We start from the raw sequence: 122,187 nt of genomic DNA, 5'->3' as shown, positions 1-122,187 counted from the left end.
ATTTTTAACAAAGGTGGGTGCCTCTGAAGCATTTACAGCTCGCATGGAAAGCCTCCGAAGTAGAATTGAAGGATGTAAACCAGCAAAGGGGTGGACAAAGTGAATGAAGTGAGGGAGGTTCTACTTCTGCCTAGTAAAGGGCACACTATGCTGCTGCTGCGGCACAAGAGAAAAAGGGGTGGGGGGGTGGGAGGGGGTACAGTAGGGGGTGGGTCTGGTCCTGTCTGGGGGAAACTGATTCTAAAACTGGTAGAAAAGACTTTCTGAGTAGCGTTGGTCTCTTCTGACATTGCACTTTAGGTACCCATTTGGTCACTTTTTGAGGCACTTGATACTGTGGAGAGGTTTTAAAGCCCAAAACCATGACTTTGGACTTAATGTCTTGAGAGATGCTTTCACCTTCCACTGAACTGAAAAAACCCCACCTTTTACTCCCACCGGAGAAAGCAGTTGGAAGGGCAGAGATACAGTCAGGTCTTCAGAGATATGTTGACTTTGAATTGCAGAGGGAAGTTTGATACTGAATGTGCTTTGCAAAGTGTTGTTTGCTGGTTTACTGGCTGCCTCTGTGCTGATTTCTTTAACTTCAGCAGATGACGCTGACATGGGAGAGGGTGAGTTGTGTGTTTTTCTTGAAGAAAATACCATCATTGATTATTGAAAAAGGGTATTCCCATGGAGCACTTATAGCAAGACAGAAGCCCTGTAAGGCAAGTTCTTAACGCATGTGGGTGTAATTGTCAGCTTGAAAACTTAATCTGAAATCAGAATCCATCATAGCTATGTAATAACAGAAGGCGGTACTTTCTCAGTGTCATACTGATATACAGTGGGACGAAGAATAATTTTAGATAGTACCAAACCAAAATTTCTTTCACAACCCCTGAATTAGTTTTCTTCTATAACTTTTTTGCTTACTAAAGGAGGCTAGAGCCTTTGTAATGTTTTAAATCTAAAGAGATACAGATTTTAAAATGAAACGGTCTGTTGCCTTAGTGTCAGCTGTGCCAGTTCCTCATGTATACATGTTATTATTTGGTTGCTATAATAATGTCAAAAATCATTTGCAAATTAATCCTAAGATAGGTCTTTGAATTACATTCAAATTTCTAATTTTTTCAAATATTGTTTTAGTAATCAAATTAAAGTCTATAAATTACCCACTTTTTGATATAAAATGTTTTCTTTTATATAAATGCTTATTAACAAATACTTTGTCAGGTATTTGCAAGCAATTTGATGTCCTGTAATTTAATTATAGATTTCAGTGTGGAAACAGAGACTAATTGAATTGTTCTAGTAATACAATAGTGAAACTAATCAGCTTTTGCAGTGGCAAGTTAATGCCTTTTAGAAAGCAACCCACGGGAGAGAAAAGATCAGTTTTCAACGGGGTTCCAAAACTGAAATTCCTGGATGATAAGCCAAGAAAGAGTATTTTGATTACCTGATCTGTTTTCTTGTATTATATAGACATTGTAACTTCAATTAAATAATTTATCTAGAAAGTAGCAAAACTAGATTTTTATTTGAAAATTACCAGGGATGGATAAATGTACAATTTAACGTTCCCATCGATAGCCTTTCTTTTGTATTCACAATTTGCTGTCAGAATCACATCATACTGTCTCTTAAGGTTTGCAGCTATTTCAAAGTCTTTATGAACACAAATTTTTGTCTTGTATTATCCTGCTACTGAAATAATACTGATTGCTGTAATATTCATTAAATATCCTTTTCTTTCTGTCTTTCTGCTTTGTGGAAAAATAGCTGGTGCCTCTTTTGAGAGATGGTGCTTAATCATTTCTGTCCCTATTCCCCAGTATGGAACTGAATTGTTTGATGGATGTTACCTGTTAAATAGTATCAATTCATAGGAATGCTCTGCACATGTAAATAACTGTTATTCAAAACTACAATTGCAATATGTGCAGAAGCCCAGAGGTCTAATAATTATTCTTTTCAGTGTGGTTGGTTGAACCCAGCTCCAAAACTGCTGCCTTCTGGGAACAGCTGACGCTTCTCTGCAGCACTTCACTGCAGTCTCCTGCTCCATAGAGACTGAGCCTGTGACACCTCCTCAATAAAGTCATCTGTTGGATCAGTTGTATCATATTTTCTTTCTCAGAACTGTAAATCAGTCCTGGTCAATCCCAATATAAACAGAACAATTTTTAGAACTGTAGTATAATTAGGAGTGGTATTTGGCCCACTGCTGTATTGCAGTTCACGTGTTACTAATTCCTTTTAACATTTTCAAAAATGAATAAAAAAAATAATTGTTCACTTAGTTATACCTAGATAGAACCTAAAGAATGAAGAAAATTGCTGATGTGTTTCAAAAAACAAAACTTCTCGACAAAGCATGAGAAATACTGAAAATAAGGTATCTTAACTAAGTATTAAGTCAACGCTCCAGCAGGTCCTTATTTTTCTGGGCACTGTACAAATGCTTGGGATGCAATCCAAAGCCCAAATCCAAAATGAGAGGTTTTCTATCAAGTTAAGTGGGCTGTGGACCAGTTACACCGGGAGAGAGAACCTGCAAGCAAAACGCAGAGAAGCTGCGAGGGCACCTGCCCAAAGCCCAACACTGACAGTGCGGAGAGGGGAGCCCTGGCCTCCCCCGGCTTGCCTGGGGGGACCAGGCAAGCCCACCGCAGCCCGCAGGCAGCTGGCACCGCCGGGCTTGTGTTGGGAGGCCTGTATCGCACGGGAAGTGTTGGAGCCCTGCGGCACAAGCTGTTGCCCGCAGCGCCGGCTGGCACACAACGGGATGCTGTTCCTGCCGTTACTGTGGTATTGTATGTCGACGCCACTCCACAAAGGCTCTTGTGACTTGATGGGTCGTTCCTTCCAGCGCTGCCCGTTCCCAAGAGTCGTGCGTGGGCAGAGCGCGATTGTCTTCCCTGTCCCCCGTACCTCGGCCGACAGCTTCCAGCAGCCCTCCTGCACCGAGGGCGCTCTCCCCTCAAGAGGTGGCAGCCCTGGCACTAATGTGGAAGAAAGCGTGACCTTGGGGAAAAAAACACCGCGTCTGCTAACAGACCAGAGCGTTTTATGATCTGACATGCTGAAATGCTTATGCTGTAAGTGGGCGGGAGATGATGGTTTTGTATCAAAAGGCAGTACTCCAACCAAAAATGCTGCACGCGTTGGTCAAGGTTTCTACAGATCTGTTATACTCTGGAATAAACAAACCACAGAGTGTTAAGTACGTTAGGGGAAGGCACCAAGGCTCTTTGGGGGGCAGTTATTAAAAGATGATCTCAGAACTTCCGTAGCGGGTTCTCATTGAATCAAAAGGAAAATATCTGGTGAGAGTGATGTGCAGGCTTTCAGTAAGATGTGTTCTGACGACGCCATCTTACGACATCACCTGTCCCAGCACTTCTGCTAAGGAAAAGAGGGGTTTGGGGTAATTTTTTGTTTGGTTTGGTTTGGTTTTCTACCTTGCCAGAGAGAAATCTCTTCAGTTTCAAATACTGTAATATAATGTACACAGTGAGAAATGAAAGGTGGGATTTGAATGCAATCACCCTGAAAACATCCATTTCATATTGAGGTTTCACTGGGAAGGAGTCCGAGGAGCCCTGTGGCTTTGGGCGCCTCGCTGGCCGGGCTTTGGGCAGGAGGGGCTGCATCACCTGTAGGCATATGACTGAAGGCTGGGAAGGAATCTGGGCAGTGGATCCCTCCTGGCTGCTCACATACGGGATGTTCCCCAGGCTGAGTCCACAACCCACTGCAGGGAGCCCCTGGCTTGAGGAAACGCGGGTGCGTGCTGGGGGTGACTGGGATCTGTAACCCCCACCCAAGGAGGTGGAGAACAGGGGTGTATGAAGTAGAACAGCGATGACAGAAATGGGAGTGCGCGGGTAACACTTTGGAGGGCAACCTTTTCCTCCTAACATGTACAAAAAATTAGGAATTATTGCTACATCTAGTTTCCCTTTGCTTAGGTATCCGTGGTATCCCGAATAAGGAAGATGGTGTGTTAATAGAAAAAAAAAGCTGTTAGGTGTTTGTATGGCAAAGGGAAAAGGAAAATCTGGATTTCTGACAGAGCTAAAAGCTAAACTGGAGCCACAGCTGGAAGGAAAGGTCAAAAGTTAAGGTGTGCTGCTGGCCATTTCCAATGAGATGTTTAAACAAGTTGGTACCTTTGGGTAAGTTTCAGTGTCTGGGCACACGTTTTGCTGTCAATCAGTCCACTGTAAATCTGGAGCTTTATGGAGTTTTTCTGTGCTCCTGCCAGTGCAACTGAGAGTAAACTTTGGCTCTGGTTACATCCATCCAGAGCAAGCTGCGGCTTGCCTTATCCACACAAGAATTCCTGTTGACTTCATAAAGTTTTGCATGAGTTGGGACATCTGGATTTGGTACAGTAGTACTTAACGTTGGGATGTTGCTGTAAACACTAGGATGTTTACAGAAATGAGAGATGAATCAGGCCCCTGCTAACTATTTCACGGGAGCATAGGGTTTCTTCCAAGAAAAATATCTGAGCACTCTAGGGCAGCATCTGCTCCCAGTGTTCTGGTCTGCAAAAGAACCGACATTCAGGGAGATTAAAGTTACCTTCCCTGGATTCCTGTATAAAACTGTCAGCTTGAGAATCAACTCTGTCTCGCGATTGCTAATTGCATTAATTGCCTTAAGTGTCAGTGAAATTGTAATGGGCGCTGAGCAGTTGTCTCCCATCCCTTGGGAACTGCAGCCTCAGTCCACCCCGAGCCAGGGCACGCATCGTTTGATAACTAAACACTTGGCCCCTGTTCCAAGTGAACAGTAAGTGAGTTACTATGAAAACTGGGGATGAAGATGATGAATATTTAGGAAGGGCGAGCTGCCGTTTAGATACCCTTCCCCTGTACCCGACTCTAAATTTTGGAGACTTTGAGTTAGATACACTGTACGGTTGCATTTCTGTTCCTCAGTTAGACCCCTTCTTAAATACAAATTGTCCATTCAAAGCAGAAACTGATTTAGCTTATTTTTCCATCTATCTCCTACAGCTCACAATCCACTCCAGAAGATAAATTTAAAACAAATAGCCGCTGTGGCAGTTTGGAAGGCAATTGGTACGAAAAAGCCTTCAGGAGCTGCTTCAGTTACAGTAAGAACTGGTCATAAACCTGCAGGAACTTACCCTCTGCAACGTGGCAGAAGCGTTTGCAGCTCTCGGTGCCAGAGGTTAGCTGGCAGCAGGAGGGAACTGCTGCTGCTCAGGTGGAATTAACTGGCTGCAGCTTACGTGGATTGGTCAAGTTGGTACTAAGCCGGTGACTCAGTGGTAAGCAGAGAGCTGGGGCTCTCCCTCTGCAAACCCTGCGAGCACAAGAAATAATATTCCCTTCATTTTGCAAAATACCAGAGCCTTTACGAACAATTGCAAAGGTCGCAAAGAAAACGCAAGGTTTTCCTCACCCTGGACTGTATATTTAAAATGCTCCCTGACATGATTGCCTTCTTGGGACCTTAGCACCAGCCTTGAACCTGAGATGTTGCTGGAGCTCTCTCCCTCGTTTACCAGAGGGGGGATGACAGCAGTACTTGCTGGTGCTGTTCTCAGCAGCCCTACCGGCATGGTTTCACTCGCTCGGAAACTGAGCCCCAGCAGGTGAGTCACAGTCAAGTACAAATCCTCCGTAGCTGCAGATCATCTCTTCTACATCACCAACTGGTTTTGCCCTAACAGCAAGGTGAAGCTGAACATGTGAAGTTGATGTCTATTACTAGCGCAATGTGTTTCCGTGTTACTTTTCCTAGAGACTTCATATATACACTAAAGGAGGGGAAAGACACAGCAGAACCTTCCTCTATCAGATCAATTTTCAGCTTGAGGGCTGCTCTTCCTGCATTGCCAACAGGAGGAGAGTACTCCAGTCTCCTCTGGAAACACCCGTACATCACTGCTCCAGTGCTTCAGGAGGTGTTTTTCAGATCAGTCCCTCTGGTACTTGGCCGTGAGTTCCTTGCTGCCGGTCACCTGTAAAACAGGGTGAGCTGTACCTGGAAAAAGGGTATTTCAGGGCTGTTGCGTACTGATGTGGAGTGGTGCCAAGCCATCGTTTGGTGTCGGAGTAGACACCTTCCGATTCCAGCAGCCTTACTGGGCAGTTCACCAAAATTAGCGTTTCATACTAAGGGGTAGGAATGCCTCTTCAGTAGCACAGTCTGTGATAAACATCGCTCTCTTCCCTGTCACATCTGAAGATGTCAGGACTTACAGGCTTTCTGGGTCTCTCGGTATCTGTGCACATACCCAAGTCAGGCTTTGCACTGAAAGTGGCTGTGTAAGTGGTACACAGTACCTTCAGCACCAAGAGGGTCATTACAAGGAAGAACCTGAAAAACGAGCTACACTTTCCCTGATGCGAACTCCACATTAAGATTTGTCCCTTGCACCATTTGCTAAGATCTGAGCAGAATGGTCCTGCATCTGATGGGAAAAGCAAAGGGTGTTCCTTTCCATTCCAGTGTCCTTGCTGGGGACGCTGTGACCCTGTGCTAGGCACAGATGTGAAGGAAGAGGTGCTCCAGCTCTTGCACACAAGACACAAACATTCTGGATCTCCACAAGCCAATTTGCAGTTCCCCAGAATCTATATTTAGCAGCTCTAATGAAACTGAAAATAAACATCTTGGGTTCCATTTAATGGATGATTTTTTTTTCTTTATCCTTTAACCATTTCTCAGGTTGCTTCACTTGTTCCCTCATTTGAATTCCAGGGCCACACGACAGCTGAGCCGTTCCTTGGTCAGCTGCTGGGCTCAGCCTTAGCTCTGCGCTGTGGCTATGAAGCCCCTTGGTAAACTCAAAGAGAGGAATCCGTGGCATTACTGATACCGCAGCATAGGGTAGGGGCTTGGTTTCTCGCTCAGTCCTCACTCAAGACTTGTTCTTCTCAAGAAGGGCTTGGCATGGGGGAGGCTTGCATTGCTACCACTTAATGTGATACCATTTATTAAGGAACTTGCCGGTGGGTGGCTTGGGTAAGCAAAAAGAAGACATCAGGCCCTAGAAGTTGCTTAAATTATTTCTCAAAGAAAGTTTTTCAAGCTTCCACGGTATTTCACAACTTAAAAATTGGCCTGTGATAAAGGAAAAGGATAAAGTAACAGAATTGTTTTAATGATGGAAGTAATTTGCTGTCGTGTATAAAAGGTTAATTGTATCTCTATTGTTACCAGTGGAAAAGGCACTGGGCCGGTTCCTAATTTTGGTGATTGTCAACCACCCTGGTGTGATAAGGTGTGAGGCAGTAATCACCGTTTTTCTGGCATTTTGTTTCAGTGATCTCTGAGTGAAGGAACTGCTAAATTAGGTCGGAGCACAATAAAATTTCATGAAGACGGTCTGAGTCACCCACTCAAGTGAGCAGGGATGAAAGCTTCCAAACTAAGCTTTGTCCCCCTAGATGTCCATCCCCACCGCGTTAGTTTCCTGGAATGGCAAGGACTGCCAGGCGGTGGGCACAGCAGACCTGAGGAAACATCCCTATGGACTGCTGAGTGCTTTCCTCAAGGGGTGCCCGTTGCATTGAGTTACACTGAGGGCCAGGCACCTACAGGTTTTCAATACCTTTTAGCTACGCAGAACAATACGGAATGCTTCATGGAAGTTCACACTTGGGGTAACAGATTGATCCAAAGAGAAGAAATTTTTTCCTGAAAATACAACCTGTATATGAGCCAGACTTGTTCTGTACTATATACAGCATCACATCTAATTAGGGGCTCATAAGGCATAACTGGTAAGTTGAGAGCAGTTGTTACTCTACTCCTGTTTCTATAGCTGACCTGGGGTTTCTAGGCAAAATATAGTTTAAATACAATATCCAGTTTCTGTAAAAGTTTTTCTCAAGTCATTTTCCTTTGAGAGTGCTAGTCTAAACGCCTCATGTATCGCACCAGTGAAGTTCTTTACTTCACGTGCATCGTGGGATTTTTGGGAAAGCTGCGGTGAGTGGCAGGAGGTCCATCCCATGGAAGAAAGCACAGCTTACAGTGTAGAGTGGAGGCAGGAAGGCTCTCAGGGAAAATGTTCCTGAGGCATTCCAGCCACTTACTCAAGCACAATTCTATGTCAAGCTGACTTGAAATAAAAAAAATCCATTCTTAAATGTCAAAATATTTTTTTTTAATGGTTTTGAATCAACATTTTCAAAAACCTTCAATTTTATGGGGAAGATGCTATTTCCTATTCAGGATGAAGATTGTTGTACTTTTTGTGACTAAACCTGAGAATAGTTGTATTTCCACATAAATTTCAATCCAGCAATCTTTTGTTGATCTTTAGGTAGAAGTGTTTTTCATAAATCTGAATCGGGATTTAATATGAAGAGGAATCAAACTGGACGAGCTGTATAAACTCAAATGCTTAATTTTAATGTTTATACGGAAATCAATGAAACCCTTGTCTGTACCAAGGACCTGACTGAGGTGGAGATTCCAAGTACCTTCTTTTCTGAAAAAGAATCCTCCAATTCTAGTAAGTACTCATCCACATTAAGGAAATAGCATATGCCTTCAAGTGTGGTTTTTCTTTCCTTGTAATCAGTATCATTTCATTTGATCTCAGTGACAGTTACATACTCCTGTAGTCAGGCTCGCTGTAATAATGTAAAACTTACAGGATTTGGACAGATGATGCTAGGCTATGGATGTCAGGGGGCGACTGCCCCTGCCATGCTGTGGGCTCTCTAGACTTTAATCTGAATTGAAGTGTTTCAGCAGACATCCTTGTGTCAAAGAAAAGAGCAGAAATGATAAACCATTTTCTCTTTAATTCTTTCTGATCCTCTCCCCCTCCCCTCTCCCCACTTTCAGTAGTAAAGGAAATAGAAATGGGTGGCGGTAGTGCAAAGAGGCAACTCCAGGCTATCAACTTGGTGAAAGACCAGAACACGTGAGAACAAAAATGACAAAACAGAATCCATCTCATCATTTTCCTGAGTTCAGCTGCAAACCTCTTTGGTTTAATGCTGTCTGATCATCTCAAGGACTTTACATGACACAACGAGACCTATTTCCCATCTGGCATAAATAAGCAGAGGCTCAGAGAAATCAGATGAGGAAGATCTTCCCTAATGGCTCCTTCCAGAATCGATGATGAGAGGTTATTCCTGTTGTTCAGTCATCAGTTTCCAAAGCATTGAGGAGGAACGAGCAGGCCTTTGTCACCGTTCCCTCCAGCAGTAGCTGGGAATCCTAGCTCGCTCACTGTGAATTTTGATGGATAGCATATTAAAAGAAAAATCATGAGTCTTTAAATACAAGAAAGCCTGCAATGAAGCCTTGGTCCTACTGTACTTCTATTAATATTTCTAAAAGAGTAAAGGTTTGCTTTGCGATTCCTGCACTTGAATATTTAATCTGTCTCTTTTCTCTTACTTTCACAGAAGCAGATGCAATCCTCATACAAGTGACACAAAATCGCATAAAGCTTAGTTTGCCATGTGAAAATCCTTCTTTGTCCTATCTACTTGATTCGAAAGGTCCCTTCCAACCGAGACAATTCAATGATTCTATGAATGAAAATGTGATGGTGGGAAAAAGGCTTCTATTTTCCCACTGTACTATGTATTTTGCTGAGTTGTGAGAGACTCGCATTCCTAGTTGTTGACTGCCTACAGTCAACAGCGTACAGTGACTTTCATTTCACTGCGCAAGAAGAAATAACGTGGAAAAGAACATGAATATGGTAAAATCCAACTGTTGTTTGCAGGCATTTTGCTGGAAGCTGGATAGTAAACACCTACATGGCATTCACTGTCTCTACACGGTGTTTACTGTTGTGCTTTGACCTCTTACCCAGTGCTGGGCAATTTATTATTCTCTCAGCCCATTAAGCAAACATAGCTGAAAAATGAAATTTTGTGTGCTAAGAAGAGAGGCAGAAATACACAACTTCAGTTGAATTTTGCAACACGCTCTAGTCAAAACCAAGGACAACAGAACTATGAAAATACTAAAATATTTTTCTTTGACATTTTAATGACTTGTTTCATGTTGGAAAAGTTAAAAAATAGTTCAATGACTTCAGAAAGAAATATGTTAGTTGGCTTTAAAATCACATTTCTCATTTTGCAATTTACATAAGGGAAAAAGTGAACATTTGAATTGATACAAAATGTTCTTGTTTGTTGGTCTGCTTGCTTGATCAGAGATAAAAATCCATTTAATTTCTATCCAGACAATTTTTTTTTTGTTGCTTTCTTTCTTAAGTTTGGGAATTGATTCAAAAAAGTCTTTATTTGTGACATGCTGACAACATTTGAGTTACTGGAGATGTCGCCTGTTGTGTAAGAAAACTGTGTTTTGCAGCATAAACCAAACAGTAAAAGAAGAGCAAGGTCTATACTGGAGCTCCCTAAATCAAGCTCAGGGGATTTTGTTATGGCTGCCTTCCAGCTCAGACGATCCAGGCAGATGATTAGACACAAGAGATTTGCCCCTCATGATTCAAGAGCAAAACTCTGCAAAAAAAAAAAAAAAAAATCATCCCAGTGCTTCTACCTGCGTTACTCCAGAGCTGTGTACAGAGCCTAAATGGGAGCTCTACTCAGCTATCAAAGAAATCCTGAGTAAATGGGGATAAAAATCTTCTGCTACTTGGTGTTCTCTGTCAGTGCAGCTCCTCTGGCAGATGCCATCAACTGTGCACCCTATGTGTCTGCAAGACAGAGCTCTCCACGCTGTGGTGGAGAGTTTGATTCTAAGACAAGACTCAAGCCCTTGTTTCGAGATTTTGGACCTATGTTCTTTCTGCTGTAGTGCACAGCCCAAATTAATAGCTCCTTGTTTATTTTATTCTTTAGAAATGAAACATTCTGTTTCAGAGACTGGAACATGTGTATATAAGGTAATGACCACCTAGCTACAAAATAAGCTGATGCTAAGGCATAACAAGCTGCTAGAAATGATCATTTCGTTCCAGATCTCTGATTTACACCTGAACGACCCCGAATGCCATGGTACTGAAAAAGGGAATGTTTACATGTTCAGCATTAAAACCAGTTTGATGGGCTGCGGAAGCAGAGTGGTAATATCCGCAATGGCCTGCTGTTGAAAAGGAACCTTTTTTCCCCTAAATGCCATGTTTATTTCTTCTGGTGCTGCAGCTGGGGTGGCTTTAACTACGGCACAGCACACGTGTTTGATGACACTGCGGAGAGTTCTGTTTTTTCTCTGTCTTTTACTGCTGCTGCTGCCCTGTACTAGTTTCTTATTATTCACTTGAACATCCGTGAAGACTGATGATGTTTCCAGATAATTTTATGACCATGAAGAGTTTGCATAAACTTAATGCATCATTTGAATAACTAGTATCATTAGTAAGATATTAGAAGCATTAGGCAATGAAAGCAAGTATGCCTATTCTCCAAAACTGTAAATTTTCTTTAAAAGACTGACAGACACGAATCAAAAACCTGATTTTGCTCAAAGTCTATGGGAATAAATCTTTGTACAGACAAGAACAAAAACTTGTTTTTTGTGCAGTTTCATAATACACACTAAAGAAAGAATCTCACAGCTATAAGAAGACCAAATTCAGAAGATTTACCATAGGTATAACTTAAGAGAAAAAATCAAACAAGGCACAGCCGCTTTCTCCACTTACATTCCTTAGATTAATAGCCATAATTATATTTGCAATGCAAATTAATGAAATATGCAAAAAAATCAGGATAAACAGGTGTGTGCGACGGGGAAAAGAAGGGAAAAACACTTTCCCAGAAGCCAGGGCATTCTGCACGTGAAGGAAGGGGCACGTGAGACTGCCTGAGCTTTAGGTTTTAAACACCAATCACCAAAAAGGTGATGTGTACTTTTGGCTCCACCACCTTGTGCAGTGTGAGGTTAATCATGTCTGGCACCAACTGTTAGTCTGAAATTACTTTAATGAATGTTCGTTTTCTCCTCTTTAGCTGCTCCGCTTTGAGACCTAACAAAGGCTGGCTCCTCACCGATTTGCATGTCACCTCCTGCCTCCACTCTGCTGCCATAGCACCAGCCTCTGTCAACGCCTCCACCACAAAGTTCTGCTTCCCTTCAGGTTTTCTGCAGCCCCTACCCTTCTGCCAAGCGTTCAGAGAATCCGATCCAGAGTCCCTGGGCTGGAAGGGACTCTGCAGATGATCTGGTCCCATCTCGTGTTGAAAGCTGGTGCTTACTCATCAGGCCAAGCCTGGAGTGTCCCCTCCCCTAGACACGCGTGCAGTGATACCCCTGGCTCTCCCTCATGTCCCTTTTGGTCCTTCAATAGCTCTTCCACACCTTCACCACTCCCCCCACAGTGGTTTGTGGCCAGGTGGGAGGCAGCCCAGGGCCATTGAGTCACGTGTTCATTGGGAGAGATGTGGCCCTTCTCCCTCTCAGCACTGACATGGCTTTCCTTCTCCTTCTGGGTGTTGTTTTACAAGACAGCAAGAGCACTTGCCTAAGCCCCTCCTCAAACCACCCCATCCCCAAAACCAGTCTCTGTTTGCAGAGCCACGGCCAGGCTGTGCGTTAAGGATGGGAACCCTCCCAAGCACAGACAACCATCTGCCGTCGGTGTAGTACCTGGCTTGGGTGAGGAGAGGTCTCTCTTCGTGTCTCAGTGCTAACAAAATAAACATACTTTTTATTAATGATGGTTGCTTTTCATGCAGCTGTGCGGTGCACAATGATAGAAATGTTACCATTAAGATGGTTTTGTACAAACAGCAACTGCTGACACGTCTCATTGTCTCCTAATATTTATTAACTTTCAGACTTCCAATGATGCACATACTGTCTTCACAAACACAATACAGAGTAACTTCTCCAATATGGTTGCAAGAACCTTTACCAATATTATGTTTGCTTGACAATACCCTACTAGTTACACGGCACAACAGCCTGACGGGGAGAATAAGATCAGTGTTGACATCAGTTTTGTTTTTTTCTCCTAACCGGAGCTAATACGCTGTTCTGCTTAAAGATCCACCACAAGAACCAGCAAAAATAAGTCTAGGGATGGCCCTTGCCTAAAGAATGCCTTTTCACATGACCCCTGTAATAAAGAATGAGGCCAGCAGAATTTGCTTTGGTCTGCTTCAGGTTGCAAGGTCTCACAATTGCTTCATGTACATACAATGCTTACTGCAGTGGGGTTTTAGCTTCAGATGTGGCCTCTGTCCGGGCCACTCAGCCCTACAAATTTTCAGTACCTATACTGAAATCCTACAGATCAAAGTCTCGCAGCCAGAAAGCTCTTGAGCTAATGCCTTAGTTTGCTGCAGGGATTGTGAGAAACACCTACAAGCAGCCGGACAGACAAGTCCCCCCGGGGAAGGACAGAGAAGCCCCACAGCCAAAAGCCTCCCTCACATCCTCAGCATGGCTCCTCTTGAAATACCCACACGCGCCACTGGCCGCTGGGCCGCAGACGCTCGTGGGCCTGGGTGAGGCGTTTCAGCCATAAATGCCTGGGTCAGGCATTTCAGCCATAAACACTGACTCAAAGGCTCACAGGACCGGCCACTTCTCCTTCTCACGATAATCTAGCGCCTTGTGGTTTTGAGCAGGGAACTTATGGGTCACGCGCTGGACAAATGGCCACCGAGCGTGCACAAAGCTCCTGTGCAGCCCATGCACAACACATCAGGGGCACCCAATGGTGTCAGACCTACCACAGCCCCAACGGTGAGAGGACACACACTGGCACAGACCAAGGGCTTTGGAAATACCGAACCCACGTGCCTTACGGTGCCCGCACAGAGCAGCTGCACTGGGACAGCAGGATGCGCTGGCTGGACCATGTTTGATCTGATGGTGCGGGCAGGTCTGGGCGAACTTCCATGTTTCTGTGAAAAGTTCTGCATAGTCTCTGACACCACAGATTCAGCAAAGCACTGAACTCGTGCTGCAGTTAACGTCCATGTCTCCTAGTGACTTGAGTAGGATTTGAGTTTTAATTTCTGGCTTTGCGGAACTGGGCTCTGGAGCAAACTCAGTTTTATCTATCATCTGAGAAACGATGGCACCGGAAGTTTGGTGTTCAGAAAATATGCTGATTCGTGTGATTTTAGAAGCAGTAATTTTATTGCTTAAAATGAGAGGCTTTTCAAAGACATGAGAAAGATATTAAAAAACAAATATGGATAGCTGTAAGGTACACAAAGAGTGATATTTTGGTTCAGACGTGCTTCTTACAACCTGTTCACAAACTATCTCGCTGTAACTATGTGATAACTGGGGAAGGACTTTTTACTAGGGCATGTAGTGATAGGACAATGGGGAAAGGCTTTAAACTGGAAGAGGGCAGGTTTAGATTAAACATTAGGAAGAAGTTTTTCACTTTGAGGGTGGTGAGGCACTGGAACAGGTTGCCCAGAGACGTTGAGGCCCCGTCCCTGGAGGTGTTCAAGGCCAGGCTGGACGTGGCCTTGGGCAACCTGGTCTAGTGGGAGATGTCCCTGCCTATGGCAGGGGGGTTTGAACTCGATGATCTTCAAGGTCCTTTCCAACCTAAACCATTCAATGATTCTATGATTCTATGATCTGAATTGTTCACAGAAGACAGGAATTTCTCTGCCTCAATGCTGCTTATACAAAGATCTGAGGTTTGAAGATATATGGACTACTACACCCTTTTCAGCTACAGAGGACAAGATTTTTGTTAAAATCAATTTGGTATGTTATGGGATTAATTCTTTTTTCAAATACTTCTGAGGTGAAGGCTGGAAGATAGGCATGGATGCCAAATAGTTCCCACCACCATTGTGCTTCATAATGAATATAAGAGAGCTCTCCCTGATATTTAGTCAACAGCAAGTTTAATTAAGAGAATTAAATGATGTAACAAAGGAATAATTTCAGTTGTTAGGCACAGTATTTTTTATATATATGAAATTCTCATTAAGAGTGAATTAAAGAAAAAACTCTGGAAGGACAATGACAACCATGCTTCCTTTGAGGCCAGAGCACCGAGATGGGAACAAGAAGGCAGAGGACACTGTAATAGACATGGCTCTACCATAGGGTCCTGTGCTCTTTCTGTTCCAGTGATGATCACCAAGCTGTCAGCTCCTGGTCCTTCTCTCAACCCCCGTTCATGCTTCCCTATTCATGCATCATTCTGGTTCCTACAGTTTTCTCTTTTCATAGGAAAGATCCATTACTATGTTAGACCATGCTTTAGATGAGCATAACAAGTAATGGAGCAATGTGGCCTGCACCAGATGTGGACCCTCTCACTTTCCTAGCCTGATCAACCATGTCCCTCCATGGGTAGGCTGGTGGAAAGCACACTTAGTTGCATCCCCATAATGATGGAGGTAGTCAGATGGAGATTGAGATGGGCAGTAAACTACTCACAAGAGAAATAAATTTTAGAAGTATTACACATAAAGGATACCACAAGAGAGGTTGTATCCTCACCCAGCTGGTAAATATTGCATGGCTTTCAAGAAAGGGAGGAGATCATAGAGAATGGGAGGCTTGAGAAACACAAGAGCCTCATCTGACAAACCCGCCATGGCTGACCAATGGAACAGGCATCCTCGCTGTGATGAGTCAGTAGTGGAGTCAAGCCAAACAGCGTCTTCACCACTTTTGTGTCCATTCCCTTCCTGGGTTGTTTTGTGTCTGGAGCTCTCTATCTGGCTCCCTGGGGCAGAGCTCCTGCCACTCGCTGGGTAAGAGCTCCTGCTTGCTGAGCAAGGATAGAAGACCTCTGTTTTGCTCTCCTGTGTCCATACCTGGTACTTTCTCACTGTGTATTTTCTCTGGCTGACTCCTCTGCCTTCCGTGGACGCGTGTTGCCAACGTTGCCCCTGCGCTCCCACTGCTTCTCTGTTCCCAGCAGCCTGTTTCCAGCGACAGACCCTGTGGCATCCAATTTTTAAAGGCTGATCCATTTCAGTGGTGGATTTCTTATTCTCAAAGTGAGATGAAGCCATTGTGGAAAAAAAATCTGTTTTAAATAAGAACATTTTAGTTAGCTTCAGGTTATTAAACCATTTTTAACTTCCAGTGAAAATTAGATTTCTGAAAAAAAAAAAAAGTATTATTTTAAATGTGAGAGTTGACATTTTTCATTCTAAAACTATTGGAAAAAATGTTGGAAAAAGTTTCAACAAAGGCCCTTCTCCTTTTTAGTCAAAACTAGTTGTTAAACTGAAATAAGTTAGGTTCAGCCTCTCTCCAAACTCAATTTGAAGGGAAATCATTGTAAATAACTGTCATATTTAAAAATATATATCAACTCAAGTGAAAGTCTGAATCAATTAATACTACAATAATTTTCATCTACCAATAACTATCCCCTCTTCTTTTGAGTTTCTCACACGCACCAATTAGGTGAAGGTACAACCAACACGCCTTTAGCTTTGGAGCAAAAGATTTATATTCGTTATGAAATTTTATCTGTCTCCTTGAAGGTTCCAAGACATTTTTAATAATTCAAATTGAAAACTGCTGGTCCGCACCAACAAAAGTCCCTTCCCATACTGTCCAGTACTTCTTTATAGAAGAGAGGTTTGTATTCCTATATCATACATTAAGCATTATTCTGAAAGTAGGGTTGACTGAAATTTTTCTGAACAGCACTTTTTTTGTTAGAAAAATCATGCCGTAAAGTTGAGAAATTTTCCACAGGAATATACTGACTTTCAGAAAAAAGTAATGGAAAGAATTATTGCTTTCATATAATTCAGTGTGCTTCATTTTGAATTAATAGGTTATGAATAAGGTTGAAACTATTGCAAATAAAGGTCCTTACTTTATGAGATGAAATACTTCAAAAAGAGCTGTTTGACACTTTCAAATAATATTTTCTTGAATTCTTACTTCATGGGAGACTTTGAAATTCTAACTTTTCCTTTCAATTCATGACAAAATGAAAAGTTGAAGTAGAAATATTCCATAGAGGAGAAATTCTATATATTGACCAACTCTATTACAAGATCATTACCTGAACTATATGTACAGTCTGACCATGCAGCCAGACATATTTTCATATTACTGTAAGTTCTCATGTAATTTTATTCCAGAATTTAAGACTGCCTTAAAATAGTCACTAGCTAATGCAGGTAGGAAGGAAAACTTTAAACATGTTAAGTAAATGTAGATTTGCACTGCGATACCTCTGTAAGCCTGCACAAAACACATAATTCTACGAGGAGCTTGCAGTTCATCTCTATGAATTAGTAAAATGAAGATTGCCAATAATTTAAATTTATTACCTTTTCACTGACGATAATTTGAGCGGAAATGCCAAGCTAATATGTTTATCTGCGGGTGATGAATGGAATGACAAGCTGGGGTTTAGCAATAGCTGGTGCTGCAGACAGTAGGGAGGGGGGCACTGGCTGCTGGCTGACGAACTATCGGCTGCTCTTCATCCGGGTTAACATATTGCTATATTGCTATCTCCCAGATGCTCATCACCTCCTCCTCTCCAAATCCTCATCTCTGCCTGTTTACCAGCTCAGCTGAGAGCTCTAGGTTACAAAGGGAGACAAGTATTTTACATGGCAGCGGGTCTTAATTTGGACCCCCCGTGCGGAAGAGGTTACAGACTGATGAGCCAAACAGGCAAGTTAGCAAAAGCTGTCCCCCCTCGGCAGGTTTTTTGCAATGTATGGCCTCTCCCTTTGGACTTGCAGCTGGATGCGTGTAACCCTTCATGTAATATTTGGTGGGAGCGCTCAAATACTTTCTGGAATGAATCCAGAAACCTGCATGCCAGTAATTTTAGGGTGGCTTGCCCTGCAATTTTAATGTCAAATCTTTCAACACAATGATCATCACAGCTTTCACTTTAAGGGACAATTTTAAATTTTGCAGTGGGCAGAAAAGCTAAAAAGTGTACAGGCTCAAAACAAACATGAAAAAAAGAAATAAGAAAAATCAAACCTTTCAGCTAGTGAAAAACTTGTTCTTTGAGGCAAATTTACTTGCAATAGACAGAGTCACTCTTCCCAGCTCCTCTTCAAGTATAGTACCTGTATACCTGTTTCCACATTTCATCAAAAATGCTAAAGCATGAAACCTCAAATCTAAACCATTTTGATTCAAGGTGGCACTGGGTTTCCTGGAGTTACAGTGTGCTTATTTTATGATCCAATTCTCCTCTATAGACAAGATTTTCTGGCTAAGCTGCATTCTTTCTAAGCTGCACTTTTTTGGAATGTGGAAGGTATCATGAAATCTGCAATGTGGCTAGAGAATCTAGAATGCAGTGTATTGGATCTACATCTCCCATTAAGAATCAGTATTCTCAATATTCCACCTTCTGATAGCATACCAAACAACAAAATGTAAAAATTATTTTTCCAGTATTTTTCCATTAAATTATTTTTTCTTTTGCAACCATAAAATTGTCCCAACAATAAAAAAAACTCTTTTTTCATCATTACTGAGATTCTTCTCTAAAATACAACAAACGTATGCAATGTCAAACATCCTTTAACTTAAGGTCAAATATTTGCAACAAGTCACACACAAAGATTGATTGCAGCTGAAATGAACTCAGCATTTCACTTGAACTCTCTTTTTTTAACATGCACTGGAACACTTTTGAGGTCTTTGTTCACCCCTAGTGTTAAATCACATCAATCTCAGCAGTTTCAGCATGAGGAATGACAAGAGAGAGATGATGTGCTCCAGCCCCTGCTGCAGCAGAGTCAAAGCAGCCCCTTCGGCCACCAGCCCAGTGGAGAGGGCCAAGTGCCCAGGTGGGATCTCTGAGCACCAGGCAAACAACAGGCAAGGGGAGGGGGAGACAAGAAATGTTGTAATAACCCCCTGAGACACGTTCATTGTATGACATCCAATGGTCAACACTGTTAGAAGGATGTTGCGCCACAGAGGCCACCAACCCCCTATCTTTTATCTAGCTACCCCCCATCTCAAAGTCTGACACCCCACTACTTCATTTACCTTAGGCTATCCTTTTCACAGGCAGGCACTAAAGCTGGATTCCTTTTGGATGCTCCACCTGAGAGGTCAGACTTACAAAGGTACATCTGCCTCTACCAGAGGTCTGAGCTGGTGTATATTTAGATGCCTCTCTCTTCTTAAGACGAGATTTTGTGGCCCTGCCTCATGAATTCTTTCCTTTTGTTTTTTCCATCTTATTCTAACGTTCACAGAAGAAATTGTAGGCAAAAGTGAAATGTTTTTCCTTGAGGTCCTTCACTTTTTCTATTGTCTGGCAAGTCTGGAAAAACTAAAAATGCTTAAAAAGTGATGTGAAAATTGAAAACGATGATTTAAAAATGAAGTGGAAATTGGGACTTTTTACAGCGAAATGGTGTTAGTATATTTTTCTAAATAGTCATCTGAGTAAGAAACCACTTTATTATTAAAATTTAGCAAACTCTCACTCACCTCTGCTTTGATCAATTTGATTTTGATTCCTTTAGTTCTAATTTTGATTATTTTCTGGGATGCATGAATCTCAAGTCTAGCTACTGGACCCTTCTGTTTAGTTAAAGCTCTTCAATGTCTGACACAATCATTTCCACAGACTAAAGGATTTATGACCTTTGGATCTACCTGCATCATACCTTTTATTTTATATAGTTGCCCCCAAGTCACCAAGGGGGAAACCCTGTCTGTTTTGATGAACGGAGAAGGAGCGGAAGCAATGTTTAGGATCCTGATGTTCAGATCTGTTGGTGTCTCTTACAATTACATTCTTCTGCACTGCAAAGTTCAGATTTGTCACAACATTGCAGCTGTTTGCAAGCCCGTAAGTTGTGTGTGTGTGATGTGAGGATAAAGATGAAGTTACGTTACTGCTGGGCCGACCAAAAAGCTGAGAGCAGGTTCCTTACAAGGGAGTTTCTGAATCTGCCACCATTTAGCTGGTGCTTGGCCCCGAGCAAAGCATTCCAGCACAGGCCTTTAGCATCCCCCTTTACAGGAATAATAACTCTTACTGCGCAGTGACTCAGCAGAAATGAAGCTGAGGAGCATTGAGCAAAGGCTTTTGTTTTAGCCTTACATTTACAGCTAGATGGCAAACTATTTAACCACCATTAAAGAGGCAAAAGTCCCATCAAAATCAATTTGTGGTTTGCCTACATTACTTGGACTGCCACTTTGGATTATTTCCAGAGCAGTCTGTCCAGTGTTGTGCATAGAAAAAAAGATCCGTACTGATGTTAGTTTACAGCTTAAATTACACACTTGTAGTCCCGAAGGAAAGCAAACAGCAACGAATTTGTCTCTCTCTGATCAGACAATGTAATGTGGTACCAGAAAGCACGCGATATTACTTGTTCCTAGAGGAGTCATACCTAGGTGACATTTACAAGCATTCAGCTAATGATTTATGGGCTCCTGAAACAGAAGAGGAGTTTTCTAATGGGAGCACTATAGTATTTCATCCAGAAGAACAGATTCTTTTATGCTGTGGAATCCTATAGCGTTATGGTAATAGCAAGAAGATTTATTATTCAAAGCCCAGAGGGCAAATATTTTGTAGATCAGAAGACAAAATATTATATCATATTCTCGGTGCCTATGAACTGCTATGACACAAAATACAGTATCTACTTGATAGGTTTGAGGTGGTAGAGGTTTAGACATTCACGTCAGCTGCCTCATGACAACAAGGTTTTATGAACCAGTTTGTTTCTTTAAAGGTATATGTGAAATGCTACCATGCTGACATTAAACAAGGGAAGAAATCAAAGCAGAAGGCAGTATGACATTTTGGCAACGCACTCCAAACCAATGCTAGGTCTGAAAGTCACAAGATTGCAAATGCACTCAACAAGCAAAGTCTGACAAAAACAATACTAGGGTTTGCTTCTGGTTCCGGATATAAATGTCACTTATTGCTTCAGACTTTGTTACGCAAGTTGTCCACACAACAGCACAGACTGCCTTTAAAAAGACAAAATCCAAAACCTCTAGCAACATGTGATCCTTTTAAATCACTGCTTAGTTTATCTTGTGATTCAAAACCCCAGCCATCCAATGTCTTCAGATTAATGAAATGCTTTTGAAGGACATAAATAATTCATTTACCATTGCACCTGATTTATTTTATTTTTCCTAACAGGATCTAACCTAGCCTCATCTAGTGCTGGGGAAAAGATTATGGCACCATAAGGAATCACAGAATCATTTAGGTTGGAAAAGCCCGACCGTAAACCTAACGCTGCTCACTAAACCATAGCCCTAAGCGCCACACCTACAATACAATCATAGAATCATTTAGGTTGGAAAAGACCTTTAAGAAAAGACCCTCTCATATCCCTTCCCAAATCTGGGCTGGTAGCAAGGGGAAGAGGGAGCATCTCCATCTAGAATAAAGCTTCTGTGACTTAGTGCGTTATGATGAAACCAATAAATCTCAACTCCACCACCTTGCTTTTGAATTTGCCAAGATCCATCAGGACACAGGGATAGAGGAAACATCCCAGGCATCACAATAGAACACCTGATCAATAGCAATTAAGCCTTTTTTTTTAAGCAAGTATCTGTAATTATGTAAACCAAATCCTCTAAAAGCCCCATGATTTAAGAAATCCTGAAGCAGCACCATCAGCCTCATCACCCTGGAGATTCGCTGTGTTAATATTTAATCATTTGTGCAAAACTGTATTCCACTAGGATTTAACCCAAGCTCTCTTGCCAGAGGACACAGCAGGGCATATTCTATACTGACTGTTGCTAATGTGAGAAATAAAGACACTTTGGGATATATCTGCAGAGTTGGTCTTGATTTGATCATAGAGGGTTATCCAGTAGTGGTTGTCTTAAAGGGACTTGAATCCCCATTTGTGTGTATTAGTATAAATTATAGCTGTGTTGCATTTACCCATCCATATGAATAAAACTGAGAGGGGAGCATAAGAAAGCCTTAAAAAAGCATGGCCGACCTTAGATCTTCAAAATGTGGAGCCTAATAACATCAGCATCCATTCACTGCAGTTGGCTCAATTTTCTCTTTGTGGATTAGAGTAGATTTTTGACATGCAGATTTTTTGAAGTTTTGGAACAAAGTGACATTGAGTTCTTAGTCTAACATGGGCACAGGCCTTCCTCGGTCTTACCCAGTTATGAGTGCTCACAATGTTTAAGGTCCATAAACTTGAGAGGATTCAGTCCCCTGCTTCCAGGTGAGAAATTGTCCTGCTGTAAGAAAATCTTATGGCTACAAATGAAGTTCTCCCTATTGACTCCTTCTGCAGACCTCTTTCTTTGGTATTGCACAATATCTTTAACTGGGACGTTCCTGAACCTCCAGCACATGTGTTTATGAAGGAGAAGAGATAGCTACAGCCCTAGTAACTTCCCTGCACAGCTGTGACTGGAGGGAATTATGGGCTGAGAGCCCAATCAGTGAAGCAAGGTTTTATTTTCGTCTCTGCAGCTGACCTGGATGTTCAGTTCTGGGTATGCTGCAAGGGTGTGAAAGGGGTAGAATTTCTGATTCCTGATCTGTTTTATTATGGATGGTAGAAGTTCCTCCTTTAATCCTCAGCCTTGTTTTTGAAATTTACTCTTTTTGGTGAACTGGACCAGGACAATGTCATGCATATCGAGATCTTTCCCCAGATGCCTGACCACTTTGGGAATTCCCTTCCCCATTCCACCGAAGATGCTGAGACATTCACTAGCATTGCTGAGTGGAGTTCCCCAGCATCATTTGCAAGAACTTGATCCCTATATATAAAGCTTGGAGAGAGGGAAGGCTTTGTCCTTGGAAAAAGGGAGTGTGCAGGATGCCAGATTTGACCTGTAACTGTAGGCAGAAGCATTTAATATGAAGGAGCGGCCCATCTTCTCTTTGCAGAGAGTACCGGTTGAATCAGCCTGCTTGGAAAGAAAGGGAGGAAACAGGGAAATTACTATAAAAGGCCAACTTTACAAATAGCTTAAAAATGCACTGTTACTCTACATCATTTTCCCCATATACTTCTAAATCTGAGCATTCATTGTAATATTACTCTCCTGGTTACCACCCTCTTCCTACTAGAATTGTTCTCTTCAGTTTCACACTGACAGCCCTGTGTCTTTCGTTGCCATGACAAAACTGCCTCTGATTTATCTGCTTACGATACATCTGCTAGCTTTGTCATGAAAAGCCAACAGTGTCCTAACCATTCCTTGAAACAGCCACAGCAGTTGCCCTGGCATCTGCCAGCGACCAAAATGTAAGCCATTGCTGAGAATTTCTGATGTATGTGGGAAGTAGCTCCATAAGACAGAGTAAGCTCTGACAAGAACTATATTTCAGTATAATATATAAATATAATATACAAATTAATATATAATACATAAATATATAATATTCTATATATCATAGACAGAAATATAAGCTTAAACAAGCAGATATGGACATTTCCTCTTGTCATATCTGCAAATACTAGGGACCAAGAAATGGAAATCTTTCAAGCTCACAAACTGAAAGGGTATGTTGCAAGCCTGAGCTCAATTCCTAAAGTATCTTCTAGTACGCCTTTTATCATCCTAGTTTCATTCTCTAACATGTACAACCTTTCCTGTTTTGGATGTGACCAGCATTGCTGGTAACAGCTCTGAAATGTAAGTGCCGTTGGGGGAGTCAATAAAAACCCCATGGTGTAAAAGTGAAATGTTTAAGTTTAAACTCCATAACTTACTTTCATTGTTCTTGCTGCCGAGTGTATCCCCTGTATGACCAAAAGCATAGATGATTAGGAATTCAATCTCACACAGATTGCTAGGACTTCCTTGTGAATTATACTCTTGCAAAAAAAAAAAAAACCAACAACAAAACCCTTTTGCAAGAACTACACTGATTCGTGCTGGTAGAAAATGCACTCTGGTATAGCTATACCTGCGCAACCTGCCTCAGGCTGTCTACAGCTCTGGGGCTTTGTCTGCAGGTTTGGGTCACTGTTGACCTCAAATGACTTTGAAGGAGCCTGACTACAAGAAAAATTAGTGTTCCGCTACAAGTGGTCTGACTAGCAGATGCGCCTGCTTTGGCTGCAGGACAAGCTGTGTCTTGTGTCTCTGGAGTACATGACGTAATGGTTTGTATATATAGGTGTCAGAGCCCCCTCTTGAAAAAAGATGGCTCCTATGCAGAGTCTCACAGACCTGGTAGAGCTGTTCCTTCCTCTATTGGGTGAGCTTTTGTTTCTAAGCAAGTAGTTTTGTGCATGAATTAATTGACTGGGGTTTTTTTAGAGAAACATATACAGGCCCAACAATTTGCAGATTCTTTTGTCAGAATTGTACTAACTATGGCAGAAAGACCAGAAATAAAAGAGACTCGACTCCATTCCCCACTCACATAGCCTCTTATGGTCCCATTAAGCGAAAGCTAACAGACAACCAGAAAGCAACTCCAAGTGATTTATAAAGGGGTTCATTAGAAAAAAAAGTTTTACGTAGCCTGGTGCAAATCACCAGCATGTTTTTAAAGTAAAAAATGCAATGCTGCTTTGAAGTTGGATTCTTATTACTGTTTGAGGAAATTAAAACGGAAATCTACTGTAATCCAAAAAACTTAAATGTACTCATGCACCCATGTCATGAAGGGGCTTGATTTCCTTGCCAGTGTAATCTTTTGGATTAGCACATATGTGCACAACCCAACCAGATGTTCCTGTATGACTACTGAATACACTGCTTCCTGATCAGTCCTAATGACTGGGAGCTACCACGTCTTCCCATCAGTAAGCTGTGATAAAAACTAAACCTAGAAGGTTTGAGGCACATATGGTTGATAGTTTACTGGGGGATCAACCAGCTCTAATTGCATTACAGTGAGTCCCAACTGCTCCTTCTCCCCTGTCATGATGCTGGGAAAGTCAGAAATAAGCTACAGGGTTGCACAGCAGGCAGTGGTGTGTATATGATATTTTGACCCTTGCTTCCCCTTGCAGCCCTCCATGGCACTCCCAAGTTCAGTCACCTGGTGTAGTTCTATCATTTGACCTTCAGCTCCTTTCCCCCTCAGCTAAAACACTGAAGTGGCATTTATCACACTACCAATTCAGGTTTGTAAGGGAAAAATGAAATGAAAAGCACCGGTGGCTGACTGAATCTTGTCAAGTCTTCTGAATCAATCATCTGGGCCAACACTAGCTATCAGTTTACTTTTAAAATACAATAGCTCTGAAATAGTCTTTTATTTCTATAAACAAATGATGTAGTTTCGAATCACTGAAAACAGAAGGGTCACACAGTATGGCAATGCTGTCTAGTAAGAATATCCCCAAACATATGGAATAAATAAAAATATTAATAGACAAAAATTGCTTAAGTGTAGCAATATAAAGAACTTGTTAGTGCCAAAGAGAATTGGATGCAAATCCAATAAAGGTGTTACATTATTTTTATTTGTTTAATGTGGAACACCATCTCCACTAAAAACCACTTTTGTACTACTAAACCCAGGAGGTACAATGGTCCTCCTGAGCACTGCAGCTTCCAAGTCAAACTTGCCTTAAGCTCAGAGAGATGTCCTTGGTGCTGCCATGTAAATTCAGCTATTCACACAGCTCCTCGCAAATGTGGAGTCGGAGGGCTCAGCTCTTCCCTCTTTCCACTACTCCAAATCAGACACAGCTCCACCAGGTTCCCTAAGATTACACTGCTATATAACTTAGGCAACTTAAGGAAGAATTCAGTCCTAAAGTCCTGCCTAGACTAGATGCCACCCATAATGGAAGACACAACATCACATGGTAGAGAGTCTTCCCTTGAGACTCGAGACTGATTCATCCTCTTAGCTGGATGAGGGAGGATGAAGCTGCTGTGACACAACAGGAAAGACCCACAGAACTGAAAACTGCCTCCTCCCCAGGAAGGTAACCCCCGCATTGAAGAGGCAGTAACACCCCAGACGATTGTATCCTGCACGTGCTTATGGCACGAAAGCGTTCTGGGTATCTTCCATTTAGAAGACCACCACTGTCCCTTGCTTAGCTCCTTGAACAATCCTACTCTACTCCTCCTGCCTGAACGACAACTGGAAATAAAAGCAAAGAGTGAAGAGAATGTGGTAAGTCACAAAGAAATAATTTTTGTACCCATTCACACTCTGTCCTCGATTATTAACTGCTTCCTCAGAGTTTCAGGTGCAGTAAAACCCTTCTCCAAGTTAAATAAACTGGTACACATTGTTTCTGTGCTGTCATTTGGCTTCAGAAATGTTATTTTCTAAATGCTTTTCAATTGGGGAAACCTGATCTATACTAAGATAATTTACTGTCAGTTAGATCTCATTGGAAAAGGCTCCTCTGTAAACAAACACTGCCTATTGTTTTCCTTCCAGGTAAAACCAAGCTTCTGTCAGTTGAAAGCTCAGTCCTTGGGGGAGCACTGATAGCAGTTTTAATCATAACTGGAATCTTTGGGTAACTTTTATTTCAACTAAAGAGAGCAAACCCTTCTCCACCAGCGCAGCTGACTATGGTGTATTTTTACAACTCAGGAATAGCCCCATGATCTGTGGATTTCTCTGTAACTTTTTACAGTCTTTGGTCTAAATTATCACAAGAGATCAGAGGGCACCACCTCTAATTAACTATTACATTTATGGTTTTCATTTTGAGATAGTTGAAGATATCAGAGAACTAATGTTTCAGTATTTTGTTTACTTTCAGACCAGCGTAGTTCACTAATAGCTGAAATGTAAACACTGTAATTTATTACAGGCATATTATGGAGTGGGTTTTTTCCCTATGAAAAAGAAGTACTCCGAACATAACCATCATCTGACAGTTTTCACTCTTGTCTTAAAAAAAAAAGGGTGGTTTTGTGTGAAGTTAATGCCAAATGACTGCTAGAAGTCCTGGGACAGTGATTCAAACCATTAACAGGATTACATTTCAAAGATTATAATGACATATTGAAGTATTCACTAATAAATCCACTCATGAGATTTATAGACAAGTTTCCATACAACAGAACATTTTTTTCCACCCTCTGAAAGCATTGTTTGTTTCTATCTTGCTACTTCATAGGTCTATAACCAACCACGGGAGTACCATTTGGCAGGATTAAAACTTTATTGACTTGAAGGTATTTATATGTCAGTACCTGGGTCACAGCACCAAAAATTCCCACAAAACATAGGTGGTACCAACCCACCACAGCTTTCATGGTTGTAACTAGGTAGGTGGGCAATTATGCTGACATTGAGACATCTGACCTGATGTTAGGGTAGATTCTCCTACCAAAAAATCCTTCTCACATTAAAGATGGAATATGACAAAACACCACTAAACTCCCAAATTCACATGAGCTTTTCTAGCGGCTTCCTTTATGATCTGTGTGCTAGATGTTTGGAAAGCTCAAATGTTACTACTATCAAAAAGGTTTACAAAAGAGAATCTGATTGCTGTGCTACTTCAAGTCTCTAGGCTATTTATAGGCTTTTTTAATGATAGAAGAGGTGCCTTGTTAGAGAGGAGAGGCTTTGCGTGGAAAGGTATAAACATAAAGGCATTAAAGTATGTATTAGATCTCTCACTGGGCCTAGGTTGAAAACACAAACCCAGGAGGTGCAAAAAAACTTCTGAGGTCTCTGTTGTTTGGAAACATCCTGCTCTCAAAGCTGTGCAGTGCAAATTGCATATGTGGCTTTGTGGGCAGATCTCAGCTGTTTATTTTTACACACTGCTAAATATGAACGCTCACGCATTAGTAAACCTACTTGCAAATGCATTTTGGAAACATTAGTAATTTTTTTCCCCCCTCTATCTCCACATAGAAAGAATTTCCAGACACAAATACCTGTCAGTGAAAAACTGAACTGTGATTGTTAGAATTTGAAACTAGAAAGTGCTTAAATAATTCACATTTATTAGAAAGTGACAGCAAACAAATTGCACTTTCTACAACCTTAGGAACAAATGTGTTTTATTTCACATACAGTTACCAGCTTATAGGAGATCGCTTGCACACCTCAGCAACTGCCTTGGCATTTGATACAGACTTTGCTTCAGAGGGGGGGAAAGACCTGAATTACAGTGCCTCAAGAATCAATTTACACTTCACTCTTCCGTTGACTTCAGTGACAGTGTCATGTACAGAACAATACTGAACCAGACACAGATACTCATTTTCCATTTATGAGTAACCAGAATGAAGTTTCATTCATTTTGGATTTAAGCCAGTAGAAAATAGCCTCTCCAGTTGTTCACCCACTGAATCCTCAAAGACCTTCTGGCTTGCAGGTCAATGGTACTGAGCCAAATTGTATGATTACAACTTGCTTGATTACCTTAAATAGCAGTTCATGAGCATGATGATGATTGTCAGGTGGGGTAGAAGGAGGATAGTTCTGAGACTGTGAGCAAGTATATGCACTAAAGCTTTAAAGAAGCAGCAGATTCTTCCCTGAACAACCAAATGACCAGAGGAGTCTCAACTGAGGTACGAGAAATGAAGTTCAAGCCACAGAAATTCATCCTCCTCACTCAAAAGAAGCAATTAAAATAAAGAGCCCCACTTCTGTCATATAAGACCAGTCCCAGCACACAGTCAATCAGAGACAAAAGCACTGCAACACCCTATGTAATTAATACCTTTGCAGCAGGTTGATCTCAGTCAGCCACACAGTATACACCATTGTGGTGAAAATAAGCAGCACAGCAAACTTCACCCTGTCCCACAGAAGACATTTCCAGCAAGAGGCAGTTGTGAAAACCAGTGACTGTCTACGTGGATTCTGCCCCGCAATTGTATAATTGCCTGCTGAGCAGATGAAATTATTTTGCTTGGCTTCTGTGAGTCACAGAGCTAATCCCTACCATCTTCTGGAGCTCACTTGGCTAGATGATTATGTCCTGATCCTATAATCAAACCTATGAAGGAAAAAAAGGGCCTGTCCTCAGGATCAAGGAAGATCAAGGCTGCAGTAGAAAGGTGGGGCAAACCTGAGAGTACTTATTATAGGCAGAGCTGGCAATGATGCCTCATATTAAGGTCATCTTAGGCTTTGTCTTACATACCTAACATGAAAATGATGGCTTACATCTTTCTTTCATGTTGTCTTATTTTTAGAGTAAGAAAAGGTAAGGATCTTTGAAGACGCTAAATGTCCAAACTTGCAGCAGTCACATCTTTTCCTTACTTCCCTCCAAACTTGGGTTAAGTGCTAAGAGATTTAGAGAATCTATGTGGCTTGCCCTTAAACATCTACAACATCTCTCAAACAGAAATCTATACAGACAGCAGGGAAAAAAGCTCTTTGGAAACTGGGTGCAGACAACAAGGTTTTCAACAGGAAGTTTAACGGAAGAATACTATTTCTTCTTAATTAACAAACTAGTCTTCCCAATCTGTTTCATGGCCACAGAAGATACATGTTTACATTAGTACGTTCCTTCTGAAAAAAGGGTACGGCCTAAATAAAATTGCTTTTCTCTCAGGACCACAAGACACACTGTATCCCCTCAAACCACAACATGCATATAAGCCGTTACACCCTGAATAATTCCTGTCTAGCTACAGCCCCCTCAACAGTTGGCTTCTGTAGTGTGAAGAACAGAATATGCAAAGGCAGGCTCAACACCCTGCACCTCTGGGAACAAGTTCAAGTTTCTGGGAAAAAAAAAAACCAACACATTTTGCTCAATGCTCTAGAAGCCTGCAGGGTGACCATAAGCCAAACATGCACCAAGAAAGGCATTACGTATGCCTTTTGGTGTTACTAGCAATGCCCATTTCAAACTGGCTGGCAGACTTTTCGCTGTGGTGATGGCTTCAGCAAGGCCCAGCACCGCTGCACCCACCAGCAGTCGAGGTACACCGAGAGGGCTGTTGGAATGCAAAGCAGCAGCTGTGCCCTCTGCCCAGACCCTGCCCTGCCCTGCCCAGCCCAGCCCTGCCCGCTCCACCGCCTGCAGCGGCGGCCCATTCGGGCTCGGGGAAGCTTCACAAACGGTAACCCCACTGCCAGGATACGCTGGCTCCCAGGCCGGAGCGGCAGGGCAGGGCAGGGCAGGGCAGGGCAGGACCAAGGGCCCCCCAAGGGCCTCCCTCACCAGCCGGGCCGGATTCCCTCTCGCCCCACACAAACGTTTCGGCCCAACAGCCGCCAGGCCACGCGCAACCCTCTAACACGGGTACACAGCCCCGCCGTGAACCATCCCTAGCCACGCGCGTCCGCGAGAGCGCAAAGACCAGTGCGGCCCACACCGCGCATGCGCGCCAGCGAGCCAGCGACATCCGGGCATCCCGCCCCGCCCGCCGGAGCTGACGCGCAGCCGCCGGGAAAGAGAAGGCAGTGCCGGCTTCGCGCGGCCGCGCGCGTTCTCCGCCCGTTGCTCCGCCCCTGCTTCAGCGCCCGCCGCCCCGCCCCGCGCGCTCGCTTGCTCTAGCTCGCGCGCGCGCCCGCCCGCGCGCGCGGCCGTTGGGGGCGCGGCTGGCAGCGGGGCCGCGCGGGAGCCCGGCGGGCGGTGAGGCGAGGCGAGGCCGGGCCGGGAGAGGCGAAGCGAGCGCCGCGGCGGCGAGAGCCCGGCGAGGGAAAGGGCGAGGCGCAGCGCAGCCTTCCGCGCGCCCTCCTGCCTGCCGAGCGACGGGGACGGGTGAGCCGCAGCTGTCCGCCACCCGGCGGGGCGAGCCGGGGCCTTTACGCCCCCCGGTGGGGCCGCGTCCCGCTCTTGGCCGGCGGCGGCTGCCTGGCAGCAGGGTGGTAAACAAATGGCGGCCCGGCGGGGGCGAGCGCCCGGGGTCGCGGCGGGGCGGGGGCGGCCGGGGCCCGGCGCCCGGCGCCGGCTCGGTGGCGGCTCCCCGCCGTCCCTGACAGGTCCCGGCCGGGAGGTGGGGGCGGCGCTGTCCGCAGCCCCCGGCGGAGGCCGCGGGGGGTTCGGTGTGCGTGCTTCGCTGATGTCCCCTCCTCCCTGCCCGCCCCCCCCCCGGCTCCCGCGGGGCCCAAAGTGCTGAGTGTGTGTCGGTGGTAACGTGCCATGTAGGGAGGCCGCCGGCCGCCCCGCCCCGCCCCCGCGCCTGGCCCCTCGGCGGGCCCGCGGCCGCCCGGAGCGGGTGGCGGTGGCGAAGCGAGACCTGCCGCTGCCGCTTCCTCCTACCCCGCGGTGCTGCCAGCCCTATTCGGGGTGTCGCGATAGCACGTGGGAAGGGATAGGGCCGGGGTCTGCCTGGTGCTGTCGAGACTACAGTCGGAGAGTCTCCTTTCTGCATGGAAGGAGAGGGGAAGAGAGCAAATAATCCAGAGGTATTGCTGAAATCCTTCTCTAATCCCCAGTGTTCGTGTATTTCGAGTAGCTGTGCTCAGATCATGCCAGAGGTTGTGGCGGTTTGTCTCGTCTGTCAATTCGTTCTTTGATGGCTGTTATTGGCGTGCATTGGAACCTTTTTTTTTTTTCCTTTATGAAGGTGAAACAGGGTGTGTAGCTGTACTCCTGTAATCCCACAGGTCGGTAATTGGAAGCGTACAGGGAGATGACAGCAGTTTGTTGAATGGCACGCACATTGAAACAGTTGTGTGGCCTCACTTCCAAAAGTTCTAGCGCCACTGTTGTTTACAGCAGGTCTTCTGAATTCTGCAGGGAGAAAACCCGTGGGCTGGAGAGACGGCTTTCTTTTGTTCTGCAAAGTTCTACTTGGATTTGGCTGAGGAGCTTTTCATAATCCTTGTTTCCCTTTTGCTGATTATGTTGTTAATGTGCCAAAATAAGTGTGTTTTAGCATACTAATCCAAACCTGGGCTTGTGCTGCTGTAGCAACAGCATCACCTTGCTTGTGCTAGCACTTTACGCAAGAGATCTCCCTCTGCTTTCTCTGGAATCAGTGTGTAGCACTTGATAGTTGAGTCCTTTCCCTGGGCAACTGCTGCCTTCTGCTGTGTGTTAATGTCATACACCTTAACTTGTGCTGTGATCTAGAGTTAAGGTTCATGAATCCCTGCTGATTAGGATGTTAGTTACGCTGATTTATGATATTCCCCTCTCCACCCCTCTCGCAAAAAGGTCAAAAATACTATTAAAAGAACTTTGGTTGGTAAGCAAGTTAAATAACGGGAAGACTGAAAAATTCTCAGGCAACTTTAATCCATCTTCCACTCTATATGCTGTAAATGTCTCTGCATAATTTCTCCATAGTGGTCCATTGTCATCCAGAGAAGAAAGAGATTCAAAGGGTGAATTGGGGATGTATTGCAAGCTGAGACTTTTGTGGGGTCTCTTTCTCTTTTCCAAAGTTAGAAGCTGTTAGGGAATGGGAGAATTCCAGCAGAATGGGCAAAGTCTATGCAAAAGCAGTGTTTTTACTTTGCTTCTTGAATGTTCTTTCTTTTGCACTAAATTGTTCTTTTACTCAATTAACTTCTTAAATTTGGATTATATTTCCCTCGCCTCCTACTTTGACGGTAGAAGGCTAATGGGCAAAATAAGTGCTGAGTTTAACTAGCAATATCTGGTTGGAAACTTTCAGGGCAAGACTTCTGCATGGTTTTGGACAACCAAGTTTTTGACCTAGGTCCTAAAGAGTGTCTTGTAGTACCTTTGTGAAGAAGAAAGCATATGGCTGTTAGTCTTCAAGTGAGCTCCGTAGTTGCTGTGGATTTTAGCTTTGTAACAAACCTATGCGTAGTACTCAGTCTAATTGAATTAAAAAGAACAAATAAAATTTCCCTCATACTGATAGACCTATTTCTCTGGTGAGCTCTGTCTCAAATGAGGCAAATGCTATTTGCTTCTGGCAACAAGATCCAGTGGTATAGAGATGGGAGCACGGAATCGTATAGTGATCATTGTATGGGTGACAGTTCTCTTTCAGTTTCCTTATCTGCCCAGTAAGAATAAAGATAACTCAAGTATTTGTTGGTGATACGGTTAGATCGTATAAGGAGTAAGTATTCCTGAACTGACCATAAATAAAGAAGTACATTATTATGTGAGGGCTGGAGAGAAATGCTGTGTAAGCTGTCCTAAGTATCTGGGCACTATCTAGTTTCAATATTGAATGAAGGAAAAAGACTGAAAAAATCTTGTAATATAAACTGGTCTAAACCAGGCCAAGACAGTTAGGAACTCTAGATCCTGACTTATTTTGCAAGCTACTGTTTTTAATAGTTTTTGAGGTGACACTTGATGTCTTGTTTTAATTTTATTGTAATCTGTTAGTGCTGCTTGAATCTAAAATACCCTGCAAACCCTTAGAGTCTGTAGAACATCTGATTGAGTAGACTGTGCTGTTGTTTACCAAATGCCAAACATTGATCTAAGCTCTTAATGTGAAATCATGATGAAAACCTGATAGGTATAAACTTAACACATGAGAACGAGTGGCATGGTGAGGTAAAATTCTAATTTGCGTAGTTGCAGCTCTTCATGTAAAACTTAAGGTAATCATTCAGGTTGATGGTTGAGTAGTGATACCTGGTTCAGACTTGATTGCATAGCTGCCAGAAGGTGTGTGGTGTTTAGTTTGCTTAAGTTTAAGCTTTGTATTTATTTGTCTATTTAGAAGCATCTCTAGTAGGAACTCTAATTTTCCAAAAGTCCTATGGGACAGAGTAATTTGTTGGAGTGACAGATTCATTGCAAATAGGATCTTTTGAGGAGTATGCTTTATTGGCATAGCTGTAATGCTCTTACAAAACCTTGTTTTAGCTGAGTCACTATTGTCATCGGCTATGGAATGTGTTTGGATGGGAATGTTCAGCTGGAGTCTTTGGGGGGAAAAGTAATAGCATCAAGCCTGCTGACATTTGGAAAAGGCAGTCTGATATTAGAGATCAGAAATTGATGACTCATTGTACATCCTAAAACCCTGCACAAAAGTGTAGTGCAGATCTTTGTGTTTTCTAGTTCATTAAGGTTAAAAAATTTTGGAAAAAGCTGGTATAACATGCTCATTATGAGATATATTCCCAGCTTCCTGTCATCAACTATTTGAGATAGGTGAGTTTTTGTTTTGAAAATAGTTGAATTTTTTTTAAACTGATATTTTTTACTATTTCCATTGGCTTTAAAACCAAGCAGCCTGGAAGGGGAGAAAGCCTTACAGGTGCTGCAAAAAACATCTTTCATTTGATAAGAAAGTGAAATACCTGAAAATAGAATAGGTTAAAGCTGTTAATACTGTCTCTGTTCTTGTTCTCCTGTTCTTTTTGTTCTACTTTTAACTTTCAATATTGTAGGAAAAACTCCATCTTTTCTACTTTAGTATTATCTGGTGCAGTGAGGGGAGGTGTCTGTTAAATGTTTTTTTGTGTATCTACTTTTGCTGTACAATGGTCAGGCCGTCTTCTACTAACAAGGGTGTATTTTTTCTATTAAAAATAACCTTATATATACAGAGTGCATAACATCTGCATTTCAGTCTGGGATCTTGGAGAGTAGTTGTGTTCACATTCCATTTACTTTAAAGTTGTTTTCTTATTTTGCTATGGGAACTGGTTAAACTTGTGTAGTAAGACCTGAAAGAGTATATTAACAAGATTTTTGGCCTGATCTTTGTAAATATACAGCGGTCAGGAATTCTGCAGCAACATTTATGAATTAAAATATTATATAAGAAGAAGGATTTATTTTTTACTTCTTTTGGGTGGCTAAAACTACCTACTGTAATAGAGAATGCATTATTTTTTCCAGTAAGTCTGTTTCTGGTTTCTGAGAAATGGCGTATTTTCTTTTCTGTTTTTCTGAAGGATTTGTGAGACGCTATCTGGGGATAAGGATATTGTTCACCTCAGTTCCACCTCTTTTAAGTTTTAGTGATAATCTAGGGGTATGAACATATGGAAGAGGTAGCTTTTTATCGTAAACAGCTTTTCAATATTAACCAACTGCTAAATAAGTTCTTATGTCTAAAGACTGAAGCTGGACAAATTTTGACTAGACTAAAATGCAGTTTTTTTGCAGTTAATTTTTTTTTTCGTTCTCCAGATGTTGCAGTCTTTAATTCAAGGGAGGTTGTTTGTTTGTTTTGTTTTGTTTTTTTTGAAAGTGGTTCCTGGTGGACCAAACCAAAGAATTAATTGAAGTAGATCAGAACAATAACTTTTAATATAAATCTCTTCTAGCCTCAGATCTAAATAGGTAACCATCTAGTGTGACTAACAGCTAGCAATAAGCTAAAATGACAGAACTTAGATTGTGCTTCTAAAGTCTGTTAAAAACTTGTTTGTTTTTTTATTTTTTTATAAAACCTGCAAAATATTTCAGCATTTGTAGCTCCAGATAGTGTAAGCACATGACCTTTTCAGAGGATTGTACATCTGGGAATCAATGTGTACACCTGAAATGAAACCTTACTTCTGATCTCATTTCTTGCAGAGTCTGCAGCAATCAAGGAGTTGTACTGCGTTCAAGTTCAGAAGTGCTTTACACATGAAATCTACTGGCTCTCTAGCTGATTCTGCCCTGTCACCATCTCAACAGGTAGAGAGTGCTTTTGTGCCCGAGCCATGCAGCAAGTGTAGCTGTTCCTGGTGTGGTTGTCCTGTGTCAGTGTGTGGCCAAATGCACATTGAGGCCTTTGGGTTTCTTCTTTGGGGAATGTGTCAAGGAGACAAGAATGCATGGCAGATCTGTCACAAAAGTACTCTAAGGAAAAGCCTAGTAGTTTTGGTTTTGGTTTTTAACACTCGTAGAGTTTAATAGTGATAGAAGAAAGTGTTCTATCATTCCATCAGAGCTTGTTTTCTAAAATGGGACAGCCAGACACGTGGGGCATCAGTGGAGGGTCCACTTCAGCAGTGTTTTGCTTTGGCTCATTTCCCACTTGAATTCTACTTGTTTTGACTGCAATAGTTTGGGAGGAGACATCTCACTGAATTCTCTGAATGGTTTGCCACTAGGGAGAAAAGAACTCCTAAAGTGGTACTCAAAAGAATGCAAAATACAGGTCAGCTCCTGTAATAGGATGTTTAGGGCAGGAGTAGGCATGGAAAAGCTTTTCTTTATAAGGCTGACATAAAAAAGTTGCACTTTCTTATAATTCTAATACTATTTTTGCTGTAGTTAGAAGTTTCTTTTTGTTTTGGTCTGGTTTGTTTTTGCGGTAGATGGATAACTTCAATTTATGCTTCAAAAAGCAGTTAGTTCTTACTCCTTTGATGCTAGATCACTGATAAAACTCGAATCTTTCCAGAAGTTGTATGCCCCTGAGGTTTTTTTCTTGTAATAAGAAGCCATGTTTTGAGTCTGACCTTTTTCTGTCTCTTTTGTGTAATACATATAAATTGCCGTAGACTATGATGATAAGGGTAGAAGTAGCATACTACTTGTATAGTAGTTTGGGCTTTAGTAATTGAAGCTCCTTCTCCTGTGTTCAGTGATTAACAAAAAAATAATGTAGACGCATTCTAGTATGTCCAATATGTGCAGTCACTACCAGGCAGGGAAGATGGTCTCATCTTTGTTGTGGATTAAATTATGTTTGAGAATGCAGTGAAAACACATCTATCCAAATGTTTGAATCTATTTTTAACTTCCCTGATCAGCCTAGTTGTAACAGAATTCAGGGTTGCCCTGATGAACTAGGGGGTGGGAGGTAGTAATTTGTATCCCGTAAAGGTGAGAAAATATTTTAAGTGTGGCATCTGAAAGGATTCTACTACCTAAAAGTGTGTCTGATGTAAACTAATTTGAAGAAGTACAAGGCTTCACAAAGTTCCTGTCAGGAACTTCTCTTTCAAAACAGAAAAATTGTGTAAAGTAGAACAATTGAGTAGTATATAAGATAATAAAATATGGCCACATGTACTACTCTATTACCTACGCAATTGAAGCACATCCCTTGAAATTTATCACCTCTTAGCCATGTTATTTCGTGTTAATAACTAGCAGTTTGCAATGTTGTTTGTAGATCTTTTGAACTTGCCATTTTAAAGAGTAGTTGGAAATTAGTGTAGCACTAGATTGACTTTGCTGTATGTCACTGTTTCCTACCTCCCAGTCCTATGGAGAGGCATTTAAGCAGGATTTGAGGTACCCAGCTCCCTAATATGAGGACAATGGCTGCACTGGCTTTGGAGAAGCCTCAGGATGAGACTGTTTAACCTTAGACTTTGTGGAGTCTTGAGGAGTAGAGTTAGAGCATCGTCAAGCAGGAATGGCAACTAGTTGGTGGCGCTTGCCATTCTCCAGTTGAAATGGTGTTGAAGATGTCTTGCAGAACCTCCAGTTCATGTTTTCCATCAGTTATTTGAAAACTGATAAATCAAAAAAAGACCTCAAACCAACCAACCAACCCAAACACCACCACCTGCAAACCCTAAAAGGGAGCATAACATGCATAACAAAGTTAATGCAGCCATGCCATTGTAGGTGTTGGGTTTTAGACAGAAAAATTGTTCTACTTTTTGTGCAGGATAAGGATGACAAGACAAGAAGAGCTTACATTCTAGAAGATTGAAAAGCTTGTTTAAAGCATTTGATAGTTAGACCTGTTAGTCAAGGTGAATGACAGTTATTCTCTTATTAAGATACAGAAAAATAAAATAGCTTGTTCAATAATTATCTGTAGTACTGCCAATGGTATTTTGGCAGAATATTCTAAAGCTCTTTTTTTAAAAAAAAATATTTTTTTTTATACTGCTCTCTACCTCTTGCCCTATTTTTCCTTACCCTTCGTTTTTTAATTACCTATCACTTAAATCTCTTTCACTTGACCGTTTCCTCTCTGAAAGTTTCTGCATCTTACCAGACTCATTAGCCACTCTTTTAGCCTGAGACCTGGGTAAAAGATGGAAGATTCAGAAATATGGCAGTCTCTTCTACAGTCTTGAAAACAAAAGGGAATTTTTTAGAATGATTTGCATATATTTGGCTGCATGTGGGTGGATTTGGATGCTCCTGGGAGTTTAAACCTGTAGTACTGCTTATGTGTCTCTCTTCTTCTACTTCCTTGAACCAGTAATTTAAGAACCTGTTGGCCTAATTAGTCGCATTTGATAAAGCGAAGAGTCTCAAAAATAGTTGAGCTTTATAGGTTTGGTGAATAAAAGGTGGCTGAGTAATGGGGGGGTCCAATAGCAGTAATAGTTGCTGTGATTTCCTGTCTTACTGGCACCAAAGAATTCACGTAGGGGAGAGGAAGTAAGCAGACTTTGGGTTTGACAATACTAAGTACATACAGTTCCGTATACTTCGTGGTGTAGAAAAAAGTGTGAGTTCTCACTTGCAGCTGAAGTATTGTGTGGTGACTGAAACCCTTATTATGCTATTTTAATGTTTGTGTTACAGCAACTGAAAATCACGTGGCTGTAGCAGCTGGAATTTTAATCCTGTTAATTATGACAGATTTTCAAAGCATGTTCTGGCTGATTTGGTCAGCTGACTGTATAGTATGTACAATAACATCAAGTGATTGCACAAATTCTGAGAGCAGTGGTCACCTCAGTGGAACAGGATGTATTTTTAGGTTTCTCTGCTAGTAACAGTCAAGTGTGTGTACTTAAGCATCTCATACGAACTGAAGCTAGTTGCTGACACTATGTTATCAGAAAAGGACAGCTGTTTGTTCTTGCTATAGTCATTGATCTGACACTCTATCTTCTTACCAAATTGTGGCAAGGAGCACAGTGGGTATAAACACTGTAAATATTATTGGTACATGTTTTAATGACAGGTATTTTTCTTCGGGTCAGCAATGACACTTTTTGCTAGCTGTTTCAATTTGCTGTATCAGAGTAAATAAAAGCACTGCAGCAAGAATTTTCTTTCTCTGCCCTTTACCCAACACTTTTTTCCTTTACAAGGCAATGTTTGGGAAGAGCGTGGTTCTTGGTCTCAGCGTAGTACTAGTGATATATCAGTTATGGTTCTTCAGAGGAAAATGCTTCAGATGTGGATGCTCTTAATCAATGAACCAGAGACGTGCTAAGTTCTGTGGTTCACAAGGTTAGCTTACAAAATGGAGTGAGTTGTGACTGTTTGTTGATTAAGGAACGTGCTAATTCTTGAGGTCTTATCCATTTATTTCACCAGTTTGATAGGGTCATTTGTTTTTTTTCCTTTGGACTTGATTTGCAATTTGATAATTGAATTATATCATAAACCTTAACTAATTTAAGCAGTCCAGGGACTCATCACTGCCCAAAACAGTTGTTGAGTTTGAAGCCCAGGTATTAAAATTAAAAATGCAGAAAAGGACATTTAGTAGATATAAAAGGACTTTGTAGTAAGCTATAAATAAAACGTGACATTCTGACTAAATTGAAGTTTTGCAGCAGGTGCTGTGAAGTTAAGGCTTTTAAGCAGGACACAAAATTCTGGTGAATGTCCTGCTGATGATCTACTGATGTCCAAAGAGATATTAAATTACATATTTAATTAAGGAGCCAAAGGATTTGAATTTTAAGAGAAATGGCAGCTGATATGAAACTACCTAGGGACCAATAAAATTCTTCTTTACAGAAACTGAGAGAATAGGTTACTTCAGCTATTTAATTGATTACGTGCATAACTGCTTCTTTATAAAGCAAGCATCTGTTATAGAACTAAATTAGCATCTACCTATTGGTAAAACATGGTATTTTAGTGTCTGCTCTGGCTTTGGTATACTGTCTGTTGGTGATACTTGATGTTTTCATCAGGTTTTGTCTCCTTCTTACACACTTCAAAATTTCATTTGCTTGTTTGAAGTCATTAAGTTTTGATGAATATTAGCTTATGTGTGAAAGGAGTCCAGGAGTCTGAGAAAAGCCAGTATCATCATGCAACTCGGGTTTCACAATCTGACTTTTAAAGACCAAGATAGTGTGCTAGGGAGGAGGATGTTTTACTGTCTTTATAGAATGTTCTCCTGTGTAAGCTCACGTAGGCTATTTAAAGATAGTATTTAATGATGGTTGACTAATTTAGGGTATGTGTACACCGGTGGTGCAGGCAAACACAAGCTCACTTTGACTGCATTCTGAGCTGTCTGCTTGTGGGCCAGCTTTGGCCTAGAAGCAATAGGAGAGTGCTAGCATAGCCATGCAGGCTAGCTAACACACCTGCCCTCTGCTCTAGAAGTGGCTCTCTTCTGGCCATCTTAAAGTGAGCAGGGTGCATAGCCTTTTGCAAAGTACGTAAACAAAATATATATATATTTATTTTTTTTTATTTTAAAATATAATTGTGAGTAACTGGTTACATTAAGCCTTACTGCTACTAGACTGCTTGTTTTATGGGAGCAGGACTGTGTTTAGATATATGAAGCAAGGGCTGGGCTTTATGAGGGCTCTTGCATTATAAACTAGTACTTGTCTTTTTCAGGGTTATTTCCACTTTGTGTTAAGTGCTTTTAAAATACGCACATAACCTAAAAGGTTCCTTTTGATCTCTGCTTACCTGTTGACTTGAGGAAAACTAGAGTTTGTTTTCTGTATTGATGCAAAACTCTGAAATTTTCTTTGGTCTAGCAACAGGTAGGCTGCTGTATTTGGCAGGAATTACTTAGAGAGCGCTTTGGAAGAATTAAAAATATCCCGGAGAAGTCAAATGATTTTCTCTTTTTTCATTCTTTACCAAAGGTGTTTCAGCTCTTTGCAGTAGGTGCAATCTGACTTAATGTGCAAGTTGAAAGCAGGTTGTGTTTGCTAAAATGTTTAGCGAGTCAGTCAGTCACTGAGCTCAGTGACTGATGCACTTGACAATTTCTTCGAAACTCGGTACTCAGTATATAAATACTAAAGTATGGTGGGGAAAATTCAGCTGTGTTTTGCCTGCTAAGTGTAGCACATATGCTTCTTTGTTAGAAGTGTTCAGGAGAGTAGGTGGCTAAAATATTTGAGTTATCCAGATTACGATGGATGGGGAGATGAGGACTGATTGCTACTTAAAGTTGGCATGAATTTCAAAGTGTTAAAAGAATACAAGTGAGTGAAGTGTCACATATATTTCTATTTAAATGCTTTAAATGATTTAAAGTGGAGTGTCTAAAAGGCAGTTTTGTTTCCTCTTACCTTCAGTTTGAACAAAAGGAATAATACTAATCAGTTTTATTTTTACAGTTTAGAGTACTTTTAATTTAAGACATTTTAATGCATTAAAACTGAAGGGTTTAGTCTGAAGTCAATGCATGAGAGCACTTGTTAGCTAGTAGAATAAGATAAGAAACCATTTTTATTAAACTTAAATTCTGTAAGCATTTTATTTTTCCAGAAAATTGCTGGAAGGTGGGGAGTGAGGAAAAGATGGAACTGACGACCAATGTATTTTTGACACAGTATTTTGAGATTTCGCTCTGTGCAAGTAATTCTCTGGTATCTCTGAACTGTAAAGTTTAGTCTTTTTTTTTTTTTTCTTCTCCATACCACAACAAAGAATCGTTTGTTTGGGGTTTTTTTGCCTTTGTTTCAACATCTTATAATAGATTATGCAATTTTATTTGGATTTTTATAGCTGTTTGGCCTTGTTATGTAAAGTTGTGTTACCCTTACACTTTGAACTGCTGGTATTGTAATCACAGAATCACGGAGTTTCAGAGTTGGAAGGGACCTCTAGAGATCATCTAGTCCAACTACCCTGCTAAAGCAGGATTGCCTAGAGCACATTATTCAGGACTGCATCCATGGCATTATCAGGTTGGCCATAGGATGCATTAAAAAAATTAACTTTTGTGGGCTGAACTGGAGGTATAGATTGGACCATGTTGGGTAGTAAAGTTTTATGTAAAAGTTTTCAATGAAATAAAAGGACTTATTTAATGTATAGTATAATTGCTATCCTTATGCAACAGCTACTATAAAAATAAGGGAGGAGCTATAGGCTATACATAAAGAAAAAAAGAAGAGCGAAGAGCTGTTGTAAAGGACTGCTGTCTGTCAGAAACATGGAGGGGTGAGAATGGGACATGACAGGGGATCGAGGTACACATTGAGAGCTGCAGATTGCCTTCAACAGAACTGCATGAAGAGGGTGTCAGAAGCTTAGGTGGTAGGAAGCAGCTCAGGGAATAGGTTGCCTCTGTTTAATCTAGAGAACTGGAGATGAGGATGAATCTGGCTTCCTTTATTTCATCTCCCTACTCTGTAGAGTTGTATGGTTTATGATCTTAGGTAGTAGGCCATAGTCAACAATTGTGCTTTGTTTTTCATTGAATCATCTATTTGCAATGGGCAGGGGAAAAGAGCTATTCCAGTGGGAAGGATTATGCGATGTTTTTACCTAAGTTGCATATATTATACTTGGTGAATAAATGCATGGACTATGTCTTGAACTCTGATATGAATGTGTATCTTTAATTTTCAGGTGAATTTTTAAACACCATTTCGTTGAAATAAAATGCCACATACTTGTTCTCTTAAAAGGGCTACTGATCAGTTCACATTGTGTTAACATACATTTTTCTGTACACATAGAGGATGCAAAACTGTAAATAATAGATAGTAAATATTAATAATATTGAGTTAATATTTTATGCTTTTGCTTTCTTTCTTTTCTCTCAGAATTGGATTTACAGTCATGGAGGAACATCAACAACATTTACACTGTGTGAACTGTGTCAGCCGTCGTTGTATGACCAGACCAGAGCCTGGCATTTCCTGTGATTTGATTGGCTGCCCATTGGTTTGTGGAGCAGTTTTTCACTCATGTAAAGCTGAGGAACATCGCATCTTATGTCCACTTGAAAGAGTGCCTTGTTTGAATAGTGGCTTTGGATGTCCCTTCATAGTAGCCCGAAATAAAATTGCTGATCATCTAGAAGTTTGTCCTGCAAGCGTGGTATGTTGTACCATGGAGTGGAATAGATGGCCAGTCAGTTATGCAGACCGAAAATCTTATGAAAATCTGAGTAAAGATGTTGATGAAGTGGAGCAGCTAGATATGGCTTTAGCCCTTCAAGACCAGCGCATGTTATTAGAATCACTTAAAGTAGCAACTATGATGTCAAAAGCAGGTGATCAAATACCAGAATTCAGAGAGCAAACCTCTGTCAAATCAAGTGCCCCAGATACAGTGCATTCAAATGGATTGATGCCTGTAGATGAAGAGTCCTATGGCGCACTTTATCAAGCTACTGTAGAAACAACAAGGAGTTTAGCTGCTGCTCTGGATATCCTGAACACTGCTACAAGGGACATTAATATGTTAAGTTCAAGACTCTGCGTTTCACCGCATGAAATGAAAGAAGATACTGAGATTAAAGAACAAGCTTCTAATGGCATTATTCAGGATAAAAAGTCTGACCATGAATATCCAGATGAAGATAACATAGGAGCAGTTGGGGGAATTAACTTTGATAGCCTGAATCAAAATTCGCAAATGGAGCAAAATGGTGATAGTGATATTTGTTATGATGTAGTGCAAAAACATGACTTCACTCTCAACCTCAGTAACTCCTCACTTTTGTGTAATGGCTTTCATGTAGAAAATGAGGGTTCAAAGGTGTTGGACCAGAATGAAGATCTTGCTGTATCTAATTCAAAACCATCCAGTGTAGCAAATGGTGAATGTACTGCATCTCATGATGATGAAACGTTACAGTCTTGCAGTTCCTTCCCTATAACAGGACAACTTAAAGAAATAATATCAGCTGATCACTTAGTTAATGGCAATGTTAATCACGTACTACTTCCTCGTAGTGCTAACGAAGAAGAAATGTTAGACAGACAAGTGGAGCAAGAAAGATTGAGAAATGTAGATGCGTTTTCACTTTTACGGCATCGATCATACAAATTCCTTGTTAACCACTGTTGGTCTACACCAAAAGAAGACAAAGCTGTTGATACGTCAGATTTGGAGATAACAGAAGATCCTATGGGTCTTCAGGGGATTGATCTAATCACTGCAGCTCTGTTGTTTTGCCTAGGAGACTCTCCCGGAGGTAGGGGGATATCAGAAAGTCGCACAGTCGATGTGTATCATGTTGACTTTGGGACCCAGACGTTTTCTCTCCCATCTGCTATATTGGCCACAAATACAATGGTGGGGGAAATAGCTTCAGCTTCTGCATGTGATCATGCCAACCCACAGCTCTCAAATCCAAGTCCATTCCAGACCCTTGGACTGGATTTGGTATTGGAATATGTGGCTAGATACCAAACAAAACAGCGTTCAATGTTTACATTTGTTTGTGGACAGTTGTTTAGGAGGAATGAATTTTCATCGCATTTTAAGAATGTGCATGGTGACATTCATGCTGGCCTTAATGGCTGGATGGAGCAGAGGTGTCCTTTGGCATATTATGGGTGTACATATTCTCAACGAAGGTTTTGCCCTTCAACACAAGGGGCAAAAATTATTCATGACCGCCACTTACGGTCATTTGGAGTTCAGCCTTGTATATCCACGGTATTAGTAGAACCAGCAAAAAGCTGCTTAATCGGACTACACAATGACCATCTGAGTAGTCTACCTTTTGAGGTTCTGCAGCACATTGCTAGTTTTCTAGATGGCTTTAGTTTATGTCAGCTTTCAAGAGTGTCACGTTTAATGAGAGATGTATGTGGAAGCTTGCTTCAAGCACGCGGAATGGTGATACTGCTTTGGGAGAAGAGAAAGCACTCAGATGGAAGTTCTTCTTGGCAGATTAAAGAAAAGGTAAGTTGTTTTTTATTTTGAAAGTGAAAGGGAAGGTATTAAATTGGTCGTGTCTCCTTGACTAGTGTTGTTATTACTGTTTTTTGATATAATATCCCTTCAAGAAACAGATTGTCATGTATAATAATTAGTGAAAATTGTTAGCAGGTTGGTTCAGTCTTCTCCACACTTGAAGAAGTAGAAGTTAAAGTAGTGTCTGTCTAGTTTTTACATGATGTAAATAAATTAACCTCTGATTTTCCCAAGATTTTAAAATAGTAAATGATTACTTCATGATTTTCTTTAATATCAATATACTATGAAAGGGGGAAAATTGCCTACAAAGTTTGCTTTCTTTGCCTTTATTCTGTTTACAGCAGTTTTAATTTTTGCTCATCTGTTGAGAGCCTATCCATTTGCCATGATATTGAGTGCCTTAAGCATGTAAATAATTCTTACAGCCTTTGAGTGACCTTTGTATAGTACAGTTTTCACCATTCCCCATCCCCTCCACCCTGCCACCCCAGAAATGCAGAGTATCTACAGCAATACTGTGGAATTGGAGAAGTCGATCATTTCAGAAATGGATCCTTGTGACAGGTCATGCAATACTTTGTCATTTAACTCCTGATTGCATCTACTTTGTAGATGCAAAAAGTATTGCCTGCCTTTCTTCCCAGTGTTCAGATTTGACTTGGAATCTGAATCAGCCTGGGACTGGCTATGCAAAATTTAGCATTGTATGTTTTGTCATGTTGGTTTTTAGTATGATTTATAGTAGCTGCAAAACATTGCCTGAAAGTATTATAGCACATTTGATTTCCTGCTCTGAGTTTAGGTATCTTAAAACATTTTGAGCCTAAGTGCAACTTATTTTCTAGGTCTGGCGCTTCAGTACAGCCTTCTGTACTGTGAATGAATGGAAGTTTGCTGACATCGTAAGCATGGCTGACCACTTGAAGAAATGCAGCTATAATGCTGTAGAGAGAAGAGAGGAGGCTGTTCCACTGCCATGTATGTGTGTAACAAGAGAACTCACTAAAGAAGGACGTTCACTGCGCTCTGTTTTGAAACCAGTACTTTAAATATCGCAACCACTCCAATTGCACCTACACTCAAGCACCTGATATAACCTCGGTAATATTACGTGACACTTTATTAATGTACTAAAGATACTTTCTGGCTAAATCTACTCTGTCACTGTGTATATAAGGTTTGAAGTGACATTTATTTTTTATAATACTGTTTAGCTGGAAAGTAATGAAAGTTGCCTTAACGTTTGAAAAATTTGGAACTTGCTGGACAGGGTAGTTTTATCTAACTTATATAATTTAAGAACAAAATCCTAAGGTGTGTTTTCTGATTCACTGGTGCCCATGTTGCTTTGACTGATAACATTTCAAAAATGGCCTCTAAATGGTATGCACATCTAGATAGGAAACACTGAATTGTAGTAAGACAAAATCCTGACCAAATGTACTTTCTGTATTTGGTCTATTTTTCTTTAACAAATTATAATCCAAATACTTGAAAGATAAGGAAGAATTCAAAACTTTATAGTAAATGTCTCAAACACAGCTTTTAAGTGCATCTTTTCTCATGAAATTGGTGTTCTAGTGCTCTTCCTAGTTAACAGGTGATCTAGGATCAGCTTTTTTAAAAAAAATTTTTTTAGGAATGATCTAAGTGAACTCAGATTTACAGCAGCTTAGTTTTTAGTACAACTTTCTTTTGACATGTTAAGAATGATTATTTTTCTTCTGAACTATTAACAGTTATTTCACTTTTGGGAGCAAAACTTTTAGAGCTAAAAACATGGAATACTAGTTTTTACTCTCGCACCTACAATGACATCAATATAAAATGTTTAAGATGTTTTTCCTTGTCCTGCAGTTGGCTGAAGATTAAATTGCTTGAGCAGTCAGAAATTCAAAGTATGTGATGAACAGTTATAAATTTATATTGCAGCTAATGAAAGGGCTTTACTTGTTTTATGGTATTGTGAGATGTATTGTCTCCTTTTCTGTTAATTTGTCTATAAAAATGCTGCTTTTTTGAGGAGCATTTTAAATTACTGGTAAGTATAGCAAATGTATCATCTTCATAAGATGAGACATGATTTGTTAATTGCATAGGGCATATCAGAAATGTATGTTCAACCACATCTGTTAAATTAACAACTCCAATTTGCTTCCAGTCTTCCATAATAAAAGATCTTACAAAGCATTTGTCAACAGAGAATACATGCTATGAAAAATGGCCTGGTATAGCAAAACTGTAATAACTTGAACTGACTTTCCAGCTTGTTTGTATTAATGTTGGTGTCTCTAGCCTGTTGCACTTAGCAACTGTGCCACAAAGCTAAAACAGAAACAAACCAGAGCTTGGAACAAAGAAATACAGTACGTATTTCCATTATAGGAAAAAATAAGAGATTAGTAAGTAGGAGATGTTTACAAAAATGGCTAAATTTATTACTCGTAATTTCTGTACTGGACTCTTGTTTATGGCTAGTCTGGCTGCAGTTCACAACTTTGGTATCTGTGCGTTTCCCATTCTGGGTCCAGTCCAGCTAAACATTCACTGCCTTTTTCTATCCAGAGTGCTACAGGTGCCCAGAAAAAAATTAAATCTAGTTCTTCAGTGCCATGAGTTGAAATTACAAGAGCTCAAACAGTTCTGCCTGGATCTTCAAATTACATTTTCTCTTTCCACACTTTCTCTTTGTTTGCAGAGAGGAAAGGAATAGACCCTCTACAGAAGTTTTATTTGCAGTAATTCTTAGCTGTTACCACACTTATGTGAAAAGGAGAATCCAGATTAATGTACAAATCTGACTATACCGACTGGGTTTTAGGTAGGGATTTTAACACCAACATGAGCACACACACAAACACACCTGCCCACTGTTCTCTTGAGTGCATTGAAATGCATATTACCCACAAATTCTTCAGTACTAGGCAGGAGACTTTCATCAGTTCTTGTCTTTTAGCTCTAATGGCTGCTTGCTGCTGCTCTCCAGTGTTTAAAAGTAGTTAAATGACTGAAAAGAATCCTGAATGTTGAGGCATTTATGCTTGCGTTTATGGTTAAATCTACTTTAAAACATCTGTCTTGGGTTACTGGTATTTTTTAGTCAGCAATGGGGTGGTTTTGGTACTCGGCATTCTTTGTAACTACCCAGAACCCTGAGAAGTATGGTAGTCAGGCACGTGTCTTGGTCGCTTAGGAAAAGAGGGTGTCCAGTTAGAGGAGCTGGTGTTGGTAGAATCTCGCTTGTAGCACAGTGCAGATCTACATCTAAAGTATCATCAGTTGTTGATCTATTAAAATGAACTTTTTAAGTACTTGGTGTTCTTCTTAAGAAATAACACTATTTCTCAATACATGCACTTTTGTTTTCAAATGTAGATACAGGCTTTTTGTTAAATTAGTTTATTTTTTATGAGAATCCAGAGCTATTAAAATATCAATGTTGTAAACAAAATCTCTGCCTTGTAAACTGCTCCAAATGCAGGAATAGTTAGGATAAAAACTTTTTTTTTTACACTGCTATGCAGTTTGTAAAACATCTGTGGTGTACAGTCAATCTATCAAAATGTGGCTTGTTCACATTTGCCCTTGAATTTTAAAAATGTCATATCCCTTTCCTGGTACATCTTCCTTACAGCATATATAGACAGCTGTTCCAGTCTTTCTTTTACTTGATACCACATTGCTACTTTGTTTAAAATAATATGTTTTCAATCATTATGCAATATTTTTTTTGCAATGTCTGTTGAAATCCTAATAAAACTTTTGGAGTTTCTCTTTTAGTATGATTGTACTTTTATTAATGCTTATCACCAGCCTTCCAGTGTTTAAACATGGTGCTCAACGTCTGCCTATAGGATTCCAGTAAGTACTCAAAAAATGAAGTTACATCAAGGAATCTATTTACAAACATTTAAACATTGCATAATTTGGAAGTGATTAATATGTATTCACATTCATTTTGGTATGACGATCAGTCTTCTTTGGTCTGTTATGCAGCATAGATTTCCTTCCACAATTAAAGATTTCACTACATAACATTGCAGACTCATACTCTACCTTTTAGGTTTGTTTTAATTGTTTTTTCTAACTAATAAATTGGAAAGATTATCTGATCAATATGATATGCACTTAGACTACTGATTTGCAAAGAACACTTTCAGTGTATTCTTATGAGTAAAGTTTTCTGTAGGAGGTTGTTGCTTAAAATGGTACAGAAGCAAAAATTCAGGGTGGTTTTTAGATAACAGTTGTAGTTCAGACTGTGGAATGGCAAAACATAAACCAAAACCTCATTAAAATAGAAGACTCCAGAAATTGACCTTTTGCCCTGTCACTTGCTAATATGAGTATGCTAATAGTCTTTACAAATAAAAATATACCTATACTACATAAATCTGATAATAAATTAATCTAAACTGTGTCAAGCAACATGGTATGGTGTTACTCATGGTTTAATTTCAGCCATTACAAACTTGTGGCTTTTTTACTTTTTAGACAGACCACATCAGCATTTTGGTTTTCTCTCCCCCTAAGTGGATTAGATATTCTGCTGTGTAAGGAAATATTTTGTGTTTCACTTTAACTTTCTTGATGCTTAAAGTATTCTAGAGGATTTGCCTGTATGTTTTAGCTTGTTTTTCTGAGACAACTGCTAAAACTGTCTTCATAAGCTGAAGCTGCATCTGCTTCATCAGCTTCATCTGCTGATACGCTTTCCTAAAATGAGATTTAAATTCAGTGGAGAATTCAATGTTTGCTGTAATATCAGAAAGCTGATTTAAATTCTTTCAGTCAGAATGTCTGTTCAGGCATCTGATTATCTTCAGATGGGCAAAATCTAGTGGTTGTTTACAACACTGAGGAAAAAATAGCATTCAGATAGCGTATATAAAAAGTTATGGCATGTAAAGCAGGGACCGTTTGAAGAATGGGATTCTCATAGTGTGAGTGTTCGGCATGCGGTGAATATTGTAGCAGTAATCCAAACTGGAGAAGAAAACTTGAATGGAGAAGTAGGCTTAAAATAACAAAGGCATCCAGTCCCAGCATAGATACTCTCCTGAGGGACTGTGAGAGTGCTGGGAGTTTCTGACTTGTGCATAATGCAACAGTGTTTTACTGATGATTTATCAATCTTTCCATGATAGTGGGGGTTACCCTGCTGCTACTTGAGCTCTAATGTGCTTTAGTTCTGTATTCCTGAATCAAATATTAGTGAAGTTGAATGAAGTCCTCTCTACTGAATGCAAGGTATGTATTCGGTGTAGGTTCTACATGCTGGTGGTGTCAGAGGCAGTATTTGGTAAGAATAATAGAAAAATAAGGTCCTTTGGATACAGAGAATTTATCTGCTTAGTTTCCATCAGTGTTTGCCAGAAAAAGGGAACAAAAATGTGTTAGGGAATGCAAGGAACAAAATAAGGAGACTAATAGCATTCACTATAGCTTGCTAATGGCCCGATAGTCGAGAAAACATTAGTCATCATTAGATGCACTATGAAATGTGACAGCAAAAGTCTGCACCTCTGCTATTTTGACAAATCAAATTCTGTACCACGTGCAGTAGTAGGTATGCAGACTGGTTATAGCCTCAGGTAGTAAACTTATGCAAAATAAGCATGTATGATTTTAACTGCAAAATGGGGGGGGGAAGCTAGAATTTCATGGTATGAATTCACATAAGGCTAGATTTTTAGAATCAGTCAGAAAAATGTGATTTCTGCCTTGAGGATATTTCAGTGGACTGGTGCTTAGTTTCATGCTAAACATTTATTTATTTATTTAAAATCATAATATGAACGAACTGCAGTAAAATAGTAGTAGGAAAAATTGTAATGACCTTACAAAGTTATTTCTGTTTAACAGTGTCATAATGTAGTATCAGACTGATAATTTTATAATATAAAAAATGGAACACAAGAAATAGATTGTAATACATGCTTTTCATTTAAGATTTGTCTTTTTCGCTCCCTAAGGTATGTTTTCAGGCATGTAACAAAAGAGTTATCTTCAAGCTCATTGTGATTTAAATGCAGAGAATTGTGCTAGGAAGATGAAAGTTGGGTGCATTAGTGTTTTCATGTGAACATCCCAACAAAGGGGTAGGTTGCAGAGCAAAACTAATCTGATTATGTGACTGGTCAGCAAATGAACAGTCAAGAACCTGGCATGAATATATGCAGGACTTTGTTCAGAAATGTTAATGTTTGATCATTACATGTTGTGTAATCTTCTGAATATCATATACTCTATAGTATTGTAACTATATCATTGTGTTCCACATGTGATTCTGGAGGCCTTTGCAGCAAACAGGAAATAATGTGCTGCTTAATGAGATTTGACCCTTGGTTAAGGTAAAATATGACTGTTATGAACTGTGGCAGCTGTTTATGAGCATCAGCTGTCTGAAGCCTCACGTCATTGTGTGTTTCAAGAGTAAGGGATGAGTGGATGCCTTGTTGCCGAAGGAAGGTGGCTTTACTTCTAAGCAAGAGGAGTTTTATATGGCATCTCACTGTGCACGTGGTTTTTGATATGCAGATGAGTAGGATGTTCTTGATTTAACAAGGCAGTAACTTCTCAGCAGATGGGATAGCACACAACACAAAAATGCTTCCATATTGTGTGATAAAATAGGTTCAGTCTAATTGACCTGTGACATTGACTTCAGTTAACTGGAGTTGCAACTCATAATCATATTTTTCAGCTGATGCCATTTTGGATAATCACAGAGGTATTTATGTTAAAGGTTAAAAAAACCAAAACAAACAAACCAGCTAGAAAAATAAAACCACACCAAAAAACCCCTCTCCAACAACTAGAAAAATTCTCACTGATGGATTTCTATCCTGTTTCTATATATAAACAGTGTTCATTAATGTTTGTTAGGAGAATCAGGCAAGTAAATAGAAAACTCAGTTTCTGTATTTTGTTCAAATGAAATCTACTGCATATAGATACAAAAGTGCATCATTTCAATGAAAAAAAAAAAAACAAAACACCAAAACCAAAACAACCAACCCAAAATGCATTTACTTATGATTGGAAGTGTCCCCTTTTTGCTGTCCTTTTGAACTTCAAGTGAAACTTAAATGTTACCAGATTTGCTAATTTTACCATCCAGATGTCATTTATTCTCTTGGACTAATTCAAGTATGTAAATAGCTGAAAAAAATCTCAGGGCTTTTATAGGTGTTTAATGGGCTGAGACAGTTTCAAGTACAAGATTCTACCATTGATCCTTGTCATGACTGTAGGGTTTTTTTGCTAAGATTCTAGTAATTGTATACCTCAGATGCAATGAGATGATCTTTTAAACCCTGTATGGAAGATCAGGGAGAAGGGCTATTCTCATATCTAGCTACGATCCTCCATACTATCTTGAAACTCTTCAGTTTTCTAGGAGTCACATTGAACCTACAAGAGTCTCACTTCATGTCAGTGCTTATCTATATTATAATTTGCACTTCGTGTCTTTTTTATTTCAAGTACTTTCCAGGTTTTATAGGAAAAACTGCTTTTATACTTAGCAGGGAAGTTGATACAAAAAACCCCTCAGATTGCTTAATTGTCTATGCTTGAGTGTTTCCATTTCAAGTAATTTGGAACATGTGCCAGATGGGTATCACAAATTAATGTTAACCAACATCAAAATCATTATCTTTTCCATCCAAGGTGGGGCAAATCTCTGGATCATTAAATTTGTTTCTGATCATCTGATTAGCACACCTGAAGAAAGTCTGTTTTTTCAAGGTGGTAGAGGAAAAAGGCAGATTGTAACCAAAAGAAATGGTTCCCATTCTGGCTGAGGCAATGAAAACCTGCCTTATTTTTAGAACTTCCTGGAGTCCTGCTCCTCAGTTTAATCCCTGAGAAGTTCTGTGGGTACTCCTTAAATTCACTTCCTTTGGAAAGTGAGTCATGGCAGGTGAACTCATATTCAAAGAGTTAAGCACACCTGCTCTCCTCCAAAATAATTAAATGGAGGCAAAAGACTAGAAACTTGGTTTTCCTCAATTAAGTTGAAAAGTTTCTCTTCAGTGCTTAGGATCACAATCCCTGTGATCCTTGGTTATTGCTTGTGGTCTGAGAATGGGAAGCTCTCCAAAGTTTAGTGAAAGTGTATTTAGTAGCCCTTTACTCAGGAGTAAGGGCTATTATGTGCTTTTGCAGTCATGTCAGAGGAACATCTACTTAAGGACTTGGCGTGCTGCTTCTGCTTGCAAACTCTGTTCATTATCACCAGGTTAATATGATCTTGTCTCTTCAAGAGGACTTTTTGAGCGGGTGACCACCTGCCTCCTGTTGAAGCTAACAGCCTTTTTGGTAACTATGATTTCCACTGAATGATTTTAGAAAATTCAGTCTTTATGGCAGATTATGCCAGGTACCTTCCCTCCCCCCAGGAAGATGTTCCCCAGTGTGCATACTTACAATTCTTCCCTGGGATATTGTCTTACTGGCACTGAAATCAGGAGATGACTCTACCTGATTCACCCTAAGATATGTGCATCCAAGATGGAGGCCTTCTTCCTTGAGGATGTAAAGCATGCTTTATCTTGAATAGGACTGTGGTGGATTCATGTGGCAAGGGTTTGGTAGCAGGGGGAAAAGGGGGAGCCTCTGTGAGAAGAGACTAGAGGCTGCCCCATGCTGAACACGGTTATAGATGGCTCTGCAATGGACCCACCACTGGCCAAAGCTAAGCCTATCAATGAAGCTTGGTGGTGCCTCTGTGAAAACATATTTAAGAATGAGTAAAAAACACTGTGTAGCACCTGTGAGAGAAGAGTGACAAAAATGTGACAGAAACAGCCCTGCAGACACCAAAGGTCAGGGAAGAAGGAGGGGGAGGAGGCGCTCCAGGTGCTGGATCAGAGATTCCCCTGCAACCTGTGGAGAAGACCATGGTGACTCAGGTTGTCCATCTGCAACCCATGGAGGACTGCACAGCAGCAGGTTAGCAACTCTGCAGCCCATGGAGGACCCCATGTCAGAGCAGGTGGATGTACCTTGAGGGAAGCTGCAGCCCACAGAAAGGAGTCCGTGTGGGAGCAGATTTTCTGGCAGGATCTGGGACCCTGTGAGGGAATCATGCTGGAACAGTCCATTCCTGAAGGACTGTACCGCATGGAAAGGACCCTGCGGGAGCAGGTCTTGAAGAACTGCAGCCCAGGGGAAGGACTCACGTTGGAGCAGCTTGTGAAGGACTGTATTCCGTGGGGGGGATCCCGCTCTGGAGCAGGGGAAAAGTGCAAGAAGCAGGGAGGAGCTGCTATCAACTGACCACAAGCCGCATTCTCCATCCCCCTGTGCAGTGTGTGGGGGAAAGGAGATCAAAGAGTCAGAAGTGAAGGAGTGAAGTTGAGCCTGGGAAGAGGAGTGGGGTAGGGGTAAAGGTGTCTTTAGTTTTGTCTTTGTTTCTCACCATCTTATTCTATTTTTAATTGGCAATTAATTTAATTTTCCCCAAGTCAATTCTTTTTTACATGTGACGGTAATTGATGAGCAATCTCCCTGTCCTTATCTCAACCCACCAAGCTCTTCCATCTTATTTTCTCCCCATCCCGTTGAAGAGCGGGAGTGAAATAGTGGCTGGGTGGGTGTCTGGCAGCCAGCCAAGATCAAACCCAAGGACAAAGCCCATTAGAAAGCACTTCACTTTTTTTGTCTATGAGGCAATTTGTTTCTCAGGTATGGTTGTTTCCACTCAAAAGGAGAAATCATATGTGTGTAGAAAAAGGACTATTCTGTAGTCACTGGAAGGCTACTTGAGATGTGTTGTCCATATGTGTGTTTATGCCATTTGCAATGGGGCCTGGAACGTGGAAGGGCTTGGGAGGCTGAGACACAAGGCTTACTGTGTTGATTTGCACCATATATGAGATGATGAGGTCCTGTGACTCATCAAGATAGGTGAGCACCACCCCTGTTACATGTAAAATCTACCCTGTGCTGCCAGCGACCCCATCACCGCCAAATGCTCTCTTCCAGCAGATTTACCGTCACTTCTGTTTCCCTCGGTGGCATTAAATGCTAGTCTATTGGGTTTTTACATCAGCGTGAGTGGGATTAACAATAGAAGTAACGTGGTGCTTTTTTGTTTTTTTTTTTTCTTTTTTTCAAAACCCTGTTTGGCGCAGATATTAGAGACCTTTAAAGTTGCTGTTAGGCTTCAAGGGGATGTTCAGGCGAACTCATCCATAATGCAGCTTGGGTGAGGAAAAAAATACCACTTTTTATTTATTGCTCCCTATGGATCACATAGATGTAATCTCACTGAAATGAAGTGAGATGCTAAAGCTATGACTACTCTGTGAAATTCATGCGGGGTTCATTTTATGCTTAGTTAGATCAATATATCAAACATGTCGCTTTCTATTTCCTTCAATTTATGCGGGTAGTAATGTTTGAACAAAGATGTGCTACAGCAAAACAAGTATTAATAAATACAGAATAATAAATGTAATACAAAATCACTCATTCTCTAGTGGTACGGACAGAAACCTTAACAGAACTTGTTTGCTTAGGAAAGACTGCCAGCAACTTGTTTGTCTGACTTACAAGCGCTGTAGTGAAAAGTGATGCCAGCTGGATTTGTTATGTAAATACAACTTCTAACAGATTTTTGAGTATTTTTGGTTTCAGTAGAACAGTCTTAAGTTTGTTAGCTACAGGGATATATGTGTTGTACATATTAATGTTCTGGCATATGATAACACTATTATTAAATTTACATAAAAGAGGTGTTTGTGGGAAAACGAGTGGATTCAGTTGACTTCCATGCAATTTTCAGACTGTTCTAATCCAGGTCATACTGGTTGCTGCTTAAAATATGTCTCAATTCTGGAACAAAGTACTAGTTCTGCAAGTCTGAAATAAGCTCTTCTAGGTGATAACGTGCAATTCATCCATCACTCTCGTCAGCTGCCAAGTAACAGTTCCGTAGCTTTCCCTTTTATAGTTCTCTGGCTGATGACATGTCCCGCAAGAAAAAGTTGTTATATTTGCAAGCATTTCTGAAAGGCAGAGAAGAATGGCAATGCTCAAAAATATTTATATAATATCCAAATCAGTAGCTGAAGTTTAATTAGCCCCTTTAAATACTGAGCTGATCATACGAGAACTTTAATGAAATCCATAAAGCTTTGCAAAAAGCATGGTTGAAAGCGGCAGCAGAAAAATTATTAGCTGCTCTTGAAGTCTACGTAGTGCAGACAGTGAACAGTTTCTTTGCACTATTCCCTTTTTTCTTAATTTCTGTTATTTTCCTTGCATTGTTCTAAAAAGTAACATCTCACTGGCTGTCCCCAGTGAGACTCCTAATTTGCAGTCATGCTAGCCTAAATTACATATGAAAAAGACCATTATTTAATAGCTTTATAAACAGCAATTAATTTTATTTTCATAGTTTCTTAAGCTGAAACTTGCACCGATGTTAAATACCCAAATACATGGCTTAAAAGCATGTAAAATGAAAGGTGTATTTCCAGAGGGACTTAATCCTTTACATGCCGATAAAATCAATAGAAGGTACTGGTTTATCGGTTACCTCTAATAATTAAAGTCTTATCTTTAGGCTTCCAAATCTGCATGCTTTTCCTAGAGCCACTTTGAATCTTTCTACTGGTAAGTGAAGGCACTAACAGTGTTTTGCATTTTACACTTTTTAAATATGAAGAAAGAAACACATGCCTTCTAAGGTTTAGTGTTTAAAAATGTCAGAGAACCTCATTTGGTAAGACAGATTGGCTTAACTTTCCCTATAAAGACATGGAGAACAGAATGATATGAATACTGATTTGTGCTCTCTCCTTAAAAATATTATAAGGAAAAGCATTAGAAGATTAATCTAATTTAGTTGTTTCAAGAGAATACACCACCTTGGCTCAGTTACTTCTCCAGACAAACACTGCTGGGCTCAGCTTTTGCAGTATGAAGTCTAAAACTATGTCATTCCCGTACTTGTTCAGTATAGGATCTTTCTGGAATAAAGTAATAGTGACATTGTTGTCCTTCAGATGGTTGTTGTGTACGGATGCAGGTAGGTCTGCGATTGCCATCGCACCTGCAGCGCTTGGATTTGAGCATCCTGTAGCATGGATTATTCAACTGGTCACACGTGGCAAGAGGCTTGATATTTTTTTAAAGGTATTGACATTGAAAACTTTGCCAGACTGTTTACTTCCATCCCACAGCAGAATGGTTGATACAAACAAGTATTTGGAGATAGTTACTAAGGGAACATGCAGATCAACATGCAAATATTGAATGTGCCTTTCGCGTGCATAATCACTGAGAAATAAGAAGAACTGTTGAAGAAAACAATTACTTCAGCTTCTTTATTATTACATATTGATAGAATCTATGTAGTTTGAAAGAAATGGGTGTATAGCTGAAAATGAGGTAATCCAGACAGCAAAGGTAAAACAAATGATCTGTTATACTTGGAACGCACCGCCAGTACCTCAATATCCTGTTCCTGGTGAGATACTATGCAATAGCAGTGGCCATATTCGCTAGGTCAGGACTGACACTCTCAGAAGTTCTGATTATGGAAGCAATAGATTGAGTTATCGCATCTAGATCTTTTTGAAATGCTGAAGGATATGGTTTATTTTGTGTGCCATTTAATGCAATCGGGGTAGTGAATATTTACAATATTGGTATCGTTGATCAGTAAGGTAAAGAAAGTCACTTTATTTGCATATTCATACTTGCACTAGAACTGAAAATACAGAGCCCAGTTGTTGCTTTAAGTTATTTGAAATGTGGATGCTTACAAAGGAAATCCAGTAACTGCTCATCAAGTGCTTCAGTGTGTGGCCCCTGTCAATCCAGACTGGCCATCGTGCCAGTCCAATAGCTCTATTCTCTTTCCCTTTTCCTCCTTAAAAATGTTTTAACTACTGGGATAGCTGCAATCAGTAATAAATTAAAAATACTCATAAATGTATGCAGTGTAGTGAACTTTTTTAAATGAGATTAAACTCTTGAGAACTTGGAACACAAAATTCTACTACATGCTTTTATTAGAGAACTACTACACGCTACCAAGAATGGTTGGTTGGCTGGCAGGAACTTGGAGAGAGCTTCAAGTTTGCATGGGACTAGTTCCATGCAAACTAGTTCCAGCAATTCATATAGAAATATATTTTTTAAAATTCCCTTTCGTTGTTTCATGGGTGGGAACCTGAAAAGCAAGAGATCAGATCAGAATTTATTCTACATGTTTCCCAGACAAGGAATTTGCTATCAAGCAAGAAATAATTCTGATAATGTAAGAAAATAATTCCACTTACCTGGAATTTGAGGTCATGAGTGACATACTAAACTATTCAAATCTGGCCAAATTAGTGCCTGTTACTAATCTGTGAATCTGTAAGTTTTATATTCAGGTTTATCTCAGAATGGGAAAGACTTTTGGCAACAATTTTTTTATAGCACTAAGCCTTCCATAATGATCTTAGTTTGAGAATATTGTGCCTACATAAGTGTGCAGATGATTTAATGTATACCAGTAAAGCAAGAAGTAATCTAAGTAGGACAATTAGGTGTAGGTGCTATTTTTCAGTAAACTTAAAACCACTTGGCAGGGTGGAGAAGACCTGAGAAATTTCAGACAGCTTGTACAATTATATTTTCATGCAGTAGGGAGCACAAAGTAAGTACTGAGAAAGACAGTGTCATTTGAAAATGGAAGTGTGCTCATAGCTGTTCAAGACAAGTATGTGTAATACCAGTGTAGCTCTACAAGGAGACTATTCATATCCGTAGAATGAAGTACGCATTCGTTTACTTCAAAGGCTATCGTAATATTGTTCATTAACACGACTGATCCATCTTTGGATCTCCAAATTCTGTTATTCCTTCAAAACGGGTGAATAAAACCCCAAGCAGCGGTCAGCTTATGGGCCAGGTGCAGCTTTTGAGCAGCCAGCTGTGGCTTCCGTGTTGGGATTACCTTGAGGGACTGGCTGTGCTAAGGGAAAGGCATCTGTGGGAGAACTCGAGCTCAAGTGGAAACGGGTCACTATGGTACACAGCAACATACACACACCAAATTAAGTAGTAGGAGTCCCCTGTCCATGATCTAGTCTCCCAAGTATGTCATACACATCTTCTGGCTCTTGGCTGCAAGCTGTCGCCGTGGCCTGTGGAAGGTTGCTAAGTTGCAGGCTGTTTACACACACTCATTCTAGACTGCAATTCCTATTTTCAAGGGTTTCTTTATGGCTGGATGAAAACAGTGTTTTTCCTCAGCAAGGATTATTTCTACGTCAGGTAGCAAATTCAGTGAAGCTCGCCAAATCAGCTGAAATACAGTTTCTTTAAAAGGGAGACAAGAAATGTACAGCTGAAAAATTGGTAAATACATGAAACCAAGAAGATGAGGAAGCAGCGGCAACGTATTGGATTGGTACAGTGATACAGCAACGGATTCATACAAGGAAGGAAGATAACGGAGTAGATACTCGAGATCCCTGTACACTATTATCCACTTGAGCTTTAAATCTACTTCTTTATTAGATTTGGCTGATGATACAACCTCTTCTTATTGTTGTGTGTGGTGGGACTGTCGGGTAGGAAGCAGGGTGGTTTCTGGGTTACTTTTTTCTTTCTGCTGCCACTTTACCTAGACCTTAAAGATAATTTGTTGTTCTAAAGATAACGTCTGGATTTTTTTCATCCAGTTTCAGTCTAAGAAAAAGGCTTTAACTTGTTATTTTTTAATATAATTGGAGAAAGAAATTGATTGGTAAGGTCAGTCACCAGTAAGTTGGATTTCTTGTGTACGAGGAGCATATAATAACCACTGAGAATTGTATACTTACGTGAATAATCACCTCTCTGCATTTCATCCCGTTCCCTTTTCTGTTATATGGCTCGTGACTCTACGGATAGCATCCCTCAGTTTGTGTTTGCTTACGTTTTTTTTTAAACAGTAAAGGGAACAAAGCTGTTTAATTATCATACAAAAACAGTTATATTTCTAACTTCCTCAAAAACTAGTCAGAAGACTTTTCTGCAAGAGTTCCATTTTTTTTTTAACACTGTGCATTAAGTTCCAGTCACCTTTGGAGCTAGAAATGTACTGCTTCAGAGCATACTGAGAAGAAATGTCTGTTGTTTAACTTTCCCATGGTTGCTTCACAAACTAAAAGTGCATTCTCTTACCTTTTACACAACAGCAACTGGATTTTTAATGTTCCCAAATTCAAGATCAATAATTTAGTCATTTCTATTCTGATGATAGCAAATTATGCATACTTATAATACTTAAATGATGCTATAATCTTGAAGACTATGCCAAATGTTTTGCCCTCTAACGCTGCATGTGACTTTCTGAAGTATTGTTATACACAAGTCATACACAAAAAAGTCTGAATAATGAAAACTAAACAGTAACTTTTTCTTAAAATGTCACATGAGTATAACATACAGAAACTTTCCATCAACCAATTATTTGTTGAAGGTCCTAAGAACATTGAAACTATGCTCAGTTACAAAGGGTGCGTTAGACTGGAGCACAGTTACTAGGGTTTGTGTGCGTTCGCTTTTGAAAGTGTAAGTCTCCACAAAAAAAGGCACATTCGTCTACTTAAAAAATCATTTGTCGTATTGCACATCAATTTGGGGTCAGATTGCACTCTCCTAACCAATGGAATGAAGTTCTGGTATTCCACGGTGTCACAAGTGTTTGGTTTTATACTGTGCCTTGTTTTAAGAGGGTTGAAAGACTTCTTCCCTGAAGTAGGTATTTGAATAAGAAAATTGACATACCATTGGTGGTAAAAGGCTGGTTTCAAACAATGTACCTTATTTATAATGAGTTGGCATTGTAAAGATTGACTGTTACATACTATTTTTCACTCAAGAAACTCAAGGTACTTCACAATCATCAAATCTTTACTCTCTATAGGAGTTCACGCAGGACCTACAAGTCAATCCTTGGCCTCTCTTCTGTCCCTTTGTGCCAGGCAGAAGAGCCACGTTGCTGCTAGGGCTACCAGAACTCCGGGTTTGCTTGGGGACACGTTTGCCTGGTGCAGACGTTCCACAGATATGAGGCTAGCCTGGAGCGTCCCTCCAAGAACTGTGTGGGTCACTTTGCTTGAAGCAGGAAAGAAGGTGTGTGCTGGGCTTGTCTGCCATATTTGCTGGTACCTGGGCATTGATGAGGCTGATAGGGCACACTGAAAGGGCCTTCTGCTGAAATACGTTGGGACTTTCTCCAGCTCCCAGACATCTGAGGCTGGGGAGGATGCAGATTTTGAAAAAACAAAGCTACTGGAACAGTTATTCCTGTAAGCGCTCCTGGAATGTTTACTGTAATGTTATTGTGTATTTATGCCGCCTAGTTACTTCTAAAAATAACAAACTATTTTTTTTTTTAATAAGGAAATACACTATACAAAACCCCATGCAAAAGTGAAAAAAATCTCCTATAGTGTCCTACCTATTATTACAATATAATTCTCCAACACAATTCCTAAAATGGTCAGTCGTGCCAGAACTTCTGTCGCTTAGTCTGCATAAAAGGCTGCTACTAGCACGAAGCAGCTAAAACAGTTCATGTAGTTACCACTGCTCTGACGCAACACCTAAAACTAAAAAATGATAAAAGCAGTGCTTATCTGGTAGCAGTTCTTATATTGCTTAGTCTTCTTTCAGTCTTCAGGCTATAACAGTAAAATCTCAGCTTTGCTTTTCTTGGCTGCTGTACTGTCAAGTTAGGACAAACGGTGAAAGTGTTAGTTCATACTTCTATCAGAATTATCAGAAGGACAGTTAGACTTCAATTATAAGCTTTGGATCTGTAGATCACTGATTAGTTTAGATTATTAATCAACAGAATCACTTTCACTTAAACCAATGGTCTTAAATTCTTTGCATTAGACTAGTTATTTTTATCTTTAGTTCAATCTCTTTGAAGAAACATAGGCTGTCTAAATTTTTCAGCAACGAACATTTTACCTGAATCACTAATACATCTAAATCAGCTTACCATATAATATAAATGTTTTCCCTTTTACAAGCAAGACTGTACAGTGTGCTGCCTTTCTCTTTTCTATAATTAGCACAAACATTTGGAAATCGCAATAACACTTTCTCCGTATCTTTACAAGGAAGAAAATGACCTAAAAAGGGAAGAAAGGCTACTCTAGGAAGGAGCACAGCTAATCTAAACATCACCCACAACTTGCAGTCAGGGACACACTGCCACCCCCTGCTCCCTTCTCCCACTAGATCCTTTCAGAATTTGTGTTTTGTTTTTGTTTTTCAAACGCTGTCTTCACTACAGATTTCCCTACTTGGAAATACTATCGTTTGAGATCACTGTACAGCAACAACAGATAAAGCTGTGCCAAGCAGCAAACTGGCCCATGGTGTAAAAGTTTGTAATCGGTAAAGAACACGTACACTACAGACACAGACTACCCCGACATGGAATTACTAAGTTCATCTGTCATTTTAGCAGTGCTCGCACTATTCAGATAGCCGTGTGCTATTTCTATACCTAGTAGACGCTTTTCGAATAAGAAAAGTGTGAAGAAAAATATGACTTTCCACTTAGAAAATGGAATTCTGGACTGCTGTATACTGTCAAACTTCTTGATTAGTTTCTTTATTGTAATTTCAGTCAGTAATACTTTGTCCAAGTTTCCTGAATGTAACAAATGGTTCAAAACTCTGAGTTCACAAAAATACCAGAACAATTTTATGCCAGGAAGAGACAGTACAAGAAATTAGAGGGACTTCTGTAGCATAAGCAAACCATAAACATATCTTTCCTGACTGGTTAATCATCCAGAACAACAGGATTTGTATGAACACACAATTTTAGCATTAGTATTTCAGTGGGGCCCTATGTAGAAAGTTAGATTTATGATTCTGCAAAAGTTTAGTGCACAGGAACAGAAAATGCCTTTAAACACGTTTTACGTGTATGTAAATACAAGCCCAGCTGAAATTTCTGAACATTCAAACTTTTCCTAGAACCCTTTTAGCTACAGCAATTAGGCAGAAACTGAAGATAGAACTGTTGATGTTAAGCTGGTACACAGCCTCAGCGATTCCTCCTGTGAAATCTCCGCCACCTGCACAAATTTTGGGTAATAAACCAGACATAAAGGCTAATTAGCCAGAAATTACATAAGGCTAGACCTATCAGTACAATTTAGGAGAAATCCCGCAAAGAAATTGATTCTTGCAAACACTGCGATCTCTAGAGCCCCTTCTTGGATACTAATGCTGTGGAAAAATGATCTCTTTCATACGGTTCTCCCCATTGTGTCAGTTAGAAACACAGTCAGCACTGACAAACACCTCGGATGGCACCAGTGACAGCAAACTGAAGGCTTTAAAATAAATTTGGCGCTAAGCATCACTGTGTTGCTAGTTAAGATTTGAGGTAGATCGAGGCTTCCGCTCAGCAGACGCTGCAGGTTAAGTACATCGCTAGATCCTAAACAGCTGTTAAGGACACAAAGGCACAACGTTTATTATTACAATTCAGACACACCACTAAGATGGTACCTCTTTCCCACAGAAATGAACAGTTAACAATAGTTTCTGGGACAGTTAAAAGCAACTTGATTACTAGGGTTTTGGCCCTTTTATGCCAAAGCTTTTTGACGAGGCCTGTCAGGCTTGCCAAATCGGAACGAGGGCTTAATATAAAAAAAAAAAAAAAAAAAAAAAAAAGGAAATGATCATGTTTAATTTGTGGCTGTAAAAGATGACTGGATTATAAGGAAGGCTTTTAGGTTTGAGAACAGTGTTGAGGGCTGCAAGGGAAGAGCACTGGTCAGCCAGTACTAGGACAAGGGGTCATTTTGGCAGAGGAAACTAGTTCATTAATTCCTGAGAAGGCTTAGGGTGACACTTCAAACTAAATTTAGGGTTATGGCAATGGCCCAACAGTGGAAGTATTTTTTCAGCTCCTGCAATCCCAAACAACAACAGTAAATGTAACATCCTCCCCTCCCCCCCCCCCTTTAGCTAAAATTCCAGTTTAGAGATGACAAATCCATAAACTGTGCCAATCTAGCAATGGAAAAAACCCACACATTTGCCTTTGCTTCTGAGCTTAAACCCAAACCTTATAGTACCTATAGCTCACCAGTCTCAGATCTAATGAGAACCCATTTTATCCTGTCTACAGCCCTCAGTCCACAACATGGTAGTATTCATCAATAAAAATTGCTCTTCTATCCCCACTATCCCCAAGCCAATCTACAGTTCTAGATCTTGTAGGATCCAGCAATAAATCCAGTGTTTCAGCCCTTCTTGTTCGATCTCTCAATGGTAACCCTAATCTGAACTAGGGTTTTTGAAGAAAGAGCAGGAAGTCAAAATTGGCGCTTTCTGTCATCTTTAACCTTAATCTAACACCCAATATAGACAGAGACAAAATGGATTAAGGCAGAACTTGGAGAAGAAATGGACTAAATAATTTTTAAAGCTAGGATGTGGCACATCAGAGCCTAAAGAACAATTTTGTTATTGTTCCACATGGCTTACAGGTCAAAGATGAGGACTTGGTACTTACAGGCACAAAGAAGTTAAGGTTTGTCTAAAGGTACGTGTGTTGCTCATTTCTCCTTACACTGAGGCTTAAAGAACAACCAGGAACTAATCAATCAGATGTATTGTTGGCTCCTGCAATTTCTTAGCTGGGAGTGTGACTGGAACGAACAGAAACATATGGTTTTACACAGACACTGGGGTGCTTTCAGGGCTCCTGTCAAGCTTCAACTTTGGGATAAAATTCCTGAGTTTGGGATAAAATCCCAAAGTTCGTTGTTACATCCTGTATTGGCCACAATACTAAAATGAAGGTGTATGGTAAAGGGGTAGATATTGGAAACACAACTAGGAGATAAGTTATGGGTAACTGGCCTGTAAGGCTGAGCAAAAGCAAAGATTAAAATGTAATGCTTTGTTCCACAAAAGCAGCAATGCTAGAGTGAGGGCTGGTGCCAGCAGAAATGCATGGAGGACAGCCAGAATGCCCCTAGCTTTGGTTATGTCTGCAGCAGCGGTGGCGTATCACTTACACAAATTCAATGAGGATCTGTGAAAATGAGCTAAAGCGCTCTTAAAAATAAATTTGGCAGTACATACGCTTCAGCGTGTCATCACCCCCGAACGCAGGAAGCAAGCAGCCATCTTTTGAGGCAGGCTTTCTTTTGACTCGCTGAAAGGCCTTCATCCTGTTCCCAGAACTTGACCTAAATAAAATTACCACTCCTCTGTTTCTGTCCTTAAACGCTTCTGAAACCGGTGTCTTCAGGCAAGGGCGGCCCTATGAACGGTTGGGCTGCATCCCCCTCCTCCCCAGCCAATCCTCCCCAGCCCGGAACATTGCCACATGGAGGACTCGCCAAACCACAGCCAGAAGAGCGAAACAGAACACGCGCAGTTGGGAGCCGCACAATTTTTTAAGAGGGTTTCTAACCTCTCCCCTCCCCCGCCCCCGCCGCAATAGGTCACATTTCTGGACTCGGCACGCCGGGCTGCCTGCCTGCAGAGACCGCGCAAACACCGCGGACGCTTTGAGCGTTATTTGGGGCGAAGCCTTGTTTGAAACGCGGCACCTATGGCTCTCCTTTAGTGACGGGTTTGCTGCGCTAAATTAAGTCCGGGCTCTCAGGAGGCACTGCAGTACCCGCCGCTAATGGCGTCATCACACTCACTTGCTGCCGTCACCGTCCAGAACCCGTGGCCTTCTGCAACCCGGACACCGAGTATGCACCCGCAGAGATAACTCCCCGTCCCAGTCCTAATTTTCGGAGGCCGCCCGGGGTCGGTACCGCTTTAAGTCCCAACCGGAACTCTGGAAGTCCCCTCAGCCACGCGCGGGTAAGGTAAATAAAACACCGAAATAAATAAATAAAAATAATAATAATAAAAAAAAAAACAAAAAACAACCCTCACCCCGTACCGGACAACGGCCCGACGCAGCGCGTCGCTGCCCGCCCGCCCCCAGGACCCGACAACCGGGGGCCGGCGGGGAGCGGCGGGGGCCCTGTCGCGGCCTGCAGCCGCCGGCCGGAAGCGGAGGCCGGGCGCGGCCCCCTAGCGGCGGGGCGGCCTACGGGAGGAGGGTCCCCTGGGGCGGAGGCCGGCGCCCGCCATGCTGTTCCGTTTCGGGTTGGTGGTGCCGGGCCGGATGACGGAGAGCGGCGGGGCGCTCTTGCTGGCCGGTTCGCGGCCGGAGCTGGGTCAGTGGGACCCGCAGCGCGCCGTGCCTATGAAGCCGGCGCGGCCGACCGCCCCGCTGGCGGCCCAGGAGCCGGCGCTGTGGCTGGCGGAGGTGGTGCTACCGGACGAGGACGCCTCCAGCCCCTTCTGGTACAAGTTCCTCCGGCAGCGGGGCGGCGACCTCCTCTGGGAAGGTAACGGACGGGATACGCTGCGCTGCGCCGCCCCTTCGTACCCCCCGGGGCCGGTCTGCCGCCTGGGTGGGCTGCGGTGTGGGCTGGTGGGAGCGGCGGGCCGGGCCCGGCGCCGCCGGCCCGCCCCTCAGGCGGGTGCCGGGTCGGCCCGGGGGCGGCTGTGCGGGGGCAGAGCAGCGGCGAGAGCTCTTCTTGAGGGATCGGTCGCGGTGCTGGCGGCTCCGCCTCTTGCCCGGTGCTCCGGAGCACAGCCGTGGGGCGGGAGGGGTGTCCCCGCCAAACGGGCCGTCCCCTGAACGTGGTGCTGCCGGGCGGCGGCGGAGGCGGCGGCCTGGGCCGCCGGCGGTACCGGGAAGGCCTGAGCGAGGCCTGCCGGTAGAACCTCCCAGCCTGTCGCGACATGACGTGAGCACTCGCCAACAAAAAACGTTTTTTTTTTAACCGTGTGACGGAGGAGGGCGACTGCAGAAGGAAGGTGGTCTTCTGGGTTGGTAAAAGTTCTTTGAAACAGTTTCGTTACTATTTTTTTTTCTTGCTTTAGGCATCTGTTGTACCTGATGTTTTGTTTTCCCTCTTTCCCCAGAAGTAAAGAACTCAGAATTTTCTGCTTGTGTGTTAAGGTGTGATTTGTTGCCTTATTTCAGTAAGCTGAAATGTCATGATGGCATCTTCAGGCTGGTAATTTTTGCCATTGTAATTGCTGAAAAAAACAACAGGGAAAAGTTCTGTCACAGCTTTTCCAGCCTTCTTACTGTTTCAGTAGTACTTCACTGTGATTTTTCTCCTGTTCTGTGTTGTCAGATGTTGAATAACTTTAGTCAGTTTCCATGTGCGAGCTAGGATGCTCAATTTCAGTATCTTAAATAAAAGAGAACCTTCATACAATTGTATGCTGAGTCAAATAAAGCTCTAAATATACCTCTTGTCACTGAGGAATGGATCGGACTTGGTGAAAGGAAGATGGATGACTAGGTAATTTGTGAGGGTGTTTTTTTAACTTATAAAATAGTTTTATAATCCATATACTGAAATAACATTGTAGAGCAGTTGCTCTTCGCTCATGTTAAGAATACATATCACCCTGTGATTAAAACTGCTATTCTGTCATATAGACTGGAATATGTGTGTCATCATAACTACTGCATTTGTTTTTTCTTCATACTAATAAAAGTCTGTTTGTTAATAGTACATTCACAGAAGTTTACATCATGAAATACTATTTACGCCATGTGATAGTAATTGTTTTATTTAGCAGCTAAAATAAGTAGTATATTCTGCGTGTTTTAACCATGTTTTTCTTTTGCAGAAATGCAGGAAAAGTGAATTTATGGAATAAAAATCTTTGCATCTGTCCAAGGAAGCAGAATTGTGTCTCTTTTGAAGGTGCCAAATTGTACATAATATGCCAATGATATTGGTGTATAAAGAGGTTCTCACCACACAGAACATAGAAATAATAATAGCATGTTCCAGCCTGTAGAGAATCTGAAATTGCAAGGTGATGGTTACTGTCTAGTTTGAAGGTAATGGTATCTCAAGGTATTTGAGATATCTAAATGCGGTATGTTGAGTAATAAACATATTCTGTTTTGGCAGTAGTGCTACTGATGCATTTTTAGGATTAACCTGTGTAGGATTTTGTTCTTGTCATTGTGAATGCTCAGTGGTTTGAGCTTATTGCTTAGCTAGAATGATAGAAAGTAAATGGCCATATCATCCAAATGAGGAGGGTTTTTTTAATTAGTCATTGATATCAACCATTTTTTTCGAAGTTATTATTTACTGGAAAGAACTAAATTTGCTTAAACCCTGAAAGCTACTGTTCTTCATGTATTACATGAAGGGAGCTTAAGCATGTTTTTCTATCCAATAATTAAGCAGTATCTTGCAGTCTTTTTTTACGTCCTTTGTTTTTATGGTTATTTTTTTTTGTCCAGCTGTAGATCAATAAAAGTTTTGGCAGTCATCTCTTTAGTCTTGTAAAAATCACAGTTTAAAAAGGCAACTACCTTTTTTGAATAAAGAACAAAACTTTTTTTTTCAGGTGATAAGCAAATGCAATACTTTGGCTCTTTAGTGTCCTATGTGTTTAGAATTAAAATGTGTTCGGGGAGACATTTCACAGTTACAGAACATCTGCAGTTTTGAAGACGTGGTCATGAGGGATAGAGGAAGTTACAGAGTGATACTTGTTCTGAATTTATGAGTTGAGGCATTCATTTGTAACCAGAGCAAACTCCTGTCCATTTATGAATGTCAGATGTTTACATATATTGGATGTGAAATAATGTGCCATATTTAAGAAAATTACTCCCATTTTTTTTTATTAGTATACTTCGTGTGAGAATCCCAGTAGTAATGCATATTGTGTTTTACAATGCTACGGTACATGTTACATTGTATGTTTTGAGTATAAATTTAGCTCATCCTTACATTCCAATGTAATGGGGAAACCAAAATATAAACTGATGGTATTTGTTTCTGTGGGCTAGAAGAGTCAAAAGCACAGGCTAGTGTTCTGTGGCTTTTGGGTGCTGCTGGGTGGTCCGGTAGGAAGCCTTCAGGCAAGGCTTGGCCTGCTGGAGGGTTGCTGCCTTGTTTTTTCTGTCTGGAGGGAAACAGTTCCCCTCTCTAGGAGGATGAGGTGGGAGAGGAGACTCTCTTGTGCTCCTGAAGGGTCAGATGCTTACCTCTGCTGTCCCAGGGTGATGATGGCGCATCCAGGGCCTGTCACTTAAAGCCATTAGGCTCTTCTGGCTCAAATTACATGATTTCTGTATGCACTGTGGCCCACGTGAGGTTTCGTCCGGGATGGTACTTTGCTCTCCTGCCATGAGCTCAGCTGAAAGGCCTGTTACCCAGGAGGGTTTTTAACTGTGCTACAGTATCTCTGGAACAGGTTGGTTATGTTGAGTTTTAGAATCTGAGAATAAGTTTACCCAGTAGAAAAAATAAATGAATGTATACCTTTTGTTGTTGTTGTTCCTATGTGTCTTTCTGTGTACTTTGTTTTTCATGTATATTTATCAGAAATGGGTTTATGTCTCTCAGCTTGGAAAGGAAAAGTATATTGTGTCTACTGTCAAAACTAAATAAATACAAGATGAAACTTATGCTTGAATTTATTTTTGTGAGTTTATGCTTAAATGCTCATCTATGCCTTTTTCCCCTTTACTCTGGTCTAAATAAAGTAGGTACTATACAAGATGCATGTTCCATAAAAGGACAGAGGAGTTACCAAGAGTATGCCCCAAACTGTATTTTGAGATGACGGAAAACAGTCTGTTGATACCTTGCATTTTGAGAAGGGGGGGGAAATATATTAAAAGTATAAGCTTACGTTCTAAAACGTTGGTCCATTTTCACATAACCATTAGTTTGATGTGGTTGATGCTTGCTTGAAGCTGGACAGATACAGCATTGCCAGTTAAAGCTGAAAAGCGAGGTCAGCCTGCGTTCTAGTAATTTGTACAGGTGAGCAGAGCCTTATTCCTTCCAAAAAAGCCATCTCTAGTTTTGGGGTGGGGGGGAGAAGAGAAAAGGCGGTATCTTCTTTGCACTTACCTGCTGCTGCTGTTGTCTCTGGTTTCTTGGGGGCCCAAAAGAAACAATACAACACAGTTCAGTTTAGAAACAGTTCAGTTCCACAGCTTGATATATTGGCCTTCCAACATTTCCAGTTCGTGCTCCTGTGAGCTTGTTTGTTATGGTTTAAGCCATCTGTTGCTCCAGGTACACCTCTGATGATAGTTCTGAAAGACTGATACGTTTATGGAGTAATAAAGGTTTTCCTAATATTGTAATACAATTAGTGTAAATATCAGAAGTAAAATTTGCTCATACCTTTCAAGGGTTGAGCACCTGATTGGCTGAAAACATTGGTGACAGTAAGGCACATTAAAATTTCATTTTTAAAATGGCAGTGTGTTGAAACCTAAAACAATCTCACTTCTTGACCTCAACTCCGTGGAACAAAACAGGTATCGCTTCTTATTTTAAAGGGGGAGATTCTTTAAAGGCGGTATGGGATGTTAATACCTAGTTGGCATTTGCATTGGAGAGATTGTAACAGAATAAAAAGTATTTAGGGCTAAGCCATAGCAGGATAAAGCAAAGTAAAAATTCTTGGAGGCCATTCTGGAGAAGTACAGTTGGACACAACATTATTTTTCTGTCCCTGAGATGCATCCCTTTTTCTTTCTTTCTTTCCCAAAACTAGTCTACATATCCCCAAACAAGGTAGTAGTTCTATTATTGAAAAAAGGAGAAAAAAAAAAAACAACAAACCAACCCTGCAGGGGATAACAGTTCATACCTCTTGATGCAGACATTTTATGTAGTGTTGTTCCCACTGGGTGTCGCCGTTTTACCTGTGTATAGCCCGTGACTGCACAGTTTGCAGCTACATGCACTTTTCATCAGTGTTTAGTTTAATCTCTTCTGCTTTTGAGAATAATCCAGGGCTTTAATTGCTTCCCCATCATCCCAGTTTTGTTCGGAAGTAGGTAGTGACTAGGAAGGAACATAAAGTGCAAATGGATGTTGATAGTTGAATAGTTGTGCATAATACGCATTTTGTTTGTGCAAGGCTATTGCTTTCTAGCTAGACAATGCTAGATGCCTTAACGCCCGTCAGATGTGAGGAAACTTTATGAGTAAAGTGGGTAACTTTGAAATCTACTACCCAGTACCTTTCTAATGAATGGAGAGTAACTTCTGTTTACAAAGTGCAATAGCTCCTGGTGTTTTGTTCTTCAGTCCTCTCAAGACATACGCTTGGATTATGGTCTAATTAATCGGTAGCAAGTTTTTCATAACTTTCTGACTGTGTGTCAGCATTAACCAGCTTATACTGAGCAGACTACTGGACATCAATAAAGCAATGGAGAGTTCCCCACGAAACCACAAAATTAGGAGAATAAAAATAAGTATGTACACATGCGTTCCTCTGGATTTGGCAGGTATGTGTCATTTCCTACCCACAGAGATAACCAGGGGCCAACTCTGACTGCTGTGAGAGCCTAATTGAAGCATTTGTGGTTATAATGGTAAAATTACAATAAATGCATTGTTTATGCAAGTACTCTATTTATTTACCCTTTTCCCCATCCTCACTTCACTCCCTGCCCTCACTTCCAAGTGTCGGCAGCATGCAATGTGGGTCGAGAATTTGTTGTCAATGGCGAGAAGCACTGAGAAGTGAGAAGTAACTGGGATGATGCTGTGTTTAAGATTTTGCCATGGTTGCTATCTTGACATGGCTTGTTTCCTGCCTGTAGTTCAGTAGTCTTTTCTGATATGATAGAAAGTAACAATCAGTAATATGCAGTACAATGCGATAGAGAGTTATGTTATGAAGTTATGAAGACTGTATTACATTATACATTTGGTCGCTATCACCCATTGTTCTATCATCTGTATTTCCTTTATTCTTATTTCTACCATCTGTCTGAGAAGAACCTCTTTTTCACATGAGCTGAATTCCCTTTTAGTTGCTTTTCTCCAGCTTAATCTACGTCATTAGACTGGGCATTTGGTTAAAAACTCGTAGTACAGTAGCAGCTCCCACTGAGAAACACCTGTGCCTAAGCAGACCTAGAGAGAGAAATAAAACATGTTTTTGCGAGTTGCCTTTGAAAATTCCTATTTTCTCATTTCTGATTAAAAAAAAAAAAAAAAAAGCCCTGTGATTAACAGCATTAAGTGCTGAGGAGGGCTTTCTTGCAAAGCATTTAATTCTAATTCTGGCATAATTTAAAAAAATCTATAAAAAGAACTATCTTAGGAGTAGGAATAGACTAAAAAATCTTGAGTTTAACCTGGACTGTAATAGATTTTAAACTTGTTTCCTTGGTTATATATAACAGCCCTACCAAATGAGAAGGTGAAACAGTCTGCTTTGAGTCTGGTAGAAAATAATCATGCGGTGTAAGATACAATTGGTCTTCTTTTTGAATATCTCTTTTGGGCTGGCAAGTGCAAGGAAACATTTCTGAAAGTCAAACCAGTCATGAAGAAGGAGTTAGTGAAGTAGGTGTGGCAAATTAACGATTTTGTCTTATAGTAATATTAGGTATTTAAGTGAGACAATAAATTCATCTATTGTTTTCAGAATATAAAGGGAAGACAGTTTACTGACAGCAGAAAAAGTACCATTAAAAGGCAGAGTAAGTATACTTTTGTTAAACACACCAGTAAGGGTTGGTACGTGGCATACAGAATTCAAATGCGTAATTTGGCGCTCTTTGTCAGAGGTGTAAAAACAAAGGGCAGTGATTCAGGGGCTTCGCTGAGACTTCGGGACGGTGGGACTCTGGTCTAAGGGCCTGTGGCAGACTCAGGCTGCCAAAATATGTGACCTCGCTCGGTTCCAGGGAGGGAAATTCAGCCTCCCCGACCTCTTGTTTTTTAACAATCGATAGCAATTCAGCCTTGGTGGGACAGATCCTATTTCAAGACATCAGAGATTGAATTTCATTCAGACAGTTAGGCAGCAGGGAGACTTTCATGCCAGAATCTGGTGTAAAGGGTAAGTAAATTTGAATATTGTCAGTGTAGCGATGGAAGTCCAATTAGAGTAATGTCTGATAATGACACTACGCAGTAGCGCATTCCGGTAACTGTGAGAATCAGGTCCAAAATAGGACTTGAGGCTTTTCTTTGTTATAATGTTGCTATGAAAAATTAGGAAGCTAGCAAGTACTTAATCTTTCAAATCCTTCGTTTTTGAGATTTTTTCCCCCATATGTTTCCTTTAGTTCCTGTTGTTCTGTTACTACTTTTTAAAAAATCTTCTGCTCCTCAACCCCTTCCCATTCCTCTGCCCCCAGAGCGTTTATAGCACTTAGGACGTTACTCAAATCTTCCAGGGGAATTCCCAAGCATGAACTCAAGATGTTAATTTACCTTGTTAAAAGGACATGGTTTAATATTTCAAATGTAATTACTTGTAATATTTAGGCATACTTGAAATTTTGACTTGACATGTAAAGCCTGCTGGTTCACGCAAAATTTGTGACGAAGATTTAAAAAGTACGTCTTTGCTCTTACTGATTTGTAAGTAGGTGATCTGACTGCTTGCGGTTTGGATTTATTAATTGCCGTTGAAGCTATTGTGCATATCTACGGCCATCCAAGTAGCCCTGTGTTTTTTCAAAGGTAGCAGCGAACTGAGAAACGTGCTGACTTTGCTGGGGTTTGGAGGTTCGGAAGTCGTACGCCTGTGGTTTAGGGTCTGGCTAAGGCAGGGCTGAGATACACAGCACCTCTAGGGCTGCTGCCGTGCCCTGGAGTTTCTGCACGCCTTCCCTCACGCAGGAAAAATCGAGAGAAACGGAAAACTTGCAGGAAGGTACGCAACAAGCTGGGAGAGCTGTGGCTGAGCAGTACAGTAAGTGGCTTTGCTGCAAAGAGCTCTGCAGAGGCAGTGGAAGACACAATCCTATTTTTCGTTCATTCATGGATTTTTTTGTTCACCACACGTAATGGTGCTGAGAAATTTCATTGACCCAGATTTTGCTCATTATCTTTTAAGATCAAGCTGATAATTTCACCACTGTGACTCTTCCAGAACATTGCGCAATCTGTGTGCAGTTGTCCTCTGTGTCAAGACGAGTCTGTGCTGTTGGCAGACTGTTGGATTATACTTTTTTTTTGATCCCCGCAGTACAGCTGTAATAAAATAGTAACTGAAGGTTTTTCTTTGTATTCTGTTACTGCATGCGGTTAGCTCAGATTTCAGAATATCCTCTTCTGGTCCCTGCCTATTTTCTTCCAGTCCTTGATCTCTGGACATCTTTTTCTTACTTACTGTATCTTCATCTGTTTTGTTCTTGTCTCCATCTTTTGCCAGTGCCATTTCTTGGTTATGCAGAGGTTTTGGATTTTGCTCTTTTGTTTGGTTGTGCAGCCACCTTCCCTGGTATGCCACTTTGTCGTCTGTCATACGCGTTAAACCAGGAGCCATACGTGCAGGCTGGGAGAGAGCCCGCTGTGAGCCTGGAGCTGTAAGCGGGGCTGCTGGTTGCTTGCTTTCTCCGGCAGTTCCCTGCCTGCATCAGTGGATTCCTCTGCGCAGCCATCCGCGGTAGAGAGAGAGCGACGAGTGGGTTGCCGAAGCAGTGAGAAACTTTATAATTTAACGCCTAGAAACTTATTTTTACGTTCCGCTTTCAGATGAGCGCTTTTGCTGTGAAGAGTCACTAAGAAGGAGCTTAAATAAAATCGTTCTGGACCTCATTGAAGGAAAAAGAGTGCTACCCTATCGGTTAAGCGAGGGCCTCTATCTTCTCATAACCTCTTCCAAATTCCTGTTGTTCTTTAAATAGGAAAGTCCACACGATCAATTCACAGGCGGATCAGTACTGTTCAGATATTTAATTTACCTCTTTTTATGACTGAATTTTACAGGTTTTCAAATGACTGTGTATTTGCCTCCCAAAAATAAATAACTAAGCCAATGTTTTGCCACTTGGAGCAATATGAACAAGAAAAAGATGAGGAAAAATATTAATTTAGAAGCGGTTTGGGCTGTAAAAACGTGTTTCTTGTTGTGTATTGCCCTTTGCCAGAGGGCACTTGTGCTTGTTTTCTTTTCTGCAAAGATGAACAGGCGAGTGGAAAACAGATTTGATTTTCTTTGCTTTACTACTGGCTCTAGGAACAGAAAAGTTGAAATGGTGTTAAAATTCTCCCAAATCTTTGAGGCTGCCCGTTGTTTTTTTGACTCTAAAATAATAAAAAAAAAATTAACATTTCACCCAAGTAATTGTTTATTTTGTATAAAAGGTACCTGGAAACCTACCCAGTGGGCCGGTGTTGTGTGCTGTGAGCAACCCGAGAGAAAACAGCATTTGGTTCTGAGAGGGGTGCTCTTGCCTTGCCAGCGCTGGCGAGGAGAGGCACCGCTGCCGTGCCTGAGCGGAGCGGGTGGGTAAGAGCCGTGGTGAATTCCCACTCCGCAGGCGGGTGGAGTCGTGGGGGATTTATTCAAAGTAACTTGAAGTCTTTGTACGGGAGACGAGTCAGTGTAAGGGGACGGGTGTCTTTACATTAACAGTTTATGCACCAAAGGGTTCCCGAGAATTTTCCTGGCAGCTGCCCTAGGGATTCCACAGTATGCCCTCGCGCTCAGTGCTGGTGTGCTTCAAGCCCTCTCCCTCCTTGCACCCGGCTTGTGATAGGGATGCAAAACCCTCCAGATGTTCAGTCTCTGCCTGAGCGGTGTGTGCCCGGGACTGGCCAGTGGGGCACGCTTTGTTGCTGGTCAAGATGTGAGGTGCACCTGTGGTCCTGGAAGCATGTTGGATTGCAGCAAATTAAACCCCTGGACCTTCTCTCTTTGTGCCATGCCGGGCGGTGATGTAGAGACGCCCTGACCAGCACGGTCCGGTTAGCCTTCCCAGCTTGTAGGTGGGGACTTTCCCAGCTTCAGGTACAGCAACTAAACTTCAGCACTAGGCCTTCGGTTTTTCATAACTTATTTTACGAAATGCAGTGTGCATTTGAGAAGGGAGCAATAAAGCTGAAGGTAATTTCTATAGGGAAGGACTGCCGCATCTGACTTCTCAGGGAAGTCACTTAGAAAATCCAAAGGTGCGGTGGCCTTTCAGGTGAAGCAGGTAACAGGGACTTGTGAGGTGGGACAGACTTAAGGTTGAAGTGTAGTAGGAAGTTGGTGTGGGTATGAGTGGCTTCAGACATGAGCAGGCATGTCCAGGCTCTGCATACAGGCAGTCTCATGGCCCGTCTGTCTGCCCTGGCCACTGTCTTTTCTCTCTCTGGTGCCTGAGCAGAAGGTAAGAAAAAAGAAAGGGCAGCAAGACATTTCTGATACACTGAGACGAGTCAGGTTCTGCTGAGCTTGGTCCCACCTCCTTCATCACGCGCTCTGTGTCCTCCCAAACTAACCAACCACACCAACAGCCCTGGACTGGATAAGGAGCGAGGAAGCTGTGGTCTTTGATCTGTGGTACTGTTGGTCGCTGCCTGTAGCTAACACTCTGCCCAACTCGCTGTCCAGGGCGTGGGAAAGTCCCCATGCTCCAGGGATCCAAATCCAGAAAGGATTTTGCTTGGCCTATTGCGGTGAGGGAGGGGAGAGTAAGTGTTTCACTTAGTGTGCCAGGTTTTTATCCTGCCGCTGAAAGCTATTTTGTTCCTGGCACGAGCTCCTCCAGTGCTTGTGAGAAGTCTTGGACTGGGTCTTCCGAGTCTGAGGGGGTCACGTAACTCTCCCACAGATGAGCTGCAATGACCCTGCTCCATCAGCAGAGCTAAAGGGGCTCAGGTGAAACCAAGGCATGTTTTGCATTGACATACCTCATACCATGAGGTTGATGTCCCTTGCTTCAGGCAGAGGAAACTCATAAGGAAAGGTTTAGGAAGACAGAGGTGGGAAAGGAGGAACTGAGGGTTAACATCCAGCTAGTGATTCCTGCTCATCACCCAAGCTGTGTCCATTTTCCTAGCCGTATACATTCTGCAAATATATAACAGAACATGTAAATGATGCTAATTGTTTTCTATTTAAAACAGGGTTTATGGTCAGTTACCTTGAATGAAAGCTGGTTTCATTGGTTGACTTTTATTTTTGTATTAAATGACTCTGGAAGTTAAAAGTTGAGAGAATTCAACCCTTAGCGCTTTAATAGCAGCTCTAAAGTATTGATAAATTCTGCATTACTCCTCCAAACTTTTCACCTGGCTCTACTTCTGAAACCATTTCCTTGAATTGTTGTTTTATGGCACCCAAAATATTACAGTTTTCCTGTGACAAACTGTGCTAGCAGAAGCATAATGTGAAGTGATACACCAATTTTCTCTGTTTTCGAAACTTATTTGTTAAATGCATCTTGTGAAGCAAACTGTGGCAAGAAGCACTTGTGTATCGTTTGGGTATTACCTGGGTAGTGAGATCCTGATCGTTTGTGGTAATTGCCTTCTTTTATAACTGTTGCAAGAGGAATAGAGAATTCAGCTTCCCAAACACAGTTCAGTGTGATCACACTGTTCTCTAAATTAGTATTTCTTGGTGATGGTAGCACTCTACCCTCCCTGTCTGAAATTATGTCACTTTATTTGTTGAATATATATTCAAAAAAATGCATGAATGTATTTATACACACATGAATATATAAATTTGTTGAACGTGTATTCATATACCTCCTGTTGCACAGGTACCATATTTCAAGGGAATAGCTGCTGATTCATAGGGAGTTGCTGATTCATAGATCAGTATAAAACGTAAAGGGTAGTAATGAGCTATGCATTTCTCATGAAAAACATTAGGAATGCAAGCTGCTGCTGTTTACCTGAGTATTACAGCCAAACTGGAAACATACCTTTTGAGATTGCTGCTTGACTGTAGGCCCCAGCGGGAAGGTGAGGTTGCGTAGTGCAGAAAAATCAAGAGCGATAAATAGCAATTAGAGAAGGAAGCTTTTCAGAATGAGATTTGACAACCCATTTGAAGGAGCAAATGAAACAAACATCTCGTGGCGATTTACCCTTGGACCACTTTCATGTGTGGTTGCAGGGTAGGTAAGGGAATGAATGATGGTGAAGGTGAGAAGGTTCCAAGGCAGGGAGGTTACTGCCATTTAAGAAGGCACATGGTAGAGAAGGAAGGAGAAAAAGAGCCGAGAATTAAAGCTGGAGAAGAGGGTGGATGGTAAAACTGGTGAATGACAGAAGGACATGCACCTCAAGCAGCAGCAGCAGCTGGAAATGGGAAAGCAGGAGGTGTGCAACTGAGGTCATGAAGGCGAAGAAGAGTGAGGCTTTGTTGTCTTGCAGGACTGACTATCACCTTGGGGAAAGGAGAAATTAAGCAGGAGAGAGACATCATAGATTGTGATGGTGAAAATCCATGCAGGAACCCTGATGGGAGAGGAGCAACAGCTGGAGGAGGAAACGGCAGTCGTTGAGGGAGCCAGAGTGTGTACGAGGTGTCACCCAGCACTAAGGGGACAGACAGGTTCTTTTGGGGATCCTTGGCAGAATGATGGCATTAGCAGGGGTCAGGGGCAGGGGGTACCTGTCACACAAGGGCACCCACGTATAAGGAAGCGTAGGGCTGGGAGTAGCAAAAAAAGCCAGAGATCCTGAGAACACGGTCCAAAACTGGCAGGGTGCAGAGAGGGCTGGTGGCTCCCTGGGGACTGGGGCTGGGGGCTGCAGGGACACCCCACGGGGCTGGCAGCCGAGAGCAGGCAGCGGGGGCACCGAGGCAGCCACGGTCCCGGGCATCAAGCGTCTCCCTGGGGACGGGGACAGGTTGAGGCTGGGGTGGGACATCAGCCCAGGTGGGTGGGGGTCAGGAGCAGACACAGCCTTGTGATGTCTGGGCAGGGGCATGGCGATGTGCATTGCTGCATGGGGACAGGCAAGGCGTCTTCTTTGTGGTTGTCAAGATTTTGCTGAATACATGAAGTCCACTAAGTGTCGTCCATAGGTTTTGTTATGCTGTTGTGTTTGTTGATGTATACTGCTGTCTTCAAACATTGTTTAAAAGTGTTAAGAACATGTAAACAACTTGAAATATGAGATAAAAATGCAGTGGTAAGATTTGTAGCTTCGGGAGCTGTATACTGATCTTGCTCACCTTATTTATCAAAAACTGTCACACAATTGCGTATAATACATAATGGTTCAGCAAAGAGAAAATAGTTCTCTGCCCGATATTTTCTTTTTGGTAAATAATAATATTTCACAATTATGATAGAATGTACTGCATGTCATCTGGAAATAGGGAGATTGTTTGAGCTTTACTGTCAAATGTTAGTCTTATTCTCTAATCATTGCATTAGTACATCTCCCACAATGCTCTTGCTCTAGGAAATTTCCCTAAATGGGGTGCTTGGAAGCTGGTCATGCATTTATGTGGAGGATAATAATAAATAAAATAGTAAATATAAAATATTAAATGATAAATAAAATAATAAAATATTGCGGATATTCCTTTGGGCATAATTTTACTCAGAAATATTCTAACATAATTAATAACGTATAAGTGTAACAGGTTTACATTAGAAGCAAGTCATAGACTAGTTCACTTCTAATCTGCACAGTAATTCCTACATGGCAATCAGTATTACAATAAGTATGTAAAAATGATTGGGGGGGGAGAATATACACGTACTGAATTTTTGGAGGCTAGATAACCTTTTGATTGATGACGCGACCTGGTTCAATTCAAATTGTTTACTCTGGCATGGTATTAAAAATTGGTTTTCTGTACTAAAGCTCACACTATTGCTGTAAGAGAAGAAGGGGTAGTGGATGTTAAATAACGGAAAAATGTAGGAAATGGAAATATAATAATGTAGGAAATAATAATGGAAAACTGTATATTAAATAACAGAAATCTGTAAGAAAAATTTCTTACTTTAGACAAAGGCATTTTAGGTAATCATGGTCACTCAGCATGCAGATGTGACCGTGTCTCCCTGGGTCACTTTGGGCAACTTTACCGTGTATGATCAGACCTCGTAAGCGGGACATGGATCTGAAGAGTACAAAGCGATTGTTTATCGGTTAGCAAACATAAAAGACAAGTAGGATTTAATGAGCTCCTAGGCTAGGCACCGGCGTGTGTCCTGTCCCTGGCAGGACACCTGAAGGGTCTTTGCTGGCCGGGCAGCTGTGAATGAGGCGGAAGAGGACCACCCTTCTCTGCTCCCTGAAACAGGTCTTCATTGCTGCTGGGTTCCTGCCTGCCCCCTGCTTGCTTTTCTTCTCTGGGATTTGATGCCTTTCCACGCTGGTGTTTTTCCTCTTAAATCCCGAGGGTGGTAACAGCTCCAGTGTCACCAGTCCTACCTTTGTTTGTGGTTTTACCTTTCTGATCTTGCAGGGCCGCACTCTGTGCTTTCTCCGAGGTCTTTCTCATAGCTTGGCACTTGGCAATTTCCTTACGAGTAGGCCTGAGGCAAGGTGACGTTGCTGTGCCGTGTCAGAGCTAGACCTCGGGCCACAGCAAGCTGGACCCCCCAGAGGGAGGTCACACAGCAGAAACGTTAAGCCCTGGGGTCTCATATTATCAGACAACAGATGAAGAACTTAAATGAAATTATCCTCAAAATTGTAGGTGCCACGGTTGATGATTTGGGAATCCTACACAGCTTTAATGTTTTTTAAATAATTTGCAAAAATTGATTCTAATGCTGAACATTTGCTTTGTGGCAGTGCTTCTGTTACAACTATTTCAGGTGTTAATAATGCGTTATGAGAAATGCGGTCTGAGCAGGCAGCAAGCACCACTCCTTGCCTTAAATAACTCAGCTCACATCTCCTGCAAATCTTTTGGAAGGTTTTCCAGATACACAGCCTGCAAATATCCTTTCTTCTGTTATAGGTAATGGGCCCCATCACGATCGCAGTTGCATTTACGACCAGAGCGACATAGTAGATGGAGTTTACTGCCTCCCAATAGCACACTGGATTGAAGTCTCTGGACATACTGATGAGATGAAACATACAACTGACTTCTATTTTAATATTGCAGGACATCAAGCTATGCATTACTCCAGGTAAAAGAAAAGTGCAAGGCTTGGCTGGTGTCAAGTATTCAAAGACAAAATCTGTACCGACATAATGTCAGCAAACTTTGAATTTGAAGGGGTGAACGGTAGCATGCGTGTAACAGTAAAGTCTAACAAAGATTCAACACTTCTTTGTAATTGAATGTCACTTTTGGCAATAAAACGGGGAGATTCTGAGTTCAAGGATACCTGCAGCCTGCACAGGTGTATTATGTTGCATCACATATGAAAATGGCTAGTGGTAATTTATGGATAAATTTATAAGGAACTGTCATTTTCAAATGCTTGTCCACATACACATGTCAATATGCATGTAGGTAAGTAGGTATTGTGTTTGGTTTGGGATTATTTTGTTGTAGAACATCTCCTGGGAAACAAAAAGAATGTAGTCCAGCACCAGAACTTTAGGGTGTCACGTTACTGCCCATGTGTGGCAGCAACTGCATTTAGGGACAGCTGTTACAGATGACTTCTGCTTCCATGCATGCATTTAAAAGAAGTACTAAAACTTAGACAAGTCTTAAGATGTTTGTACTTCCACGGTGTTCACTTGAGTCCACTGCCTCACCTGTGAAGCATCCTGGCCTGAGTTAGGAGACGGTAAAGGTTAAAGAGACCTACCCTTTAGGGCTGCAGATAAAGCACAGGCTGTATCTAGAGCAGCAGCCTTAGCACTGGTGGTTAACAAAGTGGCACTGAGGAATTTTTGACCATTTGTATCTTTTTCCCCATCTCCAGTCGTGGATGTGGCAGCGAGTTTGTTGATTGATAACGATGGCATGAAAGCTGGCAGCCCTGATATGCCACGTGCAGCTGGTGTTACTGGTTACAGAGCAGGTAATGATCCCAAAGGGATATATATTTTTTGAAGAAATCAAACCACCTCGTACATCCATTAGGTCGTAGCATTGCTTTGTGTGAATTTCTCCAGATTACAGTTTCAGCTGTTCCAGCCACACCGTCTTGTCTCCGCTTTCTATGCTTTTGTCTCCACCCTCCCACGGGGTAGGAACCAGGATTGTCTTTTTCTCACCAGAGTTGCAGCATGTGAGGGAAAGATTTCTTTCTCTTGATATCTTTTGGAAGAGTACAGATTCGTAAACACTGTTAGGCACATGTAGGTATTCGTGTGACTTGGTACCTTTTCCCTGAGACCCCCTCAAGCTGTATAATAGACCTGACAGACTATACTGTTATCTGTATCTTAAGCATCTGTTTCCAACACCCTGTCAGAGAAAAGATCTTGTTTATTCCAAAGCACAGACTTGTCAATCCCAAATAATCTTTGCTTGGCAGAGGAAGTTTGTGAGGAAGAAGAACAGCTGTCAGAAAGCGAATATCTAAGCACCAAAGGCTAACTTATCTTCCTTTCCAGAGGCAGCAGTGATCCATTTAATACTGCTTATCTGCGTGACTATATGTTTCCAAGATTAGGTAAAAACCTGCAGATTCCACTAAAGAATATTTTGAGAAAATTTTCTGAGTTTTGTAGTCTTTTCCAGATGAGGATCTCCCCCTGCGTTCCCCTCTCGCACACCCACCCCCTTCGTTGCAAGGCAACGTTAAATGTATATCTTCAGTAATTCTTATCTCATTTCTTTGAGCTATATTAAGTGAGCATACCCCGTAACAGTCCTGTCACATAATTATTTTTAATACTTTGAAGATACGCAGCCTTAAATGACTTTTTAATTATTAACAGTTGGGGGCAGATTCACCATTCTTCTGGTTATAACAAATCAACCCAAAAAAGCTGGCTAATTAAGTTTTGGGTTTTTTTGGCAGAGCAGCTGAAGTAAGATGACGAAAATGCCTTTATTTTGTAATAGGTTTATTGATTCAGAAGAGTACTATGGAGATTAATAACACCGAAAAGAGAAAAAAAACCCAACACACAACTTCCCCCCCAAAACAGAAGCAAAGAGCGAGTCCCTCTGCCTGTATGGTTGAAAGCTCAGTGTATGATCAGATGGTAGTTTTCCAGCTAAGGTTACTTTTTTCCACGTTGTAACAGAGGCAGCAGTACCGCGGGGAGCTTTATGAGCCCAAATGTCACCAGCTGTAGGATCTTGACGGAATGGTGGTGGCTGGAAAGAAGTGATTTATCAGTGAGAAGTTTTGACGAGAGCCCCTTCTCTACGTTGCTCCACTTAACAGGATTGCCATGTGCGAATTAGCGGGAAGAAGAAAGTTTATGTCTGTCAAAAAGGCCTCCCACATGAGCCCTCGGACTGATTTTACTTGTCGTCTGTCTAATCACAACAATTAGAAGCAATTGCTCTAAGCTTCGCTAACACCTTGCTGCTTCATAAAACGTGGGCTTAAATGGGCTGCAGCAGGATGAGAAGAACTTGCTGCCTGCTGTTGCCAAAAATCATTCTGAATCGTGCTGCGGCTGATGGCGATGGTCTAGGGAATCAGGCTTTTCTTATTTGGTATAGATGTATTCGCTCATAAATCAGTGAATTTATGTTTAAGCTTATATTTGGAGAACTCACTTTGTGTTGATCATTCAGGTCGGAGAGTATACGATGCGTTTTTTAAGCATAGCAAGATTTGAATTAGTTTTTTTTAAGGACGACATGGAGCTCGCCCGCAGCTACAGAGTCATGACTGATACCTCTGTGGCATTAGCGTTCACTTGTTTTGGACATGTAATGACACATATCACCAAAATCCAAAAATAACGGTCTCTTTTGTGTTAGATATTACTGCAACAAGATGCCTTCAAATTGCAAGAGAGCTCACTTAGGACACAGTAATCTTCCAAAGCAAATTAGAGTTATTGTAATCTTTTCTGGGAGAAGATGACTTCAGAAAAATTGTAAATCTGGTGCATGTTAGCTCTATTTGAGTTCCATCTGTGAAAGGTGGAAATTCCTCATTTATAGATGTTACATACCTTATTATTTATATAAAAACCTCTGCAATTCTCAGAAGAAAGGCATTGCATGAGAGCAAGAGAGAGAGTGACACCTGAAATTACAAAACCCTTAAATAATATGTTGGAGACAACAATGCTTGATGGAAGAATTAGGTGCTACAGGAAGAATATCGCTGAGAGGAAAAGCCATCTAGCTACAGTTTTCTATATTTAGACTAGTTTGAGGTTCCCAAATCCACCCCTGATAAGTACTGAGTTCCCATAGTTTTTGTCTACTCATTCGTATACGATGTATGACCCCCACCTCTTCATTTTAGGACATGTACTTTTATGCCATCTGTGGTGTCTACTATGTGTTTCAAATTTACTGTTTTCATAACTGTAATTTTACTCATTGTCTGTGCTTTTTGTGGGTCATATGTCCTAAATCTGATGAAGAAAAATATTTTTTTTTTACATGCTTTGCATGTAAAATGCAGCTACACTGGATCCTGTAAGTGAATTCCTCAGACAACAATGATAGGTAATCTCTAACTGAAATATTGTTACGGCTGATAAACATTTTAGAGGAAAATATACAATCAGCTTTAAATGTAAAAGAACGTAATGGGGGAGTCATTACATGAGAGTAGCCGTGGGTCCTGACAACAATTTTTGGGGGTACAGCTTTTATACTAGCTTTTTTGCACTTAATTTTTAAGGGCATTACATATTAATATTTCATATTTATGAAGTGAGTGGGATGTTCCTGTAACTGGATGTAAGCTAAGAAATTGTGAAGTTGATGAATGTGTTGCTATCATCAGCGTTTATGTCCCTAATTTTTTTCCTTAAGACAAAATAACGCAAAAGATAAAAGAAAATAAACCCTTGTGCCTGGAAACACTATTTTTGTTCATTTGTTTCTTGATGGTTGCAAATTAAACTTAATTTATGATGTAGTCTTTACAAATGCTTTGTAGCTTGTTGGTAAGATGGTTTCCTTCAACACTGCCACGGTAACGTAGGTTATAACTTAAGTGTTAAGTGGGCGTGATCAGGAGAGTCACATAAAATGCGTGCTCCTGATTTGTACTAAAATGGTAATGTAAATAGGTGAGTGGACGAGGAATGATCCAGGGCGAAATCCAGATGCTCCTTGTTTACCTTCTGGAGGCACTAGAGCACTATTCTGCTCATGAGCACTGAGTTTCCTTTTGTCTGTAGTAATTCTTCTGTGAAGAAAACGAGCATTTACTTGATTGACGTGCATCTTTAATTGGGGTGGAAAACAAGAAGCTGGTTGAGTGTATTTTTGCGTGAGAATCACTCGAGAAGGGGAACAATGTAACTTCTGTTAACTTATTTGGGTCATACGCGGCACAGTTATTGCTATTTGAATGTTAGAACTCTGCTGGGATTGATGAATGTAAAAATATACCTACAAACGTCTGTGGTAGGACTCAGTTTGAGATTAAGACGACTGAGTTCGCATGTCTATGCACAGCAATTCAGCTCGCTGTTGACTAGATGTCTACTGTAGGGTGAATTGAAGAACTGAATTGATCTCCAAACTCCACTGACGGTGCTGATGAGTTCTGTATTGATTTATAATGAGACGTTAAGCATCCTGTCTGGTTGCTTGAATGTTGATGTCTAATGTTGTTTGAGATGCTCGAGGGTTTGCTGTCTGGCCTCCAGCTGCTGCGCTACAGGAACATGGTTTCTTACAGCTCATTGGCCGTATCTGTGAGCCCCATCCAGATGTTCCAGATGCGATAGGACATCTCAGATGTCAGTGGGAAGCTGTACGTAGGCAATGCATTTAGCATTGCTGTGGCTGAAGACACCTGTTTGTAGGTAACCAGGGCTGGGTGTCTTCCTCTTAATCTTGTATCCCCTCCCTAGCCTATATTAATGAAAAAAGTCCATCTCGGTGCACTATGAAGTCAGAATTACCTTTGAATTATGCAACTGGAAAAAATACAAGAGAGAATGCTTTTAGTTATTTTTACTCTTTAACTTCTCTTCTGATTTACTGGTTTCACAGTAAACCAGTAAAACATTCATTCACAAAGTAAAATACCCTTCTGTTTTAAGGGTAATTCTGAAGTATTTTTTTAATTACTGAATTATAAAAAAGCTTTAAAGAAGAAGCTGTCAGAAAAAAAAAACCCTAGAGTGCAGTGAACTGTGCTTCTGTAGTAGAAAGCTGGACTGATACTTTATGCCTCCATTATGAATTAGGAGAAGAGGTGATTATGTCCATGGAGATTACCATAATTAACATTAAAAGCTGAGCTAGCTGTCCCCTCTGCCTAAAGAATACTTCTGGTAACAATGTTAGAGAAAAGAATACAAATCATAAGCTCCAGAACAAAAGTCTTTGCTTGTATTCTAATAAAATAATCCTGATGAAAAATACTTAACGTGAATAGGAGTTTGGCCTTCGATTTTAGTATTTGGGGCTCTAACTGTAAAGTTGGATGGCCATTTTTTACATTAAATAATGAAAATATTCTAAGCCACATTTTGTGATATGTTTATCCTATAAACTATGACGTTTGACCACTTGTTTCAATTTTGTTTTCTTATACTGAGCTATAGTCTTAAACTAGTCTAAATGAGATCCATTGTTTACTAACCAATGGGAATCATCTTTTATAGAATGGTTTAAATATGAATTCTATTTTTTGTCCCTTTTATATCTTTATTTTTTTTTTCTGTGTCACCTTCAACTGGAGCTGTGAAATGCTTTTACCGGTCTCTGCTGTGAAGAAAATGGGTTTCAAATCAGTGTAAGAAGTGACTTTTAAGCATTTTTTTATTTAAGTTATTGAAAATTAAGAGGGAGTGTGAGGAAATAGGAACAAGAGTGAAAAAACAAACATATGTGGTCAGAATTTTATCCATTTTTTAAGTCCTTATTTATTCACATTTATTTCATTTGGATGTATCTCTCTATTGGGTAAGAAGTGCAATTTTCCTCCACATTTGCTGCATATCCAAACAAAAAGTTTTTCCTTTCATGAACTCCCCAGACTGCGCCCTCCCTAGCAATGGCTAAAAACTTGAAAACTGATTCTGCTTTTCCAAGTTTTGGGGTTGTGCATGGGCAGGATGGCACCTGGCCGGGATAACCTAAGCCCGGCTATCGGAGAATTAACTGCAAATCCCAGTCCCATGAACAGGAATACCATTCGGATGTGGCAGTGGTGCGGTCACAAACTGTGGTACCATTGTAATACTGCGGATGAACCGGGTCGAGGAAACTCACCTTTCACATTTTGTTTTTTCTGAGCAAATAGCTGTTGTCAGCACAGCTCTGCTTCCCTCGCCGTGACCTTCCACCCGAGCGCTCCGAAGGACCTTGAAATGGGAACTCCAGCTACTCATTTCTAATCGCGTTTCTTCTGTGTGCCGTAGGAACAAGCAAAATCTGGCATTTAAACGGGTGATGTAAATTTTGCCAGAGGAAAAAATCGTGGAGTTTTTAGTTTAAAGATTTATGCATGACTATCATCAGTGTTTGCATTCCCAGTATTACTTCTACCTACGGTGACTGGTGTGTTAAATCCGATGAGTGGCTACTGGCCAGCAAGCTGCCGGGCTTGCTGTGTACTGTAGCGGCTGAGGGACACAAAATACTGTCTACGTTGGGATGACATTGCCGAAGTTATGGCTGATGAATGGCAAATTCTTTCTGTAAATACGAAAAACCTGGGGTAGGGAATGGTTTTGGCAGCAAATGGGACTGAAAACTAGCAAACTTGTGAACTAGTAATATTTTTATGTCGGCGCTTTTTCAAATGGCAGGCATCATTAATACTCACCTGCTTTTCTGAGCATTTTCTCCCCTTTCTCTAAAGCTACACTGTATGTTGTCAGCATTATTGAGAAATTAATAATTTTGAACTGCTCATATGTGTAGTCTAAATAGCATAACATTTAAAAAAATGATTTAATGTGGAATTTTACATTGCTTAGGGTTATAGAGCAATTAGAATAATTCTTGGTAACCCAATAAGGGGAAATCACACAGTTGTGTGGATTTCACTTTTGATGAAAACCAATATATTTCTAATGAAACACAGAATATTTTCACAGTTCAGAAATTACCGAATCCCTCGAAGTAATGCCTAGCACTCATCCGTACTAGAAAGAAATGGCTTCCACAGCGCCTTCATTATGTCTTGTTTGCCTTTGTTATACTCCTCACCAGGGAAGGCAGGGTTGTGAATTTCTTTCCATTCCTTATCCCTGCAAAGAAAGACAGGAGAAATATTTTGGATGTTACACATCTGAAAAAGTTGGGTTTTCCTAATCACATTCTGAATCGTACTCGGAAGCAATGCCAAGGCCCTTCAAACCCCCACGTGGCTCAGCTGAGGAAGAACCAGTTGGCTCCCCTAAATTTGGTGGCTAAGGCAGTGGTATGGATGTGCAATAGCTTCCTGAGAGTATTGCTAAAACTCCTAAACAGGAATGCCCCAAGGCAAAAGGGAGCTTTTGCAGTGGCAAAGCTCTTAATGTACTTCCATCTCAGGAGTTACTATCGCTCTGTGCAGTGCCACCGCTGGACTGTCAGCGTGTGTGTGGCAGTGGGAGGAGGAATGGGACCCCAGCAAGAGTCCTGGGGCTTCTAACGCCACGTCGGCACGAAGCTCCACATGGCAGCAGTTATCAGGTGTGAAATTCCGCTGGAAACTGAATAATTTATAAGCATCAATTGCTCCTAGTCAGCTCGGTGAATTTGGCAAATTTGAAAAAAAAAAAAAAAAAAAATTAAAAACTTCGTAGAAAGTCCATAGCTGAGTTGGACTGAGTGGTGTGATATGTCAGGGGGAGAGAAAGCAGCAAAGCTGGCTGGGCTGCTGCTTCGTGGAACCAACTGGTTTTTTTTCTCGTGTGTCAGGAGTTGGTGGCTTGCAAGGTGCTTTAGAAGGAAATCTGAAATAAGGGTTCCACTCAAAGAGCTGGTAATTCAGCCAAGTAATTTCCAAACAGGGAGTGGGCAACAGGACACAACAAGCTAAAGGAGAGCTCAGCGTGCTGCCTGGATAGTCTTCTGAGTTTTATCTGGGCTTTTTTCTGATTATTTTTTTTTTTTTTAACCATTCTGCCATTCATATGTGGCATTTGGAACAGGCATTTGATTAAGAATTATTTACTTAGAGGAGTGATTGTTCAGGAATGAGTACTTCATTAATAAAATGGCAGCAAGCGGAGACTAGCTGCTGATGGCAAGATGAACTCCTGTCATCAGCTGGCTGGTAATGAGTAATATTTGCTTAGAACCACTGTTGCTCTTTAAAATGGATCTTTTCATAGGTGTGTCCCTGCACAAAACATTTTGGATGTTGCACATCTGAAAAAATTGGGTTTTCCTAATCACATTCCTTACTTCTTAAGAAAAAACTTACAGTTCTGTGTCATTCTGGGAGCAAAAACCAGAAGGAAGACTGGTAATTCTCCGTGAAAAAACCTCGAGGAGTAAACATACTTATTTGTTCTGTTTTTCTCTGTGGGATGTAACAGACAAATGTTGATAGTCTAGTAAATATGAATTTCACGTGGGGTATCTCTGTTAGGGAGTGAAAACTATTGTTGGTTCTAATTTCTCTTTCTGTTTTACTGTGCCTCCCTGACCCTTGTCTATATTTCTTCTGGAGGTCTTCAGCCCTTTTTCCCGCCTCTTTGCTCTTTAGCATTCAGGCTGTCAGCGAGGGAGTCAAGTTCTGTCTCCACTGGAAAGCAATTTGCCGGCATTGCCGGCTGTGAACGAAATTGACTGCGATTGTGAAATCTGGGCAATTTAGCTCACAGCTGGGACAACAGGGAAGGGGCAGCATCGCTCTTTCACCAAAGATGATTTTCCAGTTGTCTTGCAGATCTTTGTTTCCTTTTAGCGTTTACATGCGTTTATTATGTGCCCTGTAATCACTGGCATTTTCTAATACAGTTTATCTGAAGATAGCAGAAGCTCTTTTTCGAAAGCAGAGCTTGTGTACTCAAGCTTATTGCTATTTAGTTCACCAGGAGGGAGCAAATTCAGATATTTGGGTTTTGTCAGAAGAACTTCACTAAGAGAACCCCATAACTTACAGCTGGTGAAACTGTTCAATCAGGGACTTGTGTTTGGACTGTAGACCCACTCTGCCTACCCTTCCCGTGGGTTTTCGCAGGCGCAACTCCTAGGGAAGGTTATCCCAGCCAGCCCGCAGCTGCCTTACAGGAGAAAACCTCAAAACAAGAGCGTTTTCAGTCCCCAAATGTGAAAGGTGACACCATCAGATAGCTTGTTACCACCAGCTGGTTTGGTGTTTGCTTGCTCACTGTATACTGTATTTCTGAAACAGGTAACCTGTAAGTCAGAAAAATCTGAAATAAAAAACTGCATAGTTGCTTCAACTCAGAATGGGGAAAGGGTAAAAGAGACTTCATGTAAAACAGTAGCAAGCTGAAGCTATTAAGTTATGAATTCCACCTCTGTCTTCAATAGTTTTTATAAACGCTGAGAGATACGAATGCAAGTTTGCATGCTTAAAAGCTCTAGGTTTTTACACAATAATTTTAAAAAAGATCCTGCATATAAAAATATGGAGAATCCTGTTTAAAGGATAAAAAAACGTTTTTAAGAAAGGAAACTTGAATGTAGCTCTAGTTTCTTTGAAGCTTGTCTCAGAAGCATAAGTATTTTATTTCCCAAGAGTCAGTAGAGATTATCAAATTGCTGCTGTATTTTCCCATATATAATTTTCTCTCTGCAAGAAAAAAACAAAAAACAAAAAACAAAGAAACGAGCTGTGTTTGTCTTCCCAGGGAACATATTAAGAGGCTGAACTGAAAATCTCTTGTTCCCTCCTTCAACGCTTGTACTTTGGGAAATTTAATTTCAGGGAGTTAGGTACATAATCCCTGCTATTGTTCATAAGTTGTCCTCTTGTGAACTATGATAAAAATTGAGTCAAATGTCGTAGATGTTGCCAAGTTATAAGAAATATGGATTTCCTCTTTATTGGTTCAATAGACATCATGGTTTGTAAGTTTAAATGAAACGTCTTTTTTCTTTGATGTGAAAACCTTAGTAATAGAAAAGATGATTTTAAGCATGCAAGAAGAGGAAAAAGGGGAAGTATGCATTTCAGTTTTAATACCGAGACAAGAAAATGTAGAATATAAATAAGATCAATAATGAAGTACAAGCTTGCTTTTCCTTCTTTCCTTCCTTCTTTCCTTCCTTCCTTTCTTTTTTCCTTCCTTTCTTCTTTCCTTTCTTTCTTTCTTCCTTCCATCCATCCATCCATCCATCCATCCACCTACCTACCTATCTCCCTACCTACCTATAATTTAAAGTAATTAAGTGAAGAACAGCAGGAATAGGATAGTAGCATTCATGCAGAAAGTCCATTCATCAGCCGTGGGCCAGCAGCAAGTCTCTCCATGGCTCTGTCTTTCGGTTGAGGGGCTGGATGCAGGGTGCTAATATGCATGTGGGGATATTGGTGGGCTTCTACTGCCTTTTTTAAAAAATGATTTTTTTTTTTTTTAGTTTATCTAGCTTCTCCAGGTTTATCTAGCTTATCCAGCTTCTGCCTTTTCAAAACCCCGCAGAACAGTTATATCCAGTGCCTTCACTTTCCCAAGGTGAAGGTCTGATAAGGAGGATATGCAGCTTCTCTAATAAAATAATTTCTTTAGTGTTCCTTCTTTCTGCAGTCCGTCTGCCAGCTTGAAGGGTTGCCCATGTGCAAACAGTTCCTAAACATGGCTTTAACTACTGCTTTCACTGCGGAAGACTGAGTTGCTGAGATTCCTGTAATACTGAGTCTCTTTGATCCGCTGAGATGAAAGGAGGAAAAAGCTTCTCAAATATATTTGTCGTCTAGGTAATAAGGCCATCCAGTATGAGTAATGTTTTACAAATTTACAAAGTCAAGCTTCAGCTGGGAATGTAGACACATTTACATAAACTTTAGTAACAGTAGATCACTTTAATACATTTATTCAAATACCTGCAATTTCAATTTCCAAGCAAGTAAAATTATATTGCTAGGAAAAGAAAGAAAACTGAAAAAAAAAAGTCAGTTCAAAAAAATAGACGACCCTTAGTAATTCTTGTCAGTCTTTGGGCTCCAATAAAAACTGCAGCATTGTTAGTTGATAAAATTTAAGTAAAATGATTTTTTCCCTTTTGACATCCAAGACTTCTTCAAGAGATCCCACTATACTTTGCAGTTTTGTGTTAAAAAGACTTACACAAGTCCTTCCAGGGCCTCAGTAGCTCCATTACTGTCTTACCCTCAACTTTTGAGGTCGGCAACTCATCCACCAGGGTTATTATATTTACGTTTATGATCTAGTAACCAGGTATGTTAGCTAAAATGAAGTTTTCTGACAATTTTATTATGGTAGCACCATGCAGCTGTTGTCCCTTTGATTTGACTTTGTTGTGGGAACACATTCTTTTAGATATTTATATAGCCGAATGTGGTGATGCGTTGAGTCAGTTCTTCTCAATATTTCTAAGATATTGTCCTCCAGCCTGTGGTAGTCTAGAATGTGTCTGTCCCTCTTTAAAATTAATATAAATGGACCGATGTGGGTGTGGAAATTCTGGATAAATATCTTAACTGGAATGAACACAGACAGATACAGAACCCGTTAGGACTCTTGTATTTGGATGGTACCACAAGGGATGGATGGGCTTCTTCCACAGACTGTTGCAGTTCTGAAGGGATTCCAGTCTTCTGTACGTGTGCATATGCTGCCATGTGGACCACAAGGCTACCTTTCAAAAAACTGTGCTTTGCAATTATGTAATTTTAATGAATACATGCTTGTTTCTGAAGCGTTGGAAAGCATCTCCATTGGATCTGAAAAGCTGCATTTTGAAAAGTGGATTAATCATTTATTATTTTCACAGTCTAGATTCCTAAGCAGCTGCTAATAAGTAAACTCTGAAAGAAGACAAAAGGTATTTTCACCAATGATTGCTGAAACTTCTCAGGCACTAACTTAAAGTTCATCTGTAGTGTTTTATGTCAATTTTGTTAAGATATTTTAACCTAACGGTGCCAGCAGTGGCATCCTTCCCATTGCGAAGTGTTAGTGTTAGAAATTCTCGTTCCTAATGCCAAGAGATTCATGGCTCATTACTATCTGGCTTAGTTTAGCAGCCTGGTGTTCTTCTGTTTCCGAGTATTTGTTCTAATTCAAAACAAATGGGAATGTTGGCAACCTAACGGAGCCATTGTAGGAAGTAACCATTGGCAACCATGGTTGCATGAGGCAAGAGGCTATAATTGGAGCGTTTAAGTATTAATCCTCACAAGCCAACAGAGGAGTCCTTTCCTGGTTGTTCAGTACAAGCCTTGGAGCCTGATTCCCTTCTCAGGCTGTATTTTTGCAATTGGCACATCCTTTGCTTCAGATAATGTTTAAACAAATGAAAGTACAAGCAGAGTCAGTCCCTGCAAAGGCAAATCCTGCTTTCTGCTGCATGCAGTGCGCTACTTAGGCATCAGTAGAAACTTTACGTGTATGTTTGAGAATAAAATCCGATGAAATCCTATAAGGCTAGATCCGGACACCCTGTCCTACAAGGTATCGGTGTGCATATGAACGATTGCTTTCTTATCTTCATGACAGAAATACATACTGAAATATGACAGAAAATATTTCACTTTGAATACAGAGAGAATAAGATTTTATCTTCCACAATTTAGGTTTGGTGATGTACATAAAGTCTTGCGTGACCAAGGTGTGTTAGATAATTTCTAGAATAAAGATAAAACAGATTATAAAAAATGTATAAGGTATAAATTCATTGGCTTTAAGGTTTTCAATTGAGTGAGGTGAATGAGAGAGGAGAGGAGTTTATAGCGTGTTATTTTTTCCCTGATAGATTCAAACGTACTGCAATTCCACTGAATTTATTGGATAATGCCCACTTATCCTAGAGACAAAGTTAGATATAATTTGATCCGTTACTGTGACAGAAGAACAAAGATTGTTTACAGTCCCTTTTGCTCTTCCATTTCCCATGGGAGACAAGTCTGGAACATGTTCTAGTCCTGGCATGAAAGGGATCAGCTGTATCAGGCTGGTTTGTCTCATCTGTCAGAGGCTGACCTTTGAGGTAATGGTGCAATCCCTGTTAATGGGGATACACGGCCTCTTCTGTGTTGCCTTCTTCACAGCAACCTTGTGGTCAGGACATATCCCACAAAAAAAGTTCCCCAAGGTTTCTTGTTAGGAGGACTTTACGTCCTCTTTGTATCACGGGAATACCAAATGGGAATAGCAAATTTGCTTTTGCAAACCCACTTAAAATACAAAATGAGGTCACATTCTTTTTTGCCTCTGTTTTTGATTCCCTGATGTAAGATATGCCATCATCAGAGCACTGGAACAGGCTGCCCAGGGAGGTTGTGGAGTCTCCTTCTCTGGAGACATTCAAAACTCGCCTGGACGCCTTCCTGTGCAACCTCATCTAGGTGTTCCTGCTCCGACAGGGGGATTGGACTAGATGATCTTTTGAGGTCCCTTCCAATCCCTAGCATACTGTGATACTGTGATACTGTGATCGTCACCAACTGCAGTGAAAAGCAGAGACACCTGAGCTAACTTGGAATGAGCGAGGGCACTTCCGCAGACTGTGTGGCTTTCATGACACTGGAGTTGGAGCAAAATAAATTGGCTTGCAAGGAACTCTGTGCTACAATAGCTTAACTACTTCTGGTGTCTGAGGTAGACGGCATAGTTAAATGAAGACTGAGAAAGAGGATATATTACCATTTGTAAAAGACATTCAGGAATTAGTACAAGGGAGGAGGAAGGATTATTGAAATTGAACCTGCTTTAAGATCAAATGGATATTAATTGCTTCTGAATGAATTTTGAGTCTAAATTAGAACAAGGTTTCTGACATGAAAGAAACGAAGTCTGAATTCTGGCATGACCTTTCAAATCGGGCTGGGAGGACAAGGAACCTAAATTATTTCTTGATAAATTAATATAGGTAGTGATCCCAGAGATGGAAATTAAAGTTTATGATTATAGTGTCATAGATCATAGGCTCAAAGAGACCTCAAAAAGCATCCAGTCTATTTTCTTGCTCTAACTTTGTCTCGATTACATTTAAATCGTTCCAGGTTTATCCAGCCTGAAGTTAAATATGATCTCATCTCAGTGATGAGATTCCACAGCCCTGTTACACTTCCTTTCAATTACCTCACTATTCCTACCATTAAAAAACTTTTCTAATCTCGTCTTAGGTCTCCCTAGCTGCTGCTTGTCCTCTCCACAGCAGAGCTGGAGAACAGATTAGTATCCTGCCCCTTTATAGCCGTCTCTTATATGCTTGGAAACTCCTATCCTTTTTTGCAGAATCAGAAAGTAGTTGAGATTGGAGCATCTTGGTATTTTCATTTTGATATTAAACTTTGGTTCTTTCAGATTTTTCTCTGAAAACTTGTCTTCTAGATCTCTGATTGCTCTGGTACTCTCTGCTGGGCTCTCCAGGTGTTCCTCTTCCTTCTTCCCATTCCTTCTTACCCTTGGTGCATTCAAAGCCAGGACAATCCATAAAGTAGACATAGCCTACAGGCTGGCCCGTAGACAGAATCCACCAGCAGGCTATGAATGAGGAGGAGAACTGTGCTGTGCTTAGGTGTTATCGTGGTTGCTCCCCGTCTCACAACCTGAACAGTGCATCATACCACCTGCTGTAAAAGAAGGTTGGTGGGTGATGAGGGGACGACCAAGCCCTTTTGTGCCATCAAAGCTGATGCTGTGGAAATCTCCTCCTAAGACAGCAGAACCTGTGGGCACTGTACCACTGGAACTGCTTTGTAGCCGAATGTCTGTGTAACCTTATATTTCAGTTATCGGTCTGGTATCATTCTTACCCGTTTTCATTTTAGCACATTGTCAGCTTGAGGTCAAATCTTAATGGCTTATTTGCCCTACATATCAGCAAATGAGGTAGTTTAATGCCACATTCATGCATAAATTTGTGAACATGGGATAAATAAGATACTATTAAGCATAACACTCAGAATTCAAGGGCTGGAGAAACTTTGCATATTGCTAAGCTGACACAGTGTTGTTCTAAAGTGATAAAAGCAGGTGTTGTTCTTAGTTGCCAAGTCTGCTCCCATGTGAGAGGCTAGATAAGTAGCCCAAATTACATCTAAGAAGAAAATTTGCCAGAGCTTAATTACTTTTCATCACAGTGCCAAATAACAAGAAGAAGAATAAAACCACCTTGGAACTACATTGTAGTCTATTTAATTCTCCTCATTTAAAGCCCTGAGGCAGAGTTCTTAACTTCACAATAAACTGCTCTCTTTCAGTGTTAAAGTAGAACAAATTTATAAGTGATGACTTGTGCTCCTTCTACATTTGGATTTAAGTTAAAGTAATTTTTTGTTCAAAAATACAAGTAGTTTTTACGAGGTCTGCAGCTGTGTCATTTCAGTAGGATATAGTTTTGTCATTAATCAACGCTTTTCTCTGATGACTTCTGCTAAGGTTACGGCCATTTAAGCCGTCGTTATTGATAAGCGTGATCTTATTAAGCCTGGCTATTAGATCTTGGCTTTCTGTGAGTTAGGCCATGGTATCATCAACCCTTGCTCTCCTGCTCGGGCCAGTAGTGCTTGTCTGCGTGCTGGGCAATTGAGTGCATCAGGTCGTGTTCAGTCAATCCTACGTAAGTCAAGCCTCTGATCACAAAGCCTCTGTCAGCCTGCCTTCTGCAAGGAGACTTTATCAGTGAGTCAGCAGGAGAAGGGATTAAGACCACAGCCATTTACGCGTGTGCCCCGTGCAACGAAATGTCAGTGTCGTAACCCCTTAGTTCTACATTATTATTTCATTGGTAAGGAGCCGTTGTGCTGAGAGGCCTCTCTGTCCTTCATTTAAAGAGAATGTAATGAAACCAGAATTCTTGTACAAGACCAAACCAGGGACTCCTCTGTTTTGATACCTGACCATGTTGTCAGTATTTTGGAGAATATGCAAGAATAACAAAAAAAAAAGATCCCCCCCTGCCATTTTTCTCATCTCGTAGTAGTTGCTTATAGGGGATAGTATATGGAAGTTGAGATTCTTTACCTCTTTTATGTAGATAGGACTACTTGATTTGCCCTTCCCCTCACTGCTTTATCTTTGAGCAGTCATCCAATTCCCTCTTAGATATGCTAAATTCTTCTCCTATATTTTGAATGTTTTCATTTTCCTGTCTTTTCTGACACAATGAAATAGTTAATGGAAAGTTCAAAGTTGGAGTGCATAGAATGGGATTTTTAGAAGGTTACCACAAATTTTCCATTATTTTCAGTTCAATTCTACATACAGGCTAATATTACCACTTTGACCTCTCTGTAAATCAACACTTTCACCAAGCATCACTGCAAACATGTACTGTTTCCCTTTCTAATTGATTATAGTTAACTTAAAGCCCAGTGATGTGTGTGAGTGGCTGAGATTATTTATTCCAAGGCGTATTACTGTGATGCATTCATCAACTGTGAATCTTATCTACTCCTTTGCTGCATATTCATTTAGTTTTATTTGATACCACTGGCAGTTGTAACTAATAAAATCTTAAACAATTCTCTTTCAGGCAGATTCACCCTCTCCTTGAGTAGACTCATCTCTTGTGAGAGATCTTATCTTGGAAACAGAATTCCATGTTGAATATAGGTCAACAGCATCATGCTGTAAAAGGACAGTCAGGGAACTATAAAGAGGGGTATCGCTTTTGAGGCACAAGATGTAAATAATCCTCAGTTCTGCTCAGAAATGGTGAGACCTCTTTCCAGTACTAGGCATAACATCTTAAGAAGGATGTTGGCCAGCTAGAGTCCAAAGGCAAATAAATATCATCGGATGCTTTGAATAGATGACAAGAAAGCGTGTGTGTGTGTGTGTGTGTGTGTGTGTGTGTGTGTGTGTGAAGAATACAAGGCTCTGTGTGTGTTATTAATTTTCAGATAGGCAAAGGGTCTTGCAGAGTGGAAAGGAATAATCTGTTCTTTGTGTCCATTGTGGAGACAAGAAGTCGCTGTGACCTGTGACTGTGCTGTTCATATTGGACACGAGGAAAGTATTTCTGAAGACAAGGATAGTCTTCAGTGTGCTTTCTACATAGCAAACAAAATTTGAAAGTGTTCAGATGTTCCACTGGAGAGCAGAATTTGGTCACTTCTCTGTTTGTAAATGCATTTCAGCAATCTAAGTCATGTTTCTAGGTTGCTCTGACAAAGGTGCAGGAACATCATCTGTTTTCTAGCAAGTGCTCTTAGTATTTTCACTGTCACAGGTTCAGGCGAAAAGAACAAGGAAGGCCCACTAGAGGCATGCATGTACCTAAGAATAAGCTGCTATGTGTTATTAAAATGATGCCAATGGCAAAATAAGGAGCACGTGCAGGATGATAGTTCTGGGTCATCATAATCCAGCGGTATCACCATTTAAAGTGATGTGCCTTGTCACAAGGCAGAGGGTAGAGAAAAGATGAAAAAGCATCTCAGCTCCAGCTGGTAGGATTTCCTATATCCTCGTTTTGAATATGCCCAAAGCAATACTTCTGGAAATCTCTTTTGTGTCAAATGAGAGAAGGAAACAGAGGTAGGATTTTTTTTGCTGCCATCCCCTTGCTCTCTTTATTCGTCATCAGACATTTGGTCTTTGAACTAGTTTAAATGTGGTTAAAAGTAGAAAGTTTCAATGCAAGCTTTTGGTCCTGACAGATCATTTTCCATTAAAAATCCACCTTATCAAAAATTCTGAACCAGTTCCTGCTCCAGTGCCACCAGGGGAGGAAATAGGAATGCACTGTAATTGGAAGCAGCCTCCAGTAGCTACAGCGTTGCAGAAACATCTCTAACGGAGCTGTACTGCAGGCCTACATGCCCCTTGGGCTGCTTGCTTGTAGTGGTGTCGGGGTAATAGCACTTCATCAGTACAAAAGACACTCCGTATGCATATGAGCATCACAAAATGCTGGGGGTTAACTGACTGAATTATATATGTTGTTCTTTTGGGAATGCAGAGTAAGTTTTGCTGCAAGTTACGTGGAGCTGTAGTTGCGTGCTACACCTTTAGGAGGTAAAAGCCTTAAGGGAGGACACGGCCAATTTAATCATTATTTTGTTTGTTGTTTCAGCTAAATTGCTCTGTCTTGCTATACGTGTATATTAGTGCTCATCTTGCTGTCATCAGATGCTTAGCGGGGGCTAAGGAAGACTGGTGCAAACAACTGAAGCGAATTGCAAGCTATAACATCAGGCTACATCTTGACCTGGCGCTGAAGGATGAATCCATCACTTTTCATTTAAAATAACACGCTGGACCTTGGTCAAAAATATTCCCGATATAAACAGATTGAATGGTTGATGGATCACTGTTGCCAATAACCAATGAAAAAGACCTTACTATTTTTCCTTAGTTTGGCAAAGTCCTCTCTCTTGATTAAAGCTGGCAACTGTAGGGATAAAAGGACATCTGAAATATTGTACCTGATAAATGTTCTGATGAAATGTGTTCCCCAAAGGCTTGAATCCTACCCTTCTCTGTAAGAGCTGTGACTCCTTGGAAGGGTTGGCTGATTTTAGGAGAGATTGTAAGATGCCTGCTCCTAACACGCTGATGATTGAACAGACCTGGAAACAGTACCGGAGTCGTCCCAGCTTATAGCTCGGCATTTTAAGGAAATGTGAGTTTGGTGCCCGTTTGCCTTAAACCATTGTCAACAAAAGTCACACAGGAGCTGCTTACGAAGCAGCATCAACATCTGTGTTGCGGAGGGGGAGTTGACAGCCAGATGCAGTAACCAGGTATCTTCCCCTAGGGCAGGTCACCCTCGCTGTGAGTCGCATCCCTACAGCTCCAGCTGCTGGGTTGGTTTTGTGCTATCTGTGGAGGTCTAAGGTTCACAGGTATGGTGCGTCACGCTTGGGGACATTTCCTCTAGCCTGAAAATTACAGTATCTGCAACATTAAAAAAAAAGTATCAGAATTCTGATCTTTCGTTGCCTCACACTCATTTTCTCCTGAAGGATGGGAAGACTATTTGCATACGCATTGATTAAATGGAATGCATTTGTTGTTTCAGATGCGTTCATAGTGAATTGTTATAATTTAATCTGGGCTGCGCAGGGTCCTGGGGGGAAGCAACCAAGTGCGATATGTATCTGCATCATTTAAAATAATTTAAGTGTGATGACAGCTGGAAAATAACCGTACAAGTGATTTCAGGGTGTTCCATATTTATTCCCTGGTAATGATAAATCGTTGTTGGTTTTCTCAGTTTACAAGTCAAAAAGCGGGTTTTTAACACATCGGCCTCCAGTCGGGGCTCTGTAAGACAAGTAAATTGAGCAGACACCTGCCTAACATTTAGTCCTTGTTACCACAAATTCAAGCTTCTCGCATTCCTTCCTTCATTTAATCCCCAAAAGTCCCCTTAAGGTAGGTAAATATTATCTCCATATTAATCTCCATATTACTGGTGGGGAACTGAAGTGTAGGGCAGGCTGAAAGTAACTTTACAGGAAGTAGCTTTAAAGAAAGGGCTTTCAGATAATCTACAAGTCTTAATCTCCGAAGTTAGCTGAATGTTTTTGAGGTCACTCTAGGCAATTTCTTCGCTGATAAACTGCCTGTGACTGAATTGACCATGTCTTCTGGGACCAAACATGGTTTGTCATCCTTTGTTACACAGGGAGTTAACAGGTACAATGACAAAGTGCCATTTTTATATTAAAACAGAATTCTAAGTAGAATTTTGTTAAAACACCACCCCGTTGTGTTATTTGGGGTATATGACAGGGGTTAACGGCTGGTAAGATTATAGATTTTTTTCTCACGCGTAATCCCTGAATATTTTTTGAACTGTACGTAGGGATCACTTAATCTGCTGCTGGAAAACAACCACGCGTGAGCCGGGAAGCAGCAGCAGCAGCTGGGGGAGAGCTCAGAGCACTATTAGGTGACAGTTGAGAAGGGACAGCAAAAGAGGTCTCTTTCCCATGCCAAATACTCCTGTGGCTAAAATCTAATTGCCTACTGAAGTGCGGTGGCAACTTAAAGAAGAAAGGCCGCACTGGAAAAGGAAAACTAAAAGTCATATTATTAAGGAAAGAGATGTAAAAATGGAATTACCACTGTCTTGTTTTGCTTAATAGGTACTTTTCCCTGGTCCTTAGTGTAATTAAGCCCTCAGTTGGGCTATCAAAAATCTCTATATAAAATACAGCAACTAAACTCTTCCTCAGTTTCTGTACTTGCATGTGCACTGACCCTTTCATTCTTTCCTTCTGATGTAAGACAAAGTCAAGGTATGAACCGGGTAAAGCTAAATGGGCATATAGGTACTATGCAGCAGGATTACCCCAGGATTTTTACATAAATTGGCCAATAGGACGGCTCTGCAATATTGTTCTCTGCATAGACTATTTTCCTGGTAAAGGAGTGGTTAAGCCTTGTCCAGCAAGACCAAGACTTTACAGTCATTTGGAGGTGGGTAAATAAGGGGCTTGAAGACCAAAATCAAGGCTGCATCTCGATCCTTTCAAAGGCAAAACTCTAGGACCTGATCAAAAAATAATTCACAAGAATTGGCTGTCCTAAATATGTTCTTTTGGTCATTCTCTGAAAGCCACCACTAGTTTGGTTAATTATAGGGAAAGACAGTGATAAAAACTTAGTAAACCCATCAGATTCTTCAGTAAATGCAATTGTTATTGTGAAATACAGGAGGTCTTGTAAGGCTATAAAACCAGAATAAACACATGGCCCAAATCCCAGTGGTCTTGCAGGTAACGCAGCTAGGATTTTCACACACTAAATAATCATTGGGGAAAAAATTATAAAGCACTGATTTGTCTGTAAGCAAGTGTACTACCCAGAATTTTATTTATCTCAGGAACCCTTTAGTCGCTCCTGATTCAATCAAATGCTAGAAAACACACTTTTGCTCTCCTGTCAAGGTAACTTATTGTATTAGATGTTTCCCAAAATATCAAGAGAATTACATATGTATGAATCTCCAGGAAAGCTTTGAAGAAAGGATACTAATGTTCTTGTTCTTAAAAGGATATCCTCATATTGTCACAAGGTATTAGTGATCTTGCCATTTTTCTTTCCTTGCTATGGAGTTTTGAGGGCATTGCTCATCTCCAGCCATTCATCAGCACTTTAACTTGCATTTACCACCTTGAAATGCTCTAATCACTGTGGCAGGAGCCTGACAGGGGTCACTCAGGTTAGGATCAGGTTAGCTGTGGGGCTGGCACATGGGAAGTGGGCAGTGAAGTAATTGTTTCAGTGGACCTTCGCTAATCCCTCTGGTCAGTGTGAATGCTCGAGCTGGTTATGCTGGTTTTGGGGCAATTTTGTGAAACTCCCTTCCTGGACCTGTGCCTTGAACATAATGGTAATTGTGCTTTATTGCATTTCCTTCAGGTTTCCGGGGAGTCCACTGAGTGTTACTATATCTTAATAAATGACCTGAATTTAATTTGTAGCTTAAGAAATCCAGAGCCTGTGTATTAGAACATCTTTCTTTCCGTTTCTTCTCTCCTTTAGAAAGATAGTGTTTAGGAGTGTGAGAAAAGTGACAAAGGAAATTACTTCAAGGGGTAAATCTTAATTTCTGAAATTTTGGGTTAAAGGTTGCTTCCTGCTTAGGAACAAATGCATTTTCTATTAGCAGTGGGAAATGCTCTCACTGCATTCTAGACCAGAACATGGATGTGAAAGAATTAAGTAAAGTCTCTTCAAATGATGTCACAGTCAGAGCACCACGGTTGAAATGGTGATTTGCTTTGTAATAGATTTGTCTAAATTTTCGTATTTTCATTCATTCTCTGTGATCCGGAAAGTTGGGACTCAGTTACCATATACTGAGATCAAGTTCATTGTCTCACTGAAACGGGGGCTTTTAAGGCCAAAGACTGTGTTTCTGTGGCTGGTGTGTACCTCACTGTGGATGCAGCTGAAATACAAGAAAAAATAATAAGTACTTACTGGGTTGGAATTTTTCTTTTTTTTTTTGACAATCTTTCAGTAGTGACGTAGCAGGATTTAATCACTGTCAATTACAGGTTTTAATTAAATGCTAGTAAGCACTTATTACTGTGATCGTGGAATGGGAATAGCTACCTGATGATTTAAGGGCTATTTATATGAGTAACTGCTCCTGAATAAACATAAAATTTTTCTTATTTGTCACTGAGATTAAAATTTGAAAAGACCATAAGAAATGCATGGCAGACATCTTGTTTTCGGGGATCTTGCTTTTGTTGTAGATTGGCTTCATTTTTTTGCAGTTAATGAAGTTTGCAAAGTTGTATTTTCAACTGAAAGGATATTTTGTATAGTTTGTAGATTGCATGTTTAAAATAGAATTTAATGCAAATTGAAAAAAATTAAAGTAAATCACTAATAATTTGGGTATGTAAATAATCCATTGTAGGTACCATCAGTTTAATTGCATATGCGCATTAAAAATCTTCATTTGAAAACAAGCTTCTTAATATTCAGTTTATATTTATGTCAAAATCTGTTGAGACATAGAATAATTTTATTATAATTAACAACAGGAAATCCATAGAAGTCTTGAAGTTTGATTTAGATAAGTACCAGAAATATGGATGTTTATCCATCCTACACATATCTCTCATGGGTTTTTTGCAAAATTCATGGTTCTTTAGGCCTTGAGGGAGTCTAAACGTGGGTTGTAATTCTGCATTTGGTTCCCACTAGACTCCACAAGAGCTGAAAAAAATGAGAATAAAATTGCTCATTCATTTTTGAGTTCCTCAGAGAAGTGTAGTTAAAGTTAGTTTTGTTTTTTTTTTCTGTCTGCTTTCCTCATTATAGTGCTAGCTACAAAGCTGGAAGAGTTCTATGCATTTGACTTGTTATTAAAGTAATTCGGATCTGGATCATGTGAATCTTTCAGGTCTCTCTTTTTTTGGCGCAAATTGTATGAATCTTCAGCGTTTTCTTATTCTGATCTGTGATGTTAGTAAGCTTCTACTGCAAGCTTAATGACGGATGCCTTGGAGATCTGGGTGACTAATTATGCTTTGAATTTTTTCTCAGACTGGCTCTTTGTGGTAGGTTAGGAACTTGGTGGCTAGCCTCAAACATTACCAACTCAACTGCAATGAAATAAGGTGCTTACTGTGTGACACGAAAAGGCTGCGCTTAGCAGTGTTCGTATGATGATGCTAAGCAGGTTTGGAGCTGGAACACCGCTGAACTTGGCAGTTTCTTTGTTAAAATATTTCAATCGATCCCACTGCAATGTTTTCTCAACTCTAGAATTCTGCCAAACATCTGGCTGGGAAGTTGCCCTCGGCAGCTGGAGCACGTGACTGTCAAGCTGAAGCATGAGCTGGGTGTTACAGCTGTGATGAACTTCCAGACCGAATGGGACATTGTTCAGAATTCCTGGGGCTGCAACCGCTACCCTGAACCCATGAGCCCTGAAATCCTCATGAAACTGTATAAAGAGGAAGGTCTTGCTTATGTCTGGATGCCAACCCCGGACATGAGCACTGAAGGTAATGCTCAGACCACTCTTGCAGCTAAATTAATAGTAACAAACCTTTTGAGTTACTAATCTGTCACTTTCGTCACCGGGTTGGTTTTTTTTTTTCTGTGTAAATTTTGCATAAAAATATAGCTAAGGCACAAGGTGTCATTTCTGCATGTGTGTTGTCTCTAACAAATTGCTCATATTTTTTTAGTAGGTGGAGAGGCCATCTAAAGTACTTTGTGTCTAGCAGTATATGTGTATTTGGGTTTACAGCCATCCGACGTTGATTTCTGCTTGACTGTTTTTGCTTTCAGCTTGAATTCAGCTGTATAATGAAAATTTGCTGTGTAGGTGGAAGACTGCAAGCGTGCACAGCAGGACAGCTTGCCATCCTTGCTGGTTAAAAATGGAGAGACAGTGTTGTATGCCCGTCTCTGCTATTCCCTTCCCCCAACAGATCATTTTTCTTTAGCTATCGTATCCCAGTCTGATGCTGGGATAAATGATCTCCATAGGGTCATTTATATAATTATTTGTAATTAGTTTAGAATACCCATGGCCCTTCAGGTCATAACATAAATTATTTTTTTTTTTAATTCCTCTGTTGGAATGCTCAGTTCAAAATCTTATATTTTGAACTGGTAGGTTAGAAAGCGTGCGTGTTTTCGAGTGAGTAGCCTACCAGGAGAGTGCTTTCAAGAGTGGGATACTGCTGCCACAGACAGAGCGCTGTCATATCAGTAACAGGACATCAAGGACGACAGGAGACCTTAAAACAGGGATTTGAAAGGGCTTAATGTCAGTGCTGATCTCTGCCATGAGGAAAAGTTGGGCTCTGATGTTTGCGGCTTCTGTTCCCGGGGTAACAGGGAGAAAGGCATTGGGAAATGTGGTGTAGTCGTCCCTTTGGCAGTGAGATACTCTCGTCTGTTGTTTAACCACACGGTTAGTACACAATTAACTCATAACAGTGTTAAGTTGTACAGGGAAATACTCTTCTGCTCTCCCTCCCTCCCTTATTATTGACATAATGGCCTTCATTACAATGTTTTGGAAAGCAGCAGGAGATAGGTAGCTTCACAAACCTCTGGTACTAAAAAACATTGCACTTTTGGCTTGCTGACTTTAAGGCTTTGATGTAATTTCCCGCCTTGTCTCAGTCCCTGTGAAAATTAATACGCCACACACGTTCAGTGCTAATCAGAATGCATATTTAGAGAAGACTTGGGGCGTTTTAGAGATTTCGTGTGATCCGAATCTATGTTGCCAGGCGAACCAAAGGTTAGGGTAAAAGGTCATTTGAAAAAAAGAAAAGAAAAAACCCCAAATATGTTAGACTGGCCATCGTGATTCGCAGTGCATCGGACTGTACAGACGTAATCGCAACCGTGAACTCTTTCTCCAATGCAAATGGACGTGTCTTGTTTTTAACCTTAGGAAGAATACAGATGTTGCCACAGGCTGTCTGCCTCTTGCACGGGCTACTGGAGAATGGACACACTGTCTACGTGCACTGCAATGCTGGCGTTGGCAGGTCCACAGCCGCTGTCAGTGGCTGGCTGAAGTACGTGATGGGATGGAGCCTGAGGAAAGTGCAGTACTTTTTGGCTTCCCGGAGACCAGCTGTCTACATCGACGAGGAAGCTCTGAACCGTGCTGAAGATGATTTCTACCAGAAATTTGGGCGCCTTCGTTCCTCATGCAAAGTACAAGAGTAGAAAAGCAGAAGAGGAAACGGAAGGTGAAGAGGAATCCTTGCATTTGAAGCCTAAGGACTTAGAAATCATGAGTCAGATGCCTGCCTCTCCTCTGCAGATTATAAGCTTGTCATAAAAGTCACGAGAATTTTGTTAAAACGGTGCCTTTGAGGATTTTTTATTTGCTTTCTTTAAGCTGATATGGATCATGTTTTCAAGCCTTTGGCTGCAAGTATGAGACCTAGAAAATCTGAAAAGGGAAACGAAGATTTTCTTTTAACTGCTTGCCTACAGGAACTAAGGTTTTAGCGTAGACACTAAATAGGATGTGAGGAGAAATAGTTAGAGTTGGCAATATTTCAGTCACAATAAGGAGAAAGCATTCTCAGACAAACAGGTACAAACGTTGACTGGGTTAAGGTTCAGGTTAGGATGGAGCTGCTCGTCATCAAAGCTGCTCAGCTATTTTAGGTGGAGTGTACGTTATTGAAGTGTTTTCTGTTAATTCTGTAGAAAGTGGTATTAATGTGGAAGACCAGGAGGAAACTGAATTTTCAACTCAGTTTCTTAAACAAAAAGCTAATATCTGATGCAGTGAATTAAAATTTACTCTCTTTGCCTATCTAGTTCCTGCTAAATATTATGAATTACAGCTATATTCTTTTGTGACACTGGGGTTATGCTGGGATGTGGCACGAGGAGAGGAAACGGCTCCACTTACTGCTGTCTTCCTCTGCTGCGGGGAAGGGCTCCTATTTATTACCTTATCCTGGGCTGTGAGAGCTCTAAGGCAAAGACGCGTTTTGCTCTTCTGGCCCGCGCAGTGCTGTGCAGTGGGCTCCCTGGGTGCCAAGTCAATCTAAGCAGTAACCACTGGGCTAAAGCAGGACCTATGAGAACTGCGTGATAAGCCTCTGCGTGTGAGTGGCACCACAGCCTCTGAGTTGTTGACCGAGATTAATTTCTTCGCTATAGCGAAGTCTCTCCTTGTGCAAGCGGTGTGTGGATGTTTGATGCTAGATTTGGCCGATTGAAGCTAATGCTGGGCTATCTGTGGGGTGAATGAAGTGAATACATTCCTCTATAGGAGCAAAGAGCAGCTCTGAGGAGGATTTCTCAGGAGCTTAGCCTCAGTAGGCTAATGTTGGCTTTGTGGGCGATCCTTAATGTTGTCCAGTGCCGCTCAGTCCCTTCGCTAAACTAAGCAGTGGCACCAACAGCTTCCAGCCCTGTTCAGGTAAAACCAGTTTGCTGTAGGTTAAGTCCAAGAGAGAAGGGAGAGAAAACATTTCCTAAGGAACAGAGAATTAAGGATGTATAAACATTAAGAAACCTAATTTCTATAGGTTTGTTCTTCAGTGAAATCTCATTTTTTCCAGCCAACTTGTTCCTCTAAAGACCCAGTCAGCGGCAGAGTGGTTTAGCTGATATATATTGATTATCTGAATACTTAATGGAGAAACTATTAGATGTAAACTGTTTGTGGCAAATGTCCAGAATAATATAATACGTTTTATTTATCCTATACTTCAATCGTCTTCAAAAGGAAAAATGTTTATTTAAGTTATTCTATATGTGTGGTTTTGATTATGACTTTGTTTCTGATTTTTTGCTTTGAAATAACGCTGTCCAGAAAACAGATGAGAAAATTTCTCTATTAAATAAAAACATAATAACAATTCCAGCAGCCCATTTTGTCGAATGTCTTTGTCTCCCAGTCTCGAGAATAGCAAAAAGGGTCACAACTGATATCTCTATACAGGGATGGGACCAAACACTTTCATGGTAACAGCCCATTTTTGGACTGCTATGCTGTGTCAGTTTTCATAGGCTGTTGAGAAAGAAATCTCAAAAAACCAGCACAGCAAAGAAGTGTGGGTGGTACGGCACCTCTGGTGCCTGCAAAGCCCCCCAAAAGGGGTTGTTTCTCCTGGCCTGAAGCAGAGAGCAGAGGGAGTGTGTCGGTGCCGCTGTCTGGCTGTTGGGCTCTCGCGCGGCTGTGCAGCGCTACAGCTGAGCGCCCGGGAGGGCCCAGGAGTTACCCCATTTTGACTGAGTTTAAAGTAAAAATCGTGAGGAGGAGGATGGCAGAAGAAGCAGAGAGTAGAACTCGCTGAAGTTTTACCTTCCTGTTGAGATATATTTGAAAGCCCAAGCTTGAAATGTGTTTCCAAGCATCCCCGACAGACAGTCCTTTCCATCAGATGCAACTTTTAATATATGTTGGGACAAGTATTTGTCATTTTAGCTCTTGTTTCACAGCTAGCTATATTTCTTTCTCAGGGCTGCTGGGACTGAACAGCACATAACATGGCACAAACAAGTAGGTATAGCTAAGTAAGTATAGCCGTGCTCTGTCAGCTATTTCCTAACTCTGATTTTATTGGCACTGGATGCAGACTGGTGCTTCATTTGTAGGGCAGGAATTCAAAGGCTACAGAAGCCCCACAATCAAGGAAGCCCTAGCAAGGTGCTGTTAATTCATTGCGCATTGTCATTTCAGTTTGCCTGTCTGCTGAAGTGCTGGGGGACTACGTCACATACAGATTGCATTAGTCGATGAACTACATGAAAACAAGTTGCCAACATCATGTTAACAGAGAATGCAACGAGATCCCGTGGCTTGCAGTCCCTTTGTACCTATTTGTAGTGTACTTCTTTCTCATTGCCACCTTCCTGCCTTCCTCAATTAAAGGCCACCTTGTCGAGTAACATTCATTCAAAGCCCTCTCTGTTGAATGCAACTAGGAATTTAAATGCTAAAGACATCATTGCAAGAGGCTACAGCAACAGAAAAAGCAATCATAAAAATAGTCCATTTCTCCAACTGTATAATTACATGATAAATCTGCATCTAGAGATTATCTATTAGAATTCCAATTTGTAATATGTTCTTATGCTGATTGGATCATTAGCTCTTTCCACAGACTAGCCGCTTGATGCAATTTGGATGAAAGGATGAAGACAGTCTGTTGTTTATATACTTGTATATTTCCTTGCTACTTTAGTCATAAAATTGCGACAAAATTTAGAGAAGAACAACTCCTATAGAAAGAATTAGAAACAGATAAATAGTAATGGTTATTTTAAAGTGGCCCCAAGAAGCCAAACTAATAAACACACAGTAAGGGGAAACAGGTAGAAATATTTTGATAACTCATTATTGAAAAACATTGGTTGGGGAAAATGGTTTTCTGCTGGTATAAGCATCGATACTCTCTGACCTGTTACAGCAGGTTTTTACCTCTGTTAAATTAATGAAGAAAGTGGAATTTGCTACATGGAATGGGACCATTTATAACTCCAGGTACTTAGAGTATCTTGATGCTATTATGTCGTGGTTTGGCCTTAGCCAGCAACAAAGACCCACACAGCCGCTCGCTGGACTCCCACAGCCATGGGAAAAATGGGCAGAAAAGGGCAAAACTCGTGGGTTGAAATATTATAATTTAACAGAACAGCCAAAGGGAAGAAGAAAGAAAAACAATAACACCAGTAAACGAATATAAGAACGCGAGTACAATACCAGCACACCAACCAGAGGCACACCACCACAACCCACCCCCCCTCTCCCCGGCTAGTGCCTCTTATAGCCGGGCATGGGTCAGGTGGGATGGAATAGCTGCCTCCCCTGCCGGCTCCTTGGGGAAATTAACCCCATCCTTGCCGGAACCAGGGCATATTATTAGGCCAAACAATAGTATATATTTTTCCCAAGTCTATGTACATGACGGAGCTAAGCGATCCTAGCTCTTATGAGTGATTTCGTAACAAACATAGCCCTTTGAGGAATGGCTCAGGCTTTAAGTGGCATAGTTTTGTGAATATTTTTCCTTTTGACATCATAAAAGTACTAACGAGAATCTTCTGCATGACATTTTTAGGTAGCAATGCAGCCCGGTGAAAGGAGACCGGGCTGGCTGGCACGACTGTTGAATTACCTCCTTTTCTCCCTTACTCCTTCCTTGTTATTTCACACTTTTAACTTCGGTCCCTTTGGCACTTGTCTGCTCTAGTTGCTGAGGTTGTAAGTTTCCAGTCCTCCTTTTCTGTTTGTACAGCATCAAGCACAGCGAAGCTCTGGCTGGGGCTGGGGCTGCAGGCGTTACACCAGGTTGTAGTCCCGAGTAGCTGAAAAGTCTCACAGCTGGCAAGGGAGTTGTGTGTGCTGCACAAAAACATGTGCAGAACAGTGTCGCTGCTCTGGGGTGGAATGAAAATTTGAGACTGCCAGCCAAGCCTTCATGGGCAAAGATACAGGAAATATCTTTTTTCCCATAGATATAGGCTGTAGGTTGTGCAGGAGCAGGTAATAAAATCCCTATTTAAAGCAAGAAGGCAAAAAGTCAGGCTTATTCCATTGCCTACTATGATGGCCTTTTTTAATTCTAATTTATAAAACCCACTGACTTGACTGGTCTGTAACTGAGAAAAAAAAAATTGATTTGAAGTAGTCTAAGACATTTGCCAGGACTGTATTACCCTGCTGCTTCTTTTATTCTTCATCATTAAAGTGCAGTGAGAGATTTCAAACTAATGACAGAATTAAAAAGATAAATAATACAATTCTTTAAAAAAATACACTGAAACTGTGTAACAGTTCATAGTGTAACTATGAAAAAATATTTAGAAGCATAATAACTACTGCAAAAGCATATATTTGGCAAGCAAGCCCTACCTTCTTGAAGCATAATGAACATCAGGATGCCCTTAGCTAAAATGGAATTGGATGAATGTAGCAGAGGACAGGACACAGATGACTGTCTCCAGCTCTGACTGTGTACATTCTCAGGGGTAAATCAACACCTCTGCAGTTATCGCCTTAAAAATATTCTGCTGGAAAATTTTTCCACATAGATGTAGCTTAAAGGGAAAGGGGGTGCTCTGAGGGAGCAGACTTTGAGATGGTGGAAGTATAAAAGAATTAATACTTTTTCTGTTGCTCAGCGACACCACCAACAGCAAGACCAAACCGTATGACTTCATAATTGATGTCCTTCCAAAATTAACTGAGGAAACCAATTTTTTTCAAGGGTAATGACATTACCATATATTAGCATAGTTGCATAGTTGTGATATAAGCAACCAAAATACATGTTGTTGGTCCTTCAGTTATGCTAACAGTGAACCTATAGCGTCTTCATTTGTAATCAGACATATTTTCCTCTTGCTCCCCCCTTTTCATCCAAGGTGCTTCATTCCAGTCTTCACTAGTTTATAAACTGTTCTGAGACTAAGAATTACCTTATCTGTAAAGATAAGTAATGCGTATGTTATTAAAACTTTTTTACGTATCAAGCTTGTCTAGGGATAAGGAAATAAGAACTGTTATACCCTGTAAAACAAGGATGGTGACACTGTGAACCTTAGCTCGGTATAATTCAACCTTTTTGTGTTTAAACATATTGTCTTATTTGGGAGATTGAATTTATAAAGATTGCAGGATAATGCCTGCGATTTGATAATTACTTCAGTGCTGATGTTGTTATATTTACATCAAGGAAAATAGAAGGCCTGTTTATTCATGAGCTGGTAAAAAAATAAATGATATCTCATTCTTGATTTAGGTGATGTGAGGAAAAAGCATAAAACAGCTGCCAAGAAAAAATTTCTAATGCTGGGCAGGTTTCTATGGTCTTTACTTAATGTCATTATAGCAAAATTTGTTTTGTGGTAATGCAGTTTCAGCAGGGAAATAATTAATAGTCAGGCCATCATCCAAGGGTAGCAGCCATGTTTAAGTTGGGCAGCCAGCCCGAAGTCACTGCAACAAATCAAATGCTGAAAATGAATCCAATCTCCAAAAATTCAATAAAATACATAAACACAGAGGTTAAGAAATGAATATAAAGATTGTATTTGGAGAAAGGCAAAAATATATAAAACATAATCCTAACTAATGTCAAAGGGAAAAATATTACGGAGTGGGATAGCAAACACCACAACTCATTTGAAAACATAATCAATGCGTTAGATAAAAGTATAGCTGGTATTTAAGGTTCACTTCCCAGTTAAAGGGACACCACCAAACTATTTAGGCCTAAAATGCAGGCACAATATTTAGCTGTACAAAGAAAGAAATGTGGAAGGGTAAGCTTTCAAGAGCACAGACCGGTTTTATCCCCTCTCTTGGGCAACGAGCTCGTGGAGTGTACTCAAGCAGGTGAAGCTTTATGAGCACAAAAGCGGTTGCCAGTGCGTTGAGGTTTGGCAGTCGAATAAATCTCTCGCATAGAGATGGGTTGTTCTGAAATAGGATCGATAAGGCTATGCTTCAGAAGAACTAATGGGAAGGTCACCTCTTAAAATATGCTTAAATGATAGCTCTGGATGGAAGTCTAAACAAACATATGTCTTCATGGAGTCTTTCTCTTCACACGTGTCTTGCTGAAACAGGAAAGCCTCTTAGAGGTCTTTTGGCCCGCAATACCTATGCGTAAAGCCAGAGCATCAGAATGGGAAAATGTGAGTAGCAGTGGCCATGACCCCAACTAGTTAATTGTTAAATGACATCATTCAGACCATTACCATGTTTGATAGAGCTAGCCAAATTCAGAGGAAGGCTGCCGTGTGGGTGTCTGAGGTACTGGCATGAGAGAGCTAAAACTCGTGGTGCAGACCCAAGGTGGCCCAGCGGGAGCCAGCCAGGAGAAGGGCAGGCTGGAAAACAAGAGACAGGTCCTGCAGCCAGTGCTGCCTCTGACTCTGCAGGTGAAACGGGTCATTTAATCTCTTTACTTGAGTTATTCTGTTTAATGTGACATGAAGGATACTTAACCTCAGTCCTCTATCAGTTATTGCATGGGACAACTGCTGCTCTCAGTGGCTCCACGCACAGTGGCTGTGTGGGTGCCTGTGAGCCCTTGTTCAGACACTGTAGCAAGTACATTGCAACTCCATGTTAATATGGTCTGAATGATCGACTTAAATTTCATGGGGAGTTACTTGTCTATGCCCCCAATATACTTTCCTGGCATGTATGTGAGTATTGCAGTTTGGTGGCCCTTACAGGCAACACACCGTCTAGCGATAAGAACCAGGACTCTGATCTGGCCTTCCTTCCAGCTGGGATATCATATTCACCTGGAAATAAGGATGCATGAACAGAAGCTGTCATCTTCAGTCTGATTATTGTAGTTTTCTTGGTGCCTTATATGGCACTTTCCATCCAAGTGCCCTCTTCTGAGAATAACGAAGGCAAACCTGACAGGGTGTTCTCAGCACCACTGAAAATCTCATTTGTGGTGTGGTTTTAGGTTTGTGGGCAACTAAATTAGAAAATGCTGCTCTGAATTTTTGACATCTTCCACTCTTCCTAAATGGTAAAATAAATGCATTATTATGCAGTAATTTTCATGCAAAGGACTACAAAACATTTCACAAGGCAATAACTACATATATTGACCACCAGAGAAAGATTTAGAAGCAGGAGCAGGAAAATACGTGAACTGCAGAAAGAAACAGTCTGCTGAGATGAGGCAGAGCAAGTGGTCTGCCTTCCAGTGGTCTCATCTCACGTGGGAAGAATCACAGAATCATAGAATGGTTTAGGTTGGAAGGGACCTTGAAGATCATCGAGTTCCAACCCCTCTACCATGGGTAGGGACACCTACCACTAGACCAGGTTGCTCAAAGTCCCATCCAGCCTGGCCTTGAACACCTCCAGGGATGGACCTTCCACACTTTCTCTGGGAAACCTGTTCGAGTGTCTCACCACACTCACAGTAAAGAATTTCTGCCTAATATCTAATCTAAATCTACCCTCTTCCAGTTCCCCTTCATCCTATCACTACATGCCCTTGTAAAAAGTCCTTCCCCAGCTCTCCTGTAGGCCCCCTTTAGGTACTCAAAGGCCACTATAAGGTCTCCCTGGAGTCTCCTCCAGGCTGAACAACCCCAACTCTCTCAGCCTGTCCTCATAGGAGAGGTGCTCCATCCCTCAGATCATCTTTGTGGCCCTCCTCTGGACCTGCTCCAACAGATCCATGTCCTTCTTATGTTTGGGGCTCCAGAGCTGGATGCGGTTCTCCAGGTCGGGTCTCACCAGAGCAGAGCGGAGGGAAAGAATCACCTCCCTGGTGGGAGAAGCAGAGGATAAAGGGAGCGCTTGAGATACAGGCTGAGGACAGGGAGAGGAGGCAGCTCAGGCAGAGCTGTGTAAACTAAGAGCAGCTGGGAAATGGCCAGGAGCCTGGGACAGGGCTGAGAGATGGAGCAGGACTCACTCCCTGGGGGGCAGTGGTGTGACCGCCACAGTCAGATCATCACTCTTTTTTCAGTGCACTTGGAAATATCTCATTCAGCAGTTAGCAGGCACAAGCACAGGGACTGAGTAAATGCAGCAGTGAGACACAAATACATCTCAGCACCCAGTGATCACCAAAAGCACATGGTATCCACAGGAACAGCAAAGCCTGGCAAGCTATTTAACAAAATCTGCCAAGATCATTATTTTTGAGAGGAAAAAATTTGATTAGGTCTCTCTTGATTGCTGGGAACATGACTTGAGTACACTTTGGGAAAATGCTGAGCTCTGCCATTTGTGTATTTCTGCTTGTGGAACTGAAATCAATAACTTAATTCTAGCTGTAAACATGGTTTTATTTTTCTTCCCTGAATAGCAGTAATTTCAAGGTGTCTTTCAGCAGCACCCTGATTTAAAAAGAAAAAACCCAACCCCCCAAAGATTCACATCAGAAATTAATATAAATTATATATATCTAGGGTAATTTCTGTGCTTTTAATGATGATCACCCTGGTTTATTGGGACATTACTGAGCTTAGAATGAGCAGTTATCTTCTTTTTACTCAACTACTGCCTTATATACCAAACTAAAATATGTTTGGGTAGTACAGAAAAATATAAAAAATAGCTGATTTCAAACTCTTTCTAAAACTGTTATGGTTTGGGGCTGCTGTAAAGATCCAGGGTTCACCGCGTTAAAATTTGTGTTAATAGCCCCACACCTGTAAAACCAACACTGGTGAGAAATGCAGTAGTTACCAGAATGTTTGTCCTGCTATTATCTGCTTTTCATCTCACAAGGCAGGAGAGAAAATAATTTGGAAAAAGTTGGTAAAGTCAAACAGAAGGCAGGCTTATGCACATCAGCATACCTTTCCTCCCTTTTTTTAGCAGTGGGTTGGGGCAGATGGTCTGCTGATTCTCCTTCTGCGCTCTGAAAGGCTCTGCTCAGGGGACACCTCCTTTAGATAGAAACTGATCTAACAAAGCACTTACCGCTTGTGGAAATTTAAGTACAAGAATAGTCCTGGCGATTTCAAGTTGAAAGCTATACGCTTGGTGCCGGAGTGCTTTGCTGCATTCTCCACCTTGATTTTTGATGAGACGAGTTCTAAATTGGTGTATTGCTGCAACCAAAATGCTCCCCGCAAATGCCGTGAGCTGTGAGAAAAGGGTAAGGGCACTTGCTTGTTGCATGACTCCGTGATTCAAACAAGCCGTGTGAGGTGGTAAATTAAAATCTCTTTGTTTTTCAAGGGAATGGGTCATAATAGGTGTTGGAACTTCATTACAAATACAATATCTGAAAACTGTGCTGTGCACGCCAGCATCTCAGCATCTGTGTTCATGTGCCACACACCTGCCTGGAAAAGAAATCGAGTGAAGAGAAGGCTCAACAAAGATCAGAGTTTTCAGGACTGGAAATGAAAAGAATGAATGCGTACGTGTCAGACACGTAATGGCTGGAAATGCAAATGAGCTCTGTAGCATCTTCGGGAGAGCCTGCTGTTTTTAGCAATGTTTCTGTGGTGTTGTGTGTGGATGTGCTTTTCTCTAGTCTGTACATATTTACTCTTGTGCTTTTCCACTTGCTTTCTGCCCCTGCTTCTCTGCCATTTGAAACAGATTCAAATACTACAGAAATTTTGAGGAAAATCCTTTGACTTGTGGGATTTTTATTCCCCATGGGCTTCCTTATGCTTTCTTGGTAACTGCTTGTTCCGGACCTGCCAAATACCAGAGCATTACTCTACTTCAGTGCCGCAGTTCCTTCTTTTCACCTCTTCCTTCATAGCTTCTGAACCTGGTAGGGAGAAGCACAAATCTATGTAATGATTCTGCGTGGCTCTGGGTCGCCTCCAAGAGACGTGCGGAAATCATAGCAGAAGGAGAGAGAGAAATGTCCCTGCTGAAGAATCTGAAAACTACAGTTCAGTGTGATTTTTCCATCAGTCCTTCTAAACATAATGCGCACCAATGTTTGGGGCTTCTTTTTCCACACCAGTTTCTAGTCGGGAAACCCTTGTGTGTTCCCCTGTCCTTCAGTGAAGAGAGCTAGTCATGAAGAACACTTAGCAACTTCCAATGGCTCTGAGTGGTCTTTTGGTCTCTTCAGCACACAAATAATACTGTGTGCTTCAGACAGAGCCCTTTGGAGCTGCATACTATATACCAGCACTAAGGCAGGTTCCTATGAATGGATCTCCACCAATTTTTATTTTTATTCTGTATCTAGCTCCCTCGTTGCCTGTGTTTTGGCACAGATGTGTCGAAGCTGTTGACTGATTACCATTTGTTATTTTTCCCCTCTGCTAATGGCCTATAATACAATTCCTTCAGCCAGTGTTCACAGCTATTTCCAGCTGCAGTTCTGCCACCAGCAGAATGCCTCATCTGCACAGGAGCAGATTCCCCCAGTTGCTGACCAGTGGGGGGCAGGTGTAAGTGGGTACCTGACAGAATCAAGCTCAAGGCTATTCTCCTGTTTGATTTCATAAAATACCGGCTCAGATTTTTAACAGGTAGCCCAACACAAATGCGAAGACCAGCAGCCCTCTTTACTAAGGGTGCGTTGGCATTTTATAACCTGGTGACTTCTGAGAGGCGTTTGGAAGTGTGGCACAGTAAGAGGGATGCGTTGAGTTTGCTCTGTACTCCCATTACACATCCTGGAGGGGAAACGGCAGAAGTCCGAGGACCTCTGTTTGGTGATGGAGTTTGGCGGGGAAGTGGGTGGCTAAATGATAACAGTCAACGAGGAGAACTGATCACCAACTGCCTGAGTTTGCTTTGATTTATACTTACCGTCTCCCAGGGCCCTGTAAGAATAATATTTCTTTTCTGATTTCTGGGGTGTTCCCTACACCTACCTTGTTTACTCAGCTCAAAAACATAAGTTGCACCCCGGGGATATCCTGGAAATAGGGTGTAGGACTTAGTCTTGGCTTCTGTATTTCTAAAGCGAGGTGAATAATGGTGTTCCCCTGCAGGCCATAGCAGCACAGAGCGGTTCACTTACAGAGCGGCTGCACAAGGCCACACGAAGGGTTCACCCAGCCCAGCGCCCTGACTTGGACAGTGGCTGCAAGCAGAAGCCAAAGGCAGAGTTAGGCCAGGGCAAACAGAGGGTGCTACGCCGGCCCCAGCCTCTGACATTTGTGGCTCGAGCAATTTCCAGAGCTTGTGTAATGTCTCTGTTTAGTAATCTATAATATATCTCTGTTCAAGCGCTCGCTCTGTCTCCTGTGGGCATAAGCTTCGAGCATCCACAGTCGCCTCTGGCAAGAAACTCCGCAAGTCTGCTACACACTGGAGGAAAAACCACATTATTTTGTTTGTTTTGTGGTGCATTTCATATCCCCTAGTTTTTGTACTGGAAGAGTCAGAGTGTAATTAATCTCTTCTCCACCGCCTCCATCAGAGAAGTGTGTGCTCTGTTAAGTGCACACATAACAGAATATTAAGCGCTTGATGAAGTCCAGTGGGAATAAACAAAACCTTAGCCCAAACCAGAACACAAGCTCATCTGCAAACGCTTTGCTGAGCCTGAGGGTTCCAACAGCATTGCTGCAGAGCTAAACTCATTTTGTTCTGTTTTAAAGTGGAACTGCCTGCTTAGGTGTAGACGTTTAAAAGGTCACTTCTAAACTTCTGCTTTCCTCGAGACAAACTTTTTCCCTCTAACCCTGTTTGTTATCCGCTGCCTCAAAAACTTTCTGGTTTGTTAGGGTATTAAGTAAAGTGGGCACGCTATTCCCACATCGCTTCATTCTTGTAAGTCTTGCTTTCCTCTGATTTCCATTTGTTCATTGTCCCTGGTCAGAGGCCACCAGCACGAAGAGGGAAGTGAGCACCTGCACTTATCTGGCCATTTCACAGAGGCCTGAAGGGGCAAAAGTCCTGCAGGTGCCAAATAACTCTTCAGAGTGATTAAAAAACCAAGTGAAAGCAATCATTACATTAGCATTGCTGCGTGCTTCCTCTGGCAATTGCACTATGGTAATTATGGTGAATTATTTTATTTATAAAAATCCTGATGCATATATGCATAGATAAAAGACCTAGAAGTAATGGAGGATAACTTAAAGGAATGAGTCCTCATGTATGTGCTTAAGCATGTTTCTAATTTATGCCTCCTAAAGTCCTTGTCCCAGCGTGCATCCCTTTCCCCAGAGTTTTTATTTCTTGGTGTGTGACCTGCAGCTACAGAGCAGGCAGCAAGAAGTTTCTTAATAAGATTTTTTTAATTACCAGCTAAAAACTGAATCAAACCACATAAGTTTTAGAGACCAGACGAGGCTATATTGTTAGGTGTCCCAGCCTCCATGTGCCACCTGCATGCTGACTGAGGAGTCACCCGGAGATACCTAATAGAAAATCAGAGGGCAGAGGCAAATCTGACCCCTGCCCCTAGCTTGGGAGAACTTCAGGTAAGCCCCTCTGCCTGCCTGGGACAGGCGGTATAGCATCGTCCCCGGAGGAGACACTTCTCCTTTGTAATGAAGTTGCCGACTCGCCCTTGTCTTTCAGGGTGGTGGGGAGGGGGTGGCAGCTGTAGTGCTCATTGTGATTATCCAGGGCTTAAAACACTGACCTTGAAAATGGGACCCTAAGCTCAATTCACTCAGTCCAAAATGTTTCAAGACCACGTCTCTCAGGATGTGGCCCTAGATGCTGATCCGTATAGCACGTGAAGGCACTTTATGTTAAAAAGCCTTAACAGCCCAGAAACATCCCAGACGGCAGGAAGGACATCACCATGCTCCTTGTCAACCACAAGCGTCCTGGTCTCCAGATCCCACCATCAACATCTCTGTTGTCTCTGTTGTGCTTTCCCCTCTCTCTGGCCTAAGGAAACTTCAAATCCATTCTGCACACGGGCACAGCTCTGGCATGATGGCGGGGGGTGGGGTGGGTGGGTGGGTGACCTGATCCCACCATACTGCAGCCTGGCCTAGAGCTTATTGGTAAAGCTACTTGTAGATTTTATGCTCGTTTCCAAAGCAAGTGTTCTTATGAATAGGCTATTATGCTAAAGATATCACAATAACCTCTGGTATTTCGGAAGAAATGAGAGAAGTGGTGGAATAGTCTCACATTAACATTTAAGATACCCACAGCCAGTAAGTGATATTTGTGCTCTGAAGCCTAAACTCTCCAGTGTCTATAGCGTTGTAAATCCCGTCCCTGGTGGCTGATGTGTACCAGGTGTGGAAGCGCTCCATGCTGGCACTGCTGGCGCCTCAGAACCTAAGGGATTTTTGGATCTCAGCTCCTTCTGAGACTGTCTTTTGTTGTGAGAGACAAAAAAAGTATGTGTGTGCAACCCCTGTTATGTTCAACAGCTTGCAAACATTTGCTAGAATGAAAAAGGTGAAGAAAAGGTATATCACAGCAGAGGAGAGAGAAGGTTGGGTGCTGCCTCACCCACTGGGAAATGTTTCCTTTCTTCCCCTTCTTAGCCTACGTAAAATACTCAAATACTGCCAGCAAAAGCTATAGTTCAGAATGCAGAAAGATGATAGGTTTATAATGTAAAGAAGTAGGTTTTGGTGTTGTTATTTTTCTTCTTTTCCCCAAATGAACAAATGATTTAAATAAAAATGTAAGGGGGAAAACTATATCTTCAGTTGCAGAGCAGTCACAGAAAACCCCAGTTTACAGGTGGTTTTCTCAAAAATGATAACTTTGGGGAAAAGAAGGAAAGGGAAAGGGACCGTGCCTTTGCAGCCATTCCCACGCTCTTCATCTGCCACCCTCAAACAGCTTGTGCCCCGGTGGGGGAATTCTGAACCAGGCTGAAGTCCCTGAGGAAATATATTCATGGAAAACAGGACATCCAAAATCATGACCTGAAAGTGGATGTCAAGGTGAGGGACGATTTTTTTCAGTTGCTGTGCGAGTTTGTCGCAATCTGGGAGAGCCCCGTTGTGCACAGGCAGCCTTGTGCCCTCCCGGTGGGAAGCGCCCGTGTGCCAGAGGAGCAGATTTGAGGGCAGCCTCACAGCAGAGACCGGCCCCTCACCTCAGGGCTATAAACGATCTTTAAATACCCTGGAACCAAGCCGGTGAGTGCCCGCTGCAGCGACGTTGCGGGCGCTGGTGGTCCAGCCTCCTGGCCTGGGGCATCCCTTCCCCTCGAGGAGAAAAATAGAGCAAAGCCAACGTAGGGAGCCCCTTGCTCACCGCGACATGCCCTTGTGTGTGTCCACGGGGATTAGCGTCGGGGAGAGTTTGTAGAAATGTCAGCTGTTGCAGCCTGGCACAAAACCGGAGACGGACTAACACTTAAAAAACCCACGCAAGCCTTCTTATGTGAGCAAGGTTGCGTGAGTCGTCACAAAATGTGTTTGGGATATCGTGATCAAATCCTGGTCAGGCTCTTGCCAGCACAATTTGGAGTGCAGCGGAGAGCCCAGACCTCCTGCCTGCCCACCGAGCGGACCCGCTGCCTGTCTGGTCAAAGAGGCCAAGAGAAATGCGAAGAAAAATCGCTATTTAATTTTATAAAAGCAGGATAGCTGGAGAAACCAGCTTCAAAGGGAAATGAATGACCTGGAAAATGAGGTAAAGCACACCAGGAGAAGCAGCTATGCAAACACCTGTGCACATGTGTGGTTCAGCAAATCTGCCAAGATGTTCCCAGCATCCCCAAGAAAGTAGGGAAAAAAAAGGCTCTAGCTTTACAGATACTGGTGTTTGTGGGATCCTGATAAAATGTCTGTCGCCCACATATTCATTAAAGTCTGCTGCCCACATGTGGGCCCAAACACGAAATACTGTTTCTTGTTTTCTTTATTTTGTTCTGTGTCTTGCCAACTGGAAAATATACATGATATAGCAGAAATATAGAAATTGACATAAGATCCTTTTTTTAGTACTGCCTTCTGCAGTGATTACAGTTTGCCTTTGCTATGGGCTTGCTCTTCTATACTGTATCATAACGTTTTTGCACTTGGCAAAGAGCAGCCATTTACCCTGCAAGTAGCCATATTGTAACTGGCAAATTTCCTTAAATTCAGCTATATTCTCTTCTACTTCCCCGCAGACATTCTTGAGGAAATAATGCATTCTCAAATCCTAATATCTCACATTAAAACATCTGTAAGTTACTACAAAAGGGAGGAAGGATGAACCTCCCCTACAGTTTACTGCATCTCTCACGTAATTTCTGTGATTAACTCTCTAATAGGGACATCTTGACAAGACAGTCCAGGGATCTCCGATAACATTTTGTGGGGAAAACACTTCACTGTGGAAAGGGCAAGTTCCTGAGAGACCCACCTAAAAGCGCCTCCGTCTTGATCTCACTTGACAGAGCAGACTGTGCCAGGGCTATGTGTCTCTGGGGCACCACGTGGTGCAAGAGCAGGTTTCCTCCATCCTCACTCATCCTCTCTCCCTGGAAATTTCAGGTCACTGACCTCAGCAGCACAAGATTTATTTCCTTTATTCCTTTTATGCCTCTGAAAGTGGGAAAAACCTTATACCCGTAGAAACCCAGATTTCTTTGTATGATTTTAGTTAACAGCAATTTTTTCAGCTCTCCATCTACTGAGCAGCCAATGCAATGAGCTCCTCTTGCTGCTGGGGCTGGGTGGCGTGTCTGCAAAGCAGGTGGGGATGCTGGGAATGCAAACACTGAGTATGTCTCAGGTGCTCACAAAAAAAATCCAAGCAAGCCCTTCATAATCCAAAATATTCTGTTTCAGTCAATATGTACCACGCTTGAGTTGGTCATTCCTGGGCACAGTGCCCTTTATCTGTATCATTGTATAGTCAATTCATAAAATAACGTCAAGCTGGCTGATCTGTAAACCGACAGGGGAGCAGATATTCACACAATTCTTTGCTTCTGGCTTGGCTAGAACTGGTGAGGTGAAGAGTTGCTTACTGCTGGGATCAGGGAATTCATACCCTGCCACAGGTGGTTGCTTTGCTCAGGATCATAAAGATTAACACATGGAAGCATAATGGCATCCTGCTTTGTAGCTCAGGTTAGAAGTTTCATTGATCTCATAGGACTTAGCACTGCTTCAGATGCGCAACATCTGGCCCATAACAAATAGGAACATGTGCATGTGAAATAAATACATTATAAAAAGTGAGAAGTAATGCATAAAGCTCATAGCAACACTTTGCCAAAAGTATCATGGATTTAAATGTTGATCTACTCATCAGCACCTTCTTTCATTACTGACTAATGCACAGAATAGGAAGTCTCTGTCTCCCCTCTCTCCTTCCCTTCTCAAGTGTTTCCTTGCTATGTATTTACTGAATTTTTAAGTCACTACACTTTCCATCGGTCTTTGAGAAAAAAAAAGTGCAGCACCTGCATATGGTTTCGAACAGCCTGATTTGCAGGGCTTCGTTTTTTAAGGATGTAAGTTTTAAAGAGTGTTACTTGTGGGGCTGTTGA

The 122,187-nt window shown here is 41.3% G+C and overlaps 2 protein-coding genes and 1 long non-coding RNA gene across 5 annotated transcripts; 2 read left to right on the top strand and 1 right to left on the bottom strand.

The window, feature by feature from the left end:
• Positions 1 to 30,944: 30,944 nt before the first annotated feature.
• FBXO30 (F-box protein 30) lies at positions 30,945 to 48,228 on the top strand. Of its 2 annotated transcripts, none has more exons than XM_082480274.1 (4): positions 30,945 to 31,177; positions 35,244 to 35,348; positions 42,347 to 44,441; positions 45,302 to 48,228. In XM_082480274.1, exons 3-4 carry the CDS (start codon positions 42,363 to 42,365, stop codon positions 45,503 to 45,505), a joined length of 2,283 nt encoding a protein of 760 aa, XP_082336400.1. In that variant the 5' UTR covers positions 30,945 to 31,177; positions 35,244 to 35,348; positions 42,347 to 42,362; the 3' UTR covers positions 45,506 to 48,228. The 2 variants fall into 2 exon arrangements, with proteins under 2 accessions (XP_082336400.1, XP_082336401.1); XM_082480275.1 differs by lacking the exon at positions 30,945 to 31,177 and adding an exon at positions 33,956 to 34,030.
• A 6,182-nt stretch (positions 48,229 to 54,410) lies between these two features.
• LOC309669893 lies at positions 54,411 to 65,413 on the bottom strand. Of its 2 annotated transcripts, none has more exons than XR_014268952.1 (3): positions 65,159 to 65,413; positions 64,587 to 64,693; positions 54,411 to 55,474 (listed from the first exon to the last, which is right to left on the bottom strand). It is a non-coding gene; the product is annotated as an uncharacterized lncRNA (long non-coding RNA). The 2 variants fall into 2 exon arrangements; XR_014268953.1 differs by lacking the exon at positions 54,411 to 55,474 and adding an exon at positions 62,871 to 62,933.
• On the top strand, positions 65,405 to 107,202 carry EPM2A (EPM2A glucan phosphatase, laforin). Its single transcript, XM_082480689.1, has 4 exons — positions 65,405 to 65,860; positions 80,217 to 80,391; positions 103,610 to 103,851; positions 105,264 to 107,202. Exons 1-4 carry the CDS (start codon positions 65,599 to 65,601, stop codon positions 105,542 to 105,544), a joined length of 960 nt encoding a protein of 319 aa, XP_082336815.1. The 5' UTR covers positions 65,405 to 65,598; the 3' UTR covers positions 105,545 to 107,202.
• Positions 107,203 to 122,187: the final 14,985 nt, after the last annotated feature.

The sequence above is a fragment of the Vanellus vanellus genome (genome assembly GCF_965231255.1).
Source record: "Vanellus vanellus genome assembly, chromosome: 3".
In the NCBI taxonomy this organism is placed as follows: domain Eukaryota; kingdom Metazoa; phylum Chordata; class Aves; order Charadriiformes; family Charadriidae; genus Vanellus; species Vanellus vanellus.
Note: the sequence above shows the minus strand (reverse complement) of the source record. Positions and strands in the feature narration are given on the sequence as shown.

Bases quoted from the DNA above. Each gene is read 5' to 3' on its own strand.
- EPM2A (XM_082480689.1), top strand. From the start codon at position 65,599: ATGCTGTTCCGTTTCGGGTTGGTGGTGCCGGGCCGGATGACGGAGAGC. The intron at 65,861-80,216 runs GTAACGGACGGG...CTTCTGTTATAG, and splicing joins CGGCGACCTCCTCTGGGAAG to GTAATGGGCCCCATCACGAT. The intron at 103,852-105,263 runs GTAATGCTCAGA...TTTTAACCTTAG, and splicing joins CCCGGACATGAGCACTGAAG to GAAGAATACAGATGTTGCCA.
- FBXO30 (XM_082480274.1), top strand. From the start codon at position 42,363: ATGGAGGAACATCAACAACATTTACACTGTGTGAACTGTGTCAGCCGT. The intron at 44,442-45,301 runs GTAAGTTGTTTT...CTTATTTTCTAG, and splicing joins CTTGGCAGATTAAAGAAAAG to GTCTGGCGCTTCAGTACAGC.